Raw genomic sequence first — 144,179 nt, forward strand, 5'->3', positions numbered from 1 at the left:
AAATTGTGATTTTTTTTTTTTTAGTTTTTGCAAGCTGCAGTATATGGTGAGAGACTGAGGATTTTTATTTTAATTTTGATGTTATTAATCAAAATTGTTGATGAATAAATAAATAATACTTTGGACGTATGCTTAACATTTGCCTTAAACAATTTACGCACATTTTGTATAGAACCATGGCTTAGATAAAGGTAGAAGGATAAACTGCAGTGCGGGAATAAAGGCACTGATCTCACGATAGAGTGATATCAGTTATCATAGCAACTGATCAAATCAAGAAAATGAAAGCGGTAATCCAAACATAGAACCCGGGCATAGAAATTCGGAAGGTTATTCCAATTGGCACTGTTACTCTAGTGCCATAGGATGCAGTTGAAAATAGCTGGAAAGGTATGATTTGTGGAAATTAAGTCATGGACAAGGAATAATTTTCTGAAGACTTACAAAGGGGACAGATATTGCAAATTGAGTATTTGGATTGTTATGATTAAACAATCTTGAGGTGTTTTAATTGAATAATAAAGATTATCTGGAATTCTGGTGAATTACTGAACTATTTGTGTTAAATCATTACTGACAGCAAGTAGTTCAGCTTCTCTTTCAGTTGGTTCCATGAAGTAAGTAGGAGAAAGGAAGGCTGTCTGAATTATGACGTTGAAATCTTTAAGGAAGGTTATCTCATTGTTAGGATAATTATATTATAAATGATCGGCTTTCAAAATAGCCAAATAGATCATTAAAGTTATCAGTATTATAAGCATCACATGAGGATAACAAAGTGAAGCAAGGAAATATTTAGCCATATGAAGATCATATAAAAGAGATTCATGTGTTTGATAACCTTTGGATCAGATTTGGGAAATGCGCAAATCCTGTTTTACTTGGGAATGGCATCATGCATGATGTAATGTAGAAGGCTAAGGTTAGATATCGTCGCACAGTACATCAGATTTGGTTCAGTGATGAACCTCAACTGCTATCTTCCTCGACGATATACTATTTCAATTCTATTAGTCTCAATTCTCATTCTTAATATCTATGAATTGAACCAGTTCAGTGATGTTGAATTTAGTCCACGGATGTTGATGAAGCTAGTACGAAACGAAAGTCTTTTACGTGATTTTTTTTCTCATTATCTGGGGTATGATTTTGTAATTTTTGTAATTTTTGATATGTTTTTGGTTTTTGGTGGATTTTGTGAAAAAAAAAAAAACACTTCCCACGGAAGTGTTTTTTTTTTTTTTTTGACATAGAGACACTACAAATTTGCTAGTTGTATTTCATGGTAGTGAGCAGAATATTAGGAAAAATTATAGAGCACTATGCGTGAAGTAATCGTGGCCATGACTGTTATTTTTAAGGACAGCGATTAAAGATGAGCATTATTTGATACATCTAGTTCTATTATTATCATTATAAAAACCTCCATGGAGTCAAAGACTGATCGTGGGAAGTCCACTATTAATCACAGTTTATCATAACGCGTCTTAAATATATTCATTGTCCCTGCTCTCACTACGCTCTCGGACAATGCATTCCAATCCCTCTCCACTCTCCATGCAAAAAACCTGTTCCTCACTCCCTTGTTCACATCCTCCTTATACAGCTTCCAGGGATGACATCTTGTTCTCTTCCTATCTTCACCCATTCTGTGCAAAACCTCTCCGACATTTATCGTAATAACGTCTTAATAGCTTATATGTCTCGATCATATCCCCTCTCCTCTTTCTATCCACCAATTTCTGAAATTTGCATTTTGTCAAAATAATAAGGCTTAATCATCTATTCCGTCAAATATGGTTTCAAAGACCTGCGCCGTGAAATATGGGTCTATGCCTAAGCGTAAATCAGGATGGAAGGAGGGTCATTAGTTAGCTAGTTCTCCAGGTGGAAGAACTTGACTGTTAAATATCTCTGTTACTTTAGCATTGCCATTATGAGAGCAATATCGATTGTTAGACAGGCAAAATTTATTTCTCTCTCTCTCTCTTTTTTGTTTTTCGAATGGGTGTAATTATGGACTTCTTCTATGTTGTGGGGATGAGACCTAAAAGTATAATAGAGAGTACAAATGACAACAGCTCATGTAAGTTCAAGAGCACATCTCTTGAATCTAATTGGAGAATACAATATAAACCAGATTATTTCTTTTGTATTGCAACTTACTCAACATTTTCCTGGTGCCTGTTTAAAAGATGACTGTTTTATGAGGTGTCAGTTGGTCAGTTTTGTTGGTCAGTAATTACCTCCTGTAATAACTGACCAACTGAGCAAAGGAGGTCAGTTTTGTACACAGTTCCATCTTGGATAGAGTGCAATGGAATCACAGACTAACAGAAATTCTCCTAACGGGATTTTCAAGGGCCCTATAGGTGCAACTGCTATTTGTGCAATATGATAGCGTTTGTATTCATCTTTCTCTCTCGCAGTCCAGTTTGGAATAGTTGGGTGATGGGTTTTCAATTGTTTCAGTGCAGGTTGGGGAAAAATCTGGAGTTTTCGGCATGTGCCAGTTGAAATACGCATTTTATTCAATATAACGTAAAATTATTTTAAAACAATTGAAAACTGTAAATGGTTATATCAGCTGAGCTCAGTTTTCTGTAACACTATTAGCTGGAAACGAGATATTAATTTACAGACGTTAGAAACACTGCGAAAAAGTCGATTTCTTTAAGTAATTTCAAGGTAATACCAACATTCATCTTTTTTCACTGTCTTATCAGTCAAAATTATTATATGATAATAATATTATTTTTTGTTTCATTTCCTTACGAAAACGCCAGCAGTTTTGTCATCTTAATATTGTAAATGTTCCAGTGAAACCCGGATTTACTAAACTTTTCTGCAATATCAGTTATGGGGATAAATAGCCATTTGGCTTTTCATCTTATTCTGCAATATGTTTAAGAGATATGAGCGTATAATCAAATTGTTACTGCACCTAAAATAATTAATTTAAAAATATTAACAGTTGTACATCTCTTCTTTCTGTGGTTCGAAAGTCCAACATTACTTCTGCAGTTTGAAAAGTATAACATGCTGTTGGTATCTTGAGTGATGGTATATATCGATCTTGTTCTTTTACCAAGAATTTTACAATTATAGTCTGTAGAATACTGTCATTTTCCACATCAAAAACATATTATGACCGCAGCCACGTTTTGACGATTAAAAGAGATATTGTAGGTTATTTATAGAGTTGTTATATTGTACAAAACAGCATTATAAGTATCATAATTAATTTAAAATTTATATATTTATAACAATATTGTTTCACAATACCTGAATTTCATCATGTCGGATAGAACGAGAAAGAAATCCACGTTAAGTCCTGTACTTAAGACTAGTTTTCCAGTGTTGTCTTTCTTGGTTTGAACAACAAGAGGATACTAATGTAAATAATTAAATAAATGTTATGAATATATTTGATATTAAAGAGCGAAAGATATAGTAAGGTATAATGAAACTTCCAGGTCTAAAAGGGGTTGATAAATATTTTTAAAAATTTCCCTCTCCAAAAAAATATATATCTACATGCATGCTCTGCTAGAAAAAAAAGTCAATGGACATCATAGTTTAAGGAACAAACAGCCATCGCGCGCCCACCTTTGTAAGATTGTACGACCTCGTTTCGTAGGACAAGCGCACATTGGTTCAAAGACACACTGATCGCACAATAGCGATCAGTGTGAACTTTGAACCAGTCCTCCTATGGCATTGGAATGAGGTCACGGACTGTTGTAGAACTTAATTCATTGACCTAATCCGATGTTCCAATTCATTCCAGAGATGTACAATAGGGATGAGATCAGGGCTCTATGGAAGCAAGTCAACTGTGCAGTGATGTTCATGTCCACAAACGACACAGTTACAGCAGCAGCCTCATGACGCGATGTACTGTCTTGTTGCAAGTAAGAATGTTCAAATACTCCTCAGAGTTCAATATTGGAGGCAGAATAAACAGACGACTCCTACCAAACCAGTTGAAACAGAATCGAACCATCACAACCCTCCGAATTTCATAAATGGAGTTACACACTGTGGTAAGAGACGTTCACCGTGCATCTGCTACACCCACACCTGTGTGGTAAGAGACGTTAACCGTGCATCTGCTACACCCACACCTGTGTGGTAAGAGACGTTAACCGTGCATCTGCTACACCCACACCAGTCCCTCTGCTCTGTAGAGGGTGCGTGATTCATCGCTCCATACCACAGCTTTCATAGCTTCCACTTTCCAGTGTACACGCTCTTTGCACCGAATAGGATGCTGCATGTTGGTCCGTAACGTGGAACAGGAATATTGCTGTCCCACCACGTAAACACATTTTGTGAGTATCGGTTCTGAAAATTTTTGTACAGATACGTGTTCCAGTCGATGCGCGGAATTCCGATTTCAACTAGTCGGATGACGAATGGCGGTTTTTATAAATTATCCTTTTCAGCGCCCTATTGTCATTTTCGGTGAGTGTGGAGAGTCGTCTGCTGCCGGTCGCACGGGCAGTTGACTCCCAGCGCTTCTATTTCCGTATGCTGTCATAGATTGTTGACTTAGGATAGCCGAATTTTTCAACAATTTGAGAACAGACAGGCTTGCAACATGGAATCCTCACATTGCTTCTTTGAAACTCCATCAGTTCCCTTCTCGCAGCCTTTTAACATGGACCTAGTCGCACTGACTTAGGAGCATCATATTCCTCCAATTTATACCTACTACAAAGCTAACTCGTTACATGGCATGAAGCAAACTTTGGGTGTGTCACTTCTTTTCTTAACTTCTTTCCAAGAAGTGTATTTACTTTAAAATGTGAGAAGTACCATTTGGTGTGAGCAGTTCACACGGCATTTCACTCTAAAATCGAAAACGTCACCCTGCTGTTCTACTCTGCGATTGTACAAGTTCTTGTAGCGGTATTGTTGTTGTTGTTTGCGATTGAAGTCCCTTTGCAATACAAATGTGGTAAATGTCGCTTTTTGACAGTGAAAATGTGCATTAAACTGTTTAAGCTAAACATATTTGGTCGTTTTATAATTAAAATACATACTTATTTAATACTGACCAATTTACAAACAAACTTACATTGTAGCCTACCAGTTTCGCCAGCAAACTGTCTGGCTTTTTCTAGGCGTTTTAGAATCCCACTGAGAAACGTTTGCTAACCCTCAAACCTTGAATGGGCTAAGTTTGATAATCTGAGAAGCCAGATTATCAAACTTAGCCTGCTCAAGTTTGATAATCTGAGAAGCCAGCTCAAATAAGCAGAGGTTTTGAATTCCAACCTGAAGACATTCACATGCATTCATGTAAATTAATAATACATGAACTTTCAGGTGCACAGGTCTGTGTGTGTGTGTGTGTGTGTGTGTGTGTGTGTGTGTGTGTGTGTGTGTGTGTGTGTGTGTGTGTGTGTGTGTGTGTGTGTGTGTGTGTGTGTGTGTGTGTGTGTGTGTGTGTGTGTGTGTGTGTGTGGAGAGTGTTTCGGTAGATGCCTCAACATAACATAGTTTATTCATGTATGGATAGGGAAATTCAGCATTTACATGGAGACACATTTTTACTTTTTATGCAGGAGATAAAATAAGATAAATATGCATAACTCTTATTATATAGAATCGGAAATGCAAAACATGCTCTTTGTGTAGGACAAAATTATAATACTATTTTTTAAAGCTTCATTCATAAATTGTGTCTTACCTCAACGAATGCAGCTTTCATTGTTACCCCGTCGAGATTTTGACATTCGTTTGGTCGAATTATCGACCCGTGCTTAGACTTGCTTCTTTTAAATGAATACTTCCGTGTAGTTTTAGCACCAGCCGGAAAATATGGCTTTGTGTACAGGTGCATCTGACTATTCGTTTTCAACTGAAAGAATTAAAAAAAATGGTGTTTTGTAGGTCCAAGTTTATTGTATCCAATTCTGTTACTTATTATGAAGGAAATATTAGAACTCGTTTAGTGAAACGTGCGGACATCTTATAAACCTTTTACATAAAGGGTGTTCAGAATTAAATTTCCTTTATTCAGCGCCTTATGTAGGTCGATCTAAGAAACAGAATGTTACCAAATGTGATAGGGAGAGTAACCAAGATATGGGAAGAATGATTTCAAGAAAAAAAAAAGAAAAGAAAAAATACTTCGAAAGTCGACGATAGAGGGAATATGGTGCTTCATTGCGCACGAAAATTTGCATAAAATGAAGTAGAACACGTGTTTTGTTTGAATCGTAAGAGCTATAAAATAAAGATAACACTTCACAAACACATTTCTATTAATATTCGTGTTCAACATGAGCCTCACTTGACTTTACCGCGATTTACTTGTAAGTCATTGTACCTTAACGAGTGCAATGCATGAACCGCTGTTCGTCAATTTAGGAACCGCCAGAACTTGAGTTAAGATCCTCTATCAGCTAATGCAGTTAGATCGACGATACCACATTTTGAAGAAACAGAATCTTCGGAAGTTCGAGTTGGAAGAGGATGGAACCAGTACTACCACGGGTAACCGAAGATTGTCGAGGGATCACACGATAATGTTGCTGGTAGTAGGTACTCGTGAAGCAGAGCGACAATTCTATGGTATGGAAAGCCTTGCGCAAAATAATAAATTTTATGCATAGTAGATAAGGCGCGTACACCAGCTGTTACTCGATGATTATGAAAAGCGATTGACATTTGCTCTGATGTTTCTAGCAGATTTGAAGTCGACTAAGCTTGGCCTTGGAAAATTCGATGGATAGACGAGGCATATTTTTATATGAACGGGACTATAAACACCTCAAATTGTTTAATTTGGGATTGTGAATACTCCATGTGATCCTGAAACTCCAATACATTCACCGAAAATGACCGTTTTGGTGTGACGTTACAGCAGATTTTATAATAGGGGTCATTCTTTTTTGAGTACTACCGAATCAGCCCGACTAGTTACTGTCCTGTCCCACAGGACTAAAACTTGTTCCATCAACACACGAAAATATTTTGCAACTTCAGTAACGAAGATTTCTGGACAAGTGATTTTTCTGCAAGACGGAGTATCACTCCATACATTGCACGACCCGTACAACAGCTTCTACGGCATCACTTCAAAGAAGTGAAGTGTGGAGAATTAGTCGCTTTCTAGTTGCATAGCCACCTCGTACCCTTGATATCACTCCTTGAGAGTTTTTGTTATCTGAAGACCGACGTCTCTCGTGGCGATGTCTCGAACCCGGCAACCTTAAAATACAATGTTCAATATTAACACGGAATGTGAAGTGCATTCCTGCAGACATTTTAAGTTCTGCCGTTCAGAATGCAGTGCACACGATGTAGTTTCTGATGGAAGAAAACTGTGGCCACGTAGAACTAGGCTGTCTTTCGCATAGGTGAACTCGGTATGTTCGAGTTGTACAACAGGTTTGCAACAACACTGTAACTATAATACCGTAATTACTGTGCTAAATTAAAGTGATATTAAATATTTATTATTGTGTTAGTCTAACTGCAACACATAAAAGTAATCTTTCATTTCAGTTTAGTCTTTTAAATCTTTCTTCCCATGTCTTGGTGAGATTCCTTACCAAATTTACTGAGATTTCGGTTGTTAGATCGAGTTACATCAAGTTCCGAATAGAAGTTTAATTATAGCCACCCTACATTTTGAATAATGCGAATTATTAATCAATATCATCTGTACGGTGTAAGTGGTATTATTAAATCACTTTTTTAAATCTGTAAAATAATATTTTTTTTGACATTCAATAAAATAAATAAAGTATAATCCACTATGTACAATATTGATTTTCGAAATGAAGGTAAAATTTTCGAACATCACAACACTTACTTTAATTGGATTTTGTGGAGATGAGTTGTTATGTTCAAAAGGAATAATTACAACAACCTGATAAATATTAGAGATTGATTTCAAAAAGTCATTTGACGAATATGATAGATCATCGTAAATTACAAACCACCTGTTGACGAACTTGTTTCTGCGATCTGTCTGGAAAAATAAACAAACTCACTCAATACAGTAGCACTTCGCACCATTAAAATAACACACGTACATTAATTTGTAAATGCTAAGTAAATTCAACTTATAATTTTAAACTTAAATACTTAATATACTATTTAAACACATATGCAAAGCAAAATACTCAGGATGTTTATTTAATATTCTGAATCATAATAAGAGGTTTCTGATTCTTTTAAGATAATCCAGTATTTCCATTTCTCTGTTTCTTTCTTTAATGCCCCTGTTGATGAGAGTTAATGAATCATTATTTAAATATATTTAAAGATAACAGTGCTTTAAAAAAATCCGCTCTTTATAGAATTTATTAAACTGAAGTTAAAATATATTATTCTTAAAAATACTTACCCTTTCGAGCGTTTTAAGCATTTCAGTTTTGTTGTACGTCACGTAGATTACGACCATTCTTCTGTTCATATTGCGAAACTTTATGTTAAAGGGATTTGCTAATTCCTTGAGGAAATTAACACCCGAATTTTCGTCCCTCAGATATATTGGTATATTTCTGCTGTATATCGTTTCTAGACTGCATTCTGTACTGATGAAACCTAAAAGAAGAAGGTCAGAAAAGAATTAACTTGAACGCCTTTTTCTAATATATCTTCTATAAGAAGAATTTCAAATCGCAGCATATGGTCACGTGACTTCTAAAATACTTTCGAAACAAAAGTCACTCATTTCACTTTATTTACAAAAGCGAAATCTTGGAGCAATGCGCAAGGAATAATACTTAATACGTAATGATTTACAAAACAAGTGAAATTAAAAAGGACACAAATAAAAATCGTTAAATTTAAATATCAAATAAAAAGTAAATAATAAAATAATATGTGAACCTATATTCGATTTTTAAATAGTTTTTGACTGATAAATGTACATTAAATCAAGCTAAAGTATTAAACAGAAACTTACCTGAATGATTGGAATGTAAATACATAATATCAACGAAAGCCATATCTTCATGATTATATAAATCTGTAATCAATTCCATGACTACACGACATTTCCATTCTGTAAAGAGAGATAAGCGAACTTAAATTTCAAAGAATAAATAGATTACAAAATACCAAGAAGAAATACGATTATTTCGAATATGGTAGCAGATATTAATATACATTATTATACCCAAATATCCTAAATGATAAGAAATATAAAAGAAATTTAAACATTTACCATTCTGCAATTGAAATTGGATGCCATACATTTATTTATATAAGTTGGATTGGAACTTACTTTAAACGACTTGAAGCAGAGAACAGAGCATGTAGATTTATTATTATCATACAATGAGTGAATAATCTGCTGTCATATTATCTAAGGCAAATAGCAAAAACAAAAAAGACAATTTAATTATATTTGGATTGACTAAACGACAAATCAAATCTTGATAACCAAGAAAAGGGGATTCAACCGTCTTTCCGACCAAATTGCATCGTTGTTATTCGTAAATGATTTGAATTAATCATTCATTCAAATAGAGCTTACTAACAATTATCTAAAAATACTATTATCTGTTATCTAACTGCTCACTTGCATGTAGTTGATGATTCCTTATGAAACCTCATTTCTTAGATGGGATTTGAGCAAACCATTTTCAACCAAACGCAATCATCGATAACGTGCGCGTGTGTGTTTGTGTGTGTGTGTGTTCTGAAGCAGGTTCTGAAGGTTCAGGATGAATAAGGTAGTTTACTGTAAACCCCTTGTATGGAATTAGATATCGGTAGGCGTCGTTGTCAAGATAGAATATTCGTTGTGAAGACACACTTTCCCAGATGACAATATAGCTCTGTTTGTTATGAGGTTCTTTACCGAAGGACGAGGAAGAGAATGAAGTCGTGCTGTCAGCACTACACGAGATAATTAGAAAATGATGTGCTGATAAGAAAAGTCTCGATTCTTTCTACGCTTTACAGACTGAATCGCTATTACAGATGTCAAGAAAAACTTGCGGATGCAATCGTCATACGTGGTTTGTACATTACATGCTGGTGGTGGTGATATGTTTTGTTGGTCTGAATTAGGATTCCTGTTGTATGTTGACCAATACGAGGCTAAGTGTGATTAAACAACAGCAAGTAGCAGACTATATGTGCTCAGCCATTGTCGTCTGATGAAACTTTTCAAGATAATGAACCATGTCACAGAGTCCACATTTAAAGAATAGCTGTTTGGAACATTCGGCGGATATCATCCATCTTGAATAACCATAGAATTTAACGGGTCTCAATCAGTTTATGATGTGGAAATTTGTGAGAGACATATACACGATACATCCTCTTTTGAAATACTGTAGGATGGTTTACAGAGGTCAAAGTTACAGGTCCAGACATCTCATGAAAAATCAATGTGGTAAGTGTGGAAAGTGTTGAATGCCATGTCAGTAATTAATAATCGTTTTAAGATTGTAAAATGAATATTAAAGTAGAAAATTATAACTATACGCATATCTAAATTCTAATTTTCGACAGGACAATTTTATTTAATTAGTTCTTAATTTTATGGAATATCTTTGAAGTTGTACTGAAGTGTGATATTTCCTAAACAAAACGGACATTATCTCTAACCCTTTTATACTTAGTCGAACAACAAACCATTGAACTGAGATGAATTTTTCTCGCCTAGCTTTTATGTGTGCAACGAATAAATCCTATGATCACGACTTACCGGAATGAGCCAAACTTTCTTGAACGATCAAAACGCTAAAGCACATAAAGAAAATTATAATCAGGCTTTGCATAGGAGTGATGAATTTCAAGATCCTGAAGAGTAACTCTCGAAGCTTTGTCATTTACTCGCAACAGACACTGTCTACTGAGAAATATCAAGGTTTTTTTTCTATTACCTAAAGACTTTTGCGATTTAATTGGATGGGTGCTTTAAAAGATCAATCTGCTTTAACCAATAGAAAAGATAATCTAATCACATGTCCTGGTAGGTATTGTCAGATATTTACAAGAACCACGTAAAGGAAGATTCTGAATATGTAGTCGTTTATTATTATTTCGTTTGCAATGCAGCTTAATCATTTGCTCTATCGATTATTGAATAGCTATAGTTACTATGACATCTCTAACAATCTACGTGACTTAATTCAAAACTTGTTTTTATAAAAGATAATCTGATCACATGTCCTGGTAGGTATTGTCAGATATTTACAAGAACCATGTAAAGGAAGATTCTGAATATGTAGTCGTTTATTATTATTTCGTTTGCAATGCAGCTTAATCATTTGCTATATCGATTATTGAATAGCTATAGTTTCTATGACATCTCTAACAATTTACGTGACTTAATTCAAAACTTGTTTTTATAAACGTGCTAATTATCATGCTGGATTTTCATAGCGGCTTCATAGGGTTTGATTCAGGGATGATCTCTGCTTTTTAAATGCGGATGCAACTTTATTGTATTTATCTAAAATAACGTATCGGAGCCGCGTTGTATACGAGTATCGTTAGTATAACCAGAGCCGCAGTAGCTCAGTCGGTATAGACGAAGCCCTTTGGTCGGAAAGACCACCTGGGTTCGATTCCCATCTATGACGTGAGCAACGTTTATCTGGTTTCTTTCGACTAAAGGTGAGTTAGCTGGTCTCATACTTAGGTAAAAGTTTTTGTATATGGAAACTCTGGTTTTTCGTTCCTCAGAACATGCAAACCGGCCCGTGAACACACGCGGATTTACAGTCATAAATGCATACTTAATCCCTCATTAGGAGGGCTCAAGTAGTCCTAAGGGATGGATGAGGAACGGGGGAAATCCTATACGCATAAATTAGTATAACTAGAGAGAGAGAGAGAGAGAGATTACGGAAGGGAGGTCACAATATGCTTAGAAATATGAAAAGTAAATGCTTTTCGGAATAATTGTGACTTACAGTCGTAGGGAACATAATTATGTAGCTTCAAAAGATACGCACAAAAAACATTTTCTTGCACTGAATGAAATACTCTGTCCGAGAAAGAACACAATGACGACATATACTATATAGACTGTCTTTATAGCTGAAATTGTTCGGCAATAATTCTAAATATTCAAAGCCAATCCTTGTTTTTTTATGATTAAGCAACTCGAATTACAATAATCTGCCTCGAATTATGTTCGCTCTTAATTTATCTCATAACAGAAAGAATAACTTTGCAGGTCTAAGCAGATCGTGTCCCTTCTCTACTACCGATAGGTTTTGGGTTCGAATCCCGCAGTCTCCATTGATTAGATGAATTTAATAATTCCGGTGTGAGCAGGGTTCTCACATTAGTAAATCTTAGAGCAACCACTCTACCCAAAAGGACGCAATGTTTCGTCAGAGAGATTGACATAAAATAAAAGTTACTTAATTATTCTAAGGTAGTAAATGAATTTCGTCTTTGGTCTGTCAATCATCCTGCTTAAGATGACTTGCAGCGAATTCAAGTAAGTTTCCTATTTAGTTGCCAGAGCAAAATTCCAAACTACCTAACCCTGAGATCACCCAGGGTATTAATGTACTAAAGGTTCACAACCCTTTGTAGACCGTATTGATTTGAATCAGGAAAGAATTAACAGTATTGTGAATAACGTCTGACTAAATAAGTTGTGGTAAGATTACACACCTTGGTTATTGAAAGCGTGAGGATCCGTTGAATGATATCATAAGTGATATCCACTACAAGAATCTCATATTTACAAACCATTATTCAGAATACTAATGTGTTTCAGATATAATTTTGTGTAAAACAATTATATATAAAAATATAATAAAATCAAATATAAAATATATAAGTACGCGTATTTGTCTAAAATAAAATAGTTTAGGTGGTGAAATTATCTTAAGAAATCTGTAGATCACGCAGAAAACATCATTATAAGAATTTTCTACCCGAATCGTTTGGCTAATCATTTGGCGTACTGTTTATTCAATTCAAATTCAGACACCTATATGTTAATTCATTCCCATATGGGTCAAGGATAATAATCTTTTTGACGTTTGCTGCTCGACTTGAAAATAAAATACAATTAAATTTTTTAAATATGTTTACTAATTGCAAAGTAAAAATCAGTTTGAAAAAATTACTTTCCTATTTCAGATGTACTTAATTCTTAATAAGAGAACTCGAATCATCATGGGAAAGGAATTGTTGATTTTAATTTTTAGTGTATATATTCTAACCAAAGAAACTTATCAATGAATCGTTATTTAGCATTAGAAGACGGCCAAAGTTAGATATGGAAATTTTCCTGTAGAGACCGAACACGAAACCTGTCAAGTAGCTTCAGTCATCTGAAACGTAAATTCATTGTTTTACACAGAATTGTGTAAAATCCATAGTCTGATAGTTGGAGAGGAAAGACAAGACTTGTTACATCAATCAACAGGTAATTCGTCAAACTGCCAGATAGAATAAAATAAACTGTTAAGTAGTTGTCATGTTAAAGATTATCTCCAAGACTTTATCCCTATTGATTAGTGAAAGTTCACGATATGATTTGCTTGTAATACTCAGAGTAAGGTTCATGAGTGGAACAAGTGTTACTTATTCAATCCTGCTCTTGAGCCCATACATGGTTTACCATTTCTGTTCAGTTCTTCAGTAAGTACAATACTAGTCCTATTCATCGGCTGAGGCCGTTCATGCTTATTGAAAGTGTGAAGGGACTTGTCATTTCCATCACCAAAGATGAAAAGAATCTTCTGCATTAAGAATTTTATAAACATTCCTTCTCTCAATGGAAAAGCGAAAATTTATAATTAATCCAGCCTCCAAGTTCCGCAAACTGTTCCCTGCATCAAAGGCAAGTAATGTATTTGACGATTTTATTTAACAACTTGGAATAGCAACTGAACCTACCATTTTTTTTTATTCAGGAGGAAAGAGGGAATTAATTTAATAAATTTTAGAGATATTAGTATTTTAATTAGTGCATATTTTTATACAGAGTATACTGACATATTTTATGAATTTTTAAGAATTTATAGAATGCTGTTGAAATCAATGATCTGAAATTTGCGTGTGCACTCTGTCAATCAATGCTGCTACAAAACGCACTGTCCATGAACTAATATCTATCCTGTATATACTCACGTTTTCTTGATGATATTAAAAATAATATTGCATTCCTACTTACTCTGTCCATTGCATTCTGTTTACTCAGATGATTGCTAAACTACAGTATTATTGATCTCTTTCGTTATTTTCATTAACGAAAGAGATCAATAATACTGTAGTTCTTTTTTTATATAGCGTCGCCCGTGACGCATTTATGTTGTTGAATTTGCTGATATCCTTACCTATCCCGTAGAATGTGGTGATCAAATCGAACATTAGAAAACAAAAATATATTCTTTGAGTTAATAACTTTTCTATGGCAACAAGCAGTACCTTCTCATGTCATTTCGTTACTTCTATATTATTTCAAGCAATAATTCAGAAGTAACGGGGACTATACAAGATGAAATTCTTTTAAACAGAATCACAAATGAACTGTTATAAATATATTAAAATAATGAATGCAATAATTATAAATATGTAATGATAATGTGAGTTCTGAGATCCATTTTCTTGAATTTATAAGATGAATCCCACCCCCATGCCCGTGGAAGAGATGACTAACTTGGGAACAGGTGGAAGAAAGGCTGAGATAAGTTTTTATAGTCGGTGACAACAATCGAATTTAGAACAGTCTGTCTTCGTGCGACGCCCCGTGGAAATGGCGCAAACGCATTTCCCCAGGAAGAATATTTGTCATAGAATAAACAGAAAGAATTGAATTTCAGTTAGCACAATTAGGATCTATATTTCATCATAGTATTCTACATTGCAAATGCACAGAGCGCGAAAAATATCAGAACTGTTTGTTTCATTTCAAGCTAATACTCAACTTAAATTATTTTTTCATTCATTGTCAGCATTTCAAGGAGTTCGCCTGCTGTTCTGCTGTTGTTGTCAACTCAGCTGGTGTGCAAAAGTTCTGTTTATCTTACTTTTTATGCAATAGTGAGTGCAGTGTGTATTGACCACAACGATTTTATTTCTCCTTCTATAATGTATTCCTGATTTTAATGCATTTTAAAACAAACTTCTGCTTACTTCATTTGATAGCGGCAAAACCTAAAATATGGCAAACTTAAAAAAAATAAAACATTATAAAACATATGCTACTATTAAAATACATAATTTTATTTCATTTTAAACGTATATTATAATCCATCGATTACGTATAATAAATAATCATGGAATACATGATAAGTATAGAATATCAGTGTTTACAATATCAATGATAATCATATTACCGTCATGCCTGTATTGCGCGAATTGGTTAAAACCAGTTCATAAATGGGGAAATAAATTCATCAAATTCACCAGAGAAATCAGGCTAAGAGGTATGTGTTATCCTTTCCGATCATTATGGGGGCATTTTCTAACCGGTTTGTTTTATATAATTTATTGCAACTTAATTTTTATTTGTATTCTGATCATTTTATAGTTATTTATTTATATTAAACAGACATGGATCACGAAAACGATCTGAATTCTGGTACTCGGTTCTCAGTAACTACACTGTGGATGACAAAAGAAGACTCTTGTAGTAACGATGGCCTCTCAGTTTGCGAATGTGAAAAAAGCAATATAGTGTCTCATACTTGGTTTATCGCCTAATAAACTCTGGGAAGAAGGAAAAATGAGTTCAACATGTGAAGACGCTTATAAAATTTATAATGAGGTAGTTTGATGCTATTTTGAGTTCACGTTTTCTGTACGGTGGCACCTCAATCAATCAGCTGCTTCGTTCCATGGCGCCTCCGTAGCTAAATCAGTAACGGCGATGAACTTTGACTATAAAAACCTACATTTAAATGTATTCTAAGACTTTCAATAATTGTTAAGAGATCTTTTCAAATGAAAAGAAATATCCTCTCATATACAGAGTTGTTTGAATTAACCTAAAATTAACCGAAAAATATGATGGTCTCATATACGCATTTTTTCGTACTCAATCCGAATAACTTAAAATGAACTTTGAAAAGAACAGTTTAGCTGCAGCCGATAAACGTTACTCTTCCGAAGTTATATTTTTCTTTAAACAGTTATTGTTTCGTTGTGGTGTGTTGCTAGAATTTGAGACAGGAATTGACATTTTCACAACTGAAAGATCAAAGTCAGGCAGATATTCCTTTTTTAATTTGCACTTAAATTAGAAAAAAGAATATTCTTCTTCCTCAGTATATAAAATGGCGTTTTTTTCTGCTATTTAAGAACTTCTCTATTTCTTTTTCTTTTTTGGATTTAAGTTTCCAATATGGTTGGACTATTGATGTCTTCTGTATGGTTTTAAGACATAAAGTTTTATAGAATTTAAGTACAGATACACTTATTTAAATAAGTGCAGACCAATGCATCCCCGATGCCAACGGTTATACTCCAATACACTACCTGGTAAATTTCGAAACGTTTAAGTTTCTTTCTATATTTGGCGGTAAAATATTGATGGATTCCATGATCTCGTCCAATTTTAATATTTGAATACGACAAACTGAATTTCTTTGGCCTATATAATTCATTATATACAATACAATAAAATAAAATAAAAATTATTTCTGGACGAGAACTATGGTTATTTTTCTTTCGTATTAGACTAGTTTCAAAATAAAGAAAAAATATTTGCCTTCAATTTCACAAAATTTAATATTCCAAAAAGAGAAATTATTCCAAAAGATGTGGTTTCATGTGTCAGTCCCCTTCTATTTGCAATGAACATGAAATAAATCAATACGACAAATCAATATTTATAACCAATTTTATGTCTGTTTTCAACAATACAATTATTCATTGGTCATCAGTAAGTTAAAACAATGTTAAGATGATCATTGATTTATAGTTTTAAATTAATTCAAATTTTAGTTTTTATTTAAACGAAATCCGACTTACTGCCTTTAGTACAATGGTATAACTTTATTTTCTAATTAATTTTCCTTTTGTATTTTGTTTTGGTTCTAAAAAAGAATTTTATATTTTGTTACATTTGAATTTTATAATTCATATTTTTTTTATTAATTTTGAAACTAGTCTAAAACAAAAGAAAAGTGAAGATAATGAAGAACCTTAACTCTCGTCCTTAAATAATTTTTATTTTATTTTATTTTATTGCATATAATGAATTATATGGGCCATATGTAATTCAGTTTGTCGTCATATTAAAATATTAATTTTAGACGATATTATGAATGAATCCATTTATATTTTACCACCAAATATAGAAAGAAACTTAAACGTTTCGAAATTTACCAGGTAGTGTATTGGAGTATAACAGTTGGCATCGGGATGCATTGGCCTGCACTTCTCGTATTTAACTTTTATAAAACTTTATGTCTTAAAACCATTCAGAAGACATCAATAGTCGAAAATAAAATGAAAATAAAACTCTTATTAAGGAGTTGATCGCTTCGGCTTTTATTAAAACTAAATGAATGTACTTTCTTAGTTAGAATAGTTTTAAGGAACTATTCTGATTATTTTCTGTATTGCAAAATCTTCTTTCGAATGAAAGGAGAGTGAACGAAGAAATAAAAAAAGGTATCAAATCTGCGTCTTGACTAAACCATTAAATGGAAAATCGGTTGTCTAAAGTCAACATTTTCTCTACTTAATGGCACATTGTGAACACCTGTATATATCTTCGTAGGGAAAATTAGACAGCGTATTTGCATAGCCTGAAAATAAAATTATTCAAGAAAGAAAGAAAGCATTATACCTGAGCAAGATAGTTTTACTGCTTCCTCAGGAAAGAGATGAAACTAATATTCAACTTGTAACTTAGATTCCAAACAGAGGATTATCGATCTGTCATTTTTATTCGACCTAGATTACCAACGGAACAGACAACCATATTGGAAGCTTAAATCCAAAGAAGGAAACAGAGAAGTTCGTAAACAGTAGAAAAAACATCATTTTATATACAAAGGAAGCATTGATTTCTAATAATAGTACTAATAACAATTTTAATTATTCAAACTTTATTACTAATGCATACTCTTTCATTATATACATACATACATAGATACATGTATGCATGCAGTACCTCCATGCATGTACTACGTGCACGTCTTATGCATGTGCATTATAATATTGCTTATGTGCAATAAAATTTAGATAATTTCTCTTGTTATATTTCACAAATTATTTAATAATTACGATTATATGTTGTCTCCATAATACGTATACTTACATTGCATGGTTTTTCTTTTTCTTTCTTTTTTTTATTGTAAGTTACATATTCTAGTAAACTTTTTGAACAATCATATGTGTAAACCAAGAGCAACAGCATGTCCGGGTTACGATGTGCATAGTGTTATCAAATGTTTTGTAGTGCATCATCATTATATACATATATTTACATCCGTGTAATATACATATTACATATTATTATAATATAATAACATGAATCTGTGTAGCTCAGTGGATGTGGCGTTTGTACACCACGGCGCTTAGCTGCACGAAAGACGACTTGGTTTCGAGTTTAGTCGGCGACTAGAGGAAATTTTTCTAAGCCTTTTATCCACCGGTTCCCGAGTTAGTCGATCTCTGGCACGGGCAAGCGGGTTTTTCGTCCTGTAAACTCAAGAAAATCGACCATAGAACCCACATTATTTCAGACATTAAATATATTGTGTTAGGGTTAGGGACCACGAGATGGAGGCACATTTGAGCCGTCTCTCTTCACTGTGTACCGCTTAATTAGTGATAGCCTTGGACCATCTATCTCTGATTGGGTACCAGTGGAGATTGAACTGCCCACTCCGTCTCCAAAAGTTAGATAGGGCTAAATGGCCTCGCCTACTCCATATACTGGAATAAAAAGGCGTTGGCTGATTTTTTTTTTTTAAATATAATAACATGATAGAATCACAGGAGACATGCTAATATGTACAGAGCAAGTTGCATAACATTAATTACGAACAAAATAAAACAAAGTAGTTAAATAGAATTCGAAATTTTTACATTTTACACCTGAAAATGGATCTTTTATTATCAATATGCTAAATCCAATCATTTATACAGTTATTTTATTTGCAGAGCTTCCTTTCTGAGTCAAAATAAATATTCTTTCATGCGAGTTTCGTATTTGTTTGGGTTAGTTTCATTTCTTATTGTTAAAGGCAATGTGTTGAATATTTTTGGAGCTAAATAAGTATGAATGTTTGTGTATTGCTTCTTTATTTGCTTTAGGAACTATATATTTTAGGCCCTTGAGTCTACTATGGAAAACATCTTGTTGAAATTGACGTATTCGTTATCGTGTTTTATAAATAGCAGTATTTATAAGCATATAAATATCTAAGGAAGAGTTTGCTTAGTATGGTGTGTTTATTACACATTTCAGTATCCTTGTATTTGTTTCTAGTTAATATTGGAATTACTTTATTCTGAGTCGAAACTAGAGGTTTCAGCATAGTGCGATAAATTCCTCCCCAACTTAAAAACCCTATTGTAGTGCTTTGAATCTAGGTAGAATATCATATTTTAACATATTTAAATAGAAGACTCTATTTAGGTCAGTGGTTCCCAAACTTTTTTTGGAACCGACTAAAGGCTAGGGAGCCCTTAGTCGGTTTACAGCGCCCAAAGTCAGAACATTGGCCTACTTAACATTTACAGTGCGCACTTGGTGCAGTCAGGTTGGTTAAGTTAAAAAAATTAATGAAACACTTATTTCAAATTCACAATCAATTTATGTAAAAAGTATTAAATAAGTACACATTTTGAACAATCAAAATGTTTGAAAAAATAAATGTAATCAGTGGGAGCAAGCTGAGCCTGTTGTTCACTGCACATCTCAAATCTTGGAGTCAAACTGGACGTAGCCACCCTCATTTCCTGTTTTCCACGTTGATTTTCGTACAATACATCAACACATCGATGGTCCGATTCTAAAACCAAGTAGGCTAGGTGTGATTTCAGTGAAAATATTGGAATATTTTACGGTGCCGCAGGACGCCGGAGCGCACAGTTTGGGACGCACTGATTTAGGTAGTAAAGTCTGTTTAACATAATACTTACTTTATTTACGACATCGGTGATATGCGGTTTCCAGCTTAAATCACTATCAATTTTTAATTTCAAGTAAGTTATTACATTGACTTTTTCTATTTCCTCACAGTTGTAATTTAAATTTGTCCTGCAATTCTAATATCATACAAAATTAATTTTACAGTGAAGTTCATTTTGCCTATTGTATTTCGCAAGTTAAAATTTACATATTTAGTTTTTAAGACATTCAGACTGAGTTTATTTGACTGGAACCAATTTGTTACTTTTAAAAGATCAGCATTCACGATGGTTTTCATTTGTTCAGCTGTGTCCGAAGAGAAAATTAGTAATCATCTGCAAAGGTATTTATTTTACTGTTTCGTTTAAGATTGCAGAAGTCATTGATATAAATACTAAATAAAATTGGTCCTAAGACAGATCCTTGTCGCACATCACAGTCTACTGTTTTGGAACTGCTATAGCTGTTGTTTATTTTTACCATTTGCGATCTAGAATTTAAGTAGTTTTTGAACCGGATTCGGCCAGTACCTTGTAATAATATGATACTATTTTTTTAATATTAACATTTCTTGTGATATAATGTCAAAAGCTTTTGTGTATATCGAAAAATACTACGAATGTTAGTTTATATTCATTTACGGAGGTATAAATGGTGTTTGTTAAGTTCAGTAAAGCATGTTCTGTGCTAAACGTTTGCCTGAACCGAAATTGATTCTTTGAAAAGTTGCTTTTGTCCAAAAATTTCATGAGTCTAATTTTTACCAATTTCTTTAATATTTTCGAAGACTGGTGTGAAGGAGATAGGTCTGTAATTTTTTAATTTTTTTTTTTGTTGTTGTTTCCATTTCTGTGAATAGGTACAACTACGGCCTTCTTAAAATCCGATGGAAACGTGCCTGTGATCAGTGATAAATTAAAAATATACGTTGGGAATTCTATAATTGACTTTGACATTATTTCACAATGCTAGTGTTAATACCATCATATCCTGTAGTTCTGGTTGTTTCTAGGCTTATTATAACGCTTTTCATTTCGTTTTGACAAGTGAGGAAAAGATATATGGAGTTATGAATTCTCTTGGGAGTGCAATTCTGAGCGGTAGTTTTAGCACTTTTCAGAATGCTTTCACTGACCTAGGCAAAGTGATTATTGAATTCTTCAACTAATCCTCTGTCTTAATTTTCTCTATTCCTATCGATGTCTTTAAGTATGGGGAGGATTTCTTTGTGTATATCTTTGCCGATTAATTTATTCACAAACGCCCATTGTTTTTTTGGGGTTTCCTTGGCATTTTAGGAATTCATTTCTGTAGTATTCGTTTTTCCTTTCTTTTAATCTATAGTGTATTAGATTTCTATAGTACTTCAAACTGTGTTCATAATATTGATTGTGCCGGTATTTTTTAAACTTTTTATACACTTTATCTCTAATTTTTATGTAGTGTCTGATTTCCCGCAATCCATGGCTTTGTTTCTCTAATTTTTTCTGTTATTTTAACTTTACTTGAGTCTTGTATTTTATTGTTTAATAACGCAATAAATTTATGATACGAGGTATTAATATTTTTCTCCATCGTATCTTCCTAAGAGTACTCAAGTTAAACTTCAATACTCTGGAGTCAATGTTTGTGTAGGGGATGATTTCGGTTGTAATATCTCTGTGCTGTTCTAGCAAATGCACTTTGATACGGATTGGAAAGTGATCCGCGAGAGGTTACCTCTGAATTGCTACTTGGATTTTGTGTCTACTTAAAGTTCTTCCGAATACAGTCCATGCATGGCAAGTAAATCTAGATAATCTTGAGAGAAGTCGCTATTACTCACCAAGTCAATATTCATATCTCCAATTATTAGAATATTGTCACTTCTGATCTCATCTAGACTACACTCGAGTTCTGGTATAAATTTGGACTCTGCGTAGCAATGCGGCCTATAATACAACATTATATATGTATATATATTCGAGTGTATATAAATTGACATTTTCAGCTGTTTTCATTTTTACGTTAATAAATTATGTTAGTAAATTTAATTACTAATAGATATGGAATTTCGAACAAAGATAATTACACCACCCAATTTGCTATAATTTCTACATCGATAATAATTTTTAAATCCGCTTAAACACAGAAATCAATTTCTTCGTCTTGAACCCAGATTTCTGTTAATATCAGAACATCTATCCGATAGTTTAAATTGCCTAGAGGTAATTCTATGTCTTCTAATTTATCTCGAATACTTCTTATATTTATATGTAAAATATTAAAAGTACTTACAGTGTCTGAAGATAAAAAGTTTCTTGATTCTACTGAATTATGACATATTACACATTTATGTAAAGTGACATAACAGTTGTTATATTCATCTGTCATTATTGTTCGTGAGTCAGTTTTTACTTTTTCTGTATTCTCGGAGTTTAGACAAGTCTTCTTCGCATCTGATCCGCCATATTTTTGATGTATCACCTCTTCTCATGAAAACGTTTGCCCTGTTTGGTCCAGAGATATTTGTAGCGTACTTCTGGTTTACATTTCTTAGCAATAAACAGTTGACATTTTTGGTTTCCAGTCAAGTGCTCGTTTAGATATATTTTGCTGACCTTAAAATTGTTACATACAAGTACGAGTATATCAGTTGTGCTTAGTCTATATTTGATATTTTTGTGTCCGTCAAGCCATTTATTTCTGATCGCTTTACTTTTAAATTTATAAAAGTAAAGCAATCAGAAACAAATGTCTGGATTTTTAAGCTCCCTACGCAGCTCAATATTTGCGTTTTCTAGTCGAACGTGTTTGGCTTTAAGGTCCTTAACTTCTTGTGTCAGGACAGCAGTGATAACCAGAAAGCCATCTATTTTGATTCGTATTAATATTGAACGTCTTAAGTCGTTGAAGTGTTATTTTTAATTCTCTCATTATCCCCATTAAATCTGCAATACATATATTGTCCATGTTACGTATCCTGGAATGCATGAGTCATCACCCCTGGGAGAAGTTGCAAGCGGGCGTTGGCTAGCACTGGAATGGCTTCGGTTGTGACACAGAGTTGGAACACTGAGCAGATCTTTGATGATCACCGAAATTGTACGAAGCGATTTCCAGTTTTGTTTTCTTTCTTTAGAGAGCTTTTTAAATTGGCGTTCGCTGAGACCATCACAGTAAAAGTGATAACTACTTTTGCATTTATCTGCACACTTCATAACAGATGTAATGTCATTAGGAATATCTTCACAAATTTCGCGGCTGACTTCCATTACGTTAGATAGAGTTTAATGTTAAAATTAATCCTATTCTTTGTACTAGATACTCACCTTGTGTACTATTCCAATGACGACTGTTGACTAACAGCAGATTGAATAGGCAAATTTTTCATACTGCTTGCAGAGGTTAGCTTTCATGGTGCTGCGCATTACATTACCTGTTAGAGCGCGTTACAGGCTACATTTCAGGAATTACTATAATTCTTCTTCTTCTTCTTCTACGCGTTATTCCCGCTTCCTATGCAGGGTCCGCGTGTTACTTTTAGATGCGACTTCTTGTCAGTACTACTCCCAACCGACCTGTCGCCCGGTCTGCCGCTGGGGGGGGGGGATATATTTTTGACTGTAGAGGCGTATGTTCACGCGGCCGGTTTGCCTGTTTGCGGGATGAAAAACGCCAGATAAACTGACGGAAAAAACCCTACTAACCGCGCCTAAAGCCGGCTAACTTGGCTATGCCTGAGGAAGATCCTCAAATTCCTCACGTCTACAACGAGAATCGAACCTGGGACACTCCTTCCCCAGGCATATGGTTGCGAAGCGCAAAGCCACTAGGCTAACCGCGCGGTAGGTATTACTATAATACATTTTTAAATAATAATTATTATTATTACGTGTAATCTCCAGGGAGTTCAAAGATTCATCGAGGGAGGGCACCTACTCTACAACTCTCCGTCTCTACCATTCAATTCACCAACTACAACGAACCTCAACTACACCAACGGCGTCTACTACCCACCACCACCAGTGTTTTCACAGACAATCACAAACATCCATGCTCACGACGGGATTCGAACCCGCAGCCTTTTGGCTGGAGAGCGGATATGCTAACCACTCGACCAACCAGGCCTGCAAGATAACGTTGTTTACTACGGAGCATTATTTCAGACGACTATTAGGCAATGAGCCACAAAGCGGTTGTTTACCATGCAGTAAATACACTAACAAATACGGTAATATATATATACACACAAGAGCAGCATCGATCATTTATTGTTTATTCAATCTGATGCTATGTTGACAATGGCTCAGATATATACTATATAATGACATTGCATTGGCAATGGCACGGGAATGCATACACACGCACATGCACTCCACAGGAACCCTGTAAACGGCGTCCGCAGGTTACAGTTTTGGATATAACTTCTAAACCGTGTCCGCAGAGATCAATCTATGCCAATGTCTTAACTTATGAAAACAAAGTTCATGTATCCCTTTATAAAATGGTTCAGGTCCATAAAGGCAACCGTGATAATTTTCTTTTATGCAAGACATCTTTCGTTTTGAAATATTTCTTCCATTGCACTTCCTAAACAGTTCAGTATTTTTGGAATATTTTGAAATTTTCCTCTACACGCGTCGTGTTTCTGAAGATGGATTCACTGCATAATTTGGTTGCAAATTTGTATGGAAGTATTAGGTCTATATTTGATGATGAATTTATTTCCCCCATGTTTGTATATAACTGTGTTATTAATTCAATCATAAAATTTTCATGGTATATCTGGTTTCTAAGATTTCGTTTAATAATTGTACTATAATATGACTTAGACATTAATAACATATTTCAAAAATATAAAAAATAGAGGTCAGAAAAATCAGAAAAAATTGCTATATATATATATATATATATATGTAGAAAGTATTTTTACCTCGGGTGTAAATATGTTAAAGATACCAAGCAATTTTATATATATATTGATATATATATATATCAATATATATATATATTGATATATATATATTGATATATATATATATTGATATATATATATATATATTGATATATATATATATATATATAGCAAAAAAAATCGACCGTAGAACCCACATTATTTCAGACATTAAATATATTGTGTTAGGGTTAGGGACCACGAGATGGCGGCACATTTGAGCGGTCTCTCTTCACTGTGTTCTGCTTAATTAGTGATAGCCTTGGGCCATCTATCTCTGATTGGTACCAGTGGAGATTGAACTGCCCACTCAGTCTCCAAAAGTTGGATAGGCCTAAATGGCCTCGCCTGCTCCCCACATATGGGAATAAAAAGGCGTTAGATGATTTATATATATATATAATTTTGTAATATGACAGAAATTGAAAAGTTGTCTTTCTTTCTTATGGAATGAAGTGTCGCCCACTGAAAAAAAAATGATATCCCAGCAAATATTTTGACCTGTAGCTCAGTGGATGTGGCGTTTGCACACCACGGCGCTTGACTGCACGAAGAAAGACTTTGTTTCGAATCTAGTCGTCGACTAGAGGCAATTTTTCTAAGCCTTTTTTCGACTGGTTCCCGAGTTAGTCGATCTCTGGCACGGGCAAGCGGGTTTTTCCTCCCGGAAACTCGGGTTTTTCGTCCTGTAAACTCAAGAAAATCGACTGTAGAATCCACACTATTTCAGACATTAAATATATTGTGTTACGGACCACGAGATGGCGGCACTTATTGAGCCGTCTCTCTTCACTGCATGCTGCTTAATTAGTGATAGCCTTGGGCCAGCTATCTCTGATTAGCTGTAAGTGAGATTGAACTGCCCACTAAGTCTCCAAAAGTTAGATAGGGCTAAAATGGCCTCGCCTACTCCCTATACGGGAATAAAAATGCGTTAGCTGATTTTTGTAAAAAATATTTTGACCCTTTTTTTGCTTTGTTTTCATGTTGTTGTTGTTGTCTTGTCCTCTGAAGAGTCCTAGATGCCTCCGTGCGCTCCCCGCACTTCTGCGGCCATGTCGATGAACCCACTCTCACAGAGCTGCCGTTCAGGACTAGGATCCACTTCCTGCAAGGTCGCTGCAATTGCTGGACAGGCAAAGATGTGAGTGACTCTTCATTAGAAAATTGGATGCCATCGCCACGTTAGTCACCTTGAAATCGGAACAAAAGAAATTTGGTCAAGAGCTTCAGTGGTCCAGGGGGGGCGCGAAGAGGTGTGGTCGAGCTTCTCCCCTGCTTTGTTTTCATGAAGAACAAATAAAAGCTATTTTATGTGACTGTTGTTTCTTTTTATTTTCTTTGTGTTTTTTCCCTGTTTTACTGCAACATTATTATTATTATTATTATTATTATTATTATTATTATTATTATTATTAAGACAGAGACCTCCAAGGAGTCAGAGACTCACTAGCAATCAATCCACCAGGTCTCATCAACACTCCACTGTGAATTTAATCTTTTTATACTCCACCTAACACCAAATGGCTTCAAACTCACTGGCACATGAAAAATGTTTACTAATATTGCAGTCATAAGTCTCAACTCCAACTCGATTCAAGGCATTTCATTGCATCATTCAGACATCATTAGCTGCACGTACCTCCTCTTCTCTCCTCTCCTAAACTCTCTATCCTTCCTAAAAATACTGTACTCTTTGTACTCGATGCCAGTTAATAAGTCTGCTTGTAATAGCCAAATCTCATTAATGCCTAATATGAGGACCCAATATATTACACTCCAGTTACAGGATAATGACGCTAGAGCAGCATTCGAATAAATATATTTGTCTTAAGGGAGATTATGTTGAAAATTTGAAATTATAAATTCGTTTTTCATTGTTAGGCAAAGAACATTTCAGACCACTCTCTCTATATGTATACACCCACACACACACATCGAGGTTGGAAGAAGTCAATGGACACCATAATATGAGAAACAAACAGCCATGTCTATTTTTAATGATGAGTTTCACGAGAGGTTCGTTGATCAACCTATAGTACTTTAGTACTGTGTATGGGTAATACATTAATTGCCAGCAGCACTCAGGGTTCCCAGGTGATCACCCTCCCAAGTACTAAGTGGGCTCAAGTTTGCTTAACTTCACTGATCAGACAAGAACTGGTGTTTTCAAAGAGACCTGCCGTCGATAAATGTGTGACTTCCTTTCGTTGCGATGACTGCAGCCGTCCTACGGAGCATACTTTCCACAAGTGCAGCATAGTGATCAAAAGGAATTTTGTCCCGTTATTCCTGTAGTCATGTAATCACTACAATAATTTTGGGTGAGGTGAATGGCAGACGTTCCTTGACCTCACCCATAATATCCAAAGCTCCAGTTCACCCCACAGATGTTCAATATGATTGATATGACGGTTGCATGGTCAGGTTGGTGGCGGTCATGTCCAAAAACTACGCAGTTTCGGCAGCAGCAGCAGCCTTATGAAATGGTGCACTGGACAGCGGTAATTCATAATCACTTTCGTGGAAACATCACAAAGCAGAAAGCATTGCATTGTTCAGTAGCTCTTGGAATTCAATGTTTGTGGCACCACAAACAGAAGTCTGAGGCCACAGAAGGAAAACAGTAGCATTCCATCACCTTCTGACCAAGGCCTTTATTCCCTTTTGATATATGGAAAATATAATGGCAGTAATCCAATCGTGTTGAATTCAATCTTCTGACCAGGTCCTCTAAATTATGCAGTGTACCACTGCAAAACTTTTCTACATCCATATTGAGCATTTTTCGTGGAATATCATCTACTCTAGTCACCTAATTTCAAGTATTTTATATAATTTATGACTTTTGTCTGTCTCAAGTTTTAATATGTAGGCCCTTTTGCATCATCATCATCATCATCAAATTCCTGCCATGTACCCACAAGGGGTGTACAGGATATGATAGTACTAAATGAAAAAATTATAGCATGACTAACTTCCTATCTACAATTTTCCTCCAAATCAGTCTGTTACTTGTCAAGACTCTAACATTATCAGATCTTATATTTCTATCATCTAAGGCACTGTACCGTATCAATCCACCTATATCTTGGTCTTCCTCTGGGTCGTTTTGCTGCGAACCTGGCAGAGAACACTTGTTTTGCTAATCTTTCCTCTCCCATTCTGCTTAGGTGACCATACCACCTGAGATTAGCTCTGCTAACGCATTCCTGAATGCTGACAATATCAAGTTCTTTCCTAATATCCTGTTTTTAATATGATATTTCCATTGATGCCATCTGTTCACACCTCTAATCTTTCTCAGGACTCTCATATCTGCGGTCTCTGGTCTTTGGTCAAGTGTTTTACTTCTAACCCAGCTCTCAGATCCATAAGTTAAAACTGGTTTGAACACTGTCTTGTATACAGCTAATTTAGTGTTCCGACTAATTTCTCTTTTATTCCATATGAATTTATTCAATTGACTTCCCACCATACCAGCTTTGCTGATTCTGTTGTCTATTTCTGTATTTAATTTACCATCTTCAGTAAAAATCGTGCCTAAGTAGCTGAAATGTTTTACTTGTTCCACAGGTTCTCCGTTCACAATGCAGTTGACATTTTCAGCGATTCGGCCTATTTTCATTGTCTTTGTCTTTTTATTGCTAACCTTCATACCATATCTATTACAACAGTTATTCAATTTAGTCAGAGAATCTTGGAGACTTGTAGCGGATTTATTTAGAAGTATAACATCATCCGCATAAAGCAAAGAGCTGACATTAACATCTCCAATTTTGATATCATGTTTAATACCACTTTCCTTCATAATGTGATCCATATAGATAATGAATAACAGAGGGGATAACGTACATCCTTGTCTCACACCAGATTTAACATTAAATCATCTTCCTGTACTTCCTTCAATTCTAACTGCTGACTTACAACTCAAATAAAGACAAAGTATTGCTTGTTATAATGCCCCACTGACACTATATAACTGCAGCGTATTGAATAGCTTCTCTCTTGGCACCTTATCATATGCCTTTTCCAAATCGACAAAACTTAAATACAGATCTTTGTTATATTCCCATGCTTTCTCGACTATTTGTCGTAAAGTGAAAATCTAATCCTAACAGTCTCTGTTTGGCCTGAATCCAGCTTGTTCTTCACCAAGCTTTTCTTCCACAATTCTTCTCAACCGTTTCTCAAGTATACTTGCATAGATCTTGCTAGGAACACTCAGTAGGGAAATACCTCTGTAATTCTAACATTCAGTTTTATTTCCCTTTTTATATATGGGTACTATGAGAGCTCTACTCCAATCATCGGGAATTCGTCCCTCTGTCCAGGCTTTCTGAACTATGCAGTGCGGCCACTGTAATATGAACTCCCTGATCCTTATTCAACCATACTTCAGCATTTCTGGTCGAATATCGTCTACTTCTGCTGCCTTTCCACATTTCAAGCCTTTGATGGCTTGAAATGTGGAAAGTATGGATATGTATTCCTGACTGCATGACTGGTCAGTGTTTTTAACCACTGTGCTGTCATCTCTGCTTGTTTCATTTAGCAGTTTTTCAAAGTAATTACTCCATACTTCAAGGATATCTTTTTCTCCAGTTTTCATGTCACCTTTATCATCTCTAACTCCTTTTATAGCACTCTTTCCTCCATTCCTAAGCTTCTTCAACAACCTCCAGAATATTTTGCCACCTTCTTGATATTTATTTTCCATATTCTTGCCAAAGTCCTCCCATGACTTTTGTTTAGCTAGTTTTACACAGTGTTTAGCATTCTTGCATTTGTCTCTATATTCTCTATGAGCACAAGCTGACTTATTTGCCAGGAACTTTTGATATGCTTTCTTCTTTTCCTTCACTGCGTCTTTAACTTCCTGTGTCCTCCAGGGAGTTCTGATTTTTTTATCCTTGCAGACAACCTCACCACATGCCTCTCTGGCAGAATCAGTCAATGTTTTCTTCAGAGTTTGACACTGAATCTCCAAGGTTTGATTCCTGTTCTCGAACTCTTTAATTTTTTCGTCAATAATCTTTGTGTATTTTAGCCTACAGTTCACATCTGAGAGCTGCTCAACTTTTATTCGCTTTAAAACTTTCTTACATGTTATTCTTTTCAATAAGAAATTCAATTTTATCCTGCTCAAGACTAAATAGTGATCACTTCCAATTTCAAATCTTCTGTAAACTCGGTGTCCTGTACCAGGGAGAAAACATCACTATCAACAATAACATAGTCAATGAGACTTTTCTTATTCCTTGCCTCTTCTCTCCATATGAATTTGTGCACATTTGTATGTTGGAACATGATGTTAGAAATAACCAGTCCATGTCCTGAACAGAAATCCAACAGATATTTGCCATTATTATTAGCTTTGCTCTTTTCTCCAAATTTTCCCAAAATATTTTTGTATGTCTCACAATCATTTCCTACTCTGCTATTTAGATCCCCAACAAGGACCAACTTTTCATTTTTCATTGTGTCAGTTGCTTTTTCTAAAACCTCAAAAAATTCCTCCACTTCTACCTTAGTAGAACCTTCTGTGGGAGCATAGGCACAAATAAGTCTCATTGTCCAGTTCCCCATTCTCATATTTGCCCACATTACTCTACTTGAGACTGACTGCCATTCAAGAAGATTAGCCTCGTATTTTGTGTTGAATACTATGGCTACTCCTTCTTTTTCTTGATTGTCATTGCCTGAATATAACATTTTGTATTTATTGCTCAGAAAGATCTCACCAGTTTTGGTCTTTTTTGTTTCAGTCACCCCTATTATGTCGATCTGGTACTTATCTAATTCCTCAGCTAGCTCCATGTCTTTGCCATTCAGGCTACTTATGTTGATAGTACCGATCTTTAACTCTGGTGATGTTGAGTTGGGGTTTGTTTTCAGATTTGTTCCAGTAGCTAACCTATCGCTGTTCGCCCTGGTTCCCTGGCGAAAACAACGGGGGCCTTGTTTAACCGGGCGACGTCCCAGCTGGCATGAAATTTTGTCATGTTGTACCATCATTTTTATTTTTTTGTTTTAACCAATAAGAATAGAATTTGGTCGGCTAAATCCCAAATTGCCAGCCCATCCTCGTTCGTTCAGTATCCAAGTAGATACCCAACAGGGTGCACCACGAGAAGGTGAGGATTGGACATTAGGTCAGAAGCCCTGGTCGGTTCAAGCATTCCTTTAAAGTTATGTGGAGGTCTCCTCCCAGTTATACAGCTTTGACCCTTAAGCACCCCTGCCCTTTTGTATCCTCTTGAAAATTGTCTACTGCAATTTGGTCATAGCTTATTTGGTTTAATAACATAGCATAATTTGTTTCAAAGTAATTACTCCAGACTTCGGGGACTATCCTCATGTTCATTTTCCATATGAACTTTGATACCCTGTACACTGTTCTTTCTTCCATTTCTAAACTTTTTCAATAGCCTAAAAACCTTTTCCCATCTTCCTAATAGTGATCTTCCAATCGCTGTCTTACGAAAGTCTTTCCATGACTTTTCTTTAGGTATTTTTACTTACAGCTTAGCTCTCTTACAGTTTTCTCTATATTCTATTAAGACATCTGCCATCATATTTGCTAGGAATGTTTGTTATCCTTTCGTCTTTTCCAATTCTATTTCTTTAAATTCTTGTGTTCGCTATGGTGTTCTTGTTTCTCTATCCTTGCAGACGACTTCACCTCATACTTACCTATTTGAATCAATCAATATCAGAAGTTTTTTTGAGCGTTTAATAGAGTTATTCAATCAGAGTTTGTCACTGAGACTCCAAGGTTTGGTTCTTGTTTTCAAAAAAGCACTTAATTATGAAATAATTATAAAATAATTTTCACTTAAGTGTTTTAGTGTTTTATCTTTAGCAAAATTTAAAAACACGCATTTGATTAAAAACAAGGTCTGCATTTGATGAAGTAATAATAATGCACTATTAAACTGCCTAACATGGTAAACAGCATTATTTTTACATTTTCTTGGCAATGTAAAGAAAATAAAACTGGGCATGGACTGAATTGCTGAACAAAAAATAATATCACTTTTGATACTGTTTAGTTGTTTTGAGCCTCCAAAACATAGTCGGTTTCGCCAGTACTACGTGGTTCGAAATATCTGGGGTAAACTCCTCACCAGAACGCGAAGACCGCTAGATGGCCTTTTTATCTGATGGTCAATTATACGGGCTTATACGTGTGTAGCAGGATTTTCCTTCCGGAAACTCAAATTTTTTTGTCTCCTAAAACAAGCTAACGGACCAGACGAACAACTGAATTTATAGATATAGAATATTAGAGAAATACGGATTACCCCCCTCTATTCTTTGATCTTGGTCTATAAATAGAAGGATGATTTTTATTCCACAATATAGCACAGAATATGATGCCACATATTCTGGAATTCAAAATTCAGTATGTTCAAGTGCTCAGAAGATTTTCCGTACTGTGCTTGTATATGTTTTATCCACAAATTCAAAAGCGTTTCTTCTTCTTTCTTCTTCTTATTCCTTCCCTCCTCTTTTACCTTGCGTTGTCGAGGATTTTCTATTCACTCATCCGCTACCGCATCGAGGACAAGATGGTTAGGCCTATGCCTCCTTCAAAAGCGTTTGCAGAAGAATATTATTTTCAAATATATTCTTGAAATATTGAAAAGAATTGTATTCTATTCAGATATGGTATGTCGTTATAGCTAAATTGTAAACAATATTTATCCTTTTGGAGAAGTTTACGGACCCAATGTTAATATGTTCTAATTTGAATCGGAAGTTTATACATGTGTGTGTGTGTGTGTGTGTGTGTGTGTGTGTGTGTGTGTGTGTGTGTGTGTGTGTGTGTGTGTGATTTTCAAAGGACACAATACACATCATATTTTACAAGATATAATAGAATAAACTATAACTTCGCATTAGTGGAAGATAAGACCATTTTTTATAATCCGCCCATCCTTAGTGGAACGGGTGAATCGCATTGTGCAGCTAGATTTTGATCACTTGTCGTTTATGAACGAAAGTATACCAGAATAATCTTATCACTTTCCTTATTCCTTCATCTCGTGGCGTTACCCATTATATAATGAACTATAAATTTTAAACTATTATTATGTAATTATTATTACATTACGGACATCTAAATAGAAAACTGTTCAGTGTTATACTCACCAGACCACGATTATAGATAAGCTGTAAAAAATTAAATTTTTTTTTCCGACAAAACGCCATCAGTAGAATGAGATATTTAGAAAATGATTTTAATATCGTTACTTCTCTGCTATCAACACATCATCGTGTTTTCTATGATTCCCAAATATTTCTTTGCACTAAACAGATAATTTTTGATAGTGAAAATAATTGGTAAAGCGCTCTTCAGCAGAGAACTGTTCTATACGCTGATAAACTCCACGTCATGAAATCACGTGCATCTTTTGAATATTTTTAAAGTTGCTCTGCCTTCACTGATTAATGTTTGATAATGAACAAAAATGTTAACGTCCCACCCAATTTTTCCTTAGAATAGTCGATAAAGAAATGATTAAACCTGAACACGTTTTGTTTAGTATATGGACAAAGTAAATATCATATGAGCCGTAGCCTCTAATAGAATTTAGACTGCCTGTTACAAATAGGTATCAAATAATGTTTTCATTATATTCTTCACGGCTACTGAAGACGTGCTTACTAGGCTCCTATTATGGGCAAATATGTGTATAGTAAATTGCACCTGGCTTGACTATTTATGTTAATTTAGGTGATTAATGTGTTGGTAAGTCACATGCAAGGATGACAAGTAGATTTTTCTTGCTAGGTTAATAAATATTAACCTAGCAAGATTATTTATTAATCTAGCTTATAAATCAAAATCAAAATATGATCCTGCAAAATTTATTAATCTAGGAACATCTAGATTAATAAATCTAGATAACAAATGCTACAGTTTGTTTACTGTAGAGTTTCATAAATATTATGGGTTTATCATTATAGTTTACTAAAAAAAAGATTTTTTTAAAAAAATTATCAATAGGGAAATAAAATGAGAAATTGATTTCCTTCGTTGTTTTATCTTACATAAAGAAGAGGCCAGAAATAGTTGCAAATTAGAACTGAAATCCGATTTGATTAATAAAATAAATCAAAATACACAAATCAAATTAAATCGAACTAGAATCAACAAATCAAATCAAATCAGAATCTACAATTCAAATAGCATTGAAATCAAAATTAAGATAATCGTAAGCAATAAAGAAATCAAGTCAAAACTAAATCAAAATCGAAATAAAATAAAATAAAATCATGACAAAAAAATAAAAATAAAATCGGAATAAAATCATGACAAAAAAATAAAAATAAAATCGGAATAAAATCATGACAAAAAAATAAAAATAAAATCGGAATAAAATCACAGCATGTAACATTAAATGAAAATCAGAATTAAATCAAAATTAAAATACAATCCCTGCAAATCGAAATGCGTGCGCATTTTGTTTTTCATATTTTGCAGTTGACTCGGTAATATTTGTTAATCATTCAATAGATCAATAAAAACAATTCCATCTACGTCTAAGATTGCCGGATTTTCCTGGAATAAAATTGACATTTTGTGGAGAAAATTTCTTGGCTATTTATGAGGCCCATTAAATTCTTTTCTTAATGCTAAGGACTTCATAAACTGGAAACTCCACGCTAGGGACCAAAGTGGAATTTATTCAATGCATTTTTTAGTCTAATTGATTTTTAAGTGTTCTGGTTACGTGTTCATGTTAAAATTATAACGTTTTTAAATTTGGATCTATAAATCTGCAGGTAATATCAAAGGCGTTGTGGATGAAGTCTATTTATTAATTCTGTGCAAATATTTACAGCATGTCAAAATTTTGTCAATTGTCTTGATTATTATTATTATTATTATTATTATTATTATTATTATTATTATTATTATTATGTGACACCTCCAGAGAGTCCATAGACTCACCGAGGGAGCGTGTGTCAACAGCATCGAACGATTGATTTCCTTCCAACTACCAACCGCGCTCAAACATGCTTAACTTTTGGCGTGAGCCATTAGTAGCAGAGGCTCTACCAATCGACCAACCTTTGCTAATTAATTCTGTTTTAAATATTAGAATCCCGAGCATCTCTTCACTTAGTCATCACTCCATTGTCTCCATTCACTGATATTATTATCCTAAAATACACAGAATATTAATTCTGTGTATTTTACAAATATTATTAAAAGTGAATTATCGTTTACATGTCTTGGTGTTTTGATAAAATTTCACCATAATTTTAATTTTTAACATCTCTACTATATCTTCTTTCTTCTTTCAATTGTGCAGAGAATCATATACAGTTTGTTTGGTTTATCAGTGAATAAGAATATTATCCAACATATAGATGTTATTTCACAATTGTTTTGATGGTTCAAATTCATAGATTGCCAGCTAATGTAGTATTAAAAGGTTAGTAGTGAAATTACTACCCTTCAAACTGTTTTTCTTCTCTGTAGCTGAGAAAGATTCTTAACTTCAGAAGCCGTTATAACTTTCAGACTATTAGCACACAATAACAATAGTTAGTATTGGGAACATTGGGAGCACTGATTGGCAGCATTTGAATGCCAAATTTTTGAATTTTTGTGGCGTAAATATTTGAAATTATAAAAGTTCAGTATAAAGAATAGAATTAATCCTATTTAAATTTAATCATAATTTACTTTCAAACCAACGGAAAAAAGAAAAGAAAAAAAAATTTTACACCTATCATTGTTCCCGAGTTATTTTTAAATGATTGTGTCATTGGGTTTTCATATCTTTGTTAATCGCATTTCAACTACATTTCGTATCACTCCTAAAATGTTAACAAATGCATTTATTTCAGCACTGATGAATAATAATATATATATATATAAATAATTACTTTATTTAAGTTTTCCTATTTCAGTTCATAGGTCATATTTATTTAGGCGATCGACGAATTTCTTCGTCGCATGCAGGTGTTGCTTATTGGAGGCTTGTACTGGCTTTCAAAACTTCATTGTGTGGTTGTAGGAGCAATGTTACAGAAATATCTAATCCAAACACGTCCACAGTATACGGAAATCGATGTAATGGCTAACGTTTCATAGGAGAGATGCACTTTTAGGTGTGTATCGACCTTTAATAACCTAATCTTTTGGTGGCGAGTTCAAGTAGAAAAAATATAAATGATAATACAAATCCTCCAATCAATAAAATAAATGCTCCTTTCAGATGATCTGTACTTAACGCCTGGAATGATGTTAAGGAGAGTCCATGTGCTTTCCACCTGAGTTCCTGCCGAAAGATTAGCTCATCCATCCACTTATTTGTAATTCCAGATTCCATAATCTTGATAATCCTGAAACAGAAATTTAAAGATATTCTTTTTTAAAAAAAAAAAAAAAGACAGCGTAATAAATTCGCCTAATTTAGTAGGGGGAAAGTTCTGATGAACACTTAAATCAAAATTTAATTAATTTTAATTTCTTATATATATATATATATATATATATATCCTAAAAGAAAAGATATTTTCTCAAAAAAGATTTTTAGACGAAAAAAATTTTATATGAAAAAACATTTTTGATTTAGGTGTTTATCAGAACTTTCCAGACTCCCCCCCGCCCTCGTATTTGAAGAGTTTATGAATTAAATGAACTAAAAAGCAGGCGACCATTATGATTTTGTTTCATAAATAGAATTTACTGTTTCATAAACAGTACCTTCTATTTAAAATAAGATAAGTTCTAGAAAATATTGGAACGAAACAGTAACAGAAGTAGATTAAAAATAAACGGAAGCTATTTAACATTATATCGATTGTATTTTCTCTAGAAAAGAACAGAAAAGAAGAATTGGATTCTATAAACATTTTAAAACAACATATGTTAGAAAACAAATTCCGATAGAAACGAAAAATAATTATTGAATATTAGCAGAATTAGAAAAACAAAAAATAATATTAATGCTATATTTTTAATAAATATGATTGGAATATATGGCAGACATACTTCAAATAAAAGCAGTAAAATAAATATATTTGGGTTATGTAATAATCATAAATCGACCAATTCCTTAAATACATAAAGACATAAATAAATGTGGTCAGTAAAATGATGAAAAATTATGATAATATTATTTTATTATAGTGAAAAGATAATATGAAAATTTTCTCTGCTGAATACAAAAAATCCATGAAATAGGAACTAATCACCTCATTATAATGAAATTCTTATTATCTTTTAAATGACTAGAGGAAATTAAGAAACAAAACAGTATAAAATATAATAATATAAAATCAGATTATTAAATTATAAAATATACAACAGGTATATGAGCAAATAATTTAACAACTTTATATATAGTGGAAAAAATGAAGAAGCAGAAACAAAATGCTAGATTATAAAAACAATTGCAAGAACACGTGAAAATTTATTTTGTCGAAAAGACAAAAGCTTTTTTTTTAAAAAAAAAGAATGGAGAAAAATTACAAATTGGTATGGTGAAATTAAAAAACAAACAATCAAAATAAAAAATGTCCATAAATGGTTAATTCTTTGAATTCAATGAATTCAAGAAAAAAAAAAGCAATATGAAAGAGAAGTAAGAAAAATAGACACAATCGCAAAAAAAAGTAGTTTCTAATTTAAATTAAGCATGAATTAATTTAATGTTTTAAGATATTTAAGAAACAATAAATATAAGATAAACTTAAAGCAAAGGAATTTCTAAAATTTATTTGGAAAATATACAAAATTAAATCTGACAAAGAGATGTTAACAATAAATTATAAGAATGGAAAAATTAGAAATTATATTGAAAGCAAGAAAAAAAAGGAAAATCACCAGGATAAATTCAGAATTAAATAGATATGCACATACATTAAGATTAGTTAATTTTATTATTTTTAAATAAACTTTATTCAACAGGAAACTACTGCAGGAATGCCAAAACAATAACAGTGACTTTTATCTATAAAACATAGTAAACAAAAGCCGTTTTATAAAGGCATGTGCATTCAGAATTCTTAGCATAAAATATACAGTAAAATATTAATAAAACAAAACCTTGCAGACTCTAGGAAAACTTCATTCTGGAAGAGTATAGCTAGTTTTAAAAATAAAATTTCATGTATACATCTAGAGTTCTGTTCAAACTTAATGATAGAACAAAGACGGGAGTAAACCTTCAAACATCATATCACTTCATAATTAAGAAAAGTGCATCCGACACTGTAAAAAATAAATAAACATTTCATTTCACATGTTATACGAATGAGAAATATCAAATAGAATTTTAAGAGCTATTATACTCATATGCGAATGTAATAAAATGCAGATACAGTTGATCTCTGAACACTCAACTTGAAGAAAAATATACCAAGATATTAGACGGGTTGTTCCCTATAGGTATCTGAGTTTAATTTCAATCAAATAATAATAAAAACATAAATCGAGTAACTTTCGGAAAAACTAAATAATAAGCAGCTGTTGCATATTATTTAGTTTCTCCCCAATATGTTCCTGCTTTCCATGAGCGACATTTTCTGATCGGAAAGTTTTGCTTAAGGTGTTGTGGATTCTGGAACATTAGTCGACATAAATGCCGCAGGAAAATCTGTTCATAAATAATAGAATTTTTTGGAACCGATCATGGCTAAATTTGTATAAATAAAAAATCATTTTTCCCAAAAAATGAAAACTATTCTGTGAAACCTGAGCCAAATTATCATGTTTTCCTACTTCGTTATATAAAACATTTTAAATAATTAAGTCATAATAGAGTTTGCATACATCAGCAAATGTCTGACAAAGATCACTATTATTTTAAATAAAGCACGAGGAATATTTTGAGGGCTAAATTCTCCAATCCGGAATTTCTGCTTAAAAACTGAATATGCTATACTAGAAATATGCTATTACTAGAAAAGATCCATCAAGGTAAATTGCACGTTTTCTAATGTCAGATTTGTCTGTTTGTAGAAAAAAAAAAAAAAAAAACTAATTTCCGGATGTAAAAAAACCGTCACTCTGCAACCTCCGTATGAAAATAAATAGCTAATCTTCAGTAATATGATGATTCTTGAATTTAGGAACCAGTGTAAAAAAAAATCCTATATGAATATTAAAATAATCTATTTTAACCAAACTCTTCATTTTTTTAGCGAGGACACTCATATTGACCATACGTAATGAGCATTACTAGTTAAACCATTCTCATCAGGTATCAATACGAGCTGTCGCTAGAAAAATCAGAAGAGTTCATGTTGATATAAATTCCTTTTTCATTCGTTTAGTACTTTCATGCCAGCTCCCAATTATTTAAAAATCTATTATAAAGATCCTCACGTCCAATACGGAATTCGAAAGCTGGTCTACCTGATTAAAGAGCATCGTGCATACTGACAGAATTACGGAAAAGAAACAGTTGTGAGAAATATATAGCTGCGAAGAATTTTTAGGTGCTTGGAATTTAAAAGAATTTCAAGTACGTAATTTTAATTAATATAATGAACTTGCCACTTACATAACAACGAATTTCTCCCTGCATGGATGACCACGTTGCATATATACTCCAGCAAGCGAAAACGAAAATGACTCCTTTCCAAGCAAAAAACTTTTCTTTCCATATTTTGCAGCAGATATGGCAATACCAACGTCAGAGTGTATAAAACAGTACTTTCTATCCTTCAGCGTTCTCGATAATCCTTCATCTATACTGGAATACATATCTCTATCTTGCATGCTCTCGCCTATGATTTTCAGATTATCACTGTGAGATTTCTGGAAAGAGCATTTATTGATTAATGGAAGGATATGGGTACATGCAATATATGAAAGAAATAAGGGAGTGTCATAAATAATCCACGCCGTATGTATCATGAATTTAATAAATATAAATGAATCCTATAATGTATTTTAATCTTCAAATTCAATAAGCAAAACTCTATTGTTTGGAAGTTCTTGATATTGGTAAGCAGTCGATCTGCACCTTTAGTCATCACCGGTCGTTAGTTGATTTCTTCCAACGATTTATAGGTTTACGAAGGACGAGAGTACAGCAGGCAGTTACTGCCATCTCTTGTTCTAGCCCTAATTACCATTACTGACTGAAATAGAGAATGAATTTCCATACCTTAGTATCGGAGATGCGCTTTGGATGGAAAGACTTAGGTTAGAATCTTGTCAATGATGTAAATAACCTTTACAAGGAATACAATTCTCAACTGAAATGAATTAGCAGGATTGAAACCGAGAGTGTGTTTTTCTTTTCAGGAATCTCTAGTTTTTCATCCAGCATAAGAAGAAAACCTGCGAGAAGAGATACGCAAGTATCAGGCATAATATTACAATGGCCTGAGCTGCTTTGCACGAAATTACAAAGGGCAACGACAATATCATAAATAACAAGTGCATTAGTGTGAATTCTTAAAAACCCGAATTTCCTACAGAAAAATCAACTAACTCGGGAACCGACTACAAAAATGGTTGTATCATATAATCGGAACAAGAATAAAACCTATAAGTAAAGTGACTATATAATTTGCCATCCAAAACCAAGACATTTTTGAGAGTGAAGGAGTAACACCAATCAAGTTTTTTAAAAGTATGATTAATTTATATATTTTTAAATTGGCTAAATTAAATTAAAATAAAATAAAAATTAAAAAAAATTAAAATTAAAAATTAAACATTAAAATAAAAAATTTTAAAAATTAAAATTAAAAATTAAACATTAAAATAAAAAATTTTAAAAATTAAAATTAAAAATTAAACATTAAAATAAAAAATTTTAAAAATTAAATTAAAAATCAATTACAATTAAAAATCAATTACAATTAAAAATTAAAATTTAAAAAAATAAAAATAAAAAATAACATTTTCTGAAATATTCTTTAAAATTGAATTAAATTTGAAATTGTTGACACCCAGCTGATTCGTTATCTACTGACTATCATATTTTAAATTGATTGGCAGCAGTAGGATCGAATACCTCTCATACCACCTTTACCTAAAGGGGTTATCTGTCCCTGCCGTTCTAGTGTCCTGATGCACTTCGTTTCATCAGCAAGTTCCGCATGTTCTCATTAAAACGAAATGTTAGTTACGTTGCGCAGGGTAAATGTCAGAAAAAAGAGGATAGACTTTCAAAAATCGGCATAGACATGGATAGCATTGGACAGTCTTGGACAAACCGGGACGTATGATCATCTTACCTATACCTGTCTTTGCCCTAGAGGTATATACATTATGTTGGAGGAAGCGTTACTACAAGAAACACAACATGGGGCAAATTTATTCGTTGATATTATACCATCGCCTTAATTAGCTGAGTCCTCTTCGTAATCATGAGATGTTATGTTATATCAAAATCTGTGTGAAACAGCAAATTACATGCACATATAGTATTATAATTTTACAGTTTACTTGTTTTTCAGGTATGAAATTAACTGGATTTAGTCCTACGATAGAATGATCAGTCACATACTCTACCGGGCTTTCGTTTGGACTTCAATATGCCCGCTTTCTACGCTGAAGTTGATGAACTGAAATTATATATATATATATATATATATATATATATATATATATATATATATATGTATATATATATATATATATATATATATATATATATATATATATATATATATATATATATATATATATATATATATATATATATATATATATAATTTCTGGGGTCCTCCAAGAAAACGTGATTTTCTTGGAGGACCCCAGGATCGCCATAATGACCTGGTTTGCAAAGTAGTAACTTATCCGCTCTCCAACTAAAAGCCTTGGATTTTGAATCGCGCCAATGAGGAGATGAATTTCAACAAGTGCAAATAAACCACCTTGTTTATTAATGGTTTGAAGTTGCTTGAAAAAGTTCCATGTTTGGTCTCTACAGCAACGTTTTTGTGGTTAAACCGCAACAGACATACAATGTTAATTTACTATATGTTTTCGACCTTTTATGTTGATAAAAAGAACTAATCTTAATAAGCAAACATATTTCTCACTTACCATGAGCAGTGAACGACAAGGAATTTTCTTTTCAGAGCCACAGCTCACCTTCTTCTGTTTAATAGCTTCAGCTAGGTCCGCTATAGTGTCAATGGTCTTTTCAGTGTTTGGAAGCGTTATGAAAGAAAGAAAGGCTCCAGTGTACGCCGATACAACAATAACTGTAAACATCCACCATGAAGTAGCCAGCAACCGAAAGGAAGTAATACTTGATAGGTTTGTTTTCATTCCTAAGAACAAAAGGAACTGAAATATCTTAACGCAATTGGTTTATTAAAATGTGTATCAATATTAACGAAAAAATAACAGCATAACGGTAATAATTCTAATAGTTTCGAATAGGCCTGAAGATGAAAGTCATTTAACATTTAAAGACATTTACAACCATCAATGTCCGCAGTAGTATTCGAGCTCATAGATTATAACTTAAAGAAAAAATATTTTATCTGTTGGTTCAACCAAGCCGGCATATACTAATAGCGATGGAATCAATGCAGTTGAATTAATTGCGTATTGTACAAAAATAGAGACAGCAGGAATGGAATAGCAGCATAAAAAATCACTACCATCTTTCAGGAACTTGCACTCTAAATTTAACTTGAAATAAATATTACTATACTTCTGAAAAGTACTCCTGGAATTCCTTAATTTTCAGAAACTTTTCAGAATACTTCATTTCAGTTTACAAATTATTTCTATGTTCTGTTTGCGCCACATGCCTTATATTATATGTTATCATACAGAAAATAGCTTAAAACTTCACTTCCTCTTTTAATATACTTCAATGAATTTGTACTTTACCAATTTCTCAGTCTCATAAGTCGATTTTCTCCGTGATGTGCGCAATTCCGAGTAAAATTATTCCTCATTCTTTTCACTATTAGAATAAGTTAAAAAATGTTTCTCACAGGAAACGTTTCTAATAAACATACGAAAGAAACATCTTAATAAATACTTATTGCCCTAATGGAGGAAATTCGCCAACTAAGCATACATTAGAATCAAATTTGCAAACATGGATCCACAGGTGATCTAATCTCATCTTCTTGCATTACATTCATACTCACTTTCTATGTAGCTAGTAGGCGGACGTTCACAAGATATGATTTATGATCGTAATGTTGATCAAACAATAGCTTTATCATGTGTTTAATCATGAAATCGTCATAAATTATGTTATATTACAATGTGAAATAAATGTGTTAAAGATATACTATACTACAAATAGAAGCTGATGGTTTCTAAAATATAATTTTCCTTACCTTTTCCTGTAAGAGACCCATACAACAGCCAGGCTATATGTAAGAGATTTGTTTTCGGGGTTCCTGAAATTCTGGATGAAACCAGTGAAATTAAGTACATAAATCCACACACAATATTTGTTGACACCAGTATTAATATCCACATCTGAAAGAGATCCATAGATAATATACCTCAAATATTGAAATTCTACTGTACACTGGGAAGAGACAGAGAGGAATTATAATCAGAACATTGAAATTACTCGAATTAGCAAAATATTTCTAAAATTCAATTTACTATAAATTACGTTTTTCTTAAACCATAAGCCCTTTAATTTAAAAATCTTAAATCTAATGTGTAATGTTTTATAATATTGCACAGAAATAATGAAATTTCTATGCGATATACTCCAGTTTGAATTGGATTTCTTAAACACGTATTTCAATAATTTTAATTATATTTTAATAGAAACAAAATAAAAATGCTGTATTTTATTTATATATCAAAATCATCCCTAAAATTTATAAATAATCTTCCCATGAGACTTAACAATGTTATGTCTCATGGGAAGTATTTTCATACCACTTCCAGTAACCAATCCTAAGGTTTACATATGAAGCCAGAATAGGCTGAGAAGAAGCAATATGGGACTAAGGAGGATTCTTATATTGGTATGATATATAACTTGTATGTTGTTAAAGAGTTGGTATTGTCTTGCGAATTATCATTATGGTTTATACTGTATGAACATTAGTTAGGTGACTACTTAATCGAGGGATTCTAATATTCCTCATAAGTTTGGAATGATAGTTAATGTATAAAATAACTGTATTTAATAAATTTAATCATGCAATAAATTTCTCAATGATTACACTAAATGCCATATTTCAACATTAAAAGCTAGTTCTTTGATAAGACATTTGAAGATATTTTGTTGTTCTTGTTATTCATACTTTTATGGTATACGTACAAAATATTATAAAAATTAAATGATTGGAGGGAATGCAAGGGAAATATGAATATAAAGAATTGCTCCTAATGGAAACTAGAAATTTGTGATGAATATTAATCGTTTTTGTTTCTCCCATGTGGTTTTAGCAAATTGCTATGGTCAACTTGTTATTTGGGACTTTTTTCCTCTATGTTCTCCATTTATTAATTCCGAATCTCACACACACACACACACACATGCATTATCTCTTCATGAATGGCAGTTTTTTAATAATAACGTGTATCTCCGGGCAGCTTTTCCATATAGATTATTATAACTATATGTTACGTAGTTTGTTGACTGTGGTCTTCTAATCTGATATTTTGTTCTGGTTATACTGTAGATTGTATGCGCATAAGGGTTTTACATTATATATTTTGTGTTCTGTCATTACGACTCGTATGAGTGTGTGATCTTCTCTTTGTTCCCAGAATGTCAGTTTTTTAGGTAGAATGCATACGATGCAACTGCGTATCTTAAAATGTTGTAAATAATAATACCAATAAATTTAAATAAAATTTAATAATAATAATAATAATAATAATAATAATAATAATAATAATAATAATAATAATACCAACACCCACTCTGTCATGAAATAAACTATTTGATCATAAAACCGATTGCCTAATAAAGTTTATAATCTTAAATACCGCCGTGAAGTAATTTTTATGATCATGAACTCTATCATGAATAAACTTTATAATCATGGATTTTGTCACAAAAAACTATACGATCAAAAACATTATCATGAAATAAAATATTTTAATGAAAAAATTCATCGTAATATTTACCTCTCAAGCATTATGATCATAACGGTGATAACACAATGTCTTTATTATCATAACGGTGATCCCATAATAGATTTATGATCGTAAACCATCTCATTAAATAAACTTTAATCATAAATTCAATTATGTAATGATCATAATTTCGACCGGAAATAAACTTTGTGATCATAAAATTGATTGTCAGATAAACCTTTGCTTTTACAGATTCGCATGTAGAAGATTATATATGATCATTATTCAAAACTAAAAGATAGAAGTTTTACTCTAAAATGTCCCAGAAGAATGAATTCCAATACATTGCAATGTATATGCATCATGTAAGATACATGGGATGTTATTAAACCATAAAATAATTAATTAATATCATGCATTCTATAAAGAAAAAACAGAGAAATATTTTCTGCTATTAGGTGGTATGTGAAGAAAGAGAGAGAGAGAGAGAGAGAGAGAGAGAGAGAGAGAGAGAGAGAGAGAGAGAATAGGGAGAATATGGGGTACAGTTCTATAACGTAAAAATGTATTTAAATTAAACAGTCTAATTTAGTTTTATAACCTATATAATTTTAGTTACCTGCAAGGGAAATGGAGCAGCTAAAACCTCAGGCTTCAAAGATGACCGTGGAGAGCGCATTACAAATTGAAAGCCAATATATCCATTAGGAAAAATATAATCGGCTCCCAGAATTCTTTCATTTATCAATGAAATTGAATTTACAGTGATATCCGCTTCCTATAGGAAGAAAATATTATTAGCAATATTCATTAAATCTTTTAAAAATTCTAAACTAAATGAACATTAATTACAATTACATCATGTAAGATTTTAAGATCTTGATTGATTTCATAATTATAAGATCTAATGGGGAAAATGAATCACTCACTGAATTGTATGCAATCAGTTATGCAAATTCTACATTCCAAACGAAAAAAATTAAACTAGAAATGATTTCCATTTTAATGCAGAACATTTTATGCACTTTATAGATTTATATGATTGATAACTATATCTTGAAGCAGAATAAATTAACTTCCATTGGACCAGAATAATTCTAAAAGATTAGAGAAACTGCAAGTAATACGGAATATCAATGTGTGTGTGTGTGTGTGTGTGTGTGTGTGTGTGTGTGTGTGTGTGTGTGTGTGTGTGTGTGTGTGTGTGTGTGGAATGGTATTCCCCATTATCCAAAGTGTTCCTCTAATTACATTCATTAAAGTTTCATTAAACATTTACAACAATTATTTAAAAAATGAAGATTAGTTATAATAATTTAGAAAATGCATTTCATATTGCTTTATGGCTCCGATGAATTCCATAACCGTAGTTTAATGAGAAAATCAGTCAAACCATGACGTGAGTTCAAGTATGCCAAATATGCATGGCTAAATCGAAAATGGGAAAACAAAAATGGTAGTAGTTTATATTTTTCTACATTTGTATGCTTCGTAACTCTTTCTTGAAGTAAACCCTGAATATTGACATTGAAGGAAATAACACACGGACTTGAAAAAAGAAATGAATTATTTCTATGATTGCAGCTTAGAGCTAGGCGCCATTCCGTTTTAAGTTAACCATAAAATTTGACTGTTCTCTCACATACGTGAACATTGGCTTTTAGCAAAGTTGGCAAAACCGACAGTTGCTCCTTTGTTAGAAAGGGCTATTTAAATCCTCTAGATCAGGGATCGGCAATCTTTTCAGACTCGAAGATCACATTCAACTTTTATTTTTAATAATCGGGCCGGAAGCGTTTAAATAAGAGAAAATAGTGAGTGAAAAAATACTTTATATCAATTTTATTATTATTTTTTATTATATGAATTTTAAAAAACACAGAAATATTTAAAGTACCAGATATGAAACAAGCATGAAAATGAAACTTTGAAAATTATTATCACGTAAAAACAAAGTAATATAGTTTATGCATCACAATATGTGTGTCTCCTTGCTTAATGTCACTTTTGTGATTGCTTCCCCTTAGCCAAATTATCTATATCCACTTTACAACCTGAGGTGGAAATTCGAATCGAAGCATGCAAAGTTCATCAGTCAGGTCGAGAAGAAAATTTATTTTTTCTAAACCTCATGGTAGAAAATGCTTATTCACAAATGTACGTGCTTCCAAATGAGCCTGTTATCTTCTTTGCGAAACTGATTAATACTTCAACATTTTTTGGTAAGCATCGATAAAATTTTGGATATTTTCTAACGAAAATGCGTTCTTTAATGTTTCATTGTGCTGTAATTCCAAAACTTCCATCTGTAGTTGGTTCGATACGTCATCAATGTCGACATTAAAAGTGTTAAAAAATAATCGCATTTCGATGCTACTTTTATGAAACTTTCGTCTCTAAATCTTCAATGATACCAACAAACGTTTCCTTTTGTTTGTATTTCCAAGTAGCACAGGTGATATCACGAAGTATAAAATTATTTTTAATTTATTATTCATATTATAAAATGTATTATTTAAATAATTCAACATATGGGCCACATGCCATGTAAGTGTGGTCAGCCTTTTATGGGCGGCCAAAAACGCATGTTTGGGCCGCATGCTGCCCGCGGGCCGCTGGTTGTCGACCCCTGCTCTAGATTGCTAGAATTGTCAAGCGAGAGTGAAGTAGCTGATCTGACAACGCAAAACCGGCTGAAAAACAAATACTTCACAACTTAAACGTGGCTTATTTCTTTCCCCAATCACTAAAAACACAGATTCAGTTGGTCCATGCAAAACAATACATAAAACAATGCATAGTGTTATTTGAGTTGTTATGTATAGTTTTAATTGACAAATTGACTGATATGAGCACGGCTCCTAAATAGGATTGGAACATACATTTTCCCAACCAATTAAGTAGTTAATAATATCTATATAAAGAAATGCAAACTTTATTACTTTCCTCCACAGCTACCTTTTTTTCCCCTAAGCATATACATCATATTCCAACCTCACCTGTGTATAAAGCATTCCGATTAGACCGCTAATATTCTTTCCAGTAGTAGTACCAAATTGTCCGTCAGTAGGCGAAGAAAGCTCGTATCTGTTAAATGAAATATATTATTTAAAACAATATAGTTATCTTTATTTACTACTAATAGGTCTGTATTCAAAAACAGTACAAAATTACATATTCAAATTCAAATAGGGACGGCAGTGTTACCTGGGTATTTCTGGAAACACTGCTAGCTTATCAGAAATACTCATTTCATTATGGAATATGTCCACCTCGAAACTGAGGTGCACATTCACAATATCGTACCGTACTTAGCAGTAGGGGGAATTTAGCTATAGGGGGAATTTCGATATAATATCTATATGGTTAAGATCTTGGGAGCATGCCGGACACTCGATTCGATTAGTTTCCTCTGCCTCCAGTAGTATTTCCGCTGCTCATGTATAATGTGGTGTGGCCTTATCATCCATAAAAACAAATTCTTCGCTACTGCATGCCGGAACAGTCGTATATGTCGTTGAAGAAATTCGTTGCAATATCGTTCACCACTTATAGTCCCTTTTTCTTATGCTTGTAGCTCGCTGAGTCCATTAAGCATAATGCCTCCCTACAACAGGATCTTAGCACCACCTCATCTATCTCTTTCAAGAACATTCTTGCGATGGCAAGCAGTGCCACTTTCACAGCAGATCAAGTGTCGTCTAGAATCAGAGGAAAGACTAATTGACTCACCTCTGAAATGAGTGCATTAGCCCATTAGTGTCTTGTCCAATTTTTATGGATACAGCACCACTGAAAATGTGCTCTGCGATGACCTGTGGGTAAAGGCACGCATATTACAGGCTTTCGGACGTATTGACCTATTTGTTGCAAATGTCTGTCTGCTCCATTCAACCGCGTATCTGTGCTTGAATGGAGCAGACTTGCAAGCTAATCTGCCGTGGTGCGTCGATTACGTTTTGTTGTAACAACCAAAAATATGTCTTAATGCTCCGTAGTAGAGCGAGAGACACCTCTTTGCAAAACCGTAGAACGCATTCCGTTGGTTTTGGATAAATAGTAATTCTTCGGTCTTATTCAAGTTTTCCAATAATTCTTTCCAGCTTGAAATTATCTGGATGATGTCCTTGAGACATTACAAGACATCCAAGTTTACAACTTCATTCCTTCAATAAAAATATGTCCGTCAAACAAAAATTCGCTTAGCACAGCCTTTTGCCTTTTATAATTTTGAGTGTTACCACATGACCCCCTTGCGCGCGATTCGAAAATTTGAATCTGTACCCATTTCCTACTCGAAATCGGCAGTTCTAGAAATTGCCACAAGCTAATTCGTCTGAATTTGTGGTTTTCATCTTCGAAAATAATGTTCGTCCTTAGGTTTTGGACATCAATGTGTTTAAATCTTTAAGTAATGAAATGAAGCATATAAAAATTCCGCCGAGATATGAAATGGAGTTAGTCTCTGTATATCATAAATTTAATTTGAACATAGTGGCTTTTCTGTGTTCAACTGCTTATAAACTGCTTTTAAGGATGGCGATTAAGAATGGATTTGATAAAGGATCCCTTTCTTTTTATAGTTATCGATTATGATGAAAATAGTCTAATTTTTAGAGTATTAAAGATGCAAACGTTTTAGAAAAGTGATTGCTGTGGTGTGAGGGTTTCGTATGAAGATAACCAACTTAGTTATCTATTTAAGATCTAGAGATATATCACCTACTGGTTATTTTTAATGCTACTCACACTCACGTGAGATTGTGAACGTAAAGTACATTAGTACTAAACTCGGGATAAGGATTTTTTTATTTAATTATTATTATTATTATTTTTTTTTCATAGTACGGATACTCTACTCTCAAGATTAAACACAAAATTATTTTCAAGCGAGTTTAGGCTTCCTATAAATGGAGTAGTAAGATTCATCTCTCACCTGAAGGCTATCACAAACATCCATGCCCACTGCTGGGTTTCACCCCGTAGTCTGTTGTCTAGAGAGAGGGTAGGTTACCCACTGGGCCCATTACGCAGGCAATTTACTGATCGAAACATTTGTAAATGGCAATTGACAATTTCTTTAAAATGAGATAAAATGTGAAGACATTGAAACCTTCTTTATGATCGTTGGACACTCAATGAACCTGTGTGTTCAAAGATGAATATATCATCCACATCTTTCGACCAAACTGAAAATTTCAACGAGAAGCTGATTAAATCTCTTTCAAACTTTTCCATGATATATAGATTGTTACCTGTAGCTAGATAACGCTACTCAATGCTAAGTGATATTTTTACTCATAAATCTGATTTTTTCCATTTGAAGAAGTTAAACCGGCTTCAGTGTGATTTTTTCCGTTTGCAGAAGTAAAATGGCTTCAGTGTTTATATAATAGAAACCCATATTCATGTAACTGGATTTCCTATTGGAAATCCACGTTCGGTGGATTAGCAGTTTAACTACACATGGATGCAACGTATTATTAGAGGTTGAGCCAAAATGTGGGGAATGATGCATGCCCGTTCTTCTGAACTGCACAGTCGAAAATATTTCAGGAATCTTTATAGAGATATTTAAGACCCCATTCCAAATATGAAAAGAGCATTCTAAAGTTCGGAAGATTCTCAATTTACAACGAGTTATTAGCCAGTCAGAAGAAAATAAGCTCAATAACTCAAATTGATTAAAGGTTTAAAGCTAATAACCAATTTTTCGGAAGCTGTGAATGTTATAGAAGTGATGTGTTTGTGCGAGGAAAGGAATTTAACACTCAATACAATACGAGAGATCTGTCTTAGCTGATTATTTTACTGTTTAGAAAAGGAAAGCTAAGAAGAACTAAGATCGTTTTAGAAACAAATGCAGTTATGTTTGATAAGCCGTAAGTTGATAAATTGCCATTAACACTTGAAGGAAGTTATGGAGATGAGAGTTCAGGATGATGATAGAAAATGGTCTTAAAGATATATTTGAGCACTGCAAAATGTAACATATATATGAGAAATTAAGAGTAATGTGATCGTTAAAATCATGATGGGGTTTCAGGTAAGGGATAGAAGGTCGTTTATGTTAATGAGAAATAAAATATTACAACCATGAAGGAAGCCTACATTAGTAGAGAAATTTGAAGAGAGAATGCCATCCACCAGTACACTCAGTTAAGGACCTTAGATAAAACTGGAGTTTCTACAATACTGCAGTACCGAAATGAAAGCAATAGTTCGATAGTTACATAAAAGACATTATAACTCTTTTTTTCTAATGGGATTAATGTGGAATTACTTCTATGCTCTGCTTCTAGTTAGGAATAAAAAAGGAATTCTGTCAGAAATCCTTACTCTTGGTATTTGGGATGACCAAGATTCTTCTGATGTCATTTTTATCGAAAGATGATAGCGTGGGATTCGCATTTTTCTGGAGAGTTGGAGCTCAGATACCTTGTTCATCTATGCATGAGGTGAAGAACATACTATTTTAGAGAATCCAGTGAATCTAGTAATCGATTCACCCATTTTGTAATATTTTGTAAGGGATTTGAGCATAATGCTAAACGTTTTGCTTCACCTAAAACATTAAAACATAAAATTTAAATAGTCGTTTACATAGGGTTATAATTTTCATAAACATTCCTGTTTATCTGTTTATTACAATGACTGTTTAACAATACCTGAATTTCATCATGTTCGATAGAATGAGAAACATATCAGCATTCAATCCTTTATTTAGCACTAATTTTCCATTCTCGTCTCTCTTCGTGTGTACAACAAGAGGATACTAAAATAAATAAATAAATAATGAATATATTTTTATTAGGTTTCAACACCTTCAATGAAGATCAACATGTACATAAGATGTAATAGAATCAATTTAAGATCTAATAACTTTAAATTTCTCATTTTGTTTTGATCCTGAGAACTTTTTACATATTTCACATAAAGTCATCAAGTTCTGAATAAATTAATGGTATTTTCTGCTTTATGTATCAAGGTCCATTTTCTTCTCTTTTAAGAAGCAATTCTCTTTTAAGAATACAATTGCTGAATGCTAGTTATATCGATCGGACAGGCAAACTTGCTCATCTATATATATATGTATTTTTTTAAAATCCATTCATAAGTTGTGGCTTACCTCAATGAATGCTGCTTGTATTGTTAAACCTCTCAAATTTTGACATTTATATGGGCGACTTATCGCCTTGCTGTTAGACTTGATTCTTTCAAACGAATACGTTTCTGTAGAACTACTGTGTGCTGGAAAGAGTGGTTTGGTGTAGATGTACATCTGATGGTTAACTTTAAACTGAAATAAATAAAAATAAATATAAAGTAAGCATTTTGCAGCTCTAGGCTTGTTATACTAAATTATATTACTTATTTTAAATGAAATATTCGATCAATTGTTTATTTGGTAATATATGTGAAAATATTTGAAATGTTTACATATTTTAAAGCAATAAAGAAAATGATTCACAACGTGTGTGTGTGTGTGTGTGTGTGTGTGTGTGTGTGTGTGTGATGTTATCCTACGTGCTTCACTAATCAGTACTGTTTTCAGGATGTCGAAATCGACGTTGTTGAATCACTTTTTACTAAACCTAAAAATAATGTCGCCTTTAAATATTCCATAAAATGCATATTTAAATATCATAATAGTATTATTCAGTGAAGAGAAAAATTTCTAATACCACATCGATACTTACATTATTTAGATTTTGAAGAGATGAGTTTTTGAGTTGAGAAGGAAATATTATAACAACCTGATAAATGTTAGATACTGATTTGAAAAAGGCATTTGATGAGTATGATGGATCATCACAAATTATAAACCACCTGTTCAAAAATTTGTTTCGGCGATCTATCTGGAAAAATATAGAAAAAAATCTCTTAGTAAGGGAATACCGTGAGTAGATATATGCTGTGTGACACACAAGCGAAAATTGTGCTATTAAAAAATCTTTTTACGTGAGATTTTACGTCATTAATTTTGTATTTATAGAAAAAATACTTATCTTTGAATTTGTCGCCATAAAAAGCTATTTAGTGCATTAAAATAATACATTGTCTTTTTTTCAAATTTTATTTTATATTATTTAAATTTAAAAAATACAAAATATTCCTCAAGACAAACCGGAGATCAGTTCATTTAATATTTTGAATAATTCTAAGAAAGTTGCAATTTCGTTTGAGTAGCTGCCATATTTCATTTTTCTTTCATGTGCATTTGTAGAAAAAATTCGTGAATCATCCTCTAAATTAATTTAAAATAACATATATATATTTTTAATTCCACAGTGCAGTTTACTACCAGTCAAATTATGTATTGTAGAGGAATTCTGAATATTTCTCTGATTTCTATCCACTGAAAGTGAGTTAGTCGGTCTAATACGGAGGTAAGTTTTTTTTTTTTTTTTTCATCCGGAAACTCGGCTTTTTCGTCTCCCAGAACAGGCAAACTGGCCGTTTACACACATCTACAGGCAACTGGGCACATAAGACGACCCCAAACTATCATTTCAAAATGTCTGTTTTGTGTTATACTAGCTGTATAAGATGGCAACAAATTTTACACTTACGACGGCTTGAACACTTCACATTAATATAATATAAGCATAGAAATCACAGCAGGTATTTTCTTAACTATAATTTATGAACGATGTCTTCCCATATGAGACGATCACTAAACTAGTTGTGATGTCAATACTAGTCTTTCGGTATTCCCTGTATTGTAATTACTGTGATCATGATATTAAGGTTTTATTACGATGTAAATGAAAAAAAAATTGAAATATTTATGTATATAATATATTAATGTACTGTACTGAAATATACTAATATATCAGTATATTAATACTCTAGTTCAGTGGCGGCTCGTCCATCAGGGTTGCATTGAATGCAGCCTTGCAGCCTTATATACAAGCCGCCACTGCTCTAGTTAACATAATATAAACTCAAAGGCTTATTAGAACACAATGTATGCTTCTAACATAATATAACAATGCTACAGAGTACATTACTTCAGGTGCTACACGATTGCTTGACGATGTTTTCCAATCGACAAATTCAAAGATTCAGATTTTATACCCAGTGTATAAGACGACCCCATGTTTCAGAAACGTTTTTATTAACTTCAGATTTCGGTTTATAGTATTCTTGAAATACTTACATTTCCAAGTGTTTTCAGCATTTTATTTTTGTTGTGTGCCTCGTAAATCACAACAATTCTTCGAAGTCTGTTCACGTTACCAAATTTAACACTAAAGGGATCTGCCAATTCCTTGAGGAAATAAATACCCGAGTTTTCATTCATCAAATAGATTGGTATATTTCTTCTGTATATCATTTCTAGACTGCATTTTCTACTGATGAAATCTAAAAGAAAAACGCCCGAAAAAAATTAACTTGAAAAATAATTACGTTGAAATATCTAAAATATACAATGAATAAACCTATAATATGAGTTTTAGACTGATGGTTATGGTCAAGTGTTATCCACCTATAGTTTTGAGGCGATAATCATTCCTTTCCTTTTATTTTATTTTATTTATTTTTTATGTGGCTCCCAACCACGTAAGGTTTTATATAAACCTATAGTAGATTTGCATCTTCGGTGAGGTAAGGATTATTTATGTTACATTTTTATAATTTTTGTAGGAAACACTGCTCTACAAACCAAACATCCAACTTTTTTGAGCCACTTCAAGTGTCCAATGAACGGAGCAGGCACAGTAGTCTCACACGGACGATAAAACTGAACTCCTACCTAAAAGACAATCACAAACATGCATGCCTATAGTGGGATTCGAACAGCAGTCTACTGGTTGGAGAGTCTGTGTGCTATCCAATCAGCCAAAGAGGAGAGCAATTTATTCACCAAATAAATTTAAACCAGTAGTGTGTCACGTGCACTGCATAACTGATAAATCGTTTATTAATTTAGGGAATACGTGAATTAAATAAAATATAGTTTGAAGTAATTGAGCATAATGTTAAACAATGCTGTTTCCCTTCTAGTTTATTTTCGTGAAAAAATGTAACAACATAAAATAAATAAATTCAAATAAAATAAACACTGTTTTTTTTCAAACCAACTACAGCAATCTGCTGTGATCAGCAGATGGTTGTGGATGTTTTGCTGCAGATGCTGATCAAGTAAACAGTTCATTTTTTACATAGTCATGATTATCCTATTATACTTGCGTAAAAATCCTGGCTTGTTAGATATTCAAAGAATACAACGAGTAGAATCATCAATGAACAGAAGCAGAATCTTATAATGATGTACATAAATATTAAAAACCTAATATGCAAAAAAAGATTCGAATTTTAATGAGTAAACGCACCTTAAATAACACTAATTTACGATTGAAACTTACTGGAATAATTTGAAGACACATACAAAATATCTAGCAGGGCCAAGTCTTTATCCTTATGTAATTCTGTAATGAGCTCCTTTAGTGCATGGCATTTCCAATCTGTAAAGAGAAGAAAGCGGGTTTAAATTTGAGCAGAAAAAAGATTGCAAAATGCTATCAAGATATATGAATATTTTGAATATGATAGTATAATGGATGTGGAAATATATATATATATATATATATAAAACACGATAACTCATAGCCTCATTTTATGGAGGGAAAAAACTTCAAAGAAAAAGCATTGCGCCATGCATTGGTTTATCAACAATGTTGTTGTCACAATAGAATAGTGTGCTCAAGAACATTAAAACCACGCTACCGGCCAAGACGTCTATAGACGTTCACTTTATCATGGATGCGAAGTGCTTATTAAAATTGTAATACCATTGTTATAACAATGAAATATATGATGGATACGAAGCGTATGCGGATGCATATTTGATCCACAACGGCCGGTAAGGTGGTTAAATAACACAACGTATAAAATCCTAACTCGCTTTCTGTTCTCATAAATATTTCTTGCGTCTTTCAAGAGACTCCAACTAGGGTCTTTCCAACCAAATAGCGCCATCGATATTCCTGCCTACACCGTAAACGCACATAACAATGTACTCTATTCTAGGATGAGGTTCCCAGTTCGAAGAAAAAGACATGCACATTCTCTGTAGGTTAACATCGAAAGAGAATGCTGTCTTGTCGGCAACACATCATGAGAGGTTTAGAAAATGCTAATATGAAGAGAAACGATTCCTTATGCTTACCGCAGGTCGATTGACAAAGCAGCAGGCGAAAACAACACTAACGAATGCATCCCCCCCACACGTATATGGTTTATATCGTTCAGTTCAGTTGTTGTATTATAATATCAGTTATGTTTTTCTGATCAAAATGGGGATCAAAGTTGCGTATTTACCAAGATATGACTAAATGTGACTAAAGACGCAATATATGACTACATGTGATAATGGACCATGTCACAGAATACATATTGCAAGTAAGTAATTCAAGGAACAGACAAATACATCACCCCATCTTGAATAGCCTCTAAATACATTAAATCTCAGTCCATTCGAACGCTTACATGATAATCTGTAACTTCCTGTGTAACGTATACATGCACAGTTTTTTTATAACGTTATTCGTTATAAAAAAAATGCACAGTCATTTGTTTTATCCTTAGTCAAAGAACTAAAAATTAAAGAGACATTGATTTCACTTATCCACTAAGTACAGTTAATAGATTACAAGATCACAGCTTACCGGGATGAATGGAATTATCCGGACAGATCAAAATGCTAAAGCACATTAAGAAAATAATAATCAGGCTTTGAATAGGAGTTGCAATTTTCATGTTCCTGGGATATACATGTCATGGCTTTGTCATTTACTCACAACAGACGTTCTTTGACTGAGATATTATTAAGATGGCTTTGCCTATTAAAGAATGTGTCATTAAACTCGATACGTGCTTAAGAAGACCGATATACCTTAACCAATACGAAAACCGATATCTGATCACATGTTCCGTTAGTTGCAGGCGCTATACCTTTCAATACAATAACCGTGTGAAAGGAGATCTGGTTAATATATTTTGCGTGTCGTGTAGCTGAATTGTTTATGATGCTGTCTTGTGAATATAATAACCTACATGACTTATTTTGTAACTTGTTTTTCTATAAATAACTTACGTGAACAACTTCTTCCAAACATATACAGCATATTAAATTATGACCTACTCATCCGTTGCCATACTGGGTAATTTTCATTGAGTTTGATTTAGGGATAGTTACTACTTTTCTAAATGGGAATATAACTTTTTCAGTTCATTTCATAAATTCACTTCACAGAGAGAGAGAGAGAGAGAGAGAGAGAGAGAGAGAGAGAGGACCAAGACTATAGAAAAAAAATCACTTTATGCTTACAAACATGAATGTAAAATATTTCTCACAGTAACTAGGACTTATAGTGGGAGGAATTATGATTATAATTCCTCAACTGTAATAAATAAATAACTAAATAAATAAAGCAATTTGGTGCACTGAATGAAGTTATTGAATAATTAACTCTTAATATCAAAAAACTCTGCCCGAGAAAGAATACAATGAACAGAAATAACAGACTGACTTCATATGTCGCCGTAATTCCAAATAGCCCAAATCAGCGCCTGTCTTTTCACCATTAAGCAACGAGTCATAATGATCTGGTTTAAGTCCACTCTTCAGTTTATCTCATAATAAAAATAATACATTTACCGGCCTCGAAGTCTGAGTAAACCGCATGCCACTCTCTAACCAGCAGGTTGTGTTTGAATCCCAAGGTTAGTAAGCTAGCATGTGATGATACAACGGCCGTTAGTCCCATTACGTGCAGGAACGACACCATCTTGAATCCCAGCGAGATGGACATTTGAAAAGTCTCTTGCTTATTAGAAGAATGACTTGGCTTGAAAAAAGCACCATATTGCGATTGTGGAAATGTGTTTTCTGATTTATAACTCTTAGCCCAATCACCATACCAAAATGAACGATTGTTCTACAATATTTCGTCAGTAGAATCACATTCAAATAATAATTTATTTAGTCTTAGGTGGTAGATTAGGTGGCTGACCACCCTGCTTAACGGAGGCTTGAAGTGACTTAAAAAGTTTCTTTTAGTCGCTAGAGCAAGGTTTAGGGATTAGATAAACCTTAGAACACACACATCGTACTAATAGTTTACCGTCTCATGAGTGATAAGTGAGCTTTTAAAAACAAACATAACCAAATAATAGTGTTATCGGTTAAACTGGATCTCACTGTACGATTTCATTATAAATGACACTAATATACTGAGATATTCATAGTCGAGTCACACGTTTTATTCTCCGTTATTGCCTCTTCTTCAAACACTCTTATTTCCATATTTTCTAGACTTTATTTTATTTATTTATTTATTTTTGAACAATTCGCTCATTAATTGCCGACTCAAATTTATCTTTTAATGACTACATCTCATCAGAATCAATCAATTTCTAATTTTGGTTAAAGTTTGCGGAACACTGATGTTCTGTTGCACATTGGCCCTCTGAAGTTCAATTCTGTTCATCATTTTCTGAAGGACATAGATGTTTCTTTAGGCGAAGTATAATTTTCACTATAATATGTTCAGTGTGTCTGATATATAATTCTCCCGTTTTGAAAATACTGTAAACGCTCTGATAAATCTTTATCCTTATCCGAATTACGAAGTTTCAATGGCGTATGCAATTCCATTTCAGAATTTTGATTGCCAAGAGTTTCCATCATTAAATTTTATGACAACATCAAAAGATAAAAGATTTCTTTCTTATTTTTCTTTTCTTTTCTTTTATATATATATATATATATATATATATATCATGCATCATCCTCATTTTCCTTTTTAGATTCTACAAAATTCGTTAGAATTTTGTTTATTTAGTGTGCTGTCTTATAAAGTACGTCTTTTACTGTTAAGTGTATACCATGGACTAAACGAAAGTGATTCGCCTTCGATGAGACTACAAAATTTGATTATAACTGATGTACGATCAGGTGTTATGCAATTTATTTCTTTATTAAAACATAGAACGTATTCATCTTTTTTTTTTTTCTTCATCTACAATTTCTAAGGGAAAGCTCTGTTGGTATACTATCGTACTGACACACTGTTCCAATATTCCACAAAACTGGATGTTGGCAAGTATCATTTTCTTAAATATATATGATATATTGCACTCAAAGGAGCACGGAACCCACTTGTAGATCTCATCTGCCAACATACAGAATTCCTTTTTGAATTTTTGGAAGACCATTTTCCAAATTAAATAAAACAACACTGATGACTCTTCGCTTTCTTTTTTGTGTTCTACGAAGACATTTTATAACTACTCTATAAATATAAAATTAATTAAAATTAATAATGACTCAAAATCAATCGAAAATAATAGATATACATTATTCTTAGACTTACCTTTGGACCTGATTCGATGAATGAAAGAAAGGGATTAACATTTCAGCCTTTTGAGGTAATGTGGGTATAATTCATTTATTTCAATTTGGGATTCGTGTTTAGTTGATCCTGATAAGTAGTGTTATATTGGATGTCATGGATATTTGTTTAGATTTATTTGCATTATGATCCGAAAACCGAACTGAACTATTTTCGTTCTTATACTCACCGCACGTGTTACACAACTTGCATCAGTCATAAATTGTTTTCGTCGAAATTAGAGAACAGATTCATCAACACTCCATACGAACAACCCGTTTCTAAGCGACAGCTTGGAGAATTAATGCCACGTACAGTTCCAGGAAAGGTAGCTGGTTAGTTGTTGCGTGCTCTCTTAATGTCAGTGTGTCAAGAACTGGCTTCCCACATATAATTTTGTTTTCTGTACAACAAAGTGTCTAGTAAAGCACATTCGCACTTAATGACGTATTCAGGTTGCCGTTACGTTTGTATTGTGCATAAGAAGTCCTCAGTCGCAAATTCAGTAATATTAATGACTTATTTTTGTCCATTTTATAATCTTTATTTTCATCATAAATAATTAAGTTTCTCAATTACCACCGAAAAACCGATATTTTTCTATCAATATCCGTATTTGAATACCGCAAAAAAATGACTGGGATCCTAATATTGTTAGGATCCCAGTAATCATGACTAACTATTAGAGCAATATTCTTGGATTATTTAACTTAAGCGTACCTGGATACGAATCTGCTATAGGAATAATGTTTTGTTCATCGAGTTATCCCAAAACTCCTGCTTTTCGAGTTTATTTATTAAATATTCTGGTTGTGTGCACAGCTACAGATCTTGGGTAAGATATCGTTATAAAAATAAGGTATAGCTTCTATACCTTATTTAGCTTCTATTGATATATTGTCCCTATTATAATTTGATGCCCTCCCCCACTTTAACTCAAAGCCCATTTGTCTCTTGTAGACCTTTATTCCCATATATATCCTTGTTGATAATCTCTGCGTCTTCTCTGTTAAACAGGACATGGAAATGTCAGAGAATTAAAAAGCATGTTAAAAATTGCAAATTCAGACCAAGCTGGGAAGAAGGTAAGTTCAAAGTTATGATATTTATTAATAAGAGGACCTGAATTAAAATGAGAAAGGAATGATACGTTTTACATTATTATGTGCATTCCATCCACAGAAAGTGGTAAACTGTCGTATATGCCGCATGGAAAGAAGTTAAGAGACCCCCATGGGCAACCTACATCATGCCATGTAACAAGTCACGTGTTTGTAGTAGGTATAAATTGGAATAATATGATGCTCGCAAGTCAGTGTAACTGTGTCCGGGTTAAATGACTGCGAGAACGCAACTGTCGGACTTCGAAAGAGACGTTGTGATAGGATGCCATGTTGCAGGCCTATCTATTCGGCAAATTGTAGACAAATTGGGCCAATTCAGTTCAACAATCAGTAATACCATACTGAGATGGCAGAGCAGGTAGTCAACCTCAAATGCTGCCCGCATTGGAAGACCCACCACTCTCACCGAAACAGTAGAGTGTTACTAAAGGATAATATATAAAAACCACCATTCGTGAGCTGACACGTTGAATGTATAGTTCCGGTTATCGATTGGAATACGAATCTGCATAAAAATGTTTAGAACCGAGGCTCACAACATGCGTGCCCATAATAGGACTGCACTCTGCAAGCTCCACATTACTCAAACTAACATGTAGCGTCGTCTTCAGCAGTGCAAAGAGCGTGTACAGTGATGATGATTTCAGGAAAGTAATAGAAATTAAAAATAAAGCAAGAAAGAAATATATATACAAAAAAATACAAGAGTTAATAGGGAAAAATGTCAAGAAAAGAAAAAGGAAGCAAATGTAATCAAAAGAAAAAAGATATGATGAAGAGGAAAATAGAGTTAATAAGTGAATATAATAAAAACAAAGAAATAAGAAATGTTATAAAGAAATTAATTCACTACTAAAAATTTTTAATCCTCAAATAATAAGATGCTGGAATAAAGAAGGGAAAATAATAACTGAAAAAAAAAAAGAATTAATGAAGAAATGGAAAGAGTATTTTGAAGAATTGTTATCAGAAGCAGAATTTAATGATAATGAAGATGAAAATAGGAATTTTGGCGAGTTTAGAATAAATGAAGAAATAAATAAAAGATCCAACGTATGAAGAAGTAGTTAAAATTATAAAACAGCTAAAGAAACTTTAAAGCACCGGGTATAGACGAAATAACAGGGGAGCTTAAGAATTCTGGAAAATCATTATGGAGACAAATCTAGCAATTAGTAACTGAAATATGTAATAAATAAAAATTACCAGAGGAATGCAAAATAGGAGTGGTTGAACCAATATATAAAAATGAAGATAAACTGAATTGTAATAATTATAGAGGAATCACATTGCTAAATGTAGCATATAAAATGTTATCAAGTTTAATAAATAAAAATGAAGAAATTTTAGGAGATTATCAATCTGGTTTTAGACCAAAGAGATCTACCACTGATAATATATTTCTGTTAAGGATATATATATATATATGAAGAATGTATGGAAAATAATATAGAATTATGATGAACAGCCTATTTTTCTACCCACTGTAGGGTGAAGGCCTCTCCCATTGAGAGTGGTTGTGATCTACTATTCCCATGGTGACCCAGTCCATATTGGCAGAGTGTATCTATACTTGAGTGAATGCAGGATTCGAAACCGTAGCCTCTTGGCTGGAGAGCGGATACGCTAACCACTCGGCCAACCAGGCCGGCATAGAATTATATAATTTATATATGGATTTTAAGACAAGCTTTTGATAAAACAAATAGAAAGAAAAAGATTAATAGTCTTAAAAGATTGGGAATCCTACAAAATGCGGTTAGAATGATTGAAATTACAGTAGAAGTATCTAACGCAAGGGTTAACATACAAAGTGAGTTAACAGAAGCATTCGAAATAAGTTCCGGAGTGAGACAGGGAGATGCGTTGTCTGCAAGTTTCTTTAATTTGGCACTTGAATATATATAATAAGAAGACTCAATATAAGAGGCTATATTAATAATAAATCTGTAGAGACTTGTCCATATGCAGATGATACTGCAATAATTAGTCGTACTGAAAAAGATTTAGATAGTAAGGTTAAAGAATTAGATTGACACAAAAGAAGTTGGTTTACAAATTAATGAACAGAAAACTAAATACATGCAATATGGAAGAAATGGAAATAGAACAGCCTCTAAATTTAGTATAGATGGATATAATTTTTAATCAGCAGATCTATTTAAATATCTAGAATCCCAAATAACAATAACGAATAATATAGCAGAAAAAATAAATAATAGAATAATAGCTGGAAATAAATGCTGTCATATGCATAAAGTATTATTGGATAGTAAAGTAGTATAAGAATTCTAAACTAAAATTTTATAAATCGATTATTAGCCCAGTAATAACATATGGCTGCGAATCATGGACTCTACCTCAAAAAGAGAACAGGTTAAGGATTTTTGAAAGCAAAATAAGCAGAAAATTTATGGACCAATTAAAGAGAAGAATGACATCTGGAGAATAAGAACACATATTGAAATTAACGAATTAATAAATGGAGAAGATACAGTTAGATTTATTAAGGCACAAAGAATAGCATGGATATGCCACTTAGAAAGGATGGAAGAAAGTAGAGAGGTTAAAAAAATGTATAAATGGAAAATAATTGGTCAAAGAAGAAGAGAGAGACCTAAAAAGAAATGGTTAGTAAGGTTTAAAAAGACCTTGGAATTCTTAAAGTTAAGAATTGGAAGAGTACTGCACTGAATAAAGTAGAATGGGAAAATGTTGTGAAGCAAGCCAAAACTTATATTCAGGGTTGTAGAGCTAAAAGAAGAAGAAGAAAAAGAATACACTGTGTCATCAGGCTGTTGGTGTAACTGCCTAGTTTGTCGACATGAACCTCATCAGAGTAGACTGGCTTCCACAGAGCCCTGTGAACTGAACCGAACCGTCTGGTGAGGTCAAGGGACGTCCGCTACACAACAGTTCAGGACCTCATTATGTGTTTACAGGAAGAATGGTCCAAAGTTCCCACTGATCGCCATCGTACTCTTTTGGGAAGTATGCCGGGTAGTATTACTGCAGTCATTGCAGCGAAAGAGGACTTACAGCTTATTAAGATGCGGCTAAGGTGTTTTTTTCCTCAATAAATGTTGTCCGTTGACCTTCTTTTGACTCGTTTGATAATCGAGAAACTTTACTCTACACACCGAACATGGAACCTTTTAAACCAAACATTTTAAACCATTTTAAGGAAAAGGGAGGGAAAAGGCAGCTGTTTCCCATTGCAGACTAAATTTCTTACGTGGAGAGGGAAGGCTTTACCTTGTCGTCCAGCCTGGTCAGCGTAATTCTATAAAAAGTAATAAACTCAACTGTTATACAATTGCTTATTTAAGGATGATCGCTAAAACCTTTATACTGAGTTATCAGTATGAGGAAGGTGGTGAGTGGTTTATAACATTGTTAGTATGATTTTAAATTAAGAATTCAATCCTCCGGTAAATAAAAATGTCTTATTACACTTCGTGTGCGATCTTTCCAACTTCAGCAAACTATTCCTGTATGAAACTCAAAGAATGTACCCTGGCGTTTTGTTTAGCAAGTGGGAACGGTAGCTGAGCCTAACACAATATTTTTGATGGGACAAAGAGGGAACTAAATATTTGTTTGAAATATTATTATATTTAATGAGTACACTTTCTGGTACAGATGATATTCCCATAATTTTTGAGATTTTAACCGTTGAGAGAATGTTGTTTGAATCAGTCCGTTGCTATTTTCGTTTATAGCATATCAATCGATGTGGTTGCCAATACGCAGAAAGGAAATGTTGCATAGCACCAAGCCTACAGATATCAAATTCCATCAGCTAATGTTCTTCCCTTAAATGCTTTCTTCTCCTTACATTCACGTTCGTTTACTTTTAAAATAAGAATGTTTTCTTACATTTCCTTTACAATGCATTATATATTCTACGTGACGTTTTAATCATACTGCAACTGTAGGAAGAAAATCAAAATTATAAAAAGAAAGAAATCATTAGTTGTTCTCTTTTGTGAGAGTCGCCTCTGACGCAGTTCTGTTTATTTTTCCTTTGCACTTTTCTATTCAGCTGATTATGATCATCTAACCGAACATCGGGAATACAAAAAAGATCTGTATCAGTTAATCATGTTTGTAAGGCGACAAGCACAATATCGTGCTATATATGTCCATCCTATGGTAAATATTTGAGATATTAATACTTAGAAATATCTGTTAATGCTGCTTTCTTGGAAGTGTTTTGTGTCCTAGTTTTATCGAAAGCTGTAATATGAAAGAATGTGATCTGGATTTATGTAAATAGTCTTCATAAAACTCTAACATAAATTCTAAGAATATTTGAATAACTCAGCTTACGTCGTGTAAATTTAATATATTTATGAAGATTTCGAAATTTATTATTAAATCTTAGTTTTCATGTATATCCTTGAAATCCAAGTAGAAAATTCTTTTAAACTGAATCACAAAATCAATACACATTGATTTTGTGATTCAGAGTATAATTATAAATCTTATTTTAATAATAAAAATGTTATTGATTTTTGAAATATTTACGTATGCACATTAATCCTGAGTAATATTCCAATGTGTTATTTTACAAAGTTCAGCCCTGAAATACGGCACTCATAGCCTATTTTCTTCAGTTATAAGATTTTTTATATAATTTAAATTTTTATGATTCTTATCTGAGATTTTGTTTTATTTTATATAGTTCGTAATTGAGGAAGTTAATCAAAGAAATCTTAAGATATATCAGTCTAAGATTATCAGTAACGATTTACTGCGAAGAAATGGTTTGATGTTTATAGATTTTTTTATGTGATTATTTGGACGAAAGGAATTACACAATGCTCGATAAAATTAAGAAAAATAAACAAAGTTTGTTTATTTTTCTGAGATATCAGTGAAGTGAGGTTATAATATAACTTCATAATACCGCCGTCGTTGATGTCAGATGAAGCTTTATTGACCACTGTTGTGAATGGTGAATATGTGAATGATAGCGTTAGTAGTAGGGATAATCCACACCCACACACCCACACACCCACACCCACACCCACACCCACACACACACACACACACACACACACACACACACACACACACACACACACACACACACACACACACACACACACACACACACACACACACACCGTCTTATCTAATGGCTACACTTCACACACAGTCTCAAACAAATCACCAATCCTTATCCAAATCCTCGACATTCTCTTCAGAAAGAGTTTCATAATTTTATCATTATTCTCCATATCCGAAACACTTCAGAAAACATAGCAGAATCTTAAAGAAACACAATCTATTCATGACTTTCAAGCACCACCGAAAGCTTGTTATCCTTATCCGCCCTACTGAAGATCACCTCTCTCAGTGCCTGAAGTATATTTGCCCTTCAAGTTAGTCTACAGGAAGATCAGTCAACATATGTACGGAAGAACACAAAATATAAATCTGCAGTTAAGAGTATGGTAAGTCGGGCCTTCTAGACCATGTTTTGTATACAGCTCTTAAATTCAATTTGAAACACACCACCATGCTCCATCCAGTAAATTTAGATAAAATAGTTTATGGAATCTGAAAATGCTCTCAGAAATCAGCCTAATCTGAATAAATATGGGTGCATTGACTTTCAAAAATATGGGAACCTCTAATTCTTTGAGATCGAAGGTAACATTCTGAGCCGACCCTCACTGGCTTCGTCCTGTTTTACATTCTTTAGACAGTTGATGTTCGTAGTGGCCTCCTATTAAGGTGACCAATCGTCCTCCTTTAGGGAGGACAATCCTTCTTTTGTAGGTTCTGTCCTTTCTCGAAAAGTGTCCTCCTACCTGTCCTCCTTTTCGATATTTTAAAACTAATCTGTTAATCTCTGTATTCAGAGATGCCGCGCCGAGCTGTTACGCGTCGTGTGACGGTACAGTTCGGAAAGACGCGATTATGAAACGCATGCGCAGGTCATAGGAGAACTTCACGTGTCTCGCAACATTGCGCACTTCACTTTGTTTACTTTATCTCTATATTATACTTCGTGTTTATTTCTAACGGAAATACGAAATTATTTCTTTCTCAGTAAATATTATACTCAGGTAAGTACAATTCACGTTTTATTAATTCATTAATTCAATTTTATACAACCCTGTTTTCAACACAAATGTAAAATAATTTAAATATAGATTTAGTAAAGTTTTATCGCTTTTAATATTAAAGTTTTAGTTTTAATTATTAAAGTTTTAGTTTTAATTATTAATTTTATTTATTCATAATGTGCTTGCATCGTTCGTGTGGCTCTATATTTTATTTTTAATTTCATTTAAGGGATGGAAAAATCAAGAAAGAGGAAATGCCATTTCAACGATCAATTGAAAAAGGAATTTCCACTCCTCATATCAAAGAGAGACAACATTGTTTTCTGCAATATTTGCAGAGGAGAATTTTGTATTGCAGTTAGAGGCAGAGCAGCTATAACGAAACACTTGAACACCAACAAACATAAGCCATCATTAGATGCATCAGCTTCCAGTAGTAAAGTAACCTTATTTTTTTAAAACTTCTAATTATTTTGAAGATGTAAAACAGTTAGCTGTAATGGAGGGAACATTTGCATTTCATACCATAATTCACAAGCAAAGTTTTCGTAGTATGGATTGTTCAACTAAATTATTGAAAAACTTTCACAATGCTAAATTTTCATGTGCCAGGACAAAATGTGAGGCTATTATTAAATCAGTATTTAAAAATTACTGTGATAAAATACTTGCAGAAGACTTGAAAAATGCAGCATTTGTAACGGTTTTATCTGATGCATCAAATCATAATGAAACCAAATTGTATCCAATACTAGTAAGGTATTATAATGTTACCAAGGGCATTCAATAAAAATTTTAAATTTAGAATCCATTGAGGGCGAAACTGTTGAAATTTTGTCAAACCACCCATGCAGAGTAATAAATGAAAACAATTTGAAATCTAAAGTTGTTGCACTAACAGCTGATAATACAAACACACAATTTGGTGGGCGAAGACGCAAAGGAGTGAATAATGTCTATGTAAAATTACAAGATTTACTCCAAAAGAAAATAATAGGAATAGGTTGTAATGCACATATTTTGTCAAATGTAATCAACATAGCGTCATGTGCCATGCCAATTGATGTAGAATAATAATAACGACAATTTATTTGTATTTTAGTCGTTTTACTGTTCGTGTGGCTACTTTAAAACAATTTTGTGAAGACGCAAATGTTGAATACAAAAAACTTTTAGGATATTCAAAAGTTAGATGGCTCGCTCTAACACCTGCTATAGAGCGTGTTTTACAATTATTTGAGCCTCTCCGTTCATATTTTTTAAGTTTAGACAAATGTCCAAAAATTCTGGAATCTTTTTTCAATTATGAATTATCGGAGATATTAATGTAGTTTGTACATAATCAGGCATCTATTTTCCACAAAACGATTCAAAAGATTGAAGGTGAACATATTTCAGCTACAGAAGTTAGTCTTATTTTGAACGATTTTGTCCTTCAATATATATATATCCCGATTTAAAGAAATATTTATTCCTTTAATAATAAAAAGAAAATTGTCAAATTTAGAGGAATCAAATCCGGGCATAACGGAAAAGTTTACCAAAGAAGTGCAGAATTTTTACCAAACATATTTCCAATATGTCGAAGAATGGTCTGAAACAAATATCACAGGAAATAACAGTTTTCAATTGTGTTTTTTGACTTCATCGCAAGTAAATTGGGGAAAATTGTGTTGAGTTTTTATCGAAAGAAATGCCTGATATTAAAATCGATGACAATTGTCTGTTTGAAGAAATTAGAAGACTGAATGTATATTTAAATTCTGATAAATTAGAACAATGGAAAAATCAACATGTTGAAACTGATAAAAGATGGGTGGAAATATTTAACCATTTCAAAAATGAACACATTCCATATGAAAATTTAGTTATTCTTGTTGAATTTACGTTGTGCTGCCCTGGAACTAATGCAGCAGTTGAAAGAGTTTTTTCAATTGGTAATGATTTTTGGACAAGTGAGAAATCAAGATTGAATGTTGATACTCCAGCTGCAGCACTTACCGTAAAATTCAATATTTAGGATATTTCTTGCTCCGAAATTTCCAATATATTGTTAGAAAATGATATATTGACAAAAAATATTCATTCAATGGAAAAATACTCGTTTTAATTAAATAATTAAAAGGGATGTAAGCATAATTAGTGTATTTTTGTTTAAATTAATAAAATGTTTCATTTATTTACGTTGTACTTTTTTCTTAATTTTTTTCGTCCTCCTTTTCATTGTAAAAAAATTAGTCACGTTACTTCTATGCATCCTTCAGGGAGGCTACAACATCATCATCAACAACAACAGCTCTACCACCTTCGCAAGTTTGTCATAGGAAATGTGAAGAAGGGCCCTACAATCGTAGCAACTTCGCACCATTTTCCTTTTGGTTACAATTACTTTTGCGGAGTCAACGCATGAGATCTCATCATAATCATCGATCGAACAACAGGACTCCGAAGTAGCCTGTTAGCCTCGCTGCAGAAGAAATGCTAGTTTATACAAAGAAGGGAGGGAAATTAAACCGTGTACACTACTAGAGGAACCATTCCTATGGTTGCATTGAAACCTGCAGACGGTTTGTTAGAAAGCGGGTACCATAACTACTGGGTACCCAAAGTGGCAGGAAAATTAAATTAATCTCATTAAAGATTTATGAATTATATTTTAAAATTGAATTTAAAATATAATCTGAATTATTTTAGTTGAGAGTTGTGAATTGCTGATTTTGGGACAATTATTGAGAAAGTTAATATAAACAAAATTCAGCGATCTTCATGTACGAAAGTATATTGTAATATATTATGATTATCTTGATAATTAGGACCATGTTATGACTTTTAACTGCACATTTTAAAATATATGATTTTTATTGGTGATTAATTAAATCTTGTTGGTAAATCATTGTCGTCTGCACCTTTGTACAACTTACGTTTTATTATATTATTGAAAACCTTTTCTTAGCTTTAACTTACAGCTCTTTAACTTTAATATTAACAGTCGTATTCCGAGTATATAATCCGTTGCTTTATTCAATCTCTTAACCATTAATCCTCTCACTCAACTTATTTCACTTTTTTGTCTCAAGGCCGCAAATATTTTTGTTCTCATGTGCAAAACTTTCAAAACTAAGAAATTGCCTCTGACTGGGACCAATCTCTTTGTCTGAACAACTTGTGTTTTTCTGATTTGAATTTTGGAAAATTTATTTGATTTCTAGCTGCGCCACCGAAATTCGTGGATAGGAGATGAATATCCCTCTGACGAAAAACACTCCGTTAATCACGGAACTTTCCTCTCTCACAAATCCAGCAACTTAAAACTTCTATTCTGCAGTCATGGCAAATTCAACTTTAGGACACACAGATTCGAATTTTATGAACAGTGCATTCAGAAACAGGAATCAGGCAAGTTATTTAAACAAGAAAACAATTTATTCATATTCAAAGAAATGTACAAAAAGTTTATTAAAAGATTTACAAAAAGTTTACTAAGGATTAAAATAAATCAGGTTATATACTTCAATGGCAATTCAAAAATACTATTACAATTACTCCTCTTATGGAACAATTCTTTCACGACCAAGTGTCCATGATCCTACTTTTGGTAACAAACATTCACACTCGGAGCAATCTCACCTGAATAAATGCAGGCTTAACCAATAGCAACAATATTAAGCACGATATTTCATCTAAAAATTAGCTACGTTTTCACTCACATAACTGAACAAGACAAGTCAAAGGTCAGCTAATTGCCTATAGTCTTCAAGTATCATTACAAAACAAAACCTTATACAAATCACAGTCACAATTTTGTCTCTAGCTAAAACAACAGAAAAGTCTTTGAAACAGTTGTCTGGTCCTCTCTGACTGATCCTTGAAATCACTTCCTTCTATTACTTGTCGATCTTGGCAACACACAGGATCTCAAAGATCTCCTCTTACTGTTTGCGAACGTCAGGAACTTGGAGACATGAAAATCCGGTGTCTGCTTTCTTCTAAAAACAAATTAGTTGTCATGCACTTCTGCAGCTAATGGCTGGAACGCAGGTCCCGTTGGCGATTACGAATCATCTCCCACGATTACTAAAATAAAGAGCCAAAAGGCTTCACTTCGGCGATGTAAATTTATTTAAATTAAGTGGATATTAAATCCCACATTATTTCAAAGCCAAATAAGAAACTCAAAGGTAGAAATCAAATCAAAGAGTTTCATGCCGAATATAGCAAACAATAAAAGTTTCGGCGGATTGTAGCGTACGCTAAAGCATATGGTACCATGCTAGGGCAACTCATAACAAAGTTCACCTTTTTGACAACTCGTATAGCAAAGTATATAAGTTCTTTTCGCTATAACCTAAGTATTACCTGGTCTGCCTACTCACTGATGAGACCTCAATAAAGGTCGAAACCGGTCTTGGTAGTGACCTTCCACCATAATGTATAACATCATACATCTCCTAGGAGTTGTGTTTTACATTATAGAAAATCCTAAGAATAGTGATCTATACTTTAGCCACCTTTGCTACGAGTTGCCCTGGCATGGTACCATGTGCTTTAGCGTATTCTACAATCCGCCGAAACTTTTATAGTTTGCTATATTTATAGCAAACTATAAAAGAAATCAAATCAAAGGGTTTCGGCATGAAACCCTTTGATTTGATTTCTATCGTTGAGTTTCTTATTCTGCTTTGAAATAATGTGGGATTTAATATCCCCTTAATTTAAATAAATCTTCCGCGATGTTTAGCAATAACTCCGTTGCGACTCTCTGACTTGTGACTTCCGTTGCCACAATTCACGTCGTAAACATCTCGTAACTTCTAGCCTCACTGATTCCGTCACTCCTTGATTCCAGGACCTTGTCGCCTTCTGGAACCCGTAACTCTCTCGTCGGAACTCGTAACTTCCCGTAACCCGTAGCTGACTAAAAGCCCCTTTGTCGCCGTAACAACTCCCTTTTATATGGCTCCGATGACCTTGAGTTTTGCTACGTTTTAATCCCTAGGGTATTCCGTGGTTCTGCACCTGCTACCCTTTTCGGATGTTGCACTAAGGCGGGAAACCCCCTCCCGTACATATTTGACCTTCGTGACTGCAATTGCCCTAGGTCATAAGTTCATAAGATCATCTGTCTGGAAATATCCTTGTCTGCAAGTCTCCTTTAAACATAAATAAATTCACATTTAACCCTCTTTGCTCTTTTACAAAACTTTGGGCGGTTACATTACCCAGCAATTCACAAAATATTATTTCCACATTATTAAATATAACAAATTTTGTTAATTAATTACAAGTATTTTGAAGGGAATTTTGTTTACCAGTAAAATCGGTATAAAGGTATTTTTATATAAAAAAATCCCTTGTATACACGATTTTACATGTTCATTTGATCAGTTTGTTTGTTTTATGTTCATTCATTTCACCAAAACATGGAATTTATTCTCAGGTATTCTACATTTGTTAGACAGAATAACGTCTGGTGGTCGATGACCGAGCTAGGCACTGGCGTCGACGGGCAGGTGCTGAATTCCACATAATCCCATAAATGTTAAGGATAAAAATCGAAATCTTTTTTTTTTTTTTTTTGGAAATTAGGTAGCCAGGGGAGCACACGAATGCTTGGATATGTTCTTCGAACAATGCTTGCAAAAAACAAGCTTTGGGACACTGGGCTTGATCTTGTCTGAAGAATTCCGATCCATCAGGACACCATGTAGGGCAATACCTGTCCGAAAAGATCATTTAGTAAGAATTGGTCATAATTGTATGTGTGTTCAATGGGAACGAGAGGACTCGGTTATGTCCATGAACTCAATCACCGTACCAGGATACCTGCAAATATCAACCTTTTTCCGACCAGCGTCATGAGTAATAATATGTTGTCTCATGAGTGTATTGAATATGAAGGGAAATGCGCGAGAGAATTAGGAGTTCCTAATAAAGTGGCCACTCAAAGCATAGAGGCATTCTATTTCGTTTCTCCTTCTGATGTGTCCATTAACAGATGAAGTTCAGAATTTCTTTCAACTTTCTTCTTGGTTCTTTGCTTTATAACCAAAGATTTTCATTTATGAATTGCTATTATGTGCTTAAAGCCAGTTTTGTGAAAAAGATAAAGTAAACTTCATTCACTTTCTCATTTATCACGTATAATGTGTTCATTATGTCATTCATTAGAGTATTTTTCGTAATTAATGTACAATTCATTATTGATTTGTGATTTATTTTAACTGCTGTTATTATGGCAGAGATAAAATTCCTCTCTGCAACACATATCACACATTAGAAAAACTGAGGTGGAAACGACATCTTGCGTTAAGAACTGTTGGCGTATACCCTTTGGTAACATTTTTCTGGGTACTTCATTTTTAGTTCCTGCACACATTTGTTTTACATATTTAGTGTCCAAGAAACCTGTAATTCGATAAACAGAACACTTCACTTTCTGTTTATCTATGCCATTAGAATGTCTGTAATATATTCTGATTCCATTTTTTGTAGGGGCCCATCTCCATTATTTACGCCTACCATATGTCGAAATATGAGGGTTAGTTTACATGTCCTCGAAGTTTATTTGGAACCACAAACAGGCCCAATACAAATTACTTTCTACAAATATTATCGATATTATTTATTATTCTGCTGCACTTAAGTTGTTTTAACATCAAAACGGTATAATTTCTCCTTGCGTGACAGTCGAACGTGGAATTAAAGTCCAATTAGTCGAACGAGGTGTATATGTATATTTAGAGTGTCTAAATTTTGTGCTCTATGACTACCATTAGATATAACCGATGCTAAAACATACTATTTTAAATTTCAAATTTACAGTCAATTAAACTGAAAGGCCAGTTTTATTGATCTGAAATCAAAACTAAAATAATATGTTCCATCATAAAATATGCAATGTTAATGATAACTTTAAACTCAATAAAGAAAGAAAATACTATCGTTAAAGTCATTAAAAAGTCATTTGTCTAAACATCCTTTAGAAATTTGTAGTTTTCATGTTAATTTTTGCGATATGTTGCAATGTCATGTTCAGTTGTATTCTAGTTAGCCCCAGTAATTTGCCAGAATGTAACTTCGCATGCACGCAACAACAATTATAGATCGTTCTGAACTAAATTTACTTTCACGCATTAGCTCGATTGGGTATATAGGTAAGAGCAAATAATTCGCATTACCAAAGACAGATAGGAATGAAGAAATCATGTATTTCATCTCCATACGTGCACTAGTGATGGTATTTATGTTTTACATAACAACGTTTTCTGGATATAAAATTTCAGGTAACCATTTCAGAACTTATTGTTAATAAGATAAAATCTTTTCAAAATTCAAAGGATGAGTATTATTTAAATATATGGCATCTAAAATTAAATCTTTAGGCAGGTTCTCTTTCTCTGCGATTGCTTTCACCATATTTACTGTGTCGTTGTCTCCAATATCGGTTGTTTATTATTCTCCGCATTTATAATATGCTGAAAATTAATTGCGATTTTAGATTTTTTGAAATATCTGTGTTATATGAAGTTACGCTACCATGTGTGCGACTTTATCGATTATGAAGCAGTCATAGATATAGACGTGACTTCAACATTTTTACTGGAGCTCCTGTTAAGTTGGTAACTCGATCTTCACCTGCGCAAAATAAGTCCCCATCATACACAAAGAGCGGGTTTATGAATGTACTCAAGTATTTCGATAATGAAATGCTTGGAAACCAATTCGCTGCATTACATTTGTTATTACGTTTGACTGTTAAACGTTTGTACACGTGATAACAAATGAAATATAAAAGTAGATATTGAAAATTTATCACCAATTCGAAATTCGTATTCCAGAGTAATGCAAGAGAGTGTATTTTTAAGATTACTATTTACAGAAGAGAGTCTCCTAGCTTGGTCGGTATAGAAGCCCTTTAGTTGGAAATACCTGGGTTTGATTCCCGTCCATGATGAGTAACCTTTATCTGGTCTCTTTCGACTAACAGTGAGTTAACTGGTCTCATACGGTGGTAGGGGTTTTTTCAACTGGAAAGTCGGTTTTTCGTCCTCCAGAACAGGCAAACTGGCTACGTAAGCACAAATGCATTTAGTCATAAATAGTTAGGACAAGGAAGGCAACGGGAATCCAACTTGTGTCATAATCATTCTTTGGTAAGATAGCAATAGTTTGAGGACTAAAACAACAGTTTTAGAAAATAACTTTACAGAAAAATAATAATTATTATTCAGGGAGTATATTCAGGGTATTCTAGGTGTGCGGCGCAAAACCACGGAATAGCAATATCACGAATATTATATTTTTGCATTTATTCTTGTTAAAGTCTCCCCTAATTGTTTCCTGGCTTTGTTGATTCCTACTAAATTTAAACACAAGATTCTAATGTTTCATGAAGAGGACACTTTTCGACGTGTAAACTTTGCATCACATTCGCGTTAATATCTCGGCTGCGCGATCAGAAATACGGACATCTTTCAGCCTTTCGAACAAAGTACAGATAGCGCAGCGGTCAAAGTTTAGAGTTCCAATGATTTTAAACCATCCCAGAAGGCAAGGCAGGGTGTGCGCTGAGAGACAATAGCACCCAGAAAGAAATCGGTGGCTATAATTGGTTATTGTGTCAACCAATCCCACTGAACATTGTCATTTGTTCTGAGATGCTGTTTTTGTTTGCTGAGTTTCATCTGTGTTGTGTGCGTGAAGTGTGAGCTGACGCGTTTTGAACACCGATATTGAAAAGTCTTTAATATATATAATGTTCTATAAATAATTTATAATTTTTTTCCAATATTTTCAACGGGAAACAGTCCCGAGAATCTATCGAATGTTCTGTTTTCTTCCAGAAATCAAAGGAGTTGAAACTTGTATATAATTAAGTAAAACTAGTTTTACGAGTTTTATTTAATTTCAGCTTTACTTTAGTTCAATCCAGAAAAATAATAATTTCCCAAGTAGTTAATTTTTCCGATTTCTGTGCGTATTTATATGATTGTATTTAAAAATAGTATCAAAATTCGAATTATCCATGTCTCACTATGGTATTTGCCAATGGCAATTTACTCTCACCACGAAACGTAAACCCTTTGTGCTTCTCACATCAACGGTGCGCGTGAAGCATAACTATTGTTAATTTGACTTTTATGCTTTCCATATTTAAAATTACATTAATTGATAAATTACTCAACGTCATCCTACAATTAATTGCATTGGACAGTTAAGATGAGCTCTGATGTGCTATGCACGCTTAAAATTTGAAGAGTGCATAGCACATCAGACAACCTAACTGGGCAAGCGACGCCACCGATATTATTACTATACAAGCCAGTAACTTCAGTCATGTTCAAATTTTTATTTTACTCATATGTGAATTTCATCCAGGAGAAGTGGAAGAATTCACATAAAATTTCAGAACATAAACATGTAATGTATTCTCATCGGTGGAACATATTATACATAATAATGCAATAGAATCTATTATCATCAAATTCCTGAAGGATTTATCTTCCGACGGAAATCATAAAACCTGTAAGAAATGCCATAGGAATCTACACTTTATATGTGCCGGCCTTTCAGAAACAACCTGGCATCGTAAATCCAATGCAAAACGTGAGGAATGGAAGTGCCTACTCTGCAGGGAGAACAAAGAAGCGCAGCGGAATACATAGGCAAAATCAGACGACGAACTGAAGAGACAAAAAAATACAGGTGAATGTCCTATAATTTGAACTCCTTAAATATACTAATAGAAAACGGTCTAGAGACTATAAAAGTCAGATTAGTAGATCTTGTGAAAGATATCTTTGATAAACAGAACAAAGAAATAACAAAAAAATCTAGCGAATATGAGGATTTGGTTAAACATAATAATTTAGCAGTGAAAGAAACTGTAAAAGACATTAAAATCAGCAAGAACGCACTAACTGACAGGCAACACAATTTGATGAAGGAGACATTCGAACTGAATTCCTTTAAACTACAATACGATCGTTTAAATAAGCAACAATACAAAGAAGTTATAAACGGTCTTCTTGAAACTGCACCTACAGAAAACCTCAGACACGTAGTTTTAAAATTAGGCCATACAATCGGCATCCCTCTACACTACAGCATAACGACATTCAGACTGTAAATCGAATTCCCAGGACGAACAAAAAACAATGCTTGCCACGACCTGCTCCAGCCATAGTTCGTCTTACAAGCAAGTCCACAAGAGACAATCTCATAAAAGCCAGCAGACAGAAAAAAAACAGTTGCCAAGGACTTGAACGCATTGTAAGACAATACACCAATCTTCATATCGATATATTTAACACCATTCAATTAGAATCTGTTGTACCAAGCAAGAAAAGCAGAAACAAATTACCAATTTTTGTGGATTAGAGAAGCCACGATATTCTTCAGGAAGTCACAAACTTCAAAGCCGATTCAAATTAAAACTCAGAAGACATAGAAAGGCTGCCACAGTGAAAAAACGTCTCCTAAATAGTTCAAAAAGAAGACCACAATAAAAATGAATGTGAACCACCAAGACAGATGCAATAACACCAGAATATAGCAGCAATTTCACTTTGATCAGACCTTTCAGATCATTCATTTGATCTCTGAAACATCAGCCTACTTCCAACAGAGCAATCAAATTAATAAAAGATGTCTAACCGGTGTCACCCTCCAGATACGCTTACTCAAAAGCTTCGAGGATGCAAGTTCAGACATTACATCTCAACTGAGATCAACAGAAGGAAAAAAAATAATCCATTTATTACATTGCGGTTGAATAAGATTACATTTTTTGTAAAATTGTTTATAGTATAACAAAAAGTTATATATTTTTTACAATTTTTGCTTTTAATGTCGGCTTGGTTGACTGAGTGCTTAACGTATCTGCTCTCCAGCTGAAAGGCTGCGGGTTCGAATCCCGCCGTGAGCATGGATGTTTGTGATTGTCTGTGGAAATTGTGGTGATGGTCGGCGGTAGATGGCGCTGGTGTAGATGATGAGTGTAGTGGGTGGTGGAGACGGAGAGCTGTAGAGCAGGTGCCCTCCCTCGACGAGTCTTTGGACTCCCTGGAGGCGTCCAGTAATAATAATAATGTATTTAAGCGCTATAACACTTCAATGTAAGAAATGGATTTTTTTTCTTTCTGTTTGTCTCAGTTGAGATGTAATATCTCAGCTTGCATTTATTGAATTTATATGAAATTCATTGTTAAAAAAACTAGAACAACATGTGTTGTAAATGTATAATATATAATCATAATTTTAACCCCTTAACATACAAAGACGTCTGTGACATGTCTTTTGTTTATTGTACCAAAATTGATTTTGAATTTTGGTTTCACATATAAATACAACCGAATATAGACGCTAGACAATCTTGTGCCAATTTCCTTTCAGCCGAGAAAAGTTGCCAATGGCGTGTATCGGCTATTTCGTTTGCGTTTGCACAAATTCATCATTATTTTTCAAATAATGATGAATTTGATCCAGCAAATCACCCTCGCCCAAAACTCGCACAAAAAGTTGACTGAAAAACGACCGCTTTCTGATTTTTAATTGGTACGTTGAGGGGTTAATAATAAAAAATGATTGATATTTTTAAAAAAACAATTATTATTATTATATGTATATAATTTTTATAATTTTTTAATTTTTATAATTTTATAATGTAATTATTATATGTATGCAAGGCATAATAAAGTTTTTAAAATTATTATTATTATTATTATTATTATTATTATTATTATTATTATTATTATTATTATTATTATTATTCATCGGTTCAACAGAGTGGTTAGTAGTATTGTCTTTCGTTCGCAGACTGGAAATGTCAAGTGGTGACGGAGGTGATCAAAGCGTTGAATACCCATCAAGAACCCAAGACCTTTGATGTTTTGTTCGTCCTTTCGAAATATTCGAGTAAGTAGGAAAATTCTGCTTTTAACAAATTTTGAATATAATATTGATTAGTGAGTATTTGCCCATATACCGAATGTAATGAATATATATGAAGTATTAATATATACTAATACTTCATTTTATTATTATTATTATTATTATTATTATTATTATTATTATTATTATTATTATTATTATTATACACACACACAAACACATACACACACACACAAACCTACGACAACCCCCCCCTCTCAAAAAACTACCACTACAAGAACACAAAGAAACAAACACACCATGTCTGAATCCAACCCTATTTGCACAAAAAAAAAAAAAAAAGTTAAACTGTAATAGCAGACGAAGTCTTTCAAGCACGTACCAACAAACAGTAAAATCAACACCTGGCTTGCGACCACTATAGAAACACAACCATGAAACCACCACCCTCTGTCATCTATTATCTTCCTCAGATAAGCTCTGCTAAGCTTCGAGGAAGAAAATTACTAACTTGCAAGTATCTGTTATACACACTTGTAATGCGTTATAAATATTATATACATATAATTACTACAGCAACTATGTATGCAATTCATCTGAGACATTAAAAAAAAAAAAAAAAAAAAAAAAAAAAATTATTGTTATTACGTGACGCCTCCAAGGAGTCCAAAGACTCATCGAGGGAGGACACCTACTCTCTCTCTCTCTCTGTCTCTCTCTCTGCCTCCACCAACTGCAACTAACCTTAACTATACCAACGACATCTACCTGCCCCCCACCACACCACTAGTATTTCTACAGACAATCGCCAACATTCATGCTCACAGCGGGATTCGAACCCGCAGCCTTTTAGCGGGAGAGTGGATACGCTATTCGCTCATCCAATCAGGTTTTACAACACTTTGGTACTGGATGGATAACCCCGTTTTTTTATTAAGAGCTTGTATTAAATTTATTGGAAGATGATTTTAAAATGAGAACACTGTTTTTATTATGTGATTCAGTAGCATGCAATATTTCTTCGTTGTAAGATTTATCGTATTGTAAGATATTACTTTGTAAGATTTATGGAATGAAAGCTTGTTAAATCAGGTATATACAATACGAACAAAAAACTTTGTCGCTAATGACTTTTCCATTAGCAATTGTTCTATTTATATTTGAGGCAGATTTTTGATCGCACTGCTACTACCTGATATGCTGTTCCGAGGTCAGAATGAAATCATGATATATCATAAGCGCATAATTTCACTGCTGAAAGAGTTTACTGACCTAATAGGCGCTACTTTTGAATAAAAAAATAGCATTAATTGATTTTACTAACCGATCAAAAGCATTCTACACACTCAATCACAAAACCTTATCGGGCAAGATTTTATACGACATTAACAAATTACAAATGAAAAGTAAGTTAGTCCAAAATGTAGATGACTTGACTACAATGTCAATCCATAATGATGCAAACAAAACCTGCTAACGAGACATTATTATGGTCACCTACTGGCTAACGTAAAATGTCATACACATAAGCTATGAAAATTAAAGTAAAACTCGTCAGTTTTACTTTTAAAGTAAATCGTCAGTTTCACAATCCAACTTCCATTTTTCTATACACAGCACAAAAGCTCTATGAAATTCACAACTATCGCTTAGGTCAGTGGTTCCCAAAGTGTGCGCCTCGGCGCCTTTTTGAAAGCAGCTCCCCAGCAGACTCAACGATCATAATGTTCAACATATCTACAGCAGCCGGTAGAATGAGTTCTTCTCCGATTGTATGAGGCTTCGTATATTTTGCGATTCTATGTGCCACCTTGTAAAATGCTAGCAAAGCATTGCTTAGTATTGACGCCTGCTTATAAAAACTACCTTTTTGTTGATTTAACTCTTTTAACTTTCTGATAAAGTAGTCTCGAGATGTACTAACCATGCTGGGATGACAAAATTTTCATAATTTTATTTCCGTTTTCAATTCAATGTGATAGGACGCGACATCTAGGGGACCTGGTGCAAACCAGTAACTCACTTAGTAATAACTGTTTGCAGAAGTCTCTACAAATGGTTACTAGATGGCGCTCTACAATAATTAAGTTTCTCGATTATTTTAATAGTTTCTCGAACTTTCTCGGTACTTTGTGTTCGTATATAAATAGCTGTCGGTTTCGCTCGGCCTTAGTATTGAATTAGTTTTCGGAGATTGTATCAACTGAATATTGTTGTGATTTAGTCAAGTGAAGTTTTTGAAGTATTTCTTCTCGTATGTATTTTTAAAAATGGATCAGGTTTTATTAAACAGTAATAAGCGTTGTAAAAGAGAAAATAAAGAGGGCACACCATCAAATAGTGGCAAGAGTGTGAAGAAGCGTAAATATCGAAAATATGATGACAGTTATTTGGACTTTGATTTTACGACGACAAAAGTTAATGGTGAATGGAGCCCGCAATGTTTACTGTGTATGACAGTTTTGGCTCCAGATTGCATGCTACCAAGTAAGTTGAAACGCCATTTAGAAACCAATCATCCCAGCATGGTTAGTACATCTCGTGATTGCTTTACCAGAAAGTTAAAAGAGTTAAATCAACAAAAAAGTAGTTTTTATAAGCAGGCGTCAATACTAAACAATGCTCTGCTAGCATCTTACAAGGTGGCACATAGAATCGCAAAATATAAGAAGCCTCATACCATCGCAGAAGAACTCATTCTATCGGCTGCTGTAGATATGGCGAACATTATGATCGGTGAGTGTGTTGGGAAGCTGCTTTCAAAAGTGCCTTTGTTTAATAACACCATCAGTCGCAGTATACAGCACATAGCGGAGGACCTCAATGATCAATTAATTGAAAAAATAAAAGGGAAGGAATTTGGGTTGCAGCTGGATGAGGCCACAGATAATAATAATGATGCTCACTTGTTTTGCTATGTACGGTTTATAGATCGTAATAAGATTGTAGAAGACCTTCTCTTTCGTAAAAGTATCACTGCTAGTGCTAAGGCTCAAGACTTGTTCGAGATCCTTGATACTTTTATATCCGAAAATAATTTGAAGTGGACTAAGTGCGTTGGTGTCTTTTCTGATGGTGCTCGTTCTATGTTCGGCTGTTATGGAGGATTGCAGGCACTTATTCGAAGCAAAGCCCCTAATGCACTGTGGACCCATTTCGTTATTCACATGGAAGCACAGGCGTCAAAATATCTGAGTCCTACATTGAACCAAATACACAACACGAAGTGCTGTAGTACAACAAGGACGTGTTCTCGGATCCCATATCTTCACATAGTGTTTTTAAAAACTCGGCCGTTGAAGACAAGGTTTTTCAAAACACTATGTGAAGATATGGGATCCGAGAACACGTCCTTGTTGTACTACAGCACTTCGTGATGGCTCTCTCGTGGTAATATTTTGTCTCATATGTTTGAAAACTGTGACAGGAAATTTATATTTTTCTTAAAGAGGAAGACCACAAGTATACAAAAAATTTTGTGAAAGAAGATTTTTTGGTAAAACTAGCATACTTATGTGATATTTTTGAAAATATGAATGCTCTGAATCTCTCCCTCCAGGGATGCAACATGCACCTTTTAAAGTCGATTGAGAAAATTTCAGCTTTTATAAAAAACTAAAACTGTGGGGAAAAAATAATAAATTTAGTTTAATCCTTTATCCAAGTGTGTGCAAACAAAGTTTGCGCCTGAAAGTATCTTCAGGACTGAGGTAAAGTGGTACAACACCAGGCAACACCTTGCAAAGGTGGAGCAAGGTACCAACACTCCTATTTCAGTATCTCCCATAATGCAAAACATATCTCCTTGCGGATATGTATAATGCTATGCATTAAAGGAAGGGCCACTACCCACACTGCTTTCGACCTTTATTGAGGTCTCGTCAGTGGGAGCCAGGCCCAAGTGGAGATACCAGGCAGAAGCATTAGCAAGGTCATCTCTACCTATAGAAGTTGCCAAAACGGTATGCCACCTTTTTATTAAATTACTCTGGATTTAGAGAAAGATGTTGAAAGTTTATTTTTCACTTGGTCAGAAGTTTAATCCTTTATCCAAGTGTGTGCAAACAAAGTTTGCGCCTGAAAGTATCTTCAGGACTGTGGCAAAGTGGTACAACACCAGGCAACTCCTTGCAAAGGTGGTTTCTCTAAATCCAGAGTAATTTAATAAAAAGGGTGGCACACCATTTGGCAACTCTTATAGGTGGAGATGACCTGCTAATGCTTCTGCCTGGTATCTCCACTTGGGCCTGGCTCCCACTGAAGAGACCTCAATAAAGGTTGAAACTAGTCTGGGTAGTGGCCCTTCCCTTAATGCATAACATTATACATATCTGCAAGGAGATGTGTTTTGCATTATGGGAGATACTGAGATAGGAGTGTTGGCGGCTTGCTCCATCTTTGCAAGGAGTTGTTCTGTGTTGTACCACTTTACCCCAGTCCTGAAGATACTTTCAGGCACAAACTTTGTTTGCACCCACTTGGATAAAGAATTAAACTAAATTTATTATAGTCTGACCAAGTGAAAAATAAACTTTCAACATGTGGGGAAAAAATGACTGAAGACGAGGCAAAGAATGTTTTCCCTTGTTGTAACAGTTTTTGACCTCCAATGGAGTTGATTTCTCTCGAGGTATGAAATCCATTTTTGAAGAACACTTATCACAGCTTATCACCTGGGTATTTTCAAAATGATAATATTTTCAAAATGATAATATCGATAAATTTGCATGGATTCAAATTCTATTTAATGCCAGTGCTCCATCTGAATTTACTGCTTTAGAAGAAGAGAATCTTATTGAGTTGTCTTGCGACAATACGTTGAAAACAAAATTAAGCAGCTTGTAATTAACTGAATTTTGGATATCAGTAAAAGATGAATATCCCCTTCTGGTGAAAAGGCTCAGAGTTTTAATTCTATTTGCGACTTCTTATTTGTGCAAAGCTGGATTTTCGGCGGGCGCTGTGATAAAAACTAAGTATCGCGCGATAATCAATGTGGAGAATAAAATGAGGGTGACTGTGTCCAGTGTGATTCCAAGATTTGAGAAAATGTGCGGTGATCAACAGGCTCATCCATCCCACTAACGATAACAAGGTTGAATTTGTTCAATTACTTTTTTGGTGATCTTAAATACGTGTTTTATTTATTTTTACCTAACCCTTTAATTAAAAAAAATTATTCGCTATTTCGCAAAGTGTACTTGTTAGAATTTGACAGAGGGCGCCTTGGGAAATGCACCTGGATTCTGCAAGAGCGCTGAGAATCGAAAAGGTTTGGGAACCACTGGCTTAGGTGAATACAACGGAATACCTGCGACATCACTTGGATGCTAATCTAAACTGAAATAGCCACATGAACTATCTACACAACAACCTCCAGATAACAGTAAACAAATTATATCGATTAAAAGATATAGTGACTACATCTATTAAAACACCAAGCTATCGAGTTACGCAGGGACAATGTACGCAGATAACATACGTTGTCCTTGCGTAACTCGATAGCTTGGTGTTTTAATGGATGCAGTCACTATATCTTTTAATCGATATAATTTGTTTGCTATTATCTGGAAGTTGTTGTGTAAATAGTTTATGTGGCCATTCCAGTTTAGGCTATTCCACAGAGAAGCATACACTGGGATCCAAAACCTAAGGACGAACACTATTTCTGAATATTACCAACCTCAAAATCAGCTTGTAGCAATTTGTATAACTGACGATGTCGAGTAGAAAGCGGGCATTTATTCAAATTTTCGAATCGCGTGCGAAAGGGTCAAGTGGTAACATTCAACAAGATAAAAGGCAAAAGGGTGCGCTAAGCAAATTGTGTTTGAAGGGACCTCTTTGCGTGAAGGAATCACCTAGATGATTTTACGTGTGGAAATAAAATTTTTATGGATGACTACGAGCAGTGGATATACTTCTGGAGACCGAGGATATTAATAGAATCGAGTGGCCAGCACTCTCCAAGATCTGATCCCAATAGAACACGTTTGGGACGCAAGAGATAAACGCATTGCTGCTCGAAATTCTCAGGAGGAGGAGTGGGCTAGTTTGCCTAAACAAATCTTGAATCACTTGGTAGTAAGCATGGTACGACGTTGTGAGAGCTGCATGCCAGTTCGGAGTGGACATATTCCATACTGAAATGTCTATCTGCATAGTTTTCTGCAAGCACTGTACACTAATTCTTTAACTCCGTCCTTTGGAAGTTTGTCAAATTAGAGGAAAATTGCCAAAAGCGCATTGCAATTTAATTTGCACGAAATGTTTAACACATTTTTGTGTTATATAATTTATTTGTATGCCCAGCAATAAATTTATATCCACATTTGGTTTTGTGAAAAAATTTTTAATATACAGATTAAAATGTAGTTTGTCGTAAGCTTTTGGATACCAGTCTATTACAAATGCTGCAATATAAATTGAGAAAGAAATGATTTTTCTAATGGGAAAAAAGCGAAAAATGTACATTTACACTAACCGAAGTGACAGAACAAAAATATATAAGGTAAAACACCTATGCCACTAACATACACAGTGAATAAGTTTTAAGATATTATGCAGTGAAGTTTGGAGCAGTTGCTCACTGTTATTGTCGATATAACTTTCAAACTAATTTCTTCTTCTTCTTCGATAGTTTGTCTCAGTTGTAGCAGATCCCATCCACCTATTCTTCTTGGATGAAGCCAGATGAAGATGAAGCCGGTCAGCATTACTTCGTGGATGTAATACACGATGCATAATCATTAATTTTTTCGATGGTCCTAAAGGCAACAACTTTCTCAATGCGTTCACTAATTCCTTGCACATAAGAGATAGAAATTCGAGTTATTTCTTCTGTATCAGATGAGGTAGAGATACCATAACTGTTAAAGATTTTTTGGTGAAAGAATCCGTAACACCATTATATAAGAAGAGAGAATGAAATGATAAAATTCTGTCTGTAAAACTTCGTCTGAAGAACATAAAAATTAGACTGATTAACTAAAGTTTTAATAGTTCCTAAGTTCAGTATGAGAGAGGACATGAAAGTTTGTTGGAAGAGGCGAGAGTTAACAGTGAGAAAGTGAATATAGTAAGTATATTACCTCGATATGATAAAATGAATTAAGAAGAAGGGCTATGATAGCGAATGATTCGATGCGTAGGCTGTGTAGAAGGAATGAATATGAGCTTTTGGACGTGTGGAGTGAGTTTGAGGGAAGAATCACCTAAATGTTTTTGATATCAGGAGTCTTGAAAAACGAATAAATGGTATGACACCTATCACAGAGAGTCCGGGAAACTAAATTATAAAGGGAGGAATGGTGTGAATGTGAGTGTGAGAGCGATAATGTTATATAACTGTGTAAATGATGGGAATGGGCTTTATCATGGAAATATTGACGTGGAGAGAACGATTTCGACTTTGTGTTCGTCCTGTTCGGACCCATTAAACATTTGCGAAGATGAATGCATATATAAGGCAATAGAGAATAACAGAGATCTTCAAGTTGTCCGACTGTGTCACGCAGACTGCAGACAAAAGTATGCAAATAACATGCAAGTAGATTATTATATTTGTATTTGTACGAGAATGCTAGGAGTATCAATATAAAATAGGAAAACAATGAGTATCAAATTACTCATTGTATCCCCAATCCGCAAGAGGCAGGAAGAACCTAAGAGAGCAAAAACTCTCGGTACAAAAAAAAAGTTCTTAAAAGAACTGGGCGATGGACTGAGTCCTTGACTCTTTATCCCGTCATCTGAATGAAGAAAAATCTGTGTGGATGGAGTGTTATGGAGCTAAAAAGCTCTAGTCATGGCTGGGTAACGGCAATAGCCTCAGTTAAAACTTCATTGGCTACACCATTGCCATTCGTTTCGCTTACCACCTCGGTACAAAAAAAACTCGAAGGTCGGTGAGGTGTATTTTCTGTAAGCAAACTCTTAATTGGTGGATAAAGTATTTACTAAAATAAAGAGCTAAAAACTTTAATTTGACAATAGAGAATTATATAAATTAAACGGATATTAAATCCAACGTTATTTTAAAGCTGATTACAAAAACTATATGTGTAATATTATTACGGAAGAAATTCATAAAAAACGGATTTACTTCAAGATACAACTCAAAAGATAATTCCAATGCTGAAAGGAACTTTCACATGTAATGATAAAAACGTCACTTTGCTTCTTCACAAGATCTTGATAAGACCTCATTTTCACTATTGTGCGCAGGTATGGTTTCCTGGTTTCGGTTGTGATTCTGGAATAGTAGAGAGAGCAGAGGAGAGAGTGTTAAAATTATATTAGGATTGTAGAACACTAATTATGAAGAGAGATTGAGAATTTGTAGTCTGCATACACTAGCAAATAGGAGAAGAGGAGTGATATTATTGAGACTTACGAATTTCTTAAATGGTCATACAGGATTTCAATTAATGGAATTTTTCATTTTATGATGGGTGGGGAAAGGATAAGAGGGCATCCTTGGAAGCTGAGAATGAATGATGCTAAGAAGCGGTGAGGGCTAGATTTTTCTTTCATAGGGTGGTGCTTGATTGGAATGGATTGCCTTTCGATGCTGTGTGTGCAAGTAGTGTGATAGCAGATGCATGTGGCTTGTGGCCTCCCTCTGTGAGTCCCTGACTCCCTGGAGGTCTCTCTCAATAATAATAATAATAATAATAATAATAATAATAATAATAATAATAATAAATGGATGGTCTGTATGAGTCTTATATGGAAATGAAAAATGTGGGCTACTATCTGGTCGAATTAAATATAGAACGGATACCTAGTTAATTACTTCGTCTTCTAGGGTAAATTGGATCCTGGGATTAAGTGCATTTAATTTAGAAAGAAACTGCTCTAACTCGGAGGAAGAGCTATTCCGATGTGTAAAGTACCATCCACATATCTGGACTACTGTGTAGATCTACTTGAAATGTTATCAAACATACGTTGCTCAAAGTGTTCTATGAAGAAATTGACAATAGTAGGAAAAATAGGATTGCCCATGGTTTGTTGTTATAATTTGTTTTTATTGGAAAAATAACCAGAACTTATTACAAGAACAAAATCCTTCATAAAAACCGTTTCTTCACAGAACTTCTTTATTAAGGTAAGCTAAATTAGAAATTTATCTTAACTAAAAGGGGATAATTAACTATCTGGATAACAAACTCGGTGTGAAAAGTTTGAGGACTATCCTCAGGAAAATGAAAGCAGAATTTATCCCGAAATATTCCAAAAATCTTGTGGTTTAGTGCACTGATAGGTTAAAGCAAGACAGCATTTTAATTAATTTAAATTAAAAAGCCTGATGTAGAAATGCAGTGTAATATTGAAAATGCGAATCTGAACTAAGCAAGATTGCAGGCATCAGAAAGCACTACTATATTATCTCTGTCCCAAAAGGATCCATTCTGTTTTGTGAAAACCATATCCTAGGGAGGAATATATCATAACGTTGCTGTAAAGAATGAGTAACAAACATAAAACCATGTGTGTGTGTGTGTGTGTGTGTGTGTGTGTGTGTGTGTGTGTGGGTGGGTGGGTGGGTGGGTGGGTCTCATGGACAAATGAACAATGAGATACCTATCTAATAGTGTCGGTCCTCCTCCCGAGACGTTGACTCCACCAGATGCCAGAGGTAATTCTTGCCATGCTTGTTGCAACATTGTCCACAACTACCAAGAGTCTTAGACGTCGTCCGGGATACATGCATCTGATGTGTCGCTCTACGGCATCCCAGAGAGGTTCGATCGGATTTAAATCCGGGGACCTTGTGACCACCGGATCGTCATAAATTCAGATGAGTGTTCCTCGAGCCATGCTTGGGTTGTTGCGGCCCAGTGGGGTGGCGCATTGTCCTGCTGAAACCATTGGCTGCACGATGCGCGAAGGAAATGTAAGTGTGTGTGTGTGTGTGTGTGTGTGTGTGTGTGTGTGTGTGTGTGTGTGTGTGTGTGTGTGTGTGTGTTTAGGTGAAAAGCTAGCACATTCTGGTATCTTTCAACGATTAAGGACCGCTCCAGAGACAGACTAAGGGACCTAATGTCACATGAGAAGCTCCTAAACCATCACAGCACCACCTCCTTGAATAGAGCCGACTTGGCAAGACGAGGCCATGCCCTCATGCTGTCAACGGCACACCCGCACCCACATGTCAGCTCTGTATAATAGGATTCATGTGACCCAAAGACTGTGGTCCGCTCTGCAGAGGATGGTCCCAACAATAGGTGAGGCGCAATGCCCGATGACGAGCTGTCAACAGTGGTACACGATGAGAGCGTAGCCCATAGTATGCAGTGTATCTGTACCGTTTACTCGCTGACACTTCTTGGACCTCCAACATTGAAACAGGATGTGATTTGTGCTGCTGTACGTCGACGACGTACGGTAGCACAAATCTGTACATCGATTCCGTCATCAATGGCGTGTGGTCAACTACTATTTGTTTGCTGGGTACTGGTACGTCCACTGATGTACTCGTTAGTCTACTCGCGATAGACCTTTGATATCGTTGCCCTCGAGAACCCTAGGATTCTTACCACTTGGGCGATGGAACGATCCATCTCTCATATGCCAATAATACGTTCACTCTCAGAGTAGCTAAGATCGCCACATTTATCCATGTTTGTCGATTGCAATAGACTGTTGGCAAGCCCCGATGTCTGTCCATTTCCAGTCTGCGTTCCGTTTGGATACATTTCACTCTGCGCGGGGGATTCCAGTGTCATTTTCCCATCACCCATATGTAATGTTTTGTGCATTGAGTGTATATATATATATATATATATATATATATATATATATATATATCGGGGCTTACCAACAGTGTATCGCAATCGACGAATATGGGTAAATGTGGCGATCTTAGCTACTGTGAATGTGAACGTATTATCGGCATATGACAGATTGGTCATTTTATCGACCTAGAGAATCCTAGGGTTCTCGAGGGCAACGAGAAATTATATAAAATATATATACAGGGGAAGCTAGTGCATAGGCACTGCGGAACTGCAGCATCCCCACTTTTTCTCGATATATAAATATATTTATTAATTTATTTATATTTGCTTGTAATATTTAATTTTATCATCAACAATCCTATACAATTCTCTTATTTTGTATAAAAAATAATAAAATTCCATCTTGTAGCACTTAGGAGGGCGAAGGAAGCTAGCAGCACTGTGTTTACCACAGTGTCATATTGTTACGCGCCAAAAATATGCACGTCATAGTGAGATGCGAGCTATTAATTTAATGCGGAACTGTCCGTCGCCTAGTTCCACTGTTGTTTATATGCAGTTTGCGGCAGTAGTAGAGTGTTCGTAGTGCTCATCGTGTTTACTCCATCTCTTTAAATATTTGGACATTACAATTAAAGGATTTAATTGTAATGTCCAAAAATTGTATATCCATTCCTTTAATTACAATTAAAGGAATGGATTTTATTTTTAAGTAATTTTGAATTATACTAAACTGTATAATTTTTCGATAATAAACAATATTTTTGCATGAAACAAAACGAGACGAATATATTTTATTTTTAAGTTTTTAATTGTTTTAAATTAAGTTTTAAGTTATAATTTTGAATTATACCAAACTGTATAATTTTATCAATAATAAACAATATTTTTTCATGTTTACTTTTTTTTTTTAATTTTTAGCATAATTTTGATATTTTATCCAAACACGTATACACTGTACTTATAGCGTGTATTTCGAAAATTGCAGCACCGCCAACTTTAACTTAAGACGTATGTAATTTAAATTATAAAAATGTATTGCTACTACTACTACTACTATTAATATCAATACTCAGTCTAACGGAACTTTATTTTCCGAAGAGAATTATTTTATTCGAAACTTTTTAGAAATCGGTAGGCAGTCGATTCGCCCTTAGCCATTATTACCAAAATCTGATCTCGTGGCCATAAGTGAATTTATTATGAAAGTTTCTAGTTAATCATGCATATAAATTTCATTTCCCATTTATATCCACTCCAGTAATGCACTCAGTTCATTTTGTTATTTTTTTTTCAGACTCTGTGGTCAGTGAATGTGCGCTGGAAACATTTTATAATGAATCTGTGACAATATACGCATATGATGAGGTCAAGAGTATTCATTTTCTGAACAAATTAGCTGACCCATTTAGTAACCAATACAGTACGGTGAAAAGGAAGGAGTTTTTTGTGATTTATTCTGCAGAAAGTATCAGACATGCAGTCGACCTACTTAAAAAGGTAAGTAAAAATGGTAATGTATGCTACAGTTCACTTATATAAATGACTGCGATTTTAATGACATTTGTGTAACTGGTTAATCAAAAGACAACACAAATAGTTCCAAATTAACCACAGAAGAATTAATATTTTTAACCGGATGGCAAGAAAATTTCAATTATTTTTCCAGATTGATCGTAGGGGAAAATTTATGAGTCGCTGGTGTATAACGTGTGAAGAATCTCCTGATAACATAAGTACATCAACTGACTTCGTGAAATCTCTGTCTGCTCTTCATGAAGTTGTATTTATTAGTCCTTTTTTGAATGAAATCTCTTATCTGCAAAATGTAAGTGTAATACATCTGACGCATTTTCTTATATGGTAAGAAACAATGGTTGTGTCGACGCGATTTTTTTATTATATATATTCTTCTGTGTAATTTTTTATGTTTCACATATATTTTAGGGCTCCGTCAAGATGCAGATGCACGTGTACACTAAGCCATTGTTTCCTACAAACTCTAGTAAGATTGAGAGAGAATATTTTGGAGAAACATTCAAGCTTGGAGAAATTGTGTTACGCCCTAAAGACAAATGTCAAAAATTAAATGGTGTCACTTTGCGCGCTACAGCCAATGAAGTAAGTGATCTCATATATTACTTAAAGAGAATTGCAATTACCATACTCTGTTTAGGTTCCATTTTATTAACAGAAGTGACAATAATACACCCTTGTCTCGTACGCGACTTAACATTAGATCATTATCTTCATGTACTTCCTTCAATTCAACTGCTGAATTATAACTCAAATATCGTCTAAGTACCGCTAATGTACGGTCCCATTTACACATATAATTATAAACCTTTCAATAGCTTTTCTCTTGACACCTTCTGAGAAGCCTATTCCAAATCTGTTAAACTTAAATGCAAATCCTCCTTATATTCTCATGATTTCTCAACTTTCTGATGTAAAGCGAAAATATAATCCTAACAACTTAATCTGAAATTAGCTTGTTCTTCTCCACGTTTCTTTTCCACAATTTTCGTAGCGTTTTCTCAAGTGTATGTACAAAAATCTTACCAGTAACAACCAGTATACTGAAATTCTGCTGTAAATGTCAGATTCAGTCTTATTTCCCTTTTCTATAGATGGATACTATGAGAGCTCTACTCATCTGGAATTTGACTGCTTCAATTATTCAATGTAACTGTGTTAAACATCTATACCTATACATTTTATCATCTCTGATGAATACAATGTACTGCAGTTACCTTTTCACATGTTAAGTGTTTGATGGAAATTAGAATTTTGATAGCTCAGTATTGATAAGCACTCCTAATTGAATCCCTCTTGAATATTTTCTACTAGGGTTCCATGACTGCCTGTTTCAGTTAACCGTCTTCCAAAGTAATTACTCCATACATCTAAGAATATCTTTATATTCATTTTTATATCAACGTTTTCATCTCTTATTCCTTTTACAATCCTCTTTCCACCATTTGTAAGCGTTTCCAACAGACTCCAGAACATATTTCCACTTTCCTGATATTTATTTTCTATGTTCATACCAAACTCTTCCCATGATGCTTGTTTACCGAGTTTTACATGTTACGTGTCATTCTTGCATTGATCTTGGTATTCTTTCAGAGCACACTCTGACTTACTGAACAGAGACTTTGATCAGTAAGTCGGATTGACTTACTTTTTAGATCTTTGCAGCTATCCTTACTACATGCCTATGGCTACATTAATAAGTATTTGCTTCAGGATCTTCCAGTAAATATTGCAATAGTCAAGGTGTGACTCTTGTTTTAGTTTTACTTTGTTTTTATTTTAGCTTTGTTTTGTTTTGGTTGGTGTTTTATTTTTGCTTTTTTATATTAGAAAATATTTTAGTGAATAGAACACCAAATATAATGAATTAATCTTTTATTCTCAATTGTGAATCAAAAAGGTCAGTTTTCTTGTCGACTGTGGAAAACAAAAAAGACATGAAGATTTTATATTGTTGTTTTGACAGTAATTATTGTTATTTTGTGATATTCTATACGACAGACTACTATAGAATCATTGTTTCAACTTAATGTTGTCTCTTGCCGTGATATTTTAAATGTTAATAAAACGAGATTCCTATTTTCAGTTACCACTCTTTTTACGAATGAAGAGGAATCAGTTTGGGGAGCTAGTCCTACATGAAGGGATGAGTGTTGATCTCTTTGAAACTCTTTCAAAAGCAGTGAATTTCAGGTACGTGGTGTTTTTTGATTATGTCCAAATGAATACATTTGTGACGCAGGTTATATGCATCCCTAGACTAGTGAATAACGATATATGTCAGCTTTCAGGCTGTCTCCAAAACAGTACAGCATTTGCACATAACCATTTCCCACATCCTTCTTTAATATATTTTGTGTTATTTAACCTAAAACTATATTTCTCAATTTTATGCACTCCCTTTAAATACCCTCATCCCCTCTGTCTCACCCTTATTCACTCACCCACCCACCCACACACACACATACCGAACCCTTCTATTTTCGTTCATCAGTTGCAGCGACGATAAAGAGCGAAAGACACTTGGCCTCTTATTCGTCAATTCTATTATAGTTTTTTTTAATTGCATCTCATTTTTCTCTGAACAGTCTGATCTTCTTTCTAGACTCCTTTATCAATTAAAAAAAACTGTTCACCTTCCTGCCTTTCCGATATCGTAGGCACCAGCACAAAGATAATCTCCCAATCCCAGTTTCCGTCTGTATTATTTTATTAAATAACTTAAACTAATGAATATGTCTGCCTCTTTGAAATATTCACTACACCTCATTTTCACATAATATATTCGGTGCGTATTTCTTTTAAAATCATAATTTAAAATGATGTTTTAAAGAATGATGAATTTCTTACACTCATCAAGATATCATTTTGCAGTATTACAAAGCTATCTACATATTTAATATGCATTTAAAAATGTTCAGAATTTTAGCATATAACTGATGTAAAACTTTAATTTGAGCAGGTATCTCGTTACAATAACAAAGGATAACGAACCAGGACGTGTGAAAGGAACTAATTTTACTGGATTAATAGGAATGATTTATAATCAGGTGATACTTTTTTCTTTCATTGTAATTAAGGTAATTTTATATCAACTGTAGATACTTACTGATAAAAAGGGAATGAAATTTCGAATTTAAGGGAATGATATTAATCCTCCTACCTAGACAGTCTGCATTGTAGTAGTAATGCACTAAGTTTTAAAATTTTCTTGGGAAAATAAAAAAAAAAGTCATCTTTCATAGTTTAGTAAACTTCAGAAATATAAATGAAATATAATCAGATTATCAAAGAATCATGGCGGTTTCCAAAACTTCGAAATCATTACCACGCGCATATATATATATATATATATATATATTTTTTTTTTTTTTTTTCTCGAGTGTATAGGGTCAGCTAGACTTGCAATACTTACAGGCGCAAACTTGACTGACTTGTCTGTTTGCTTACTTGGAAAATGGAGAAAAAAAACCAAGTTTATATTTAAAATAACTTGGTATCTTTAACATATATACCCAAGGTAAAAAACTTTCTCTCTCTCTCTCTCTCTCTCTCTCTCTCTCTCTCTCTCTATATATATATATATATATATATATATATATATATATATATATAGATAGATAGATAGATAGATAGATAGATATACTCGAATATACCTCCGAAAAAAATTAGAATAATCAAAGAAAATGTGTTGAATGATTTGCATTTTTAATTTATTGCATAGAAAATAATTATTAAATATGAATTAGCATCATATAAATATACGTGCTTTCTATATTATCCAATTATGCAACCATGTAAACACATAAAAATATAATATAAATTATAAGAAAACTGTTATTTGAAAACATTCACAAAATTAGAATAATTTTTAACCTGGTTCAAAATATTCTAGATTTTTCAGATTAGTTTTGAGGAAAGCATAGGAATAGCATATATTTCAATAGCTATGGGACTGATTCGTGTGTAGGGAATCGCTTGTGCTTGAATTTCAGTTAATCATTAGCTAAACATGGGTCGAAACGAGTGACATATCAGGAGCTAAGAAGTTTCGTATGGTGCCGCTAACGAACTGAAATGCTTTCAAACATGTGTGAATAACGTATTGAGACAGTATTTTAATAACCTGAATTATCAAAATAATTTCTGCAAAAAAAAAGCATCGATAGGTAATATATACATCACAGATGAGAGAAAATTGAAGAATATCGTGAAGAAAAACCGTTTCCAAGTGTAAGGTATTTATACAGGAGATAGGAAGAACTAGGTATGAATGTGTCTAAATCTATGAGGTTGAGATGACTTCACAAATTGCGCTTAAAATCACTTGTGTCTAAGACAAAGCCGCGTATGACTTTCAAGAAAAGGCAGCTAGAGTGCGATGGTGTAAGCAAAGACTATTGTGAGGATCAAGAGGACTGGTAAAAGGTACTTTTTAGCGATGAAAGTATGTGTTTGTGTGTCCCTTGGTCATCAAGGGACCTGTTTGGCGTTTTAAGGAAGAAGCAATTGATAAAAAAATGCATGAAATATTCGGTGAAATTTGCAATCTCTGTCATATGGGCTTGTATGACTAAAGGGTCCAGGAAGGCTGTGTATTGTGTACGAAAGAGACAATTCCAAAGTGTACCAAGAAATTCTTGAGCACTTTTTGTTACCGGCATCGGAAGATTTATGTGATGGTTCAGCAAGATTCAGCTTCTTGTCATACTTCCAAGACCACTACTAAATGGCGCAAAGAAATGCAAATCAATGTAATTCCTTGGCCAACACACTCACCAGATTTAAACCCCATTGAGAATTTGTAGGGAATTATAAAGACGCATGTTGAACTAGTTGCCCCAAGAGACAAAAATCAACTTGTTTCAAGTCTGCAGACCATAGGAGCATGTTTTGATAAAAAAAAAGAAGACTGTTAACCACTAGTAAATAATATGTGCAACCGTTTACGAACGTCACAAAATCTAAATGGAAAGCAACAAAGCACTAATTATCATGTTGTGTCTCTTTGACTATAATTTTGGTGCATTTATTTATTTTCGCATTATTCTAATATTTTGAACCACATTAAAAGTTATTCTAATTTTGTGAATGATTTCAAATAACAGGTTTTTTTTATTTATATTACATTTTTATGTGTTTACACGGTTATATAATCTACAAAGTACGTAGATTTAGATGATGCTAATACATATTTGATAATTATTTTCTATGCAATAAATTACAATTGCAAACTATTCAACACATTTCTTTTGATTATTGTAAATTTTTGATTCGGAGATGTATATGCATTATTCTTTGGACTTGTGTTTCACATTGAATGCGAAGTGGGAATTCTGATCAACACAGGAAATGAAAAAGTTGAGAGTGGCTAGGAGTTATTGCTGATACGCGCATTCCAGGTTTATTATTTATGTTTTTTTTTTAAATATAACTTAATTAGTGCATAATGATTCAACGGATAACTCAAAAATTGCGGTTTACGTAAATTATAATATATTTATAAATAGAAACTCGATGGGGAATAATATTTTGATATAGTTTGAAAAATAATCGAGAGATGGTGCCACTAGTATCCAAATTATTTACGGCGTTGAGTGGTTATTTATTTTTGATATTTGGAGTCAATTAATATTATGCCATTACATAATTAAATACATAATTAAAAACATAATTAATACTTTTTTTTAAAAAAAGTTTCTTTAAAGAGAAGTATTATAAAATCAAGTAGTTATAAAAGTATATCTTGAGGAAGAGTTGCACATCTGTGTCATGCTTAGAATTGAACGTTCAGCCATTGTAAATAAGCAGTGCTTTTATTAGGAAAAAAAAAGTCATCACGTCACTCCATTTTTTTCATTAAGTACGTTTTTCCTTCTTTACTTAATTTGGTTTGCTCTTGTAAAAAATAACATGAAATTAGTTATGCAAAACTGTCTGAAATTTCATTATACGAAACATTATTTTGGGTATATTAGTCTTCTTTCGATAAAGGATTTCGACCAAGTAGCCTGTTCCGGTCTCATGAGATCTTCCATCCTTGGTCTTCCATTTCTTCTTTTTCCGTTTAGTTTATATCCGTATAGTATTAGTATTTGACAGTCTGTTATTGTGCATTCTATACAGTTGTTATAATCAGTTTCCTTTATATTTACTTATATAGTAATTAATTGGTTTTATGTTCGAGGATTGTAAACTTTTTTCATTGGCTTTATGATCCCACGTGGCACATTCAGCTGGTTTTCTGAGAAATTTCATTTCTGCTTTTTGAATTCGTTTTTCATTCTTCTCTTTTATGGTCTTTTTGTACCAGGGATGGCTTAAATGTGTTGTTTGTTATGCCGTGTACTTTAACAAAATTTGATATATTAATGTCTACATCTTTTTCATCTTTCTTCTTATGATAAGTCACATTCCAGGTATTTGAAAGTATTTCTTTGTTCTAATATTTTATTAGCTATCATTAGTTTAATTCTTTTTAGGTTTTCGCCTTCGAAAGCCATTACTCTTGCCTTTACTTTTGATATTCCCTATTATTATTATTATTATTATTATTATTATTATTATTATTATTATTATTATTATTATTATTATTAAGAGAGACCTCCAGGGAGTCAGAAACTCATCGAGGGAGGCAACATACTACACAAACCAGCTATCATACTTATTCTTGAATTCATTCACACTGCTTTCACTCACAACATCCAATGGCAGCCCATCCCAATCACGCACCACCCTCTGAGATAAAAAATCTAGCCCTCACACCCTTCTTGGCGGCCTTCATTCTCAGCTTCCAAGGATCTCAGCTTCCCACCCTCCATAAATTGAAAAATTACATCAATTGAAATTCTGTATGACCCGTTCAGAAGTTTGTAAGTCTCAATCATATCACCCCCTCTTTCTGCTATTTGTTAGTGTCTGCAGTCTACAAATTCTCAATCTCTCTTCATAATCAGTATTCCACAATTCTGATATCATTTTAACGCTCTCTTTTGTACTGTCTCCAATATATCAGAATCACATCGGAAACCAGGAAACCAGACCTGCACAAAATAGTTCAAGTAAAGTCATATCAAGGCCTTCTAAAGAGGAAAAATGACATCCTTATCTTTACATGTGAATTTCGTTTCAGCACTGCAATTATCTTTTGAGTTGTATTTGCAATCTTTGCCACATGGCTCCTGAACTTCATCTTCCTATCTATTAACACTCCAAGATGCTTAGCCTCATTAGTTTCTTCTAGCCTAATCCCACCAATATAATACGACATTGGATGTCTAATCATGCCGAAGTAAATGATTTTATATTTACTGACATTAAACTGACACCCATTGTCCCATGCCCACAATTCCAGCCTATTCAAATCGTTCTGCAAAGACTGCATATCAGCAGCATTTCTGATTACCCTACCTATCTTTACATCATCAGCAAATAACTGTATGTCGCTTGTCAAATCCTTCCCAATGTCATTAATGTACAGATTGAATAACAGTGGACCAAGCAGTGATCCTTGTGGTACACTATTTGTTACCTTAAACCTTGCAGACTCAGATCCACCGTATACCATTTTTTGATAACTGTCAGTCAGGCGTCCACTTATCCATGCTAATATTATATAACCTAACCCATTTTCTCCAATTTATGCAGCAATCTTCCATGTTGTATTCTGTCAAAAGCCTTAGCAAAATCCGAAATGTCACGGTGTTTCCATTCCCCTTGTCTAGTTCAATGGTAATATTGTTATAGAACATGAACAAGTTGCTAAAACATGACCTTCCCTTAGTAAACCAATGTGGTTCATTACAAAGTAGAGATTCACTGTCAACCCATTTCTGAATGGGGGCCCTGACCAATTATTTTCAAAATCTTCACGGCCATTCCTAAGATACTAATTGGTCGATAGTTGGATACATCGGTCTTTGCACCACCCTTGTGCAATGGAATTACCATATTCCATTGCACATCCCTTCCATTCCTGCGGAATCTTCCCTATTCTGAGACTCATATTAAACATCCTGGTCAGAGGAATGGCCAGTTCAGCTGAACACTCTTTTAGTATACGTGCTGATATTCCATCTGTCCCTATTGCTGAATTCTTATTCAGTTTAAAAGATATATTTCGGTGATTACACCATATTTTTTTATTATTCAGTTATATAAAACACTGAAATAATAATATTCTCTTGTTTAAGTTATACTATTTATTTCCTGAAGATGTAAATCCTACGATTTACGAAACTTGTCGGGAACTATTATTTCAGTGTTTTATATAACTGAATAATAAAAAAATGTGATGTAATCACCGAAATATATCTTTTGAACCAATTAGCCACAGAAGTCTACGCCTGCACCTATTCAGTTTGTTCAACAGCCCTAATACCTCGGCCTCACACACCTGCGTTTCTTCACCTAGTGAAGAGGTAACAGTGAACTCAATGTTGCGTTCACCAGTTTGATAGCTTTTAACGAAATGGGCACTTATTAACTGAACAACCTCTTCTGCATCTGCAACCCTCATACATCTGGATTTAGAAGAGTTATTCTTTCATGTTCATTCTTTCTTTTACTTGCAGCACTCGATAGAATTCTTGTGGGTTATCTTTAGCACTCAGAGCAAGTTTCCTTTCATAATCAGACTTTGCTTTCCGTACAACAGTTGTGACTATTCTACCCTGCTGCGTACAATGTTCATAACAGACGTCATCCTTATGCAAGGCATTCCTTCTACATCGTCCTTTTCTTGCGAATCTCTTGCTTAATAAGATTACACATCCATTTGACTTCTATCTTATTTATTCTTCGAACTCTCGGGACACATTCTGATATCGCATCCTTTAAGTATTGTTTAAATGCTTCCCATGCGCTGTTGATATTCTTTCCATCCAGCAACCGATCCCAATCTACTGAACTCAGTATACTCCTCAGTTGGTCATAATTTCCGGCTTTGTAGTTCAACATGTAACCTTATCTGAATGGAACATTCATAAACTTAGTCACTTCCCAAGTGAGTACCGCATGATCACTGTCACCAACTGGAGGCAGAATAGTAACGTGTTTAACTGAAAGGCACTCTGACACTATAATCAAATCTAACACTCTTTGAACTCGAGGTCCTTTTGTCACATACTCTTTGAGGAAGTTGTCCTGCAACAGCTCAATAATTGCATTTTCATCCTTATCATGAGATTCTACTGCTACCCAATCAATATTTGGATAATTAAAGTCCCCAATTATGATTACTCTTTTCGCGCTCACCTTTTCTATTTGATGATGCATTTCTTCATCACTAGCAACCGGTCCACCAGGTCTGTAACAACACCCCGCTGTGTAATTTGTCTTATTAGATTCCGCCTCACATCATATGGCTTCAAACTCACTGTCATATGAAATATTGTTAGGAGTATTACTATATTCATAGGTCTCAAGTCTAACTGGATTTAAGTCATCCAATATCATTAGCAGCACGCTCACTCCTCTCCTATCCACTCTATCCTTCCTAAAAATACTGTACCCATTACACTCGATACCAGTCTGTAGGTCTGATTCTGATAGCCAGGTTCTACAATTCCTACAATCTGAGATTGCAACATATTGACTAAGGCAACAAACTCTACCCGTTTGTTTCTGATACTCCTAGCATTCGTGTACAGACATAATAATCTATCTTCATGTTCTTTTGTATACTCTTGTTTGCCGTCTGCCTGACACAGTTCGACAACTTGCAGATCTCTTTTCTTCTCTAATGCCTTACGCATATAGACGTCTTTGCACACATATCATAGGTCCGAACAGGACAAGCACAAACCGGAAATCGTTATATTGTTCTGAAACTTCATTTAATGAATTTACTGATATCCCTAGATCATCTTCTGATGTGACTAATACACTTTGATTGTCTGCAAATAATAGTGTATATATCTTTATTTATGAGTTTATTTGTATACCAAATGCGTTACGCTGTTTCCAGATTTTTATAATTTTATATATAAATAAATTAAACTAATGGAGATAGGATACATTCCTGATGCACTCTTCTTGATTTGTCTTCCTATTCTGATATTTTGTTTTTCTAATGTGACTACTTGTGCATTTCCTGCTATATTTCTTAAATAGACTGTAGCAGCTGGTTAGGTATATTTAGATAAGTTAATATTTTAAATAATTTTTATATATTAATTTTATCAAAGAGGTTTTCGTAATGAATGAAGGCCACGTGTGTTTCTTTTTGAAATTCCCTTCTCTTTTCGATAATTTTAGAGTGAAAATTGGTTCTATGCAAGATCGGTCTTTTTGGAATCCATTCTGTATTTCTAGTAGTTTGTTTTCTGCAATACTGTTTAGTTTGTCTTTTAATATTCCTACATATAGCATTTTGTAAAGCTAAATCGACATTTATGGAAATGAAGAGAACACTAAATTAGGTGTTAGAATTGGAATAGTTAAAGCAACAGTTTGGAGTATTGCAAGTTATGGAAGTGAGTCAACACACTCAAAAAGAGAGATATGGAAAAAATTAATGCATTGGAAATGAGGTGTTATAGAAAGATGGAAAAGATTAGCTATACAGAAAGAATATCAAATCAAGTTGTTTTAAGACGAGTTGGGATGGAAAGAACACTGCTCAAGAATATTATGCAAAGAAAGACCAGATTTGCAGGACATCTTCTGAGAGGTTCTTCGGGACACCTGACAAGATCTATATTACAAGGGAAAGTTTAGGGGAGGAGAAGACGTGGAAGACCAACTAGAGAGTGGTTTAATGGTATCGTGGAATGGACTGGCTTCAGAATGATGGAAGCGACAGACAGAGAGAAATGGAGAAGAGCTGCTCACCTGCTGCAACCCTCTTGCTAGAGGATGTCACCGGATGACGACGACGATAGTATTTTGTATCCTGAATTTTACAGACTACTTCCGTGTAGTTTTTGCAGACTTCTTTATGTTTTTTTTTGGGGGGGGGGGAGGATAACCAACGTTTTCCCCAAGAGTTTGAGTTTTTCCAGAAACGTAGATCATGTTAAATAATTTCAAACGTCTGTATTAAATTTTTCACCTGCATTTAAATTTTTGTTCAGTTCCATCTTTATATTGTCTTCTACTGATTTATATTTTTGACCTTATTTATTGTGTTTTTTTATAGTTCTGGAATCGCAATATTTTCTGTTAATTCACTCTTTGTTATATAAAATTGCACGTCTTTATTAAAATCAGTCCAGAGATTTAGAAAATAAGTTACCATTTTTCTAAATCTATTGTTTGTATTCTTACCTACACTTTTATTTCTTTGTTCATGTATTTTATTATCTGACAGCTTTTTTGATTGTGGCATATTTTCTACTCCTTTTACAAAACTGTACCATCTCTCTTTCTCTCTCTCTCTCTCTCTCTCTCTCTATCTCTTTCTCTTTCTCTCTCTCTCTCTTTCTCTCTCTCTCTCTCTCTCTCTCTCTCTTTCTCTCTCTCTCTCTCTCTCTCTCTTTCTCTCTCTCTCTCTCCCTATGTTTCCATGTTTTTTCCTCTCGTTTTACAATATCCTATGCTTTTGTTTCTTTTTTAACTTTTGCTTCTATTGTCTTGGTATTTAGCCATTCCTAGTAAATCTATTATTATTATTATTATTATGATGATAGAGGGCGCTTTAGCAGCAAGCGGTCGCAAGTACGCTATATCGATGCTCCCATATTTTAAGTTGCAAAGTAGATATTTTCTTGCGAATTAAAATTTAAAGTACATCAGTGAACTCCGTTCTTCAAGACGAACATATAGATCTAAAAACTGTAAGTATCTGTTAAGTAATAAGTAAAACATAAGCATTCAAAGTTCGGAGTATACGTTGGTCAACTACGCGAGAAGAGAACAAAGGAGGACGCCATATTAGAAAATACAGCAAGATCGTCAAACAAGAAGTATGAAGTGCTACAAATGCCAAGAAGACCTAACGGGGGAAGAAACCACGTAACATCTAGGAACTGCCAAAGAAACATGCATTTTTTATGTTCAGGATTGTCTGAGACTACCTGGCAGCGAAAATCAAACAAGAATCGTGACGAGTGGAAGTGTCCTCATTGCAGAGACAACAAAGGAATGTCGCCTTCGACCACAGGCGGAAAACAGCACATGCAGAAAACAACTGCAGGCAGTAAATAGCTATCAACAACAGGGGGAATTAAAAACAAAGAAAACAACAACGGAAACGGTGAGCCAACTTTAAATGCATTACTTGAAAATAGATTACAAAACCTAAAAGGCTGTTTAATCGATTTTGTTGGAGAACTATTTAAAAATCATACCACATAAATTACAGAAAAATTCAACCAATATGAGGAATTTAATAAATTTAATAATAACTCGGTAGAAGGTGTATTACAGACCGTTAGAGAAATTAAAAACTTCATTAAAGAGCTAACGAAAAGACAGCATAATTTAATTAAAGAGACAACGGAACTACGGCAAGAACTAAACTCTTTAAAGTAACAGTACGAACTCTCAAACCAACAGCAGCACAAAAATGATCTTCTCATAGATGGTCTCCCAGAAATAGCTACGGAACATCTAAGAGACACCGTAATAAAATTAAGCAAAAACATTGGCTCTCCCATTGAATCAAGAGACATCCAGTCAGTGCATCGGTTACCACAAAAAAGGAAAAGAGAAAATAATACCCGTCCTTCTCCCGTCGTAGTGCGACTCACCAACAGCCCAACAAAAACTACACTTATAAAAGCTAGCAGGATCAAAAAACCAGTAGTCCAGGATCTGAAAGGAAACCACGACAGTACCACAATATACTTGTCCGAATATCTAACGCCATATTATCAGAAAATATTCTACCAAGCAAGGAAAGTAAAAACAGAAAACAATTACCAGTTTATATGGATAAGAGACATCAAAATATTCCTTAGAAAGACACAAGACGCAAAACTAATTGAAATAAAATCCGTAGATGACCTCAACAGGCTGCCACATTGAAAGGAATATTGACAACTCGTAAAGAAGGAACAGCACACCAATCAACATGAATGCAGACCATCAAGCAGACGTAATCACCCACAACATGATAATTGCCACATTCTGAAATCAATAACAGAATGGAAACAAGTGACAATCCCCAAAAAAGGACTATCTATTCTCCACATCAACATCAGAAGCATTGAAAAATACTGGCTGACCCTGCAAGCTTATCTGAAGGAAGATATAGACGAAATAGACATTTTAATACTGACTGCAGTATCTACGACAAACGAAGAGCATTCACCTACCAAATAGTCGGAAACACAACAACCTCATCCTGCAATGATCATATAAATATATGGGCCCCTCCAAACAGCTACACAGCAGCCGTCATAACATGCACACTGGCAGACCATTATTTCACAGCATTACAGTTACACACTGAACCAGAACCCATAAAAATCACTGAGACTACAAAACAGTATTATACATTCTAAACGAAACAATAGCAAAAGATGAAATCAGAAAACAGATTGGATGCAGATAGCATCTTTAGACTCTGTGAAGCAGCATATAATAATCTTAAACTTGCATTTAACAAAATATATAACAAATCATTAACAAAAATAAAAATACATCCCCAAATGAAACAAAATCCATGGATAACAGACAACATACAAAGAAAAGATGCTGTTTGGAAACAACTTAAGAAGTCGCCCAACAATATCGCTTTAAAAACTGAATACAAAAGAAAACGGAATTTCCTGACAACACAGATTAGAACGGCAAAAAGAAACTATTACAGCAACAAATTAACAACAGCTCAGAATGTCATAAAGGAAACCTGGCACCTGATTAATGAAATGCTGGACAATATACACAGAACCATTGCATCATAAACAACAAAACACTGCTTTCCATGCGACCCTAAATCCCTCAAACAGTTGGCAAACAACTTTAATCAGCACTTCGTGAACTCTGTCCAAAAACTACAAGGAACAACCTTTCCTCACACAAAACATTCTCCACTAGGTCCACGAGCAACTAAGTCGATGTGGTTCCCCACAGTAACAAAAGAAGAACTATCACTGGCAATTCAACAAATTAACCCTAACAAAGTACCGGGGATAGACGGAATCAGACCAAAAGACATCAAGAAACACTCAGTCAGCCTACTTCCAGTTATACAAAAACTGTTAAATAAAATATTCGAAACGGGACACATACCTGAAACACTGAAGGCTGCATTAATCACACTCATACACAAACAGGGAAAAAGAAACATTATAAGTAATTACAGACCCATCGCCACGTTGTCTGTAATCAACCAAATAATTGAGCGCATGTTGCATCAGAAACTCTCCACATACGCTGAAACATTTCAAATCATACCCAAAACACAATATGGCTTTCAAAAAAATAAAGGAATAGCACACTCCTGGAAGATTTCACAGATCTAATAAACGATGCATTGGATAAAAACAGAATAACATTAGTGGTCTTCATTGACCTAATAAAAGCATATGACACACTAACACAAAACCTTGTTAACGAAACTAACCCATATCGGAATTGGAGGTCGTCTACTCCAGTGGTTTAAAGCATACACGAAAAACAGAAAGCACACTACACGTATAGGATCAGCATACAGCAAAGAGGTGCATGTAACCTGTGGAGTACAGCAAAGAGCTGTCCTATCTCCCATTTTATTTAACATATACACACACACGACATAAGCCAACTCCCCCTAAAAAGTAAAATCTTCCAGTATGCAAACGAGACGGCCATAGTATCCATTCACAACAATGCAAATATCGCTTACACAAATATGCAACACGACATCAATCAAATCACTAACTGGATAACTGAAAATGGCATATATATAAACCCTGGAAAAACAAAGCTAATGGTATTCAAAAACAGCAAACCCTGCCCATAGAAACTAAATATCTCACTATCCAACATTCATCCTCCTATACACAAAGCACAGAACCTAAAATCACAACTATCACACAGGTGAAAACAACATGCTATCTCGGAGTTCACTTCGATGCTGCTAAAAGTTGGAATAGCCATAAAAACTACCTACATACCAAGCTTAGAATAATAGCAAGCAAACTATACAGATCAAAAGACATTTCCCCAACCCATATAAAAATCTAATCTATAAAGCATTATGTGAAAACATTTTAAGATATGCAATCACATCATACGCATTCTGCACAACAGGCTACAATGGTTGCAAGATAAAATGGTAAAACTGATATTCTGGGAACAACTCACTCTTTTGTAGGAAGCACGGACAAAACACAAAATATTTAAGGTGAAACACTTATGCCACTACAAAGTCATGTTAAAACATTACTACAGCCCAACATATCAAACAACAAGACAACAGTCAACAAACTATATAACATATAAGTACAACAATCACCACGGCAAAGCCACCCGAAACTTCTACGTACCTGACATGATAAACAAACTGCCATTCGACAACAGAAACCTAGGAACATACAGAGAGCTGAAACAGGCGCTATATAAACATTATAATGAGAATGAAAATTAGAGTAATTCCTGTTTCTCTCTTACCCCCACACACGCACACACAAACCTATGACAAAGCCCCTCTCAAAAACCATCACTACAAGAACAGAAAGAAACAAACACACCATGTCAAAATCCAACCCTGTTTGGAAAAAAAAAAAAAGAAAAGAAAAAAAGTTAAACTGTGATAGCAGTCGAAGTCTTCCAAGCACGTACCAACAAACAGTAAAATCAACACCTAGCTTGTGACCACTATAGGAACATAACCATGAAACCACCACCATCTATCATCTATTATCTTCCTCAGATAAGGTCTGCTAAGCTTCGAGGAAGAAAATTATTAACTTGCAAGTATCTGTTATTCACAATTGTAATGTCATAAATATTATATATATATATAATTATTACAGCATCTATGTATGCAATTTATCTGAGACATAAAAAATAAATAAAATAAATAAATAAATAGATTATTATTATTATTATTATTATTATTATTATTATTATTATTATTATTATTATTATTCTATATTCAAAAATTCTGTATAAACTTTATTATTAATATTAGAACGTGTTGTAAATACATAACTTTGAGGCAAAAAAGTGTTTTTAAAACTTTTAATTGAAATCCAATGTAGGAATTGCTGCACTTAGTGCTGAACTCTGTAAAAATATAAGATGCAATGTCACACAAGATGTTTATTGTATGTATAAATATTTTAGCAGATCAATAAAAATATTATCATATAAAAATTTATTATTATTATTATCTTATCTCTTTCTTTCCCAGTTTCTTAGTCCTCTTTTTCTATTCTATATACTCTCTGTTCTTAAATTTCAGTTGCTGATTTCGTCAGTATTTGTTTCAGATTTTCCTCTTCTTCTTTTACATCATTTGATTCATCTATGATTTCCGTTTTTTAAATCAGTGAATTTCTCATATTATTTCCTAGTAAAGAAATCCTTTAATGAAGAAATTTTGTAATTAGGTTATTTTTCACTTTATCTATTTTTAACCATTTTGGTTGAAATCGAATTTTTGCCAATACCATATAATGATCAGAGTTTAATTCAAAGCTTCGATATGTTCTTACATCTAAGATTAACTCAGCTAATTTAAAGTTTGGCTGTCCATGTACATTTATGCATTTCTTTATGTTCACTGAAAAATCGACTTCGGAGAAAAAATAGTTAATCTTTAATAGGTAACCTATTGAAGATTAGAGGAACGAGATGATGAAGAGGTCTGCTGTAGATTGTTCCAGTCTCTTAATCAAAATGATTTAGAAAATTCACTGAAGTTACTTCAACGACGAAAGAGAGATACCTGCTACTAACAGATTTTCGAAAGTTAAATTTAAAACAATGTTCCTTTCTCACTGAGGAAGGAAAAATGTTTTGAATTTAATTTGCACCAAATACGTTATATAGTTTTCTTATTTTCTATTACTAAAGCTTAAAAATAGTAGTCTCTTATTGTCAAAACAGAAACTGGGTATCGACCTGAAATCTAATACTGTCTCATTTCTGAAAAAAATGTAGGTTTCAAAATCCTTGTAAAATGCTGAATAAAATCAGTAACTTCGATGGGTTGTGGGAATCCGGTAATTTTTCATTTATTTATGGATACCAAAGGCCATTTAGAATTGCTGGTATAAAAATCACATGCCGTTATTGAATCACACATGACGCAAATTAATTATATACGCATAAACTTCGATGTGATACGCTAAAGGCTTATGATATAAGGTATTATATCGCATATTTTTGAGGAATGTCTTTGTATACAGTAAAATTGAAGAACTTTACGATTTCCATTGTTAATCAGTTGATATATTCTGATGAAATCCATTTATCTTATACGAAGGAAGCCGATATAATAGTTAACCAGTTGATGTTAAATCCAGAGAGGTCGCTTGGAGCCGAATACATCTATCCTCACATGTATTTTGGTATTGCTTTTGTGACACGTTTCCCGGGGTTCTCTTTAAAGCCTGAAGTGTTATTTGCACCACTTTCACAAGAGGTAATATTTACCGCTTATGTATAAATTATTTAATTATCATGTCAACTTTCATTTTAATTTTGTGTTATAAATTGAATGAAGCAACATTGTATAATTTCAGTTAAATATATATTCGTAAAGACTTGGTTAATTTGTTGAATAAATGGATTAAATATCGGTTATAAGGAAGCATAAATGCATAAAAAATATTATTAAGAATGATGAAAGCCTATGTATAGAGTATTGAAATAGTAAATGCATGAATAAAACGGAAAGAATAGTAAAAATGCGATTCGTGTTAACTGTTTCTGAAAGTTATTAGCTTTGAAACTGATTTTGGAAAGCGAACACTGATTTAGAAATTAATTTAATAATTAGTAAATTAGTTAATTATTATTACTTAATATTTTTAATTTAATAATAACCACAACAACAATAATAAAAACAATAAGCCTCAAGTTAAGGGGGATAGTAAATCCCGTATTATTTTATAGCCGGGTACGAAACTCGGAGATCGAAATCCATCGAAATCTAATAGTTTCATGTAGTCCTGGAATATCAAAGTTTAAGTGAACCGAACTTACATATACCTCTACTAAATATTCAAGGTCTACCTACTCACTGATGAGATCTCAATAAGGGTCGAAACCGGTCTGAGTAGTGACCTCTCCTCATAATGTAAAACAGTAATACATCTCCTAGGAGTTGCGTTTTTCATTATGAGAAAATATTAAGGATAGTGATGGAGGTTGCTCTACCCTTGCTCCGAGTTGCCCTAGTGTTGTACTACCCAAGTGATGACTTACGCTTGGACTCGCTGATAGTTCTTCGGCATACAAAACTCTTAGATTTCGATCTCCGAGTTTCGTACCCGGCTGTAAAATAATACGGGATTTACTATCCCCCTTAACTTAATTTATGTCGCCGGAAAAATAGCCTCTTGGCTCTTTTGTTACTAAGATTGTTACCTTTAGTAATAATCTTAGTATACCTAAAAGGAGAAAGAACGGCCATCCGTAGTAAGTAAATTGTAGATATTTCCTTGTAAATGTAAATATTCCCATATTAAATTGGCATCGTTTCTTTTCTTTCAGGTCTGGATTATTCTTTTAAGCGTATTAACTTTTATGTGTTCATTTTCATACTTCACCGCAAATCTTTTATCTCGTATTCATCAAAAACCGCTGGTTAATTTTATTCACATCGTTTGGCTTTTCTATGGAACTCTCACAGGCAAAGGTAAGCTATGTCTTAAAATATATTGACAGTTCATAACAAGTAAATTTATAAAAATACTGTTCAGTGAACTTCTTTCGCACCACAGCATCCAACACCTATCAATAGTAAATCGAGTCTGCTAATCGCGTGTATACAGTGAAATTGAAGATCGTTAAGATTGCCATTGCTAATCAGTTGATGTATTCTGATGAAGTCAACTTATCTTGTATGAAAGCTCAGTTGATTTGTCTGCAAGACGTATAAAAATATTTCCAGAACAAGTTCCCTGCTCCGTCTAGTATGAGTCCAGAGAAAAAGTCCAGAGAAAGAACACACTGTGGTTGAAATACTAATTATTTTTATTTAACTATTTCACTTACTAATTCATACACACAATCCAATCTTGTATTTTCCTACCCAATGTTATTTTAAAAAGGCTTTTTTTTTCATAAAAAGTAACCCAGTAAAACTATGTAGACGATCTATTTCTCCGCTAGTATTTGTTTCTTTCTGTGGAACTTAACTGCAGAACTATCACGTCCAGCAACTATGAAGAGGAGATTCATTTTCATACAGATCACACATGCTACTTATCATCACCATTTAGCACAAAATAGGAGTATCTTCAGAAAGCTGCCAAATGTTGTATGATAAAGAACATACAATATGTAGAGTTCGAACACAATTAGTGAAAAATGAATTAAAGTTTATTACAAAACTTTACAGCTCATATTTTTCTAACGTCATTAACCCTTTCAGAGCAATGTGGGCTAGAAATTAAACAATCCGCGATTCTAATCAGTTACAATCACTTCTAAAGTGCAAATGACATATATATTTGTGAAATAACAAACAAATGATATTAAGTTTACAGTATACACTAGACATAAGAGACTTTTTGTTCATTTAAACTATGGGAAAAAGGAAAACTTTTGAATAGTCGTTTGTAATTTTGTTAAACATGTAAGCTTAAAATCAATCAAAATCAGGAAACTGTACCACCTTAGAGAAATTCTAATACAAAATTGTTATGCGCCTAAAAACAGTCAAAAGCATCTTACAGGAAACACTCAGTGTAATTTCTAATATAAATCTCTGGGGTTTATATTAGAAATCCCTCTATATTATGCATGTATTCTATCACATTATTACACATCTCTTACTTCTAAACGATATCAGTTCGTTCTGTTTAAAACATCTGTAAATATATTATTAATTTATTTCCTCAAGAAGCATACTAGAATGTACGCAAATCTACTCGAGTTATAAGTATTATTGCTGTTTATATGACTGCTCACGTATTGTCTCCTCGACTTAGTAGTTTGACAGAATGAGATAAAGAGATTATGAACTAATGTCAACCAGAAGAAGAGATGTTATGTTGGACATCCTTACGTCCTATCTCAGAATGTTCAGATATCGCCTTTCAGAAAGAAGACAAAACTAAAACCATAAAATTTGGAAAAATGAGATGAGTAATGATCAAAGCGGCTGAAATTTTGGTTTCTGATAAAATAAGTTGGTGTCGTATTGCAGACTGGAAATGGACCATCCATCAAACCTGAGACCTCATCTGCTGAAGTAGATCTGCAAATGTTTTGGGAGGTTTGTGTTTGTTCCAGATGGATTCTCTTGACTTGGTTGTTGATCATTTCCTTTTTAGCTAACGGAACGTTTTTGGCTAACTGAAACTGGCATGGGTACTGAATATGTCATAACTAACTCTTTAAGCTACACATGGCAAAATTTCATCCAGATTCTTTACAAAGCGTCAACAAGGCCTCCATATATTACTACTTGAATTCAGAGACTATTGGGGGCAAAATCATTTTCTGCAATAAATGTGAAGTATACAGTTTACAACGTTTTACGATAAAATAATTCAGGGAGAAGTGACTTAATTGCTTCATGGAACTATGTAGCTATAGTAATTAAGAACAGCAAGTATACTGTTCCGGTGTAAACATACCAGAAATGAAAATTTTTGATTGAAGCTTTGAGTTAAAAATAAAGCGAAATTCAATTAATGTTTATGGATCTTGACATGATTTTCAACCCATACAATCTGCATATTGGTGTATTATAAAGCAGTTCCCTTGACTGGCATGCCAAGTGATAAATCGCATCGCGAAAAAGAAAAATGTTCATATTTGGAAGTTAATAACTAATTTGCCAAGATACAGAGTAATTTTAAACGATCCCATTTAACAGTTAAACTTATATTATTATTATGGTGATTATTAATAGTAATAGTAATAGTAGAAGTATGACTTCGTACTTCCATAGAAGCCTGAAGACTCAGTGATCAGTTGTTTTGGTTGTAATTTAGGACAAAGAAAACTATGAGGCCATTGTATTATGGAATAGTTTATAATTTAATTTCCAAATTAAACTTGTGACATGAGGTTTTTTTTATTTGTTTATTTTTTTACAAATTTAAAGTTCAAAATTTAATTTACAAATTTTAAATTTTACAATTTTAAAATTCAAATTTCATTTTTAGGAATGCTGACGAAATTGCTCCTTTACCGTGCCTTTCGATTTGTGTCTCTTTCGTGGTGGGTATTCGCTGTGGTTATTTTAGGAGCATATAGTGGGGCATTACTTTCTTTTATAACATTGCCAGAAGCAGAGAGGGCCATAGAAACAACAGAAGAATTGGCAAAAGCTGTACAACAGAAACAAATTACTTGTGGTACTTTGCAAAAAAGTGGATATCGTACCATGTTTGAAGTAAGAAGTTTTTTTTTGTTTCTATTCCCAGTTAGTTATAAACCATTTCAGTGATTAAAAATATGAAGATATGAAGTATTTATTTTTTATTTACCTGTAGAACATTTACACTTTGATTTCAAGTTTCATACGAATATGAAATATAATATAGGTATTACGTAATGTAATATAAATAAAAAAATAAAATTAAAATTAAAATATAAATTTTAAGAATTCAAAATTTCTAATATGTAAACAGTTTAATTTTAATTAGATTACTCATTATTAATCATAATATAATTATTTCATGAATACTTTTTTTTTGCTGAAAATCAAGACGATAGTAGAATGTTTACAACATGAACGAAAAAGCTAAGCCTTATTTGGCTATGGAGCAAACTCGTTTTTTTTTTTTTTTTGATGACCAGGTTTAAACATTTGAATTTTATTCCGGTTTTAAAAGAACGATATTATTTACCGTACCTGAAGATAAGAATAGTGAAAACTTGACAAAGACGTGATTAGAGCTGAGGCGGTATGCAATTTAAAATGGCGGGTAGAAGACAGCAAGCAGTGTAGAAAATGTAGCTTAGCTTTTTCGTTCGTATTTCATTAATAATTTTCTTCTTTTTTCGCAGAACGCCCAGAGTGGAGACATGCACGTTATTGGTGAAAAAATGAATGCCTTTACACATTGTCCTTCTATGGAAAAAGGAATATTAAGAACCTTGAAAGAAAAATATTGTTTTATACATTCGTATATTGCACTTGTAGTTAGTTCTCTCAAGTATGGAAAGCAAAATTTCGTTATGGGAAAGGAAACATTTTTGTCTTCATATTCGGGACTTTACATGCATCGTAGTCATCCCTGCAAAGAAAGGTTTAATGTCATGTAAGACTCTTATTATTCTTAGTGTTCATTAGTTTATTATGGACTTTGTTATAAAGACTTTTTAAATGTTTTCAGTCGTTTAAAACGAAATAACCAAGTTAACAAACCAATATTTAAATTTATTTTTGTCACATGAATGAGCACTGAAATATTCGAGTGCAATAATTAAAATATGCTATTGAGATTGGTTATGTTTTTTTTTTAATTTTTAGAATTTTTCAAAAATAAAAAAGAAAGAAAACTTCTGAGTCAATCGTGTCAAAGATACGGCACAACTATCATCCTTCTTACTTTTTCGATATTCTCAGTAGATTTCGTAGATTTGTTTTATTATTTTCCTTTTGCTATACTATTCCTAACTTTAAAGAAATCTCTGTCTATCTATCTATATGTTCGCTGGACATCTACAGATGGTCACTCCGATGCTCACCGATGTGCCACACCAGGCCTTGCCATGTAGTTCTGTTGTTTGCTTTTCTGAAAACCTCAACTCTCTGAAGATCAGTCACTCCACACACACCATCCATCCATCTCATTCATGGTCTACCCCTTCGTCTTTTTTCCAGGAACTTTATACTGTTCTGAGAAGTTCCCCCCTCTTCCATCCTTTTAATGTGTCCAAAATATTTTATCTTTTGTCTGTCAATATCTTTAAGGAGCCTTAACGTTCTAATGATCTTTTCTAACAACCATTCATCTGCATGCCTTTCAGTATATGATATCCTCAACAGCCTTCTCTAACACCACATTTCAAAAGCAGATATCCGTTTCTTATCTGACTTCTTTAGATTCCAAGTCTCATGTCGATAAGTCGCTGTTGGAAAAACTACGCCATCTGAAATCCTCAACTTTGTTCCCATGGAGATAAAACTACAAATATACATGAGATAAAACTACAATAAACACTTTTTTACTTTATAGAATACTTTGTAATTTTATTAGAAACAAAAGTGCATTTTCGGTTAACTATAACTGTCGTTCAATAAAATCCACCTCATTAGCTTACAGAGGCTTATTAGGAGGTGAATTATTTCGTTAAAGGACTTTTATGAGCGCTAGCTAATCTGTTTACATACTACCTGCTTACGATGACCGAATATATTAAAGTAAGCTGGCACAGAGATGAGTTCTTAGTGTATATACCAGTGGCGGCCAGTGAAAATTTTAAGTTGGGGTGTTGCATATACAAAATAATAATAAGAACAATTTTTTAAAACATCTTTTTTCCTAATTAGCAACCAATTTATTAATAAATAAATTTACATATTAAAAAATTTTAATAAGTGTATGCTAGGTGCTTGGAAAGAAGGTGCAGGAGCATAGTTGAGTCAAAGTCCCAGGAAGAACACTACAACTTTCGTCCTGGTAGAAGCACAATTGACCAAATCTTCATTTTAAGGCAAGTCTTTGAGAAATCTTGGGAATATGCCAAGAATATCAACACATGTTTTGTAGACTTGGAGAAGGCATATGACCGGGTTCCTCGGGATAAGCTTTGGCAAGTAGTACAGGAGTATGGAGTGGAAGGCCAACTATTAGCTGCCATCAAGTCCCTGTATGAATGCCCAGAGTTTTGTGTCAGGGTAAACAGCACAAAGTCTGAACCTTTCACAGTCTCTGTTGGCCTCCGTCAAAGGTGTATTCTGTCACCCCTCCTTTTCATAATATTTATGGACTGGATTGATAGGCGCAGCCGAGGCACTGAGTGTGTCAGAATTGGAAGATGTAGCATTGGACGTCTGCTTTTTGTAGATGATATAATTCTGCTTAGTTCTTCCACAGATGTCCTCCAGCAGACCCTGGATAGGTTTGTAGCTGTTTGTGCAGAAGCCGGAATGAAGATCAGTGCGTCTTGAGACCATAAAACTGAAACATTTGTGGTCTCAAGACAACAATCTCAGTGCACTTTACACGTGAGTGGATTCCCAATGAGGCAGGTGGAGAAGTTTAAATACCTTGGGTCCATATTCACGAGTGATGGAAAGTGGGACGTAGAGCTAGATGCTAGAATTGGCTTATCAAGCGCAATATTGCGGGAGCTTGGCCGTTCGGTAGTAGCAAAGCTGGCTGTCTTCAATATAGTCTGTGTCCCCATCCTCACCTATAGTCATGAGAGTTGGGTAATGACCAAAAGAATGCGGACACGAATCCAATGATTCTTGAAATGAAATGAGGTTCCCTCGAGGGGTTGCAGGGCTGAAAAGACTCGACAGAGAACCTCATTTCAGAAGCTCTGCAATTCGGGAAACCCTCAATACTCAACCGCTGCTTCTCCGTGTTGAGAGATCACAGTTACATTGGTGCAGCACCTGGTCAGAATGCCACATGAGAGGCTTCCTCAGCAGGCCTTCTTTGCCAAGTCAGAGGGTGGGAGGCCACGTGGAAGGCCAAGGACTCGCTGGATAGATTACATCCAAAACCTTGGGTGGACACGTTTGGGTATCCTACCAGAACACTTGAGCTTGGTGGCGGAGGATCGTGACAATTGGAAGTTCCTCTTGCAACTTCCAACAGCAACCCAATTAGGAAAGATGGGTCTTGAAGATGTATGTATGTATGTATGTATTAAAAAATTGCTTTATTAAAAATATTTTACCCCACCACGAACAAACACCAATAATAAAAGTTTCGTATCTCAAGATAACGCGCGCATGCATACGATTTATCTGTAGGCGACTCTTACCAAATGAGCAGGGTCGGAATCACTTGTAATGTGCAATGACAAGCGTAAACGAATATCGGCGAGTCCAGCTGCATTTGGCGCAATAATTTTCACACCGCGTTAGATCGCAGTGCATTTGTTTCATGTAACGATAATTGAAAAAATATACTTCTTTTCACATTTTCAATAGTGACACTCGTCATAATTCAGCCTTGTATCTATAATAAATAAATAATTATATGTTATTTTAACAAAATATTATAAGATTTACATAAAATAGTTCACCCTGGCCACGAACACGTACCAATAATAAAAGTTTCGTATCTTACAGAAATAACGCGCGCAAGCATACAATACACTGCCCAAACGAGCAGTGTTCGGATTCACTTGTAACGTGCAATGAGAAGCGCAAAAGAATATCGGCCAGTCTAGCTGCAATTAGCCTAACGTGATAATTCTGACACTGCGTTAGATCGCAGTGCATTTGTTTCGTAATCTAAAGCGCTAATCGAACAATTCAATTATTAACTATTCAATCAATGTCAAAACATAACCTGTGATCTTTTAACATGTTGTATTGCATTTATATAATGTTGTAAGCATTGTTATTATTTATAAACACAAAGAAAATTTAATTTTTTCATTTTTTGCTTGGGGGTGCTGCAGTATCGCAGTGCTTATGTACGAACCGCAACTGGTATATATCATATTCCAGTGGCTGTAAAGATTGAAAGCCGAGGCTATAAAAGAGTGAATGTGACTTTGTCGATGGATGTATAGCTCCTTAATTTATACATAGAGAAGCGACTGCTAATATCCTCACTCCAATTCCAAATTCTTTGATCCGATATAAGTGATAACAATTTTATCATGAGTTACTAATAAATGTGTCTATCTGAGTGCCTGGGTGCTTGAGTAGTTAGTTTCTGCTCTCTAACCAATTAGTTGCGGGTTCAGATACCGCTGTGGACATGTATGTTTTTGGTTGTGCTGAAATGGTAGGTGAATTTGATCACGTGGTACGAGACGACTACCTTGCTTATTGGAGAAATGAAATGCGTTGAAAAAGTTTTATGTTTGGTCTTTAGAGCGGGGTTTCCGGGGACTATATAAAAGCAAATTATAAAAAAAAAAATATGAAAAAAAAAATCCTCACCGTACAAAAATGTACTATAGGTTTGCAAATAATCTTTCGTGGATGGGAGCATTATAAAAAAAAAACATACGTTTTGAACGAAGCTCTGATTGTTTCATGATGCCCCATGACAACAGAATCACATCTCTGTTTGAACAAAGACAGAAATAGAACCAGCAGAGACAGTTCCAGTAGGAAGTGATGTTTTGTGAAAATTACTTGCGTGACATATAAAATAGAAGAGCTGATAACCCTGTCATATAAACTATCATCGTGATAAACTTTTCTATCAGGGCATGAACCTCTTGCTTAGTATATTCTTGAGGATAATTCAATGATCATGACGATTTCATGTGACAGGGCATGAAAATGCTCAGTTCCTAGCGCTGAAATTCAACTGACCCACCCATGGAAATTATGTTTGTACACTAGTTGAGGAAACTTTTATTAAATAAAATAAATAATGTTGCATTTTTAATATTTATCACGTTAATCTGAAATAAGGTGTCTTTTTTAGAATGATCAAGATAATAGAAAGTGGATTGTACGCAAAATGGGAAAAAGATTTAATTTTCCAGAAGGAACTGAAGGTGAATGTGGAAAGCCTTTCTACAGATTATGTTCAGCCGTTACGACTAGTTCATCTTCAAGGTGCATTCATCTTGTTGCTCTGTGGATATGCAGCCTCCATTGTTGTGTTTCTTGCTGAACGTTTGTGCAATGCGCTGAAGTTGGGAAGTATTTAATATAGGACTAAGACTGCAACAATAGTGTTAATAATATTTCGTGCATAACACAACTTCAATGTTAATAGAATTAACTTCAATGGAATTATTAATAAACAACTCTGCAATTGCTTCATATATTGTAAATGACTAGTCTTTAAGAGAAAAGAGATTTCGGATCAGGATTACAACATTGCTCTGTAGCAATATGCAAGTTAATTTATGATCAATTCTCTTATTTGTTTATTGATTCTATGGTAAAGTTTCTTGACGGTCATTAAAGTATTTACCTTTTGGCTACTCAGTACAAAATGTAATAATATAATATCATTTTTAAAACGTTCAGGTGCAGACAACGCGTTAATTTATGGCATTTGTATGCGCAAATCATATATATTTTACAATCGTTATTTACTGTATTTAACTTTAGTGCTACTGCATTTTATTGTGGCTCTCAAAATGCAATTAATAAAACGTCACACGGATGTAGACATTTTTCTATAGAAAAAAAAGAAAGTTATATATGTTTGTTTATGCCAATTCAATTAGGCCTTCAATATGAATATTCAATATGTTTATAAAAATAGTTAAGAAGGTATTACAGGTTTACAAACTTTCTTGTGAAACACACATGAAAATAGTTATATATATATATATATATATTATATATACTAGAGGGGCGTAGCTCCTCTGGCGCCTACGTCCCCCAGCTCCCCCTTGTTTCGGACTGGTATGGCGGTTCCCCTAATTCTGATGACTCGAATTTTGAAGAATCGACATTCAGGGTAGCTATATATATATACTGTATATATATACTATCTTATTCTATATATATATATATATATATATATATATATATATATATATATATATATATATATATATATATATATATATATATATATATATAGAATAAGATAGTTGCTATGGCTTAATGGTAGGTGAATTAAAATTTAATTTAATGATAATTTAATTTGGAATTGATGAACATGTCGATATTGCGATATGCCTATATATAAGTAAGTATGAAAGTTAATAAAACCAAAGAGAAATGTGAGTGAATGAATAAATGAATAAAATAGTAGTGAATTTGCAGTCATCAGTACACACGTGTGGTAAACGTGTGTAGCCTGGTTTGTAACAACGGTAGTAGGTAAGTATTGCGGTAAAGAATTTTTTCTTTTCACTTGCTGTTCATTCATTTTTAACATTGAGTTAGTCAGCCTCAGACAGTGGTTGTAGAGTTGTCTTCGTACAGGTGCTCTGGGTTTTCCCGCATGCGCAGAACTTTCAAAATTTAGGTTTCACTGACGTGTATATCTTGGTATAAATATGAATTTGGGTAATTTATGAAATTCATATCGTTGCGAGCATAGATGGACATGAAGAAGTATATATCAATGGTTAAGGTAGAAAAACCCATCAAAACTTTGAAACATGCGTAAGATTTTACGTGAAGAGAAGACACAAGAAATAAGCCTCATTCACTATGCCGTTGTAGATAGTGATATTTAAATGCTGGTTCAGGATACAAGAGCATACAAAATATTTGAAGCTGGAGGTGACCATTACTTAATATTCGTCATCCTATATTACGCTTTCGCGCAGGCCTACACATTTTACCGCGTAAACTTCCATAACCGATAATCCCGTGGAATAGGTTGGATGCTCCTTATTCCCTGTAGTATCCCATGTCTGTCAAAGCGTGTGTTCACGGGGCCGGTTTGCCTGTTTTGCGGGATGAAACACCCCCAGATAAGCTGCCGAAAAAAAGCCTCCTGTTCAGGCCCAAGACCGGCTAACTTGGCTATGGCTGAGGAAGATCCTAAAGTTCCTCACGTCGTCGACGGTAATCGAACCTAGGACACCCCTTCCCCCAGCCATATGGTTGCGAAGCGTAAAGCCACTAGGCTAACAGCCCGTGCACTTAATATTACGTAGGATAAAAACGAATATACCATGAAAAGAACAGTATGTAAGAAAGTTTTAAAAAATTAAAGTTGTGCAGCTTTTATTGTTAACTGTAGACTCAACTACACTGCTTGGAAATACTGCAATTTTATCCGAGTGAAATAGCTGCGCGAAGGGAATTGATAGAGTTTAAAAAGCGTTCTGATGGGATGCTATGTTGGAAGCCTATCTCTCGGTAAATTGCTGACAAATTGGCCATCTCAGGTAAACAATTAGTCATGCCGCACTGGAATGGAAGCTCAGGGAGTCAAATGCAAGTGTTACCCTCAGTGAACGACTCACCAAACTCACCGAACGTAACCTTAGGGTGCTATGAAGGAATATGTAAACAAAAGTCCATTTTTCTTCAGACACATTGAATGCGAAGTTCCTTAATTTCGCACTCATCGTGTTCGCAAGTCATCTGAAAAAAGAATGCGCACAAAATCATTCAGATCCGAGGCATACAACATGGTGTTGTCAAGCTACAAATCATACTACATCCTCTATTGAACAGAATGGATGGGTGTGAGAGTGGGAGGATGCCCGGTGAACGTCTCCCACCAGTGTGAGTAACCCCAACTATGAAATTCGGAGGTGGGGGTGTGATACTGTGATCCTGTTTTTCCTGGTTTGTCCTCAGATCTCTATTTGCGGTGCAATGAATACTGAATAAGAGAGACACATATCTGAACATTCTGCACAGTGCCAAGATTCCTACGCTTTGACGTTTCTACGGAATTGACTGTTGTCTCTTTCAGTAAGACAATGTGCCGTGTCATAAGGATGTTGTTATTGCGTGTTTTGTGGACATGAAAGGTTGATATCAGAGTAGCTTGTAACCAGAGCTCTGATTTCAATCCAATTAAACATTTTGGGATGAACAGAGCGTTGGGTGAGGTCAAGTGTGTCCGCCACACAACAGTCCAGGACCTCGTAACATGACTACAGAAGGAATAGTCCTGAATTCCTATTGATAGCTATCGTACGCTCGTGAAAACTATGCCTCATGTAATAGCTACAGTTATCACAGGGAAAGGAGGTCCAACTTTCAAACTGTATAAACATTATACAGTTTTGAAAATAGGAATAAATTTTGGAATCTCATTTGCAAACTTAAGAAAATATTGATTGATCAATTAGGAAGACATATGGTGGGTCTGCAAAGATAGAGAAATAAGAACACTATGGCGGACATAAGATGTTACAGAAGCAGTGAAGAAGAAAGCAAATCGAAAGAACTAGCTAATAAATATATACAAATGCTGTAAAATATAGGAGTGCATGAAAATTCAAAATAAATATCCCAGCTGGAATAGTCGCCTTTCGCAGAAAGAAATTCAATTATAGTAGGAATTAATATAACTAGTTTGTTTTTGATGTGTTATATGAAACTACCCACTCAATGATCGAATCATTTTATTAATACAGAATATTTCACCATCTCTTGGTACAGGAAAGTACGCTGTAATTGTAGTGTTTTGCAACCTACAAAAATCATGTGGACTTTCTTTTGTTTCGCAGTAATTCATCAATAGTTCAGGAATCAGTGATATCGGAACTTAAAATATTATACATAAACTCGGAGCTAGCCAATATCTTATTATTGCAAAATTAATTAAATGAAACATTTGAAACTGGATATATACCAACAATTGAAAGCTACATTAATCACAAAATTATAGACTCTCATTAGAAGAAAAATTCAATCATCAGTCATAGATCTACAGTAGATCTACTACTAATTATCAAACAGATTATTGACTGATCAAATGAAATTATCAGCAAATGAACAAATACCAAATTAAAGTAGCAAAAAAATTAAATAGCATTTACTTTTGCAGACATCAGCAATAAATTTTCATTGAAAATTATAGACTACTAAAATAAGGCACTACTTTTCTAAAAATGCGATTATTGTCTGTTATTGTTTATTATTATTTAGTAGTGTTTTGAAACCTATATAATTCGCGGTGACTGTTTTCGCAGTAATTCATCAAATTATTCCAAACAATAGTTCAGGAATCAGTGCTATCAGACCTTAAGATATTATACAACTCGGAGCTAGCCAAGATCTTATGATTTCAAAATTAATTAAATGAAACATTTGAAACTGGATATATATCAATAGTTGAAAGCTACATTAATCACATAATTATAGACTCTCATTAGAAGAAAAATTAAATCATCACTCACAGATCTACAGTAGTTCTACTACTAGTTATCAATCAGATTATTGACTGATCAAATGAAATTATCAAATTTCAAATTAAATTAGCATTATTAACATTTATCTTTTGCAAACATCAATATATGATAACAATACACCTGGCCATTCCAAATTATAGACTTCTAAAACAAGTCACTACTTTTCTAATAAATGCGATTATTGTTTATTAAATCATGCTCACCATATTGCAAACATATCAAGTAATTATAATAATGAATATAGTAAAGCTCCTTGGCAATTCTATTTGTAAGAACTATTAAATAATCTTTCATACAACATAAATATCTATGAAGCTTATCTATTACAAAAAGTATTATTCTAAATTCCTAAAGATTACCAAACTAATGGTACTAAATACCATAAATCATGTCTTTCCAACCAATGAGTTACATTATAGTAAATGGGAGAAATGGCATAAAAACTCTATAAAAAATAATGTTGCTTCAAATACAAGTCTATTCCATTTCAAAATACAGTTCTATAAATATGATCATAACTGCTTCCTCATAATATTGCCCACAGAAATAGAAAACTCATTCTGTATTCACGTTGCTGAGACCAACTAAAAGAAGAATATCCATTTGTGCTCGGTTTCTTTCTATCGGAAATATTTAACTAGCAAAAGATTAATCAATCAATATAAAGATAAGTTTGGCATGCACTGAAAATTTTGTGACACAAAAAAATAAATAAGTAAATAAAAATAAAAAGTTTTTAAAATAATGTTTGATCTCGAATACACTTGGAACCTAATTAACTCCAGTTCTGGATATAAGATATAATCCTACGCATTTAGTGGCCAATATACACATTGCTGTCCAAATGCAAAGGACGAACTATATTTTCACGGCGTATCTATTCCTTTCAAGAAAATTCTCACGACTATAAGGCCAGATGAAGTGTCGTCTAGATTCGGACGAAAGACTAAAACGACTCTCATTTGTAAAGGGTACATTAGCCAATTGGTGTCTTATTCAATCTTTTCGAATACTACACCACTGACAACGTGCACTACGTTGTCAGTGGTGTAGTAACTGCATAAGACAAAATGTGTTAGGTTGTAGAAATACTGGAAAGCAGACTAGAGGACTTCGGGTGTATAGGCCTGGTGGTTACAGATGTCTTGTCACAGTTTGTGGAACCTCTGATTGAATATAACCGACTTGCAAGCTAACCTGTCATGGGGGTCGATTACGTTTTAATGTTATAATAAAAACATCTGTCTTCCTGATCCGTGGTAGAACTAGGACGACCTTTTCGCAAACGTCTGGAACACATTCTATTAGTTTGAAACGCTCACCTGAGCCTGGATACAAAGCTATGTGAGATTCCAAACTATTTGGCAATATCATAATTCTGTGGCCCCCATTGAAGATTCCAATTTTTCTTCCCTGCGTGAAACCATTTACTCGATGTTCTGGAGTCATTACAAGACACTGAAATTCACAGAATTCGTTTAGTGCAGCCTTTTGGCATTTATCCTGTTGAGGTAGCCCACGTGACTCCTTTGTTCGCGATTCCAATACTTGAAATCGTCATTTATACAAATTGCCACAAACTGACTCGCTTGGGTTGGAGGTTGTAATCTTCACAAATAGTGTTCTTCCTTAGGTTTTGGACAACGTCACTAACGTATAGTAAAACACCCATCTGAGACCGTGATATTAACCTTTATAAATTAGGATCTGTGAGCCACATCTGGTCCAAGTATCCATTCTGCTAATAACTTCTACTTTGTACGTCTTGGAGTTTTTCCTGCAGCTGTGTGTGTGTGTGTGTGTGTGTGTGTGTGTGTGTGTGTGTGTGTGTGTGTGTGTGTGTGTGTGTGTGTGTGTGTGTGTGTGTGTGTGTCTACTTTTTTTTTCGACAAATCTGTTAGGTTGTAGATTTTGTATGCAAAAAATAAATATTCGGTAAAACCCCCGATTATGTCACGGTTCATAAAATGTCTGTTTATGCGAATGAGAGAACAGGAATTCGACCGATAATTTAAACGAGCAGTGTAGATGTGATAATAGCTTACTAGAAATCTCTTTTTTTATGAATGTACACACAAAAAAAAAATGCGGAACTTGATGAAAGAAAGTGAAAGTTTCGATGTTTGTTAGATAAATTTCGAGTGAAAGGTAATGACCATATATAAGACAAAAACAAATCTCTAAATGTAATGAATGGAGATAAATCATATGACAGCGACGCATTCTGTAAAAAGTGAAACAAATTCTCTATTGTTATGTACACTAGTAAATTGCGTAGTCTCTATACTGATTTATAACATATAAGCTTACTTTCCGTGTTCATAAACAGCATAGACATAAAAATATTGTTATGAAAAATTTGAGAGTATATCTTAAGGGAGTGATGTGAATATGCCATTCAACTGGTTAATTTTTCTTATGTTGCCCGGAGACTCTGCTGCCAATATAAACAATGCTTTAGAATGAAGCCTGTGTATCTTCATGTGTGTTATATTTAGAAAATGTAAACTTTGATCGTCGCACGTTAGCTATACTGCTACTAAAATGACAAAATTAGAGTTAACTGTATAAAATATGCAAATGATAAGTTGAGAAATTGAACTCTTCGAATGAACCGCTATAATAAGCATCCATAACAGTAGCCTATCCTTTTTTGATTGGTAAAATGCTCGTGTAAAGTGGAGTTGCTTATACGTTTTCTCATGCTCTTCTACATATGACCTTCTATCGCTTATCTCAATCACTAATATTTGTTGTTACTGCTGACTGTATGCTTTAATTATCTTCATTATTTAATCACAAGATGTTTAGATCTTACATGACCATTCACTTAAAATCTGTTATCCTTGAAATCTATCAGCAGACTTCACAAATCTTGGAATTATTTTTCACAAGCACTACTTCAATTAAAATTAGGCCAATCTTGAAAGAGTGGACTCACACTTCTTGATTTCTCTCAAATTTTTGGAACTTATACACCAGTAAGCAATCCAATACGTATATGAAGGACAAAACGTTTGGCTGTGAGCATCGGGAAGCTGGGACCCAAATCTATCAACAGATCTCAGATGACACGAGCTCCTTTACCCTAACAAGAAAATTTCGTAAACCGTAAAATCTCAAAGACTATTTTACAGAACAGCATACACAGCGAAAGCTGAAATGTGCAAGCAGTATTTTACGAGAGAATAGGTTGAGCTGTGTTGACGTTATTTTTTAAGAAAATCGAATCAAGAGTCTCAGAGGTATTTCAAGATTAAACTACGCACATGACTGCACAAAATTCTTGCCTTCATGTCTGCTCTAGGAGAGACATTTTCGTAAATTATCGGAGCATAAACAAATTCGACCTTGGAATGCATATTTTAATACATACAGTATATGTATGTATTAAACTTACATATACTGTAACCTTGGAATTACAACATATACTGTATGACCTTGGAATGCATACATACGCTGTATGCAAAAATGCATACAGTATATGTATGCATTTTTGCATGCTTGCTCACGTTTGCATATAGTACATGTAAACTTATCTCTGATGGAGAGTGTGTGTTTACACTTATCATGTAAACACATACTCTCCATCAACATTGTTCTACTTGATGAGAGTTGTGAGCAGAGAGAAACAGAGAGCAAGATTCATAACATGTTTGCACACATTATAGCTCACTTTCTGTTGGCATTTTAACAGTCGCTATGAAAATTATGGTTTCTGACATGAGTAGGTTGATCACTGATGTCAATGAAGTGGCTGTACTGTAATGTACTCTAACATATATATATATATATATATATATATATATATATATATATATATATATATATATATATATATATATATATATATATATATATATATATATATATATATATATATATATATATATAAGTTATGGAAATAACAAGAGAATTTCAGAAGTAAATATTCGTTTACTTTATTGGTTCTAAAAAAAGCGTTTGATTGCTTGGATCACAATCTAGGGATATATTGATTGGGACAATTTCTTGTAGGGTTGTATACTGTCACCCTACCTTTTTAATATTTATAGCGAATATATTATGACAAAGATCAGCCTGAATTAAAATTTGTGGCAGAACAATAAATAATTTAGATATGCAGATGACAAAACCCTCATAGAAGTAAATAAGAGCTGGAGCGGTTGATACTATTGATTAAGAGGGCAAGTAACAAAGCCGGGCTTAATTGAAACATTAGCAAAACGAAAAGCGATGGCTTCTGGCAATTTAAATGAATTTATGATTGAAAGATATAAAACAAAATGTAGCTGAAAGTTATGATTTACTGAGGTTCAGAATCAGAAATGATGGTAAATGTGAAAACGAAGTTAAAATAAGGAGAATTAGGGAGGACAAAAACTGATGTTAAACCTGACAAAAATTATGAAAGATAGAGTGAGTAATGACACGAGTTGTAAATAGTGATGTGTGGATATGAAAGCTGAATTACTGAAGTGGAAAGAAATAATATATAGGATAAGAAAAAAATGGATATAAAAACACAATACTGCTTGGAGGCGATGATCACTAAACAGAAGTTGATGTAGATTGAAAGCCAAACCGGTCTTAGAGTTTCGCTTACTGGCAGTTAAACATCGAAGGATTTGTATCCCCTTCAGAAGTTGATGTACTTTGGACATATTGTGCGAACAGATGAATCATTGGAAAAGACAGTGTTGTTGGGGAACATTGAAGCAATGAGAAGAAGAAGAAGAAGACCGCAAAACAGTTGGATGAAGAACAAAAAACGTACCAACTTGAACACACAACAATTAAAAAGGGACTAGCCGCCGAGTGGTATGAAGAGCCTTTGTTCAAAAGAGCACCAAGAGTCAAAAATGACTGAAGGGCACATAACAACAAACCGTTTCATATTTCTGTATACTGACTCGAAGCCATATTTCTTGAAACATCGTTCTTCTCTTACAACTTTCAGTTGTTAGTCTCGCTCCGTAATAAACTGGTGGGAAGGCAAAATCCTTTCTGTACTCCTCTCCTATCCTCAAAGAGACCCTAAATTACTCTCGCTTTAAGACAGTCCTGATTTCTCAGTTCTCCAAACTGGAAGGTTTATGACCAAATTTGTGGAAACTCGAGAGGTGCACACAGAAGGATAGGGAGAGTGTAGCCGAATTTGACAACAGATTACCAATGGTAGCAAGTACACTGAGTGTCCAAGGTGAGGAAAAGACTCACTTGGACTGGGCCATCTTCCAGCAGTTCAGACAAGGAGTCAAAGCAGAATTAAAAGAGACTGCATTTATCAAATGGTTGACCAAACTTTGTGACTGCTGCAATGCTGTCAAAGAACATGAACAAATGCTTGGTGACCTCCATCCCAAAGCTGTTCCAGGTCTAGTCAATATAGTTGAAGAGAAAAGAAAGCCAGAAAAGAAGCATGAACAGATCAAAGAAAATAGGGAAAAGAGAGAAAGACCTAAAGTGAGAGAAGGGATAGAAGAGAGTGATAGGCCATTGATAAATAAATTGACAGGGTCCTATGCCGATACAGATAATATCAAGGCCTTGGTCAGACAAGAAATAGGAATTCTCCAAAAGCCTATTATGAATCGGTTGGATGAGGTAATGACCCAACTGGGAATTTTGTCTGTAAGGACCCCAGAGCCTAATCATAGCAGAACTGAATAAACCACTAGGTTAATACGAGAAGAGGTTGAGCGTCTACAAAGACCCCATCTCGTTCGGTTGGATTCAGTAATGCAGAGGCTATCAGAAATCACCTCCCAACAAGCAACAGTAAATCCTCCGAGTCAAGGGAGAACTATTGATCTGAGCAATGGTAGAGAACACTAAGGTGCTTCAAGTGCAACAAGATTGGACACCTTGCTCGTGACTGTTATGTAAATAGGAAACGGTTTGGTAAGGGCCATAATGGAGAGTTAAACTAGCACAGTTATACGAGAAGGGTATGGAATAAAGGGCAAGAAAAGAAGGAGCAGCCTAATAAATTGATGGTGATAGACAGTGCATATGGAAAACAGTGCAAAGCCTTGCTGGACACTGGAGTCCAGTCATCCATCATGACTGAGGACTTCTTTATGAAAATACAGCCCTATATTAAGGATAATATCACCCATCTCAGGTGACATGTGAGAATATCAGGTGTTACAACTTCCAGCACTCACGCTTCAAAATCGGTGAATCTCAAGATATACCTACCGAAATTCAAGTTGGGTGTTTGGCAAGAGTTTCTAGTGCTGTCAGGGTACTTTTTCCCACACATTAAACTAATTCTGGGTAATGATTTCCTGGCAAGGTGTAAATTTAAGTGTGATTATATAAGGAGGGAGATATACCTGCTAGAAAGGAAGCACATCAAATGAAAAGGCCACAATCCTCGTCTAGCAGAAAGCGTTAATATAAATGCCTGCGCAAGAAAGAAGAATAATATTAGATGTCATGGAGAACAGAAGAATCCAGTCTCAGACAGTCAGATAGTTCTTCAGGTACACTCGGTTTGGAGACTGCATTGGGGCAAGTATACAAAATGAACAAATGTCAACCAGGGTGGAGGATAGGAACTATGAGAACCAGAATCAAGACAGGATACAAGAACAAACCAGGTATAACCTTAGGCCGCGACAAAATGGTAGGGTAGACCACAGGAGGGGAGTTTATCCCCAAAGTGAATATACTTCTGATGAATGGAGTTCTGAAGAAAGGATCTTAACCTGGGATGCATCTCGGACAGCTAACCAAGGTGCGAAAGAAGGCATAAGTAAGGCAAATAGGAGAAAGAAACTTAAAAAGGGGAAAACAGTCAGGATAAAGCACATAGCAGAATTCAGTGCCTACAATTCATCAGGTGTTTCTTCAATAAGCAGCAAGTTCCTGAAGGAATGAGGAGAGAAGGAATTGAAAGTTTGTCAGTTGACAAGATGGAATCCAAGGGGATGAACTACACCAATAGAAAGCTAAATTACAATGCTGTCAGAAACAAGAGCACACTTTAATTCTATAATCTGGAGAAACCACAGCATCAAGAGTGGATAAGGAGCAGGAAATCCTTGAAAAAAATTGGAACCCTTGATATAAGAAAACATTTACGAAAAATGTTTTTAAAGAGGGAGGGAACATTTCTTAAATTTCTTATTTTTGTAAACTTCATAAGCGAATTTACTTGATCACAAATTTACAAGTAGAAATCTTAATAAGAAAATCGTGCTTGCATTAAGTATAAAATGAAATAAATATATTGAAAAGAATAACTGTTAACTTGTATAAGAACATCGATTGTATAATATTAGAAAAATGAGATAATTAATTTACAGTATGTAGTTATAAGAATTTTTCATGTAAAAGGCTTGCTTGTTATACACGTGAAGAGATTGTAAGTTATGCTAATTCTTAGAAAATTGGGTGAGCTCATAGAGTTTGATAAAGCTGACTCATAGGGTTACCTAGAACCAAAGTAAAGTCTAAGGTCAGGGTTCCCGATTTAGACACTGCCGCGGGTCAGTCGCGTGCACTTGGCCCACCAAAGATGGAAGGTTCAGCAGGTAGATGCCACCCTAACAGGTTACGAGAAAAGTAACCAAATGTCGGGGGGGGGGGGAATAATTGCAGGAAGTGCCGGTAGGGTAATAATATAAAAGGGTTAGGACCCCCCCACACACACACGAGGTCTTTTGCCAGTTTTCGTTTGGAGGTTATCTTATGCAGTTTCCTGAGTGACGGTCAGGAGTCCCCTCAGGCCACCATGACATGGAATATTAGTAAGTGGGATTTACGTCCCCTTTTCCTACCATCGAGAACAAAGGCCGCCATATGGTCGGGAAGAAAGGTATTTTCTGCATACTAAGCCAACCCTAGTCTAAAGGAAGGAGACTCTGAGTGGAAATTGTGGATATCCTCATGGCGAATCTGATGACTGCAGAACAGCACATAGATCGTGTTTGCTTAGAAGATGCCTGATATGCTGCAACCGAGTTGGCCCTCATGTTCCGAAGTACCCCAAATATGTCCCATTACAGAAGGAGATTTTCTTCAGGAATCGCGGACAAGTAACTTCTAGTAGGAGTTTCATGAAACGGTATTGTGAAAAGTTTTATGTTAATTCTGTTAATTTAATATGGCTGTAATTGTAATTCGTATTACTAAGCAATTGAAGGACCTGAATGAGAGTTGAACTAGGACTTTAGCTCTGGTGAGCTAAAGGGAACTAGTTTATCAGTATTACTGAACGATCGATAGTGTTTATAGATACTAGTATATGTAATTTACCCTTAACTGAAAGCTCAAGAGAATTGAATTTGGCGTTCATTGTAGTAACGGAATTGCTAATCCCACATAACTCTTTTAAATTAATGTATATAATCCAATTGTGTCTAATTGAATTATTGTGTCATACTACTTTGCTTACACATGTGAAAGATTTAAGCCAACTTAACCATTGACAGGAAAGCCCCTTTATCTTGTGTGTGTAGAGTCTTTTGTGGAGACATAACAGTTTATCTCATGTGATAGTGTGAAATTTTCATTTTTTTATTTTGCTTATCTTATTAACATTGTATCATCTTAGTATTGAATTGTAGTTTTATAATTTAATGTACTGTATTGTATTTACGAGATTAATAAACTTTTGCTTATCAAATATTCAGTTGTCTGAAATTGCCATTCAATGCACCACTTCTTGTAATGTACGAACCTAGGCGCGGGGGGAAAGGAAAAGTTAAGTTACGAGATCAAGGTTATGACTGCATGATTATTTCATTTCTAGACTTATTTAGGAATTTTCTCATTGTTTTTAATTTCTTTTTAAACTAAATATCCTAAATGGCACAGCTTTAAAAAATAAATATTTTAGGATACTAAGAGGAGTAAGAGCATAGATTTCTAGTACGGAGGTGACGATACGTGAAGAAAAAGGATAAGCTATATAAAGGAAAGTAAAGTATAAGGGAAACATATAAATAAAAAAGAATAGGACACAACACTTATATAATAACTTCTCATTCGAAGAGTATTCTTTATGCTCATTGAGATAGGTAGACACACAATTTAATTTATTTTCTGTGGCTTGTGTAGCGGTAGAGAAAGAGAGACAATCGAAATATACATTTATTAAATAAATACACTGAGATACAAAATGTTTCATTCTAAAACAATGTTTATACTGGATGCAGTGTGGAAAAAGGACTATGAAAAAAGAATAACCAGCTGAATGACACATTATAATCATGATTTTATGATATCCTATTAAATTGTTTCATAACTATACTTCCATGGCTATATCGAAACACGAAATATAAGCCTACATTACAAAAGTTTACAAATCAACTTAGAATCTTTGTAGGTTTAGTAGTATGAATAACAGAATATGTTTTTCAAGGTTTTTACAGAACCTCTTGCTGTGGAATATGATTTATATCGCTTTGTTTTTCATTCCTCTTTATTTAACTAAAAAACCTCTACAAATTTTTGCAATTCACATTTTTACACATTAAATGCAATATACTATAAAATCACCACTGCATGGTCAAAAATATTAGTTAAATTCTTATCCACTGACCTTTACGAAAAACTGCTTTGTGAAACATTAATTTTTCATTCGCAGAAATAGATAGACAAGCAAATATATATATCGAACAAATATGCAAACAGCTGCAGAAAAGCCGCCACATATTTTAGAAGAGTACCACATTGAAGTTATTATAGAAGAATGAATTCAGCGACCTTATGTACCTCATAAGTCCTAATTTATAAACTGTGATATCACTGATGTCTACTGTTCCTTGACCACATAAATTGCCCTCTTTAGAAATGAAAGACACATAATACTTATCTCTGCAAGATAAGTATTTTCAAGCTATCTGAATGAAATTTTTTTTTCCTCTGGATGTTGGCCAAAAATCTGCACAACCCAGCACGCACGCACGCACGCACGCACACGCGCGCACACGCGCGCACACACACACACACACACACACACACACACACACACACACACACACACACACACACACACACACACACACACACACACACACACACACACATAATGAAACTATAGATAAACCATGTATGAATAAGTTTTCTCAAGAAATATTTCAAGTAATTAAAAGTGACTTTTCTTACCACAGCCTTCGTTAATTCTTCTTGTTATGGAGGACACCCGAAATAAATCATTCTTCTTTTCTATCCTTTGTATTAATTTCCCAACATTGCCAGTTCGATTGAACCTTGAGTTGGGAGAGAAATGTCATCGACCCGAATGATACAATACAACCTCGTTGTGTCGTCTCATGCTGAATGTCTGAATTGGCTTGTGAATATACCTTGTTTGGTCCCTAGAGAAAGGGACTCCGTTTATGTTGCCTTACCTATAGTGCTAAATCTACAACTTTTATTATCTGAGTACATCGCTTCATGTGTGAAATCATATAAAAACGCTTAGATTCCTATTCAACACAAGCAAGAAAAAAGAATGATTGCAACTGCTGTTTATCGTGAGCAAATAATTTATATTTCATTATTTGATATTCATGCCTTTTTTTTTCTAGAACATTTAGTCAGAAGGTCAAGTTTATGCACAGCACCTTTGATTTCTAAAAGAGAGAATGTAAACAAATAGGGTTTCTTAGCAACTTGACGTCTGCAACTTGATGTCATTTGTGTTGCTGATAATTCTTCTTCTGAGTGAAGAAAAACACGCATGCTGTCTTTTCACAGATATTTGGATCTGATGCCATTATTATGCGGTATTTTAGTCTTTTCCAACACAGTCAGTTGTTCAGGTAAGAAATAGGCATTGCTGATTTTCATTTCTTATAATTTTAAACAACCTTGTTTAGGAATGTGTTTAAAATCGATTTAAAGATAGCTATGGTTCGCATCTTTCTATCCAGCAGTCTTGAAGCTTTCCATTCTATAGCTGCGATGAAAGAAAAGTCTTTGTACATAGTGTACACAGTACGACACGATTGGCATTACATTTGAATAAATCATAAATGATCTAATATCAGTAAAATTGATTTTGAGATATTATTGCCAAAGTTCATTTATATTAACTTACATCATGGCACGTTTATAAAGCAGCAGGTAATATGATGGAAACACCTAAATATGTCTTGCTTAAAATTAGTATCATTATTTCTTAGAATATTTCATGCAGTATATATAAAAATCTCAGTAATTATTTGCAATTACATTTTATTAATTTTATTAGCAATCAATCAGACTATTTATACTTTCTGTGTTTATTATAGAGATGTGTACATTTATAGAGGATGTGAGTACATGTTTACGTACAAAAATTAGTTTGAAAATCTTCATTTAATGCGATATATATATACGAGTTGAAATTTGAAATTAAATGTTGAATTTGTTTTCAAAATTTAAGTAAAGTGTTACTTCTTTTAAACTTATTTACTGTACTATTTATATAATGAACAGGAATATATATATATTTTATTTTATAATAATGATCCTGAAAAAGGTCCATTGTATCAGCTATATACTCCAAATATGTATGAAGATTGATTTACTCAGTTGTTTTACATTTTTATAAAAAAAGACTGAATGACTGGAAACGAGAGAAATGCAACTAGTTTCAGCTTGTATCAGCCTTCGTTAGGTACACATAAAAAAAAAAATAACCAGTAAAAAACACATGGAGGAAATAATTGTAAAGAACACGGAAAATTAGAGTATATATATTTCAACATTGAAAGGATGAAGTCTGCGCATTCAAAATTGTTCCCTCGTTGGCTTCATTGTTGGGCGTATGCATGCATATAGCATCTATATCTATATATCTATACTATTATCTATATATACCTTGCAGTACTACAAACATTTATACCACCCCAACGCAAGATATATGGAGGCCACGAATATAATTCTCTCCGATGTGAAAAGACTCTCACTAACAACAAGGCGAAATACAGAACTCCCCACCACGCTACACGATTTGACAATTGCCTGCACTTCCTTACCTAAAGATAGATCTCTTGGCATAGATGTGCTCATCCCTGAGTATTACCAGTCCTTCTGGGAACAGCTTGGACATATCGACTACCGAATATTTGTCGACGCGAATAAAAGCCATTGCCAACAAAATTAAAACCGCTCTGAGTGAAATAATAAATAGGCATCAGAGCTATTCCTTCCCTGGAAGATCTATCCAGGAAAACTTACACTTCATAAGGGATCTCAGAAGCATAGCCAACAACAACAGTGAAACAATGCGTGTTGTAACACTAGACCAAGAAAAAGCTTTCGACCAAATTGAATACCTATACCTCTTCAGTTGCTTGAAAGCCTTTGGTTTTGGCCCAGGCATTATTCATTATATTAAGATGTATGCCAAGGAACATTTTTGCATGAAAATAAACAACAGGCTTACCATGACTGTACCATACAGCAGAGGTATTAATCAAGGCTGTTCACTTTCCAATTCTCTTTACATAATTGCCATTGAACACTTTTTGTGCAGACTCGACAAGTATTAGGGGTGGCACTAGTGACAAGATCAAGATCAGGATAAGATAAGGAATCATGACGTCATTATGGGTGTGGCTTCATTGGATTGGAATGTTAGGAATTTCCCTGTGGGCATATATTTCAATGGCTTCAGTTCATGTGTTTTGCTCGCATATGGTATTATGGGTGATGTTAGAGATAAGGATTTGTGTTGTGATTGGTGGGACACTAGTGACAAGTTCAAGATTAAGATAAGATAAGGAATCGCGACGTGAATGTTGGTTGTTATGAAATGTAGATAAGTGACATCATTTGTTAGTTGATAATAAGTGACGTTATTGTTTTGAATGGAAAGGAAGATATATTAGTGTATAAGTAATCGGGTCGTGATTGGTGGGACACTTCTGACAAGATCAAGATCAAGATAAGATTAGGATTCGAGACGTGAATGTTTGTTGTTATTGAGTTTGGAATGTTTGGAATTTCGCTGGGGCCCTTGTCTGTCAAAAACATCACGTGAGGTTTTTGGTCCGTTTATTGCCTTGTGGGTGATATTTAGAGATACGAATTGCGATGTTATGTGTTTGGAAATTCACAGTTTCCAGGTTTTCTGAATAATTTAATTTAATTATATGCTATGTCACTCAAACATACAGTTTTTTTTCTTCTATAGATGGTTGTACTAATTTTCCAATACATTTTGTGGTATTTCTTTCCTGTTAAACGGTGGGAATTCTTAGAGTATGTCGTGATGGTGGGTATGATTAGGTTTTCTGAATAATTTAATTATACTGGTATCCTTAAACACACACTTTTTTCCCCCATAGCTCATCCATAATTTCTTCTATATTCATATTCTAATCAAGTTCATATTTTATTCATAATTCATCTGAATATTTTGATTTTTCTAAATTAAGATCTTAAAGTTCAATAAGTAAATAAATAAACAATTGGTGTGTGAATTCAGGGCAATTTCGAAAGTGATCATACTTAAACATACATAACACATCATGTTTGTTCTTTTAAGTTTACATATTTATTTCACAGATATTATTTACAATGCAACATGCTGAAATAGGAATTTACAGATATCATGAATGCATAAAAATTATTCAGTATTAGAATTATGTTTACCGAAACATATGAGCATTGAGTATTGAAATTACATTATCAATTGTAATGTTTGAGTTAAAAAAAATTAACTTACATTTCTTTCCAAAATGGGAACATCTTGTTACTATGCTTTTCTGAATAATTTAATTATATGCTGGTGTCTCTATGACATTTTAAAATAAATAGATTAAAATAAACAGACACTTAAATGGATTACAAAATGTTTGGTATGCATTCAAGAAATTCTAATGGTAATTTAAAATTACTTACAGTTTACCAGAATTGCTCTTCTAAATACAAATATTCCAAAAAAAAATATTCCAAAATAGTTGAATTTTATATCCTCACCAAAACACAAACACAAAACAACAAAGAACAAAATTTCTGTAAATACTGTAACCTGATATAGTTCAGTACTTCGTCCTTTAAATTTCAGCCCGTAGATGCTATGTTATCATCATGAGCAATATCCCCCAGTGAGTGGTTTTCTTCAAAGGCGGTCTTTCATGAAGATGACATAAGTCACATCCGTAAATTGCGGTATTGTTCAAAAGGTAGCATTTTCTCAAGTTTGGTGTTTCTGAAATACTTACATATGAGTAAGTGATTAGCATTCACAAGACTATGATGACACATATCCTAAATTATTCATTCTTTGTTCTCGTGAGAAATTATTGGTGTAGTAAATTAATGTTTACATTTAATTTTAAAACCAATATTGACTATTAATTTTACCTGTGATTCCTTGTGCTCTTAACCTATTTCTGTAACTGAAATTTATTTATTTTAGTTTATTTTTCTTTAGCATTAGTAATTTTAAGTAATGGATATTTGCAACAATCAAGGTTTTGAACTCGCCCTTGCATATTCTTTTAGAAATTTCTTTTGCCAGCACAGCAAATAAATAGTTATTTCTTATTATTTCAAATAAATATTAGCTCTGTAATATATACTTTGTTAATTTCTATGTTACCTTTTATTTGACTGTAATATTATTAACAAATGGCTCTGTAAAATAGCCAAATTCTTACAGTATTGTAACTTTTCAGGTAAAATCTTCTCCACTAAAATTCTGGCTATTAATTTAATACCCGATTATTCGTTTTGCTTCCAAGATTTGACAGTTTCTTGAAATATCTGAGGTCTTGCATGAACAAATAAGACATTTAATTCAATGAATAAAAAAAGTCTCTGGTTACTTTGTGGTATGAAATTTCACGAAGAAAAAAAAACGTTATTCTCCTTCTTAAATTTGTATAACACATCAATGACAGCCAATTTGTTCATTTAAATTTACACATTTTATTTGAATGAAATATTATTTACACATTGTATTTACTGAATCTAACAATACAGAAAATAAATAAATAAATTGAAAAATACATCAAAGGTCCTTCCCGTGCTTGTGGAATTACCATCATATGGATTTTAACAATGCGACTCTCATCTGATAGTTAATTTTTCATTTGGTGGTCGTTTGGAATTTATTACTGTAGTAAAATTAAGGGATGCATATTTATATTTTTGAAACCAATATATATACTTCTGAGAATTATTAAAAGCACAGAATCTTTCGTTATGTTTCCAAAAGCATTTAAAGGTACACGTCATGTTTTCACGTTTTGGGCATCCAATTTCATTTAAATCAAGAACAGGTTTCCCTATTAATCTCATTAATGTTTTTGATTTTTCTCTTCCTTTGGCGAGTAATATGTGAAATTTTTGAATGTTGATTCTATCATCAAATTTCTTTGTTTGTACAAAGATAGCGAACCATTTTCCCATTTCAGCTGATGGTTATATTTTATTAACCAAGAATTCTGTTTTTTAACTCTTTCAGGTAATTCTTTCCAAATACAAGGTGATTTTGTCAATGCATATCTTACACCAATTCCATCAGAAATACAAATTTCTTTAGGAAATAAATTTGAACTGTTATTCAAAAGAAATTGGCAATCAATTATAGCAATGATAACTGAAAATTCGTATTTTTCACTAACTGTCGATTTTTCATAAACTTTTCCTTTATTCTTCTTCTTAGTATGGAATCACAAAGAAGTTATTTATTTATTAATTATTAGAGCTGTGTAGCTCAGTGGTTGTGGCATTTGCATACCACAGCACTTGGCCGCATGAAGGAAGACTTGGTTTCGAGTCTAGTCAGCGACTCGAGGAAATTTTTCTAAGCCTTTTTTTGACTGGTTCCCAAGTTAGTCGATCTCTGGCACAGGCAAGTAAGTTTTTCCTCCTGGAAACTCGGGTTTTTCATCCCGTAAACTCAAGAAAATCGACCACAGAACCCACATTATTTCAGACATTAAATATATTGTGTTAGGGTTAGAGACCACGAAATGGCGGCATATTTGAGCCGTCTCTCTTCACTGTGTACCACTTAATTAGTGTTAGCCTTGGGCCATCTATCTCTGATTGGTACCAGTGGAGATTGAACTGCCCACTCAGTCTCCAAAAGTTAGACTGGGCTAAATGGCCTCGCCTACTCCCATATATGGGAATAAAAAGGCATTAGCTGATTTATTATTATTATTATTATTTCACTGATTATTAGCTCTGATCTTATATTTATGTTAACTTTCTGTTACAAAATTCTAAACAATTAGAACTTTTCACAAAGAAACTTTCAAAGAATTTTGTGGCTCACCCGTTATTTTTACATTACCAAACACAAAACACCACAACACAAAACTGCAGCTGTTGCAGTGGATGAACAATTACTTTAAGTCCAAAGTCACATGACTCTATGGTTTTTTCTTATAGTACTGTTTACCCTTACTATATGCCCTATCCTAACCGTTCCTTCAAAAATAAACCTTTTGCACAGATGACTCAGCAACATGTTTTTGCATGCTGTTGGATATACTGTTGGTGTGTTTTTATCTTACTTTGTGTGGGAAAAGGTAAAATTTCTATATGTGTTATCTGGAGAGTACAAACATTTTTCTATACCAAAAATTTAAGAGTTAAAGTCATGTTTTGGGTTAATTATCTGGTATGTCTCTGTAAAATAACCAAATTCTAACAGTTCGGATTTTCGATTATATGAACGAATTGTTTTCAGATAACTCAAATAATGTCAACAGGTAGCATTAGACAATTTCTAAAATAATCAATACATGGATATTAGTTTTCAACACATTTTTTTCCCGTCCTGCATTAATTTCACAATTGTGAATTTTAAAAAAAAATAATTAAACAGAATTGCATTAAGATATAAAATTGTGGATTTAAGTATCGAGTTCTAATCAGAATAACTGAGTAAAAAATTCACTGTGGAAAATCACAACAACAAAAGCACACATCTTTGTTCATTTAAGTTTACAAATGCACATTTTATTTTGTTGAAATACTATTTACAAGTATATTCACTGAGAAAAATTCGAAACATGTAATTACCTAAAATATTTCACAATATTTTGTTTAGACTCTTAACATTTTCCAAAGAGTTCAATGAATAAAATTTTTGTTACTCACTGTTTCTTGGTTACATTACATCAAAATAGCTGGTCAAGCAAAAGAATTTTTAAATCAGATACCATGGTAACCACACTTCCATACATTTGATATTTTGTCAGTCTGGAAATGACACCATGCCTCCCTAAACATTCTGTGTATTCTTTTGTCAGCAAATATATACAAACAGTTTTTGTAAAATGTTCGTAAATGTCCCAAAATAAAGAATCTTTATGGAATTGGATAAAATCTTGAAAGTCTAATTTTACCATTGATGAATTTAAATGATTAGCAATAAATTTCCCCATTATACGAACAGATAGTAATTCAGTTTACAAAAGTAGTAAATGATTATCAATATCATACATTTTTGGTGAAAATCTCTCAGCTTCTTCACAACTAATAGAAAAAACTTTACTTCCATCAGCTCCTGTATCATCAAGTATTAGTTCCTCATCTTGGAATTTCAGAATATAACACTCACCCGGGTCCATTTCGTAGTCAATTCTTCTTTGCAAGTAGCCAAGGATATCAGACCACTTCCAGCATAACTTTTCCCAAGTGGTCCTGGATAAATACATCACAATGTACATGTCATCTAAAATAATAATCGGTTTCCATCCTTTTAGAACTAGGTGAAGAGTTTTGTCTCATGCTATTTTCCTGAAGAAAGAAAATTTCAAGACCTTTGTGGCTTACCCATTATTTTACTTTACTTTCCTGGATACAAATCACCACAACACAATACAATTGCCACATGGGATGGACGAATTGCCATAACCACAAAGACACTTGACTCGTTTGTTTTTCCTTATAGTACTGTTTACCTGACCCTTAACCCTGACCGTTCCTTCCAAAATGAAAGTTTCATGCAAATGATTCACATACATGTTTCTGCATGCTGTTGGATATGAGGTTGATGTGAGATTATCTTACTTTGACACATCATAGGGCATATCTCATATCTGTGGCTCAAAGGGTATTTTATATTATTTGTCCATATTATGTTAAGTATTTTATACTCATAAAGAGTTTTCGATGTTAGACCATATGACTATATCTCTCACCCATATGTCCGAAATTGTTGGGATGGGAAAAAAATAGCATTATGTGGTGGAAATGAAAAGGTCATCAAGAGGGTGACAGAGGTCTTCCCTGCAATACTCCCGACCTAACCCTATCACTCCCTTTTGAACAATACTGCAATTTACGAATGTGACTCATGTCATCTTCATGAAAGATCCCTTTGAAGAGAACCACTTGCTGGGGGATATCGCTCATGACGATAACATAGCATCTATGGGCTGAAATCTAAAGGACAAAGTACTGTTCCCATTTTGGAAAGAAATGTAAGTTAATTTTTTTAAACTTAAACATAACAATTGATAATGTCATTTCAATACTGAACTATTTCAGGTTACAGTATTTACAGAAATTTCATTCTTTGTGGTTTTGTGTTTGTGTTGTGGTGTGGATATAAAATTTAAGTATTTTGGAATATTTATTTATTTTATTTTATTTTATTTTTTTGGAATATTCGTATTTAGAAGAGCAATTCTGGAAAACTAATTTAAAATTATCATTAGAATTTCTAGAATACATACAAAACGTTTTGTAAACCATTTATCTGTCCGTTTGTTTTAATTTATTTATTTTAAAATGCTGTAGAGACACCAGCATATAATTAAATTATTCAGAAAAGCATAGTACGAAGATGTTCCCATTTTGGAAAGAAATGTAAGTTAATTTTTTTTAAACTTAAACATAACAATTGATAATGTAATTTCAATACTCAATGCTCATATGTTTTGGTAAGCGTAATTCTAACACTGAATAGTTTTTATGCATTCCTGATATCTTTAAATTCCTATTTTAGCATTTTGCATTGTAAATAATATGTGTGAAATAAATATGTAAACTTAAAAGAACAAACATGATGTGTTATGTATGTTTAAGTAAGATCACTTTCGAAATTGCCATGAATTCACACACAAATTGTTTATTTATTTATTTATTGAACTTTAAGATCTTAATTTAGAAAAATCAAAATATTCGTATGAATTATGAATAAAATATGAACTTGATTAGAATATGAATATAAAAGAAAATACAGATGAGCTGTGGGGAAAAAAGTGTGTGTTTAAGGACACCAGTATAATTAAATTATTCAGAAAACCTAATCATACCCACCATCACGATATACTCTAAGAATTCCCACCCTTTAACAGGAAAGAAATACCCCAAAATGTATTGGAAAATTAGTACAACCATCTATAGAAGAAAACAAAACTGTATGTTTGAGTGACATAGCATATAATTAAATTAAATTATTCAGAAAACCTGGAAACTGTGAATTTCCAAACACATAACGTCACGATTCTTATCTCTAAATATCACCCGCAAGGCAATAAACGAACCAAAAACATCACGTGAAGTTTCTGACAGACATGGGCCCCAGCGAAATTCCAAACATTCCAAACTCAATAACAACAAACATTCACGTCTCGAATCCTAATCTTATCTTGATCTTGATCTTGTCAGAAGTGTCCCACCAATCACGACACGATTCCTTTTACACTAATATATCCCCATTTCCATTCAAAACAATAAGGTCACCTATTTTCAACTAACAAATGAGGTCACATATCTACCTCTTATGACAACCAACATTCATGTCGCGATTCCTTATCTTATCTTGATCTTGATCTTGTGAGAAGTGTCCCACCAATCACGACACGATTTCTTATCCACTAATATCATCCTTTCCATTCAAAACAATAACGTCACTTATTTACAACTATCAAATGACCTCACTTATTTACAATTATCAAATGATGCCACTTATCTACATCTGAAAACAACACACACCCACGACACAATTCCTTAACTTCTCTTGATCTTGATCTTGTCGCTAGTGTCCCACTAATCACAACACAAATCCTTATCTCTAACACTCACCCCAAATACCATACGCGAACAAAACACAAGAACTGAAGCCATTGACATATATGCCCACAGGGAAATTCTTAACATCCCAATCCTATGAAGCCACGCCCACAATGACGTCACGATTCCTTATCTTAGCTTGATCTTGATCTTGTCAGTAGTGCCACCCCTACTACTTCAGCATGCTGCTTAGGGAATCCCGTCCTAAACTTCCCTACCAAACCATAACCCTGACAGCATATGCTGATGATGTTACAATCATAGCGCCCGCAAAGAACAGGATTTCCATAACATACAAACGGCATACCAACAATACCAGGCAGCCTCAGAACCCAAACTACACACATAGCAATTGGACAAATCGAACGGATTCCCCAATGTTTGGTACCTGGTCTGCAGAGAAACAAATACCTGGGGATTTACTTAGAAAACACGCCCTCTTATGTGGAAAACAACTGGGAGACACTGAACAAACGTTTCAAACAAGTACTAGAAAAGTGGGCAGCAATACACAAATCAGCTTCCACAAGAGGGAGAACAATAATCGTTAACGAAATAGCCACCAGTGTCCTTTGGCATACACTAAAGATTCTCAGGCTACCAGTGCAATTCATCAAACAAATAAAGTCAAACATCTATCGATTCATATGGAACAAAACAAACCGGCTTTCCTACTCCAAGCTATGTACTTCTCTCAAAGATGGAGGACAAAACTTGAGTTCCATTGACAACAGGATAACAATGTTCTGCGCTCGATTTCTCCTGAATACCCTACAACAGGAAATATCACACAAATGCACCATTGAATACATTTTAACTTCTACCAGTAGAGGTCTCTCTCTCTCTCTCTCCACAACGCTAAGAATGAAAATAGCTCACGTCCCAGTAAATCTAACAAACTTCTACAAAGATGCCCTTCGAAGATGGAAGAAGCTAAACATCCAGCACAGAGTGAAGACAGCATCTACCTGAAATTCTCATGGAACCCATCTTCCACAACACGATGGTAAGAAATCCGATTAGTCAGAAAGAGATTTTCTTTCCTCCATGGAGCTAGCGATGCGTGAGGATCTTGAGTGACATTCTTTCTCCAAGCCTCACCTGGCGCTTCCGAAAATCGCTCGAAAACCTGGAATATGGTAATCAGTCTCAGCAGATACACAATGTAAATGCCGCTTTTCAAGCCACTATGCCTGATAGCCTAACATAAGAGGGGCGTAGCCCTCCAAACGCAGAAGATCCGGCGCCTACCTTTCTGATAAAAACCAATAACTCATGGGAGAAACTTACACCCAGCAACACCAACAAAATCTACAAAACTCTAACACAACAGTCGAACCAAAACACTTTACTGGAAAATCCTGCATCATCTGATCAAACACCATTTCAATGAGATCTACCATATCGCACAAGAGCCATCAAACCTGATGCAGATATTCAGTGGAGAATGTGGCACAATCTATTACCCACTCCTACTATATTACGAAAATTTAACTCAAACGTCTCAGATAACAGCCTGTTCTGCTATCAATCAGGAACAGTCCGGAATATCTACTTGGAATGCCCAGTCAACACAAAAATCAGTTTGACTCGTGAAACGGCAGCCCTCACCTGTGGTAGTCTTTATACAGAAGAGGAGTATTTCAATCTCGTTCATGCAAAGTCAAATAATCATTTATTCTGCAATTTCTATTTCATCACCGTGAAAGCGGTAATATATAATTTCTACTTGAGATATACAAGACCAGACAGAACTGCAACTTCACAGAGAGAGGCAACTGACTATAAAATATCTATAGATATTATATATCTATCTATATATCTATACTAATATTTCTGCAAGAAACAATTGTCAACTCCTCAGCCAATTTATCCAGAAGATGGACAGAGTGGCCTTATGATTTACAGCACTCTGCAACCCAACAACATCATGGAGCAGGAGTTAGCTTAGGTGTACGTCATAGATCTCCCTACAAACTAAACGTGATTGCTGATATACCAGGATATGCCTTGTGTGCTCACATAATAGCACCAAACCATAATACCCTGCATGTGTTCAACATCCATATACCACTGCAGGATGGTCTGTCATCACAAATCCTGGATTTCGTTCACACCACCTTTCTAGTATAGACCAAGAACATATCATAATAGCTGGAGACTTTAATTGCACTCTTGACCAAGAAAAAGACAGACTTCAGTGTGGTGCATCGTAGCAAATTATTAAACAAACTTCAAACGCTGATAAACGATAATGAACGCATCGACGTCTTTCGGCATCAGCATTCTGATAAAAAATCCTATACGTGGAGGACAGCAATCAAAGCGACAAATAGGCCACTCTAGCAAGCACGACTGGAAAGATACTACATTTCCAAACAAACCTTGCCTCTAGTTAGAAACATC

Source organism: Typopeltis vanoorti, chromosome 21 (assembly GCF_054136105.1).
Source record: "Typopeltis vanoorti isolate ZY-2024b chromosome 21, IOZ_Tvanoo_1.0, whole genome shotgun sequence".
NCBI lineage: Eukaryota > Metazoa > Arthropoda > Arachnida > Uropygi > Thelyphonidae > Typopeltis > Typopeltis vanoorti.